This window comes from Rattus norvegicus, chromosome 1 (assembly GCF_021556685.1).
Source record: "Rattus norvegicus strain SHRSP/BbbUtx chromosome 1, alternate assembly SHRSP_T2T, whole genome shotgun sequence".
NCBI classification, from domain to species: Eukaryota; Metazoa; Chordata; class Mammalia; order Rodentia; family Muridae; genus Rattus; species Rattus norvegicus.
The window spans coordinates 217,917,903-218,062,081 of NC_141534.1; the positions used below are offsets into that span (position 1 = coordinate 217,917,903).

The following is a 144,179-nucleotide window of genomic DNA, read 5'->3' on the forward strand; positions in this document are numbered from 1 at the left end:
AAATTCCAGTTGTTGCTTTTAGTTACTGGTCTCTTATTAATGATATCCCTAGGAGTATCCTGCCCCTGTGATCAAAATGCCCCAAGACGGGGTTCAGGAGAGCCCCTAAAGTAGTTCTACAAAGAGTCTGCAGCAAACTGAGAGGAACTTTGTTTTGCCAGACAGAATTCGGAAGAGGCTTTGGCTGTGTTTACCCTAGGATGATATCAGAAGGAAGTCTTGGCACAGGCTCTTCAGCCTACTCCAATGGAGGATGTGGCCAATGTCAAAATCAATGTTTTCTTTTCCATGGGCCTCTAACCCAGTGAGACAGCTTGGTGAGGGGCTGGGGACTGCTACTGGAGTCCTGGAATTCAGAGGCCCAGGGAGGGCTATAGTTCTATTAAAGGTCAGTACTCCAGTGTTAGCAATCTCTTTATTGGATCTAAGAGGCAGGAAGCCCAGCTCAACTGTGACTCCTGCCTCAGGAATGGCAGCAGAAAGAGTCTTATAGCCCCAGGTGAGCCAGTTTTCTCTGACTATAGCTTACTCTCTGATACCCAAGGCTTCAATCAGATGACCCCACCCCCCGGGCAAGCCTCCCTTCAACACTCTAGAGGCCCAAATGCTTTTCTCTTCTGGTCTCTTGGCGGAGAGAGTTTATTTGGTGTCCAAGAACCTGAAATCCCCTTTATTAAACATCTAGTTGTTCAAAATGCCAACCCCCCCTAGGGCATTCTTCCTTTCAGAAGCTGGGCTCCCTAGGCTCCAAGCATACCCAGTGCTCTCCCCACCAGTCTGACTAGAGCTGCCCTAGCACCAGAGCTCCGGTTTTTGCATGCAATCCTAGGCGAGGCCAAGACACTGCAGTCCCTAGGACTCCTGGGTCTGTTGAGATTCCCTACACTCAACCTCATCTACAGCCCGCACTCCACCAAAAGGGGCTGCTTGCTCAAAGAGCTGTACTGCTTTGAGTCCATTGTCATCACACAAGAAAAATTGGAAGTTCTACCACCCACTCCAGGACAGCAGAGATATATATTCTTCCACAATGTGATACCTTTTATACGGTTTGGCTTTTTGAATAATACAACTATGATTGTTGCAGGAACCTAAATTGAATTGTCTATTGGAATTATTCTGGGAATTTCAACAATGACAGTCAACACGTTATCTTTTCCTTCTATGTATCAACATATTATTTAACTTTCAGTCATTGATACTGTACTGTACTGACTTGGGGTTTCTTTATTTCTTACATAACATGCATGGGATACCTATTTATGTTTTTATTAATTTTGCTGATGGTTATAATTCAATGCTGAGGTTTTTCCAAATTATTTAAGATGTTTCATATCAGTTAAAATTGTAATTCCCTGCCTGCTGGCATCCCTTCTGTGATACTTCACAGTAAACATTTACAATAAGACATTTACAATTTTTAAACTTTCACATTTATCCAAACTGGAGCAGTGTTTTAAGTATATCTATTTTTGTTTTGTTTTGTTTTGTTTTTAAATATATTTTTTAATTTTTATTAGATATATTCCTTTACTTACATTTTAAATGTTATTCCCTTTCCCAGTTTACTGTCTATAGTTCCTATCCCCTCCTCTCCCCCTCCCCCATACGTGTATTCCCCTCATACTTCCCCCTTACTGCCTCCCCATATTCTCCTGCACCGGGGATCCACCTTGTCAGGATCAAGGACTTCCCCTTCCACTGGAGCCCCAACAAGGCGATTCTCTGCTACATGTGCAGTTGGAGCCCTGGGTCAGTCCATGTATAGTCTTTCAGTGGTGGTTTAGTCCCTGTAAACTCTGGTTGGTTGGCATTGTTGTTTTTATGGGATTGCAAGCTCCTTCAACTCGTTCAATACTTACTCTAATTCCTCCCAAGGGTGTCCTGTTCTCAGTTCGGTGGTTTTCAGCTAGCATTGACCTCTATATTGGACATGCTCTGGATATGTCTCTCAGGAGAGATCTATATCCAGTCCCTTTCAGCATGCATATTTTAGCTTCATCAAGCTTATCTAGTTTTGGTGGCTGTATATATATGGGCCACATGTGGGGCAGGTTCTGAATGGCTGTTCCTTGAGTCTCTGCTCTAAACTTTGCTTCCATATCCTCTCCTATGTATATTTTTCCCCTTTTAAGAAGGAATGGGAGCATCTGCATTTTGGTCATCCTTCTTCTTGAGCTTCCTGTGGTCTGTGGGTTGCATCTTGGGTAATTCAAGCTTTTTAGCTAATATCCACTTATTAATGAGTGCATACCAAGTGTGTTTTTCTGTGATTGAATTACCTCATTCAGGATGATATTTCTAGTTCCATGCATTTGCCTATGAATTTCATAAAGTCATTGCTTTTGATAGCTGAGTAGTACCCCATTGTGTAGATGTACCACATTTTTTTAATTAAATTGAGTATTTCTTATTTACATTTCGAATGTTATTCCCTTTCCCGGTTTCCGGGCAAACATCCCCCTAATCCCTCCCCTCCCCTTCTTTATGGGTGTTCCCCTCCCCACCCTCCCCCATTGCTGCCCCCCCCCCACAATCATGTTCACTAGGGGTTCAGTCTTAGCAGGACCAAGGGCTTTCTCTTACACTGGTGATCTTACTAGGATATTCATTGCTACCTATGAGGTCAGAGTCCAGGGTCAGTCCATGTATCTAGTCTTTGGGTAGTAGCTTAGTCCTGGAAGCTCTGGTTGGTTTGCATTGTTGTTCATATGGGGTCTCAAGCTCCTACAAGCTCTTCCAGTTCTTTCTCTGATTCCTTCAACAGGGATCCTATTCTCAGTTCAGTGGTTTGCTGCTGGCATTCGCCTCTGTATTTGCTGTATTCTGGATGTGTCTCTCAGGAGAGATCTACATCCGGCTCCTGTAGGCCTGCACTTCTTTGCTTCATCCAGCTTGTCTAATTGGGTGGCTGTATATGTATGGGCCACATGTGGGGCAGGCTCTGAATGGGTGTTCCTTCTGTCTCTGTTTTAATCTTTGCCTCTCTATTCCCTCCCAAGGGTATTCTTGTTCCCCCTTTTAAAGAAGGAGTGAAGCATTCACATTTTGATCATCCTTCTTGAGTTTCATGTGTTCTATGCATCTAGGGTAATTCAAGCATTTGGGCTAATAGCCATTTATCAATGAGTGCATACCATGTGTGTTTTTCTGTGATTGGGTTACCTCACTCAGGATGATATTTTCTAGTTCCATCCATTTGCCTATGAATTGCACAAAGTCATTGTTTTTGGTGGCAGAGTAGTATTCCATTGTGTAGATGTACCACGTTTTCTGTATCCATTCCTCTGTTGAAGGGCATCTGGGTTCTTTCCAGCTTCTGGCTATTATAAACAAGGCTGCTATGAACATAGTGGAGCACGTGTCTTTTTTATATGTTGGGGCACCTTGTGGGTATATGCCCAAGAGAGGTATAGCTGGATCCTCAGGCAGTTCAATGTCCAATTTTCTGAGGAACCTCCAGACTGATTTCCAGAATGGTTGTACCAGTCTGCAATCCCACCAACAATGTAGGAGTGTTCCTCTTTCTCTACATCCTCGCCAGCATTTGCTGTCACCTGAGTTTTTGATCTTAGCCATTCTCACTGGTGTGAGGTGAAATCTCAGGGTTGTTTTGATTTGCATTTCCCTTATGACTAAAGATGTTGAACATTTCTTTAGGTGTTTCTCAGCCATTCAGCATTCCTCAGCTGTGAATTCTTTGTTTAGTTCTGAACCCCATTTTTTAATAGGGTTATTTGTCTCCCTGCGGTCTAACTTCTTGAGTTCTTTGTATATTTTGGATATAAGCCCTCTATCTGTCGTAGGATTGGTAAAGATCTTTTCCCGATCTGTTGGTTGCCGTTTTGGCCTAACCACAGTGTTCTTTGCCTTACAGAAGCTTTGCAGTTTTATGAGATCCCATTTGTTGATTCTTGATCTTAGAGCATAAGCCATTGGTGTTTTGTTCAGGAAATTTTCTCCAGTGCCCATGTGTTTGAGAGGCTGCCCTAGTTTTTCTTCTATTAGTTTGAGTGTATCTCGTTTGAGTGGACGTCCTTGATCCACTTGGACTTAAGCTTTGTACAGGGTGATAAGCATGGATCGATCTGCATTCTTCTACATGTTGACCTCCAGTTGAACCAGCACCATTTGCTGAAAATGCTATCTTTTTTCCATTTGATGGTTTTGGCTCCTTTGTCAAAAATCAGGTGCCCATAGGTGTGTGGGTTCATTTCTGGGTCTTCGATTCTGTTCCATTGGTCTATCTGTCTGTCTCTGTACCAATACCATGCAGTTTTTATCACTATTGCTCTGTAATACTGCTTGGGTTCAGGGATAGTGATTCCCCCTGAAGTCCTTTTATTGTTGAGAATAATTTTAGCTATCCTGGGTTTTTTGTTATTCCAGATGAATTTGCAAATTGTTCTGTCTAACTCTTTGAAGAATTGGATTGGTATTTTGATGGGGATTGCATTGAATCTGTAGATCGCTTTTGGTAAAATGGCCATTTTTACTATATTAATCCTGCCAATCCATGAGCATGGGAGATCTTTCCATCTTCTGAGGTCTTCTTCAATTTCTTTCTTCAGAGTCTTGAAGTTCTTATTGTACAGATCATTTACTTGCTTGGTTAAAGTCACACCGAGGTACTTTATATTATTTGGGTCTATTATGAAGGGTGTCGTTTCCCTAATTTCTTTCTCGGCTTGTTTCTCCTTTGTGTAGAGGAAGGCTACTGATTTATTTGAGTTAATTTTATACCCAGCCACTTTGCTGAAGGTGTTTAACAGCTTTAGTAGTTCTCTGCTGGAACTTTTGGGATCACTTAAATATACTAGCATATCATCTGCAAATAGTGATATTTTGACTTCTTCTTTTCCGATCTGTATCCCTTTGATCTCCTTTTGTTGTCTGATTGCTCTGGCTAGAACTTCAAGAACTATATTGAATAAGTAGGGAGAGAGTGGGCAGCCTTGTCTAGTCCCTGATTTTAGTGGGATTGCTTCAAGTTTCTCTCCATTTAGTTTAATGTTAGCAACTGGTTTGCTGTATATGGCTTTTACTATGTTTAGGTATGGGCCTTGAATTCCTATTCTTTCCAGGACTTTTATCATGAAGGGGTGTTGAATTTTTTAAATGCTTTCTCAGCAACTAATGAAATGATAATGTGGTTTTTATCTTTTAGTTTGTTTATATAATGGATCATGTTGATGGTTTTCCATATATTAAACCATGCCTGCATGCATGGGATGAAGCCTACTTGATCATGGTGGATGATTGTTTTGATGTGCTCTTGGATTCGGTTTGCCAGAATTTTATTGAGTATTTTTGCGTCAATATTCATAAGGGAAATTGGTCTGAAGTTCTCTTTCTTTGTTGGGTCTTTGTGTGGTTTAGGTATAAGAGTAATTGTGGCTTCATAGAAGGAGTTCGGTAGTGCTCCATCTGTTTCCATTTTTGGAATAGTTTGGATAGTATTGGTATGAGGTCTTCAATGAAGGTCTGATAGAATTCTGCACTAAACCCGTCTGTACCTGGGCTCTTTTTGGTTCGGATACCTTTAATGACTGCTTCTATTTCCTTAGGAGTTATGGGTTGTTTATTTGGTTTATCTGTTCCTGATTTAACTTCAGTACCTGGTATCTGTCTAGGAAGTTGTCCATTTCCTGCAGATTTTCAAGTTTTGTTGAATGTAGGCTTTTATAGTAAGATCTGATGATTTTTTTTGAATTTCCTCTGAATCTGTAGTTATGTCTCCCTTTTCATTTCTGATTTTGTTAATTTGGACACACTCTCTGTGTCCTCTCATTAGTCTGGCGAAGGGTTTATCTATCTTGTTGATTTTCTCAAAGAACCAACTTTTGGTTCTGTTGATTCTTTCTATGGTCCTTTTTGTTTCTACCTGGCTGATTTCAGCTCTGAGTTTGATTATTTCCTGCCTTCTACTCCTCCTGGGTGTATTTTCTTCTTTTTGTTCTAGAGCTTTTAGGTGTGCTGTCAAGCTGCTGACATATGCTCTCTCCTGTTTCTTTCTGCAGGCACTTAGAGCTATGAGTTTTCCTCTTAGCACAGCTTTCATTGTGTCCCATAAGTTTGGGTATGTTGTACCTTCATTTTCATTAAATTCTAAAACGTCTTTAATTTCTTTCTTTATTTCTTCCTTGACCAGGTTATCGTTGAGTAGAGCATTATTCAACTTCCACGTATATGTGGGCATTCTTCCCTTATTGTTATTAAAGACCAGCTTTAGGCCGTGGTGGTCTGATAGCACGCATGGGATCATTTCTATCTTTCTGTACCTGTTGAGGCCCGTTTTTTGACCAATTATATGGTCAATTTTGGAGGAAGTACCATGAGGAGCTGAGAAGAATGTATATCCTTTTGTTTTAGGATAGAATGTTCAATAAGTATCTGTTAAGTCCATTTGGTTGATGACTTCTCTTATTCTGTCTAGGACTCTGTTTCATTTCTGTTTCCATGATCTGTCCATTGATGAGAGTGGGGTGTTGAAATCTCCTACTATTATTGTGTGAGGTGCAATGTGTCCTTTGAGCTTTAGTAAGGTTTCTTTTACGTATGTAGGTGCCCTTGTATTTGGGGCATAGATATTTAGGATTGAGAGTTCATCTTGGTGGATTTTTCCTTTGATGAATATGAAGTGTCCTTCCTTACCTTTTTTGATGACTTTTACTTGAAAATTGATATTATTTGATATTAGAATGGCTACTTCAGCTTGCTTCTTCCGACCATTTCCTTGGAAAGTTGTTTTCCAGCCTTTCACTCTGAGGTAGTGTCTGACTTTGTCTCTGAGGTGTGTTTCCTGTAGGCAGCAGAATGCAGGGTCCTCGTTGCATATCCAGTTTGTTAATCTATGTCTTTTTATTGGGGAGTTGAGGCCATTGATGTTGAGAGATATTAAGGAATAGTGATTATTGCTTCCTGTTATATTCATATTTGATTATGAGGTTATGTTTGTGTGCTTTTCTTCTCTTTGTTTTGTTGCCAAGACGATTAATTTCTTGCTTTTTCTAGGGTGTAGCTTGTCTCCTTATGTTGGGCTTTACCATTTATTGTCCTTTGTAGTGCTGGATTTGTAGAAAGATATTGTGGGGTTGGGGATTTAGCTCAGTGGTAGAGCGCTTCCCTAGGAAGCGCAAGACCCTGGGTTCAGTCCCCAGCTCCAAAAAAAAAGAACAACAACAACAACAAAAAGATATTGTGTAAATTTGGTTTTGTCATGGAATATCTTGGTTTCTCCATCTATGTTAATTGAGAGTTTTGCAGGATACAGTAACCTGGACTGGCATTTGTGTTTTCTTAGGGTCTGTATGACATCTGTCCAGGATCTTCTGGCTTTCATAGTCTCTGGCGAATAGTCTGGTGTGATTCTGATAGGTCTGCCTTTATATGTTACTTGACCTTTTTCCTTTATGCTTTTAATATTCTTTCTTTATTTTTTGCATTTGGTGTTTTGACTATTATGTGTCAGGAGGTGTTTCTTTTCTGGTCCAATCCATTTGGAGTTCTGTAGGCTTCTTGTATGCCTATGGGTATCTCTTTTTTTAGGTTAGGGAAGTTTTCTTCTATGATTTTGTTGAAGATATTTACTTGTCCTTTGAGCTGGGAGTCTTCACTCTCTTCTATACCTATTATCCTTAGGTTTGATCTTCTCATTGAGTCCTGGATTTCCTGTATGTTTTGGACCAGTAGCTTTTTCTGCTTTACATTATCTTTGACTGTTGAGTCAATGATTTCTATGGAATCTTCTGCTCCTGAGATTCTCTCTTCCATCTCTTGTATTCTGTTGGTGAAGCTTGTATCTACAGCTCCTTGTCTCTTGTTTTGGTTTTCTATATCCAGGGTTGTTTCCATGTGATCTTTCTTGATTGCTTCTATTTCCATTTTTAATTCCTTCAACTGTTTGATTGTGTTTTCCTGGAATTCTTTCAGGGATTTTTGTGACTCCTCTCTATGGGCTTCTGCTTATTTATTTATGTTTTCCTGGAATTCTTTCAGGGATTTTTGTGATTCCTCTCTGAAGGCTTCTACTTGTTTATTTATGTTTTTCTGTGTTTCTCTAAGTGAGTTTTTCATGTCTTTCTTGAAGTCCTCCAGCATCATGATCAAATATGGTTTTGAAACTAGATCTTGCTTTTCTGGTGTGTTTGGATATTCTGTGTTTGCTTTGGTGGGAGAATTGGGCTCCGATGTTGCCATGTAGTCTTGGTTTCTGTTGCTTGGATTCCTGTGCTTGCCCCTCGCCATCAAATTATCTCTAGTGTTACTTTGTTCTGCTATTTCTGACAGTGGCTAGACTGTCCTATAAGCCTGTGTGTCAGGAGTGCTGTAGACCTATTTTCCTGTTTTCTTTCAGCCAGTTATGGGGACAGAGTGTTCTGCTTTCGGGCGTGTAGTTTTTCCTCTCTACAGGTCTTCAGCTGTTCCTGTGGGCCTGTGTCTTGAGTTCGCCAGGCAGGTCACTTGGAGCTGGAAGGTTTGTCTTACCTGTGGTCCCAAGGCTCAAGTTTGCTTATGAGCTCTCAGCGGCGGCAGCAACCAGGAAGATCTGCACCGCCCTTTCCAGGAGCTTCCATGCACCAGGGTTCCAGATGGCGTTTGGTGTTTTCCTCTGGAGTCAGAGATGTGGGCCGAGTGTAGACTCTTCTGGTTTCCCAGGTGTGTCTGCCTCTCTGAAGGTTTAGCTCTCCCTCCCACGGGATTTGGGTGCAGAGAACTGTTTATCTGGTCGGTCCCTTCAGGTTCTGGCGGTGTCTGAGAGGCAGCGGATTTCCTGCTCCTGTGCCCTTACCCAAGGGAACCCAGAGGCCATATACAGTTTCCTGTTGGGCCAGGGATGTGGGCAGGGGTGGGCAGTGTTGGTGGTCTCTTCCACTCTGCAGTCTCAGGAGTGCCCACCTGTCTCGGCGGTGAGCTTTCTCTCCCACGGGGTTTGGGAGCAGGGAGCTGGAGACAGGGAGCCCGAGATTGGGACTCCTGCTAGAAACCGGAAATGTCCAGTCCTAGAGGAATTTTGCCTCTGTGAGTCCCAAGGCCACCAGTCAGGTTGATTGCAGCAGGAAAGTTGGTCTTACCTGCGGTCCCGAGGCTCAAGTTTGCTCGTGGGGTGTTGCTTATGAGCTCTCCACGGTGGCAGCTGTACCACATTTTTTAAAATCCATTCCTCTGTTGAAGGGCATCTGGGTTCTTTCCAGCTTTTTGCTATTATAAATAAAGCTGTTAATAACATAGTGGAGCATGTGTCTTTGTTGTATGTTGGAACATCTTTGGGGTATATGCCCAGGAGAGGTATAGCTGGGTCCTCAGGTAGTGCAATGTCCAATTTTCTGAGGATCTCCAGACTGATTTCCACAGTAGTTGTACCAATTTGCAATCCCACAAACAATGGAGGAGTGTTACTCTTTCTCCACATCCTTGCCAGCATCTGCTGTCACCTGAGTTTTTTATCTTAGCCATTCTGACTGGTATGAGGTAAAATCTCAGGGTTGTTTTGATTTGCATTTCCCTGACGACTAAAGATATTGAACATTTCTTTAAATATTTTTTGGCCATTCAATAATCCTCAGCTGAGAATGTTTTGTTTAGCTCTGTACCCCATTTTTAATAGGGTTATTTGACTCTCTTGATCTTCCATGCTCATGGATTGACAGGATTAACATAGTAAAAATGGCCAGTTTGACAAAAGCAATCTACAGATTCAATGCAATCCCTATCAAAATTCCTACTCAATTCTTTATAGAGATAGAAAGAGCAATTAGCAAATTCGGTTGGAATAACAAAAACCCAGGATAGCAAAAACTATAATCAACAATAAAAGGACTTCCAGGGGAATCACTATCACTGAAGTCAAGCAACATTACAGAGCAATAGTGATAAAAACTACATGGTATTGGTACAGAGACAGGCAGCTACAGCAGTGGAACATAAACAGAATTGAAGACCCAGAAATGAACCCACACACCTATGGTCACTTGATCTTTGACAAAGAAGCTAAAGCCATCCAATGGAAGAAAAATAGCATTGTCAACAAATGCTGCTGGTTTATCTGGAGGTCAGCATGTAGAAGAATGTAAATCAATCCATTCTTATTACCATGTACAAAGCTTAAGTTCAAGTGGATCAAGGACCTCCACATCAAACCAGATACACTCAAACTAATAGAAGAAAAACGGGGAAGAGTCTCAAACACGTGGGCACTGGGGAAATTTTCCTGAACAAAACATCAATGGATTATGCTCCAAGATCAAGAATCGACAAATTGGACCTCATAAAACTGCAAGGCTTCTGTAAGGCAAAAAACACTGTCATTAGGACAAAACAGCAACCAACAGATTGGGAAAAGATCTTTACCAATCCTACATCTGATAGAGGGCTAATATTCAAAATATACAAAGATATCTGACTATTTTAAATTTGAGCTACACTTTCTTTATGAGTCAAAGATTAATCAGAAAGAGCAGTTGTTTGGCTCCCCTTTTACATAAACCATACCTGCTAACAAATGTACTTACTTCTGACTGGCTTTTTACCTTTAATTTCCCAACTGTGAGCAATCACAGTGAATTCTGGTTTGGGAGAGAAAAGCAGTGCTTAAACACTTAGAATAGGGTGAAAGAGAGCATGAAAAATGTCAGAGAAGGCTTAGAAAAGAAAAAACAAGAAAGAGAAAAAGCTGAGAGCTGGTATCAAAATTGGTTGTCCACCTCCCCTTTGTTGTCCACCCTGCTTCCATCCATATTGGGCCCCCTAGTAGGCCTTCTTTTGTTTACATCTTTTGGCCCTTGGGCATTTAATCATTTAACCAGCTTTGTTAATACCTAGTTAATAGCTTTGTTAATAATATGGCAGCAAATCCTATTCAGGTATATTATCGTAGGCTGGCTATGGAGGATGCCATTGATGAGGGCCAAGCTCACCTACACATCTACACCCAGCCCAGGCAAAGACCTTTTTGTCCTTGAGCCAAATGAGGCCAATATTTCTTTCTTGCCTGCTGTCCTGATGCCTTTGCTGAAACATCAACAAATTGTCATCCTTGCATGCTGAGCTGGACAGTCAATGACAGGTAAGAGAGCGAAATACTCACGAATAAAGGGCCTAAGACAGGAGGGCTGCCATTAGCTGCTGCCTTATCCCATGACGGACCCTAACCATGAGATTCTCTTGGTTATGTGACAAATATTGCTCCAACCTAAAGCAGACACAGTGCCCGAGGGACTCATTCCAGGACAGAACAGCCATTGGTCACACTTTCATTTGATTATAAGGAAGGGGGAGATGATGGGAGTGATTCCCTTAAAACACTCAATTATAGATGTTAATGTTATAGTTAGAATTAAATATGACTGGGTTCATGGAAAATCCCCAGCCAGCTTCAGAAGACTAATACACATGGTGGTCAGGATGCCTAATGATATGACAAACTTGTGACCTTTCTGACATCCTGTTGATGTCAGCCAATTGCCTGACCACAGGAGCCAGTGTCCTTGGCCTGTGAAATTGTTTCCAACTTCCCCCTTCCTCTGTTACCCTTGCTACAGTATAAATTCAGCCTTGGGAAAAAATAAAATTTGTTGTCTTGATCAGACTCTTGTCTTGGAGCCCTTTTTCATGTCTCTTGTCCCCCATTCTCTCCTAGGTGGTCCCCAACCTCTGCTGAATGCCCTGCAGGCCATGGCACTGTTCTCCCAAAGTAGCAATCCCTGGATACCCTACAAAACTTGAAAAGCAAGAAAGAGAGAAACTTGAAGCAATCCCATTAATATCAGGGACTAGACAAGGTTGCCACTCTCCCCACTTATTCAATACGAAAATAAGAGGAAGAAACAATCACTATTCCTTAATATCTGTCAACATCAATAGACTCAGTACCCCAATAAAATGATACAGATTAACAGACTGGATACATAAAGAGGACCCAGCATTTTGCTGCCTACAGGAAGAACACCTGAGAGACAAAGACAGACACCACTTCAGAGTAAAAGACTGTTAACCACTTTCCAATCAAATGGTCTGAAGAAGCAAGCTGGAGGAGCCATCCTAATACCGAATAAAATCAACCTTCAACAAAAGTCATCAAAAAGGATAAGGAAGGATACTTTATATTCATCAAAGGAAAAATCTACCAAGATGAACTCTCAATCCTAAGTATCTATGCTCTAAATATAATGGCAACTTTATACATAAAAGAAACCTTACTAAAGCTCAAAGCACACATTGAACCTCACATAATAATAGTAGGAGTTTTACCACTGCACTCTCATCAAAGGACAGATTATGGAAACAGAGACGTGAAGAGACTAACGAAAGTTATGAACCAAATGAACATAATGGATATTTATATAACATTCCATCCTAAACCAAAAGGATATACTTTCTTCTCAGCACCTCATGGTATCTTCTCTAAAATTAACCATACAACTGGTCACAAAACAGGCCTTAACATATACAGAAATATAGAAATAATCCCATGCATCCTATCAGACCACCATGGACTAAGGCTGGTCTGCAATAAAAACAATGAAAGAATGCTCACATATACATGGAAATTGAAAAATGTTCTACTCAACAATAACTTTGTCAAGAAAGAGATAAAGAAAGAAATTAAAGTTTTCTTAGAATTTAATGAAAATGTAGGTACAACATACCCAAACTTATGGGACATTATGAAAGCAGTGCTAAGAGGAAAACTCATAGCTCTGAGTGCCTGCAGAAAGAAACAGGAGAGAGCATATGTCAGCAGCTTGACAGCACACTTAAAATCTCTAGAACAAAAAGAAGCAAATACACCCAGGAGGAGTAGAAGGCAGGAAATAATCAAACTCAGAGCTGAAATCAATCAAGTAGAAACAAAGAGGACTAGAGAAAAAAAAATCAACAGAAGAAAAAGCTGGTTCTTTTAGCAAATCAACAAGATAGATAAACCCTTAGCCAGACTAACCAGAGGGTGAAGAGCATATGTCCAAATTAACAAAATCAGAAATGGAAAGGGAGACATAACAACAGAATCAGAGGAAATTCAAAAAAATCATCGGATCATACTATAAAAGCCTATATTCAACCAAACGCAAAAGTCTGGAGGAAATGGACAATTTTCTAGACAAATACAAGGTATCAAAGTTAAATCAGGAACAAATAAACCATTTAAACAACCCTATAACTCCTAAAGCTATAGAAGCAGTCATTAAAGGTCTCCCAACCAAAACGAGCCCAGGACCAGATGGGTTCAGTGCAGAATTCTATCAAATCATCATAGAAGACTTCGTACCAATACTGTCCAAACTATTCCACAAAATTGAAACAGACAGAGCACTACCTGAACTATGAAGCCCTCCTGGTTGCTGCCGACATGGAGAGCTCAAAAGCAGACCCCCCACGAGCAACTTGAGCCCCAGGACCACAGGTAAGACCAACTTTTCTGCTCCAAGAGACCTGCCTGGTGGACTCAGGACACACAGAGGCAAAATTCCTCTGGGACAGGACACTTCCGGTTTTTAGCTAGAGCCCGAACCTCACTGATCCCGGCCCACAGCTCCCCGCTTCCAAACTCCATGGGAGAGATAGCTCACTGCCCAGACAGGTGGGCACTCCTGAGACTGCAGAGCGGGAGAGACCACAAATAGTGCCCATGCCTGCCCACATCCCTGGCCCAAGAGAAAACTGTATAAGGCCTCTGGGACCGGAGGACAGAGGCACTGGATCAGCAGGTCCCCCATGGTCCAGACACCTCCCGGACCTGAAGGGACCTATCAAATGCTCTCTGCACCCAAATCCCTTGGAAGGGAGAGCTAAACCTTCAGAGGGACAGACATGCCTGCGAGTCCAGAAGAGACTACACTCTGCCCACATTTCTGACTCCAGAGGAAAACACCTAACACCATCTGGGACCCCGGTATACTGGAGCTCCTGGAAAAGGCAGCACAGGCCCTCCTGGTTGCCACCCTCCTGGAGAGCTCAAAAGCAGCAACCCCACAAGCAACTTGAGCCACAGGACAACAGGTAAGACCAACTTTTCTGCTCCAAGTGACCTGCCTGGTGGACTCAGGACACAGTCCCACAGGAACAGCTGAAGATCAGTAGTCAGGAAAGACTACACACCCAAAAGCAGAACACTCTGTTCCCACAACTGGCGGAAAGAAAACAGGAAAACAGGTCTACAGCACTCCTGACACACAGGCCTATAGGAAGCTCTAGCCACGGTCAGAAATAGCATAACAAGGTAACACCAGAGACAACCTGATGGCAAGAGGCAAGCACAGGAACACAAGCAACAGAAACCAAGACTACAAGGCATCATCGGAGCCCAATTCTCCCACCAAAGCAATCACTGAATATCAAAACACACCAGAAAAGCAAGATCTAGATTTAAAATCACATTTGATCATGATGATGGAGAACTTCAAGAAAGACATGAAGAACTCCCTTAGAAAAATGCAGGAAAACATAAATAAACAAGTAAAAGCCTATAGAGAAGAATCACAAAAATCCCTGAAAGAATTCCAGGAAAACACAATCAAACTGGTGAAAGAATTAATTGTGGAAATAGAAGCAATAGAGAAAGAACACATGGAAACAACCCTGGATATAGAAAACAAAAGGAAGAGACAAGGAGCCGTAGATACAAGCATCACCAACAGAATACAAGAGATAGAAGGGAGAATCTCAGGAGCAAAAGATGCCATAGAAATCATCGACACAACTGTCAAAGATAATGGAAAATGGAAAAAGCTACTGGACCAAAACATACAGGAAATCCAAGACTCAATGAGAAGATCAAACCTAAGGATAATAGGTATAGAAGACAGTGAAGGCTCCCAGCTCATAGGACCAGTAAATATCTTCAACAAAATCATAGAAGAAAACTTCCCTAACCTAAAGAAGCAGATGCCTGGGAGGGTGGCAAGGGGGGGAGGATGGGGAGGGGAACAGCCATAAAGAAGGGGAGGGGGAAGGGGAATGTTTGCCCGGAAACCGGGAAAGGGAATAACACTCAAAATGTATATAAGAAATACTCAAGTTAAAAAAAAAGAAAAGAAACAGATGCCCATAAAAATACAAGAAGCCTATAAAACTCCAAATAGATTGGACCAGAAAAGAAACTCCTCCTGTAACATAATAGTCAAAACATCAAATGCACAAAACAAAGAAAGAATATTAAAAGAACTAAGGGAAAAAGGTCAAGTAACATATAAAGGCAGACCTATCAGAATCACACCAGACTTCTCACCAGAGACTATGAAAGCCAGAAGATCCTGGACAGATGTCATATAGACCCTAAGAGAACACAAATGCCAGCCCAGGTTACTGTACCCTGCAAAACTCTCAATTAACATAGATGGAGAAACCAAGATATTCCATGACAAAGCCAAATTTACACAATATCTTTCTACAAATCCAGTGCTGCAAAGGATAATAAATGGTAAAGCCCAACATAAGGAGGCAAGCTACACCCTAGAAAAAGCAATAAACTAATCGTCTTGGGAACAAAACAAAGAGAAGTAAAGCACACAAACACAGTCTTACGTCCAAATATGAATAGAACAGGAAGCAATAATCACTATTCCTTAGTATCTCTCAATATCAATGGTCCCAATTCCCCAACAAAAAGAAATAGATTAACAAACTGGATACGCAATGAGGACCCTGCATTCTGCTGCCTACAGGAAACACACCTCAGAGACAAAGACAGATCCTACCTCAGAGTGAAAGGCTGGAAAACAATTTTCCAAGCAAATGGTCTAAAGAAGCAAGATGGTAAGCCATTCTAATATCCAATATAATCGATTTTCAACTAAAAGTCATCAAAAAAGATAAGGAAGGACACTTCATATTCATCAAAGGAAAAATCCACCAAGATGAACTCTTAATCATAAACATCTATGCTCCAAGTACAAGGGTACCTACATACATAAAAGAAACCTTACTAAAGCTCAAAGCACACATTGCACCTCACACAATAATAGTAGGAGATTTCAACACCCCACTCTCATCAATGGACAGATCATGGAAACAGAAATGAAACAGAGTCCTAGACAGAATAAGAGAAGTCATCAACCAAATGGACTTAACAGATATTTATAGAACATTCTATCCTAAAATTAAAGGATATACCTTCTTCTCACCACCTCGTGGTACTTTCTCCAAAATTAACCATATAATAGGTCATAAAACAGGCCTCAGCAGATACAGAAAGATAGAAAAAAATCCCATGTGTCCTATCAGACCACCACGGGCTAAAGCTTGTCTTCAATAACAATAAGAGAAGAACGCCCACATATACATGGAAGTTGAACAATGCTCTACTCAATGATAACCTGGTCAAGGAAGAAATAAAGAAAGAAATTAAAGACGTTTTAGAATTTAATGAAAATGAAGGTACAACATACCCAAACTTATGGGACACGATGCAAGCTGTGCTAAGAGGAAAACTCATAGCTCTGAGTGCCTGCAGAAAGAAACAGGAGAGAGCATATGTCAGCATCTTGACAGCTCACTTAAAAGCTCTAGAACAAAAAGAAGCAAATATACCCAGGAGGAGTAGAAGGCAGGAAATAATCAAACTCAGAGCTGAAATCAACCAAGTAGAAACAAAAAGGACTATACAAAGAATCAACAGAACCAAAAGCTGGTTCTTTGAGAAAATTAACAGGATAGATGAACCCTTAGCCAGACTAACGAGAGGACACAGAGAGTGTGTCCAAATTAACAAAATCAGAAATGAAAAGGGAGACATAACTACAGAATCAGAGAAAATTCAAAAAATCATCAGATCCTACTACAAAAGCCTATATTCAACAAAACGTGAAAATCTGGAATACATGGACAATTTCCTAGACAGATACCAGGTACCTAAGTTAAATCAGGAACAGATAAAAAATTTAAAGAACCCCATAACTCCTAAGGAAATAGAAGCAGTCATTAAAGGTCTCCCAACCAAAGAGCCCAGGTCCAGATGGGTTCAGTGCAGAATTCTATCAGACCTTCATTGAAGACCTCATACCAATACTATCCAAACTATTCCACAAAATTGAAACAGATAGAGCGCTACTGAATTCCTTGTATGAAGCCACAATTACTCTTATAACTAAACCACACAAAGACCCAACAAAGAAAGAGAACTTCAGACCAATTTCCCTTATGAATATCGACACAAACATACTCAATAAAATTCTGGCAACCCGAATCCAAGAGTACATCAAAACCATCATCCACCACGATCAAGTAGGCTTCATCCCACGCATGCAGGCATGGTTTAATGTACAGAAAACCATCAACGTAATCCATTATATAAACAAACTGTAAGAACAAAATAACATGACCATTTCATTAGATGCTGAGAAAGCCTTTGACAAAATTTAACACTCCTTCATGATAAAAGTCCTGGGAAGTATAGGATTTCAAGGCCCATACTTAAACATAGTAAAAGCCACATACAGCAAATGAGTAGCTAACGTTAAACTAAATGGAGAGAAATTTGAAGCAATCCCACTAATGTCAGGGACTAGACAAGGCTGCCCACTCTCTCCCTACTTATTCAATATAGTTCTTGAAGTTCTAGCCAGAGCAATCAGACAACAAAAGGAGATCAAGGGGATACAGTTTGGAAAAGAAGTCAAAATATCACTATTTGCAGATGATATGATAGTATATTTAAGTGATCCCAAAAGTTCCACCAGAGAACTACTAAAGCTGATAAACACCTTCAGCAAAGTGGCTGGGTATAAAATGAACTAAAATACATCAGTAGCCTTCCTCTACACAAAAGAGAAACAAGCCGAGAAAGAAATTAGGGAAATGACACCCTTCATAATAGTCCCAAATAATATAAAATAACTTGATGTGACTTTAATCAAGCAAGTGAAAGATCTGTATGATAAGAACTTCAAGTCTCTGAGGAAAGAAATTGAAGAAGACCTCAGAAGATGGAAAGATCTCCCATGCTCATGGATTGGCAGGATTAATATAGTAAAAATGGCCATTTTGCCAAAAGTGATCTACAGATTCAATGCAATCCACATCAAAATACCAATCCAGTTCTTCAGAGAGTTAGACAGAACAATTTACAAATTCATCTGGAATAACAAAAAACCCAGGATAGCTAAAACTATCCTCAACAATAAAAGGACTTCAGGGGGAATCACTATCCCTGAACTCAAGCAGTATTACAGAGCAATAGTGATAAAAACTGCATGGTATTGGTACAGAGACAGGCAGATAGACCAGTGGAATAGAATTGAAGACCTAGAAATGAACCCACACACCTATGGTCACTTGATTTTTGACAAAAGGGCCAAAACCATCCAATGGAAAAAAGAGCATTTTCAGCAAATGGTGCTGGTTCAACTGGAGGTCAGCATGTAGAAGAATGCAGATCGATGCATTCTTATCACCCAGTACAAAGGTTAAGTCCAAATGGATCAAGGACCTCCACATCAAACCAGATACACTCAAACTACTAGAAGAAAATGTGGCGAAGAATCTTGAACACATGGGTCCTGGAGAATGGCTTATGCTTTAAGGTCAAGAATCGACAAATGGGATCTCATAAAACTGCAAAGCTTCTGTAAGGCAAAAGACACAGTTGTTAGGATAAAATGGAAACCAACAAGTTGGGAAAAGATCTTTACTAATTCTACAACAGATAGAGGGCTTATATCCAAAATATACAAAGAACTCACAACATTAGACTGCAGGGAGACAAATATCAGTTTTACAAAATGGGGTTCAGAGCTAAATAAAGAATTCACAGCTGAGGAATGCCAAATGACTGAGTCACACCTGAAGAAATGTTCAACATCTTTAGTCATAAGGGAAATGCAAATCAAAACAACCCTGAGATTTCACCTCACACCAGTGAGAATGGCTAAGATCAAAACCTCAGGTGACAGCAAATGCTGTCGAGGATGTGGGGAAAGAGGAACACTCCTCCATTTTTGGTAGAATTGCAGACTGGTACAACCATTCTGGAAATCAGTCTGGAGGTTCCTCAGAAAATTGGACATTGAACTACTTGAGGATCCAGCTATACCTCTCTTGGGCATATACCCAAAAGATGCCCCAACATATAAAAAAGACACTTGCTCCACTGTGTTCATAGCAGCCATAATTATAATAGCCAGGAGGTGGAAAGAACCCAGATGCCCTTCAACAGAGGAATGGATACAGAAAATGTGGTACATCTACACAATGGAATACTACTCTGCCACCAAAAACAATGACTTTGTGCAATTCATAGGCAAATGGATGGAACTAGAAAATATCATCCTGAGTGAGGTAACTCAATCACAGAAAAACACACATGGTATGCATTCATTGATAAATGGCTATTAGCCCAAATGCTTGAATTACCCTAGATGCATAGAACACATGAAACTCAAGAAGGATGATCAAAATGTGAATCCTTCACTCCTTCTTTAAAAGGGGAACAAGAATACCCTTGGGAGGGAATAGGGAGGCAAAGATTAAAACAGAGACAGAAGGAACACCTATTCAGAGTCTGCCCCACATGTGGCCCATACATATAGAGCCACCCAATTAGATAAGATGGATGAAGCAAAGAAGTGCAGGCCTACAGGAACCGGATGTAGATCTGTCCTGAGAGACACAGCCAGAATACAGCAAATACATGGGTGAATGCCAGCAGCAAACCACTGAACTGAGAATGGGACCCCCATTGAAGGAATCAGAGAAAGGACTGAAAGAGGTGCAAGGGACTTGAGACTCCATATGAACAACAATGCCAGCCAACCAGAGCTTCCGAAACTAAGCCACTATCCAAAGACAATACATGGACTGACCCTGGGCTCCAATCTCATAGGTATTAATGAATAGCGTAGTAAGAGCACCAGTGAAAGGGGATGCCCTTTTTCCTGCCAAGACTGGGCACCTAGTGAATATGATTGTTTGGGGGGAGGGTGGTAATAGGTGGAGGATGGGGAGGGGAACACCCATAGAGAAGGGGTTGGGGAGGGGCTAGGGGAATATTGGTCTGGAAACCGGGAAAGGGAATAAGAATTGAAATGTAAATAAGAAATACCCAAGTTAATAAAGATGGAGGGAAAAAAGAATATTGATAAGAGTGTATTTTAACATAATTTTAAAAGAGCAGCTCTAGGGCAATAGATCTTATGGACAAATCAGAAATGAATTCTTAACTACTGCTAATAAAAGGAAATGCAACATTTAAAAAAAAAAAACAATCACCAACGCTGTGCCATCCTTTTGCATCAATTGTTCCCTCCTGGGAGGAACCATGGACTAATATTTTCTACAAAGTTTAAGAATTTCTTCAGATTTCTTTTTTCTTTACCCTATTCCTCACATCTTGAATGACTCTTCGAGTCCTGTCCCAAAAGGTGACTGTAGAATGCTTGTCCCATTCCTTAAACTTATATTAAGGCCTGTGCCTGCTCTATAATCTCCCATCCTGTCTCACAGCAGGTACCGTAGCATCTTACTGTGCTAAAGTCACTCTCTTGTGCTTCTGTGATAAACTGATAGGCCTCTCCTTCCCTGGCGAATTTGGTTCTCTCCTGTGCAACATCCAAAAGTCTTAAGTCTGGGTGCTAGTTTGCTGCAGCCCACAGGGCAGTAAGCAAATGTTGGGGACCACCTAGGAGAGAATGGGAGACAAGAGATGCAAAGAAGGATGCCAATCAAGAGTCTTATCAAGGCGACAAATTTTATTTTTTCCTAAGGCTAAATTTATACCATAGCAGGGGTAACAGAGGGAGAGGGGAAGTGGGAAACATTTGTTCAGGCCAAGGATACTGGTTTCTGAGGTCAGGCAATTGGCTGATGTCAACAGGATGTCAGAAAGGTCACAAGTTTGTTATATCCTTAGTCAACAGGATGTTTTTTTCTCAGAAAGGTCACAAGTTTGTCATATCATTAGGCATCCTGACCACCATATGTATTAGTCTTCTGAAGCTGGCTGGGAATTTTCCATGAACACAGTCATACTTAACTCTAATATTAACATCAATGATGGAGGGTTTTAAGGGCATCGCTCCCCACAGAACTGGGTTTTGATGTTGTCAATTAGCCTTGGTTTCTGTTGCTTATGTTCTTGTGCTTTTCTCTTGCCATCTGATTATATCTGGTATTAACTAGCTTTGCTATCTGTTATTGGAGCTGGTCCCTCCTAGTTATGCTGGACTTCCATGGTTCAGGCTATTTCTCTGTGTGGGTGTGGGATGGGGATGGGAGGGCATGCGGAGGGCCTGATCTGTAGTCTGGCTGTTTCAGAACTGCTGGAGGTCAAGTTGTCTCTGGGTGTGGAAGGGGTGGGGAGCACAGCTTAAGCACAAGGTCTAATCCTCAGCTTAGAAGCAAACTAGAAGAAACTTGTGTCTCCCACAGGACTGGAGGTACTGCATCCTCTGGTCCCTGGGGTTCCCAGTTGGGCCATTAATTGGGAGTGGGGTGGGGTACTCACCTATGATCCTAGGGATGTCGGAATTCCTGTCGATCAAACTGTCTCTATGTGTGGGCAGGGTGGGGCACTAGAACATAGGATCTGCTTCTGGGTTCAGATGTGAATGGAAGGGGGTTAATCTTGAATTGATTAACACTAACAATTTTAGTTGAGCTATCCCTTGTTTACAATTTAAGTTTTTGTTTTATAATCCACAGTTTTTGGGAGAAGCATTTTTTTCTTTTTTCCCACTTCATTAATGCTAACTCTAGCTTAGGTTTTTCATATATATTTATATATGTGTGTGCATGTATGTCTGTGTTATATATGAAGTATACATTTGAAAAAGTAAAGTATTTTAAAATACCTTATTTAAAGATGCTTAGCGTTACTTAGCCTTCCTCATGCTCTCTGTTTTATCTACCATTCCATTTACCCACTGCTTTCTGCTCCCACCATGTTATTTCCCTTAGTTTTAATATCAACTTTGTTCCACTATCCACTTCCTTTAAGCAGTTTCTTCCTCACCCACTCACAGTGTACTCTATCTCTATGCCTGGATTCTATCAGTAATTCAGGTTGTACATACAAAGGAACAGATTAAAGAGGTGTGTTACTGCTGTCGATGTATTGCTTTGGTACTATTCATGTAATTGTCCTACTTTTTATGCCAGTTATCATTTATCCTATGCTTTTTCTTGTATCTTCATTATGCATAATTTTCTGTTCAGACCTATACAACCTTTCCAGTCTTCCCTTTAGTGTTGTAAAACATTTTTAAAAATGTAGCCAATATTCTTGTTATAACTTGGATTTAAATGACTTTAAAAGTTTTATCTACTGAAGAATTGGCCCCCTCTATTGGGTGTTATTGCAAGGAAAGAGAAAATTTGAGGGGAGAGGGGCAGGTTGGAGGGTTACTTTGATGCAACAATTTGGGAAAGCATTGCTTTCAGGATTCTACTTTGTTTTTGGCCATATCTAGTTACTTTTCTCCAATGTATCTTTTCTTCTTTTGCTTCCTTCTCCTGTGTTCTCTCTCTCTCTCCCTCCCTCCCTCCCTCTCTCTCTCCCTCCCTCCTATTCTTCCTCTCTCCCTCTTTCCCTTCCTTCCTCCTTGCCTTCCTTGCCAGAATGACATTAACATTCTCCTCCTACCATTTTACTGTTTCACACTAGAGCTGAAGTGCCTCCTAGTTAACCATGAACTGAAACCAGTGATGTGGATTTGGCCAAAACAATAAAGATTACTTTGTTTAATTTTTTTCAGGTATTATATCATACTAGTGGACAAAATAGAATACATATACCATCCAAAACATACTAATTGTACATGATTATAAAAATAGTCAAGCAGGATTTCTTTCAATGTACTTTTCAATTCTTAAAATGTTCTTTTTAGTTCTTAAAATCACTTAGGTACTCACCTATGATCCTAGGGATGTCAGAATTCCTGTCAGTCAAAATTCATAGGTATTTGACCTATAGTAATCTATTTCAGCAATTTGAATATGACATATGTTTTATATTTTATCTTTATTTATTAAGAAATTTGATACTGCTCGGCCCGCAGCAGCTCTCTGCTAGCAAACCCCGTGGGAGAGAGACCTCACCGCCTGGTCAGGTGGGCACTCCTGAGGCTGCAGAGCGGAGGAGACCACCAACACTGCCCACACCCCTGGCCCAAGAGGAAACTGTATAAGGCCTCTGGGTTCCCGTGGGGGGAGGGCCCAGGAGCGGCAGGACCCCTGCGCCTGAGACACCGCCGGAACCTGAAGGAAACAGACCGGATAAACAGTTCTCTGCACGCAAATCCCATGGGAGGGAGAGCTAAACCTGCAGAGAGGCAGACACGCCTGGGAAACCAGAAGAGACTGCACTCTGCGCACATCCAGACGCCAGAGGAAAACACCAAACACCATCTGGAACCCTGGTGCACGGAGACTCCCGGAAAGAGCGGTGCAGATCTCCTCGGTTGCTGCCGCCGTGGAGAGGACTTAGGCAGTACCCCATGAGCACACTTGAGCCTCGGAACCTCAGGTAGGACCAACTTTTCCCCTGCAAGTGACCTGCCTGGTGAACTCAAGACACAGGCCCACAGGAACAGCTGAAGACCTGTAGAGAGGAAAAACTACACGCCCGGAAGCAGAACACTCTGTCCCCATAACTGGCTGAAAGAAAACAGGAAAACAGGTCTACAGCACTCCTGACACACAGGCTTATAGGACAGTCTAGCCACTGTCAGAAATAGCAAAACAAAGTAACACTAGAGATAATCTGATGGCGAGAGGCAAGCGCAGGAACACAAGCAACAGAAAACAAGACTACATGGCATCATCGGAGCCCAATTCTCCCACCAAAATAAACATGGAATATCCAAACACACCAGAAAAGCAAGATCTAGTTTCAAAATCATATTTGATCTTGATGCTGGAGGACTTCAAGAAAGACGTGAAGAACTCCCTTAGAGAACAAGTAGAAGCCTACAGAGAGGAATCGCAAAAATGCCTGAAAGAATTCCAGGAAAACACAATCAAACAGTTGAAGGAATTAAAAATGGAAATAGAAGCAATCAAGAAAGAACACATGGAAACAACCCTGGATATAGAAAATCAAAAGAAGAGACAAGGAGCTGTAGATACAAGCTTCACCAACAGAATACAAGAGATGGAAGAGAGAATCTCGGGAGCAGAAGCTTCCCTAGAAATCATTGACTCAACTGTCAAAGATAATGTAAAGTAGAAAAAGCTACTGGTCCAAAACATACAGGAAATCCAAGACTCAATGAGAAGATCAAACCTAAGGATAATAGGTATAGAAGAGAGTGAAGACTCCCAGCTCAAAGGAACAGTAAATATCTTCAACAAAATCATAGAAGAAAACTTCCCTAACCTAAAAAAAGAGATACCCATAGGCATACAAGAAGCCTACAGAACTCCAAATAGATTGGACCAGAAAAGAAACACCTCCCGTCACATAATAGTCAAAACACCAAACGCACAAAATAAAGAAAGAATATTAAAAGCAGTAAGGGAAAAAGGTCAAGTAACATATAAAGGCAGACCTATCAGAATCACACCAGACTTTTCGCCAGAAATTATGAAGGCCAGAAGATCCTGGACAGATGTCATACAGACCCTAAGAGAACACAAGTGCCAGCCCAGGTTACTGTATCCTGCAAAACTCTCAATTAACATAGATGGAGAAACCAAAATATTCCATGACAAAACCAAATTTACACAATATCTTTCTACAAATCCAGCACTACAAAGGATAATAAAGGGTAAAGCCCAACATAAGGAGGCAAGCTGTACCCTAGAAGAAGCAAGAAACTAATCGTCTTGGCAACAAAACAGAGAGAAGAAAAGCACACAAACATAACCTCACATCCACATATGAATATAACAGGAAGCAATAATCACTATTCCTTAATATCTCTCAACATCAATGGCCTCAACTCCCCAATAAAAAGACATAGATTAACAAACTGGATACGCAATGAGGACCCTGCATTCTGCTGCCTACAAGAAACACACCTCAGAGACAAAGACAGACACTACCTCAGAGTGAAAGGCTGGAAAACAACTTTCCAAGCAAATGGTCAGAAGAAGCAAGCTGGAGTAGCCATTCTAATATCAAATAAAATCAATTTTCAATTAAAAGTCATCAAAAAAGATAAGGAAGGACACTTCATATTCATCAAAGGAAAAATCCACCAAGATGAACTCTCAATCCTAAATATCTATACCCCAAATACAAGGGCACCTACATACATAAAAGAAACCTTACTAAAGCTCAAAACACACATTGCACCTCACACAATAATAGTGGGAGATTTCAACACCCCACTCTCATCAATGGACAGATCATGGAAACAGAAATTACACAGAGACGTAGACAGACTAAGAGAAGTCATGAGCCAAATGGACTTAACAGATATTTATAGAACATTCTATCCTAAAGCAAAAGGATATACCTTCTTCTCAGCTCCTCATGGTACTTTCTCCAAAATTGACCATATAGTTGGTCAAAAAACGGGCCTCAACAGGTACAGAAAGATAGAAATGATCCCATGCGTGCTATCAGACCACCACGGCCTAAAACTGGTCTTCAATAACAATAAGGGAAGAATGCCCACATATACGTGGAAATTGAACAATGCTCTACTCAATGATAACCTAGTCAAGGAAGAAACAAAGAAAGAAATTAAAAACTTTTTAGAATTTAATGAAAATGAAGGTACAACATACCCAAACTTATGGGACACAATGAAAGCTGTGCTAAGAGGAAAACTCATAGCGCTGTGTGCCTGCAGAAAGAAACAGGAAAGAGCATATGTCAGCAGCTTGATAGCACACCTAAAAGCTCTAGAGCAAAAAGAAGCAAATATACCCAGGAGGAGTAGAAGGCAAGAAATAATCAAACTCAGAGCTGAAATCAACCAAGTAGAAACAAAAAGGACCATAGAAAGAATCAACAGAACCAAAAGTTGGTTCTTTGAGAAAATCAACAAGATAGATAAACCCTTAGCCAGACTAACGAGAGGACCCAGAGAGTGTGTCCAAATTAACAAAATCAGAAATGAAAAGGGAGACATAACTACAGATTCAGAGGAAATTCAAAAAATCATCAGATCTTACTATAAAAGCTTATATTCAACAAAACTTGAAAATCTACAGGAAATGGACAATTTCCTAGACAAATATCAGGTACCGAAGTTAAATCAGGAACAGATAAACCAGTTAAACAACCCCATAACTCCTAAGGAAATAGAAGCAGTCATTAAAGGTCTCCCAACCAAAAAGAGCCCAGGTCCAGATGGGTTTAGTGCAGAATTCTATCAAACCTTCATAGAAGACCTCATACCAATATTATCCAAACTATTCCACAAAATTGAAACAGATGGATCACTCCCGAATTCCTTCTATGAAGCCACAATTACTCTTATACCTAAACCACACAAAGACCCAACAAAGAAAGAGAACTTCAGACTAATTTCCCTTATGAATATCGACGCAAAAATACTCAATAAAATTCTGGCAAACCGAATCCAAGAGCACATCAAAACAATCATCCACCATGATCAAGTAGGCTTCATCCCAGGCATGCAGGGATGGTTTAATATACGGAAAACCATCAACGTGATCCATTATATAAACAAACTGAAAGAACAAAACCACATGATCATTTCATTAGATGCTGAGAAAGCATTTGACAAAATTCAACACCCCTTCATGATAAAAGTCCTGGAAAGAATAGGAATTCAAGGCCCATACCTAAACATAGTAAAAGCCATATACAGCAAACCAGTTGCTAATATTAAACTAAATGGAGAGAAACTTGAAGCAATCCCACTAAAATCAGGGACTAGACAAGGCTTTCCCTCTCTCCCTACTTATTCAATATAGTTCTTGAAGTGCTAGCCAGAGCAATCAGACAACAAAAGGAGGTCAAGGGGATACAGATCGGAAAAGAAGAAGTCAAAATATCACTATTCGCAGATGATATGATAGTTTACTTAAGTGATCCCAAAAGTTCCACCAGAGAACTACTAAAGCTGATAAACAACTTCAGCAAAGTGGCTGGGTATAAAATTAACTCAAATAAATCAGTAGCCTTCCTCTACACAAAAGAGAAACAAGCCAAGGAAGAAATTAGGGAAACGACACCCTTCATAATAGACCCAAATAATATAAAGTACCTCGGTGTGACTTTAACCAAGCAAGTAAAAGATCTGTACAATAAGAACTACAAGACACTGAAGAAGAAAATTGAAGAAGACCTCAGATGGAAAGATCTTCCATGCTCATGGATTGGCAGGATTAATATAGTAAAAATGGCCATTTTACCAAAAGCGATCTACAGATTCAATGCAATCCCCATCAAAATACCAATCCAATTCTTCAAAGAGTTAGACAGAACAATTTGCAAATTCATCTGGAATAACAAAAAACCCAGGATAGCTAAAGCTATCCTCAACAATAAAAGGACTTCAGGGGGAATCACTATCCCTGAACTCAAGCAGTATTACAGAGCAATAGTGATAAAAACTGCATGGTATTGGTACAGAGACAGACAGATAGACCAATGGAATAGAATTGAAGACCCAGAAATGAACCCACACACCTATGGTCACTTGATTTTTGACAAAGGAGCCAAAACCATCCAATGGAAAAAAGATAGCATTTTCAGCAAATGGTGATGGTTCAACTGGAGGGCAACATGTAGAAGAATGCAGATTGATCCATGCTTATCACCCAGTACAATGCTTAAGTCCAAGTGGATCAAGGACCTCCACATCAAACCTGATACACTCAAACTAATAGAAGAAAAACTAGGGAAGCATCTGGAACACATGGGCACTGGAAAAAATTTCCTGAACAAAACACCAATGGCTTATGCTCTAAGATCAAGAATCGACAAATGGGATCTCATAAAACTGCAAAGCTTCTGTAAGGCAAAGGACACTGTGGTTAGGACAAAATGGCAACCAACAGATTGGGAAAAGATCTTTACCAACACTACAACAGATAGAGGACTTATATCCAAAATATACAAAGAACTCAAGAACTTAGACCGCAGGGAGACAAATAACCCTATTAAAAATGGGGTTCAGAGCTAAACAAAGAATTCACAGCTGAGGAATGCCGAATGGCTGAGAAACACCTAAAGAAATGTTCAACATCTTTAGTCATAAGGGAAATGCAAATCACAGCAACCCTGAGATTTCACCTCACACCAGTGAGAATGGCTAAGGTCAAAAACTCAGGTGACAGCAGATGCTGGCGAGGATGTGGAGAAAGAGGAACACTCCTCCATTGTTGGTGGGATTGCAGACTGGTACAACCATTCTGGAAATCAGTCTGGAGGTTCCTCAGAAAATTGGACATTGAACTGCCTGAGGATCCAGCTATACCTCTCTTGGGCATATACCTAAACGATGCCCCAACATATAAAAAAGACACGTGCTCCACTATGTTCATCGCAGCCTTATTTATAATAGCCAGAAGCTGGAAAGAACCCAGATGCCCTTCAACAGTGGAATGGATACAGAAAATGTGGTACATCTACACAATGGAATATTACTCAGCTATCAAAAACAACGGCTTTATGAAATTCGTAGGCAAATCTTTGGAACTGGAAAATATCATCCTGAGTGAGCTAACCCAAACACAGAAAGACATACATGGTAGGCACTCACTGATAAGTGGCTATTAGCCCAAATGCTTGAATTACCCTAGATGCCTAGAACAAATGAAACTCAAGACGGATGATCAAAATGTCAATGCTTCACTCCTTCTCTAAAAGGGGAACAAGAATACCCTTGGCAGGGAAGAGAGAGGCAAAGATTAAAACAGAGACTGAAGGAACTCCCATTCAGAGCCTGCCCCACATGTGGCCCATACATATACAGCCACCCAATTAGACAAGATGGATGAAGCAAAGAAGTGCAGACCGACAGGAGCCGGATGTAGATCGCTCCTGAGAGACACATCCAGAATACAGCAAATACAGAGGCGAACGCCAGCAGCAAACCACTGAACTGAGAATAGGACCCCCGTTGAAGGAATCAGAGAAAGAACTGGAAGAGCTTGAAGGGGCTCCAGACCCCATATGTACAACAATGCCAAGCAACCAGAGCTTCCAGGGACTATGCCACTACCTAAAGACTATGCATGGACTGACCCTGGACTCTGACCTCATAGGTAGGTATGAATATCCTAGTAAGAGCACCAGTGGAAGGGGAAGCCCTGGGTCCTGCTAAGACTGAACTCCCAGTGAACTATACTCTTGGGGGGAGTGCGGCAATGGGGGGAGGGTTGGGAGGGGAACACCCTTAAGGAAGGGGAGGGGGGAGGGGGATGTTTGCCCGGAAACCAAAGAATTATTATTAAGTATTAAATAAATTAAAAAAAACTGAAAAAAAATCCTAATAAAACTAAACACACACTCATGTACATACACACACACACACATTCGCACACACACACACATACACACACGCGCGTGTGCACACACATACACGTACACACACATACATCTTCTTACATTGCATTACAAAATTTATCTCTCCTATGAAATTTATCTGGACAGCATGAGTGCCTTGCTAAATGACTCAGACCTGTCCTTTCAGGAGTTGTCGTGAACAGGCCTACATCACCAGATTTTATTGCTTGGAAATTATGATGTGTCTGTTGATAATTAAAGTGGCCACTTAAAAAGACAATAATGCATAAAGGGCACTGATGAGTAATTATAATAATTAAAAAGTTGCAGGCAAGAATAATATATTCAGCAACACATACATAAGTGAAAAATATAGTGGACCCTTGAAAATGAAATAGAAATTTAAATTAAAGGATAGAAGTCTTTTATTAAAAAAAGTTCAGACAATCTCTTGGGAGATGTAGAAAAGAGGGTGGGGAGTCTTTTTTTTTTATTTCTTAAGTTTATTCATTTATTCACTTTTCATCCCAACATCAGCCCCCGTCTCTCTCCTCCCAGTACTTCCTCATGCAGATCCTCTCCCCATCCCTCCCTCCTTTGAGAAGGGGGAGTTCCTCTCTGGGTATTGCCCACCCCCACCCCCACCCTGCCTCCTGTACATCAAGTCACTGCAGGACTAGTGCATCCTCTCCCACTGAGGCCAGACAAGGCAGCCCAGTTAGGAGAACAGGATCCATAGGCAGGCGGGCAGGCAGGCAGGCAGGCAGGCAGGCAGGCAGGCAGGCAGGCAGGCAGGCAGGCAGGCAGGCAGGCAGGCAGGCAGGCAACAGAGTTAGAGACAGCACCGTCTTCTGTTGCAGGACCTGCATAAAGATCAAGATGCTCATCTGCTACACATGTGCAGGAGCCTAGGTCAAGCCTGTGTTTGCTCTTTGGTTGGTGATTCAATCTCTGGGAGCCCCAAAGGGTCCAGGTTAGTTGACTCTGTTGGTTGTCCTGTAAAGTCCCTTTCCTCTTCAGATCCCTCAATCCTTCCCCCAATTCCTCTGTGAAACTTCCCAAGCTCCATCTGTGTTTGGGTGAGAGTCTCTGTATCTCTTTCCATTGGCTGCTGGGTGGAGCCTCTCAGAGGACAGTTATTCGAGGCTTCTGTCCTGTACTGTCCGCTTTAACATGGTGGGGAGTCTTTTTAATGATCAAGTAAAAACATCATAGTTGTCACTGAATAAAATCTTACTGATTTGCATCATAAAAAAAATTTGATACTGTCAATGAATAATTCTGAGTAATCATCCTGGAAAAATTACCACCATGTCATGAATATCATTTTTTCTCTTGTCCTTTGGTCAGATGATTCCAGGTGTTCTTTAAAACCGTGTGACTTTAATGATGGGATCCTCCTTCATTTCTTGTCTTGACTCTTTCCAACTAGAACACATACAACAAAAAACATAAGCACGAAAACAAAATCAGTAAAATCTAGAGAAAATGTGGTGGTCTCTGGGTTCTTAACAGAATAATCTAATTTCACCCATCACCTTTCTAACAATTACTACTTCTGGAGGATTTTGGTAAATACTGTAAAATAAATTCTCCGGTAAGTTGTGAGTGAGATTTAATACTTTCTATGTTGGTCATCAGGGTGTTACCAAATGAGTTTTGGAAGAAAGCATTTGAAGTACAGCAAAAACTGTTAAAATCTACTCCATTAATTTCCTTGTTAAGATCCATTAATTGACCTACACATTATTCTCTACCTGAACATTTTCATTTCTAGAGAAACCAAAGTGATTGGAATGTCACAGAGAATAGAAGCATGCATCACTTAGATGCACAGTCATCTATGGTAGGTCTTTTATTCTCGTATAATATTTATTTATTCTAAATTATTCCATGAACATTGCATACTCAAACATATAGACTTTTAGTTTCATACAGTTTATCAGTGTTGGCCGAGTTGAGGGGTAACTTGGTCTGAGAGATAAAAGGAATTTATATTTATGCATGCTTGTATGCTTGTGGTATATCATAAGATATATTGATAGACGGATGGATGGATAGATAGATGTATTGATTATATAGATATATACTTCAAAGTTGTCAGGATACCAACAAAACCAATAAATTGGTCTTGGAACAGCTTGAGCATAAGTAAACTTTATGATGTAGACAGGCTCTAAGAAGATCTGAATCTACAGTACATGGATTAACAAATTGTTCCCATTCCATAATACTGACTGCAATTAAAATAACCCCAAATATCAGCATATATAGGATATATGCTTCCAAATCAAAGGTAGTGACCACCATAAAATAATTTCATTTTATCCAGTTCTTTATTGATGCTTTGTCTCCCTCACCACAATCCATTAGCGAACGACTCCCCTTTATGACACTGAGAGGTTTTACTCACTCATTTTCTACATCATGGGTGCAATCAGGCAGAGGGTTATTCTTGGTTTCAGGAAGGAGAAGCACAATAAACCCACTGAGGATGGCGAAGCCTCCATAGAAGATCCAGGGCAAGTTGGGAGAATATGACGCTAGCATCATACACAGGGGTGCCAGGAAAAATCCAATATTGCCAAACATTCCAATGACTCCTCTAGCTGTTGCCCTTAGAGCAAGAATACAATGCACAAAAAATCTGGTAAAAATACACTTGAAACTTGTGACTTAGAATCATACAAGTCCTTCTAAAAACCTTAAAACCTGTTACCTGTCAGAAACCATTGCTGTTAAATGTAAGAATCTTGGTAACTTATTGTTCCTTCTTAAATTTGTTTCATTTTTTAACATTTTTGATCAGATCCAGACTATGAAGCCACTTCCTTATCCAACATAATGAAACAAAAAGACTAATAGCTTTATACATGTGTATACATATAAGTTATAGGTATAGGCGCTTAAACTGGGAAGGAGATTTCAAAATAGGAAGAACGCATCTCAAGTTGGATGAGAGTTTGAATATAAACGTGATATGAAAATAAATGTTTTTTTCATCTTTATTAACTTGGGTATTTCTTATTTACATTTAGATTGTTATTCCCTTTCCCAGTTTCCAGGCCAACATCACCCTAACCGCTCCAACTCCCCTTCTCTATGGGTGTTCCCCTCCACACCCTGCCCACATTACCGCCCTCCCCCCAACAAACACGTTCACTGGGGGTTCAGTCTTGGCAGGACCAAGGGCTTCCCCTTCCACTGGTGCTCTTACTAGGCTATTCATTGCTACGTATGCAGATGGAGTCCAGGGTCAGTCCATGTATATAGTCTTTGGATAGTGGCTTATTCCCTGGAAGCTCTGGTTGGTTGGCATTGTTGTTCATATGGGGTCTCGAGCCCCTTCAAGCTTTTTCAGTCCTTTCAAAGACTCCTTCAACGTGGGTCCAATTCTCAGTTCAGTGGTTTAATGATAGCATTCGCCTATGTATTTGCTGTATTCTGGCTGTGTCTCTCAGGAGAGATCTACATCCGGATCCTGTCGGCCTGCACTTCTTTGCTTCATTCATCTTGTCTAATTGGGTGGCTGTATATGTATGGGCCACATGTGGGGCAGGCTCTGAATGGGTGTTCCTTCTGCCTCTGTTCTAAACATTGCCTCCCTATTCCCTCCCAAGGGTATTCTTGTTCCCCTTTTAAAGAAGGAGTGAAGCATTCACATTTTGGTCATCCTTCTTGAGTTTCATGTGTTCTGTGCATCTAGGGTAATTCAAGCATTTGGGCTAATAGCCACTTAGAAATGAGTGCATACCATGTGTGTTTTTCTGTGATTGGGTTACCTCACTCAGGATGATATTTTCTAGTTCCATCCATTTGCCTATGAATTTCATAAAGTCATTGTTTTTGATAGCTGAGTAGTATTCCATTGTGTAGATGTACCACATTTTCTGTATCCATTCCTCTGTTGAAGGGCATCTAGGTTCTTTCCAGCTTCTGGCTATTATAAATAAGGCTGCTATGAACATAGTGGAGCATGTGTTTTTGATATATGTTGGGCATATTTGGGTATACGCCCAAGAGAGGTATAACTGAGTCCTCAGGTAGTTCAATGTCCAATTTTCTGAGGAACCTCCAGACTGATTTCCAGAATGGTTGTACCAGTCTGCAATCCCACCAACAATGGAGGAGTGTTCCTTGTTCTCCACATCCTCACCAGCATCTACTGTCACCTGAGTTTTTGATCTTAGCCATTCTAACAGGTGTGAGGTAAAATCTCAGGGTTGTTTTGATTTGCATTTCCCTTATGACTAAAGATGTTGAACATTTGTGTAGGAGTTTCTCTGTCATTCAGCATTTCTCAGCTGTGAATTTTTTGTTTAGCTCTGAACCCCATTTTTAATAGGGTTATTTGTTTCCCCATGGTCAAACTTCTTCAGTTCTTTGTATATTTTGGATGTGAGCCCTCTATCAGTTGTAGTATTGGTAGAGATCTTTTCCCAATCTCTTGATTGTCGTTTTGTCCTAACAACTGTGTCCTTTGCCTGACAGAAGCTTTGCAGTTTTATGAGATCCCCTTTGTCGATTCTTGATCTTAGAGCATAAGCCATTGGTGTTTTGTTTAGGAAATTTTCTCCAGTGCCCATGGGTTTGAGATTCTTCCCCACATTTTCTTCTAGTAGTTTGAGTGTATCTGTTTTGATGTGGAGGTCCTTGATCTGCTTGGACTAAAGCTTTGTACTGGGTGATAAGCATGGATCAATCTGCATTCTTCTACATGTTGACCTCCAGTTGAACCAGTACCATTTGCTGAAAATGTTCTCTTTTTTTCATTGGATGGTTTTGGCTCCTTTGTCAAAAATCAAATGACCATAGGTGTGTGGGTTCATTTCTGGGTGTTCAATTCTGTTCCATTGGTCTATCTGTCTGTCTCTGTACCAATAACATGAGTTTTTATCACTATTGCTCTGTAATAGTGCTTGAGTTCAGGGATAGTGATTCCCCCTGAAGTCCTTTTATTGTTGAGGATAGTTTTAGCTATCCTAGGTTTTTTGCTATTCCAGATGAATTTGCAAATTGTTCTGTCTAACTCTCTGAAGAATTGGATTGGTATTTTGATGGGGAATTGCATTGAATCTGTAGATTGCTTTTGGTAAAATGGCCATTTTCACTATATTAATCCTGCCAATCCATGAGTGTGGGAGATCGTTCCATCTTCTGAGGTTTTCTTCAATTTCTTTCTTAGAGGCTTGAAGTTCTTATCATACAGATCTTTCACTTGCTTGGTTAAAGTCATACCGAGGTATTTTATATTTTTTGGGACTATTTTTTTTTATTAACTTGAGTATTTCTTATATACATTTCAAGTGTTATTCCCTTTCCCGGTTTCCGGGCAAACATCCCCCTCCCCCCTCCCCTTCCTTATGGGTGTTCCCCTCCCAACCCTCCCCCCATTGCCGCCCTCCCCCCATAGTCTAGTTCACTGGGGGTTCAGTCTTAGCAGGACCCAGGGCTTCCCCTTCCACTGGTGCTCTTACTAGGATATTCATTGCTACCTATGGGGTCAGAGTCCAGGGTCAGTCCATGTATAGTATTTAGGTAGTGGCTTAGTCCCTGGAAGCTCTAGTTGCTTGACATTGTTGTACTTTTGGGGTCTCGAGCCCCTTCAAGCTCTTCAAGTTCTTTCTCTGATTCCTTCAACGAGGGACCTATTCTCAGTTCAGTGGTTTGCTGCTGGCATTCGCCTCTGTATTTGCTGTATTCTGGCTGTGTCTCTCAGGAGCGATCTACATCCGGCTCCTGTCGGTCTGCACTTCTTTGCTTCATCCATCTTGTCTAATTGGGTGGCTGTATATGTATGGGCCACATGTGGGGCAGGCTCCGAATGGGTGTTCCTTCAGTCTCTGTTTTAATCTTTGCCTCTCCCTTCCCTGCCAAGGGTATTCTTTTTCCTCATTTAAAGAAGGAGTGAAGCATTCACATTTTGATCATCCGTCTTGAGTTTCGTTTGTTCTAGGGATCTAGGGTAATTCAAGCATTTGGGCTAAAAGCCACTTATCAATGAGTGCATACCATGTATGTCTTTCTGTGATTGTGTTAGCTCACTCAGGATGATATTTTCTGTTGGGAGCATTTATCTATAGCACTGACATCTAGTGGTCGCTTGTATTACTACCACCTTTAGCTTTCTTCTGACATCTTTACTAGGTCATAATTGATAAGCATGTTAATAAGATGTCTTTACTCCACCAATCCCCCGGGGACAAGTCCTTAGCCATGCTGTCTGTTTTGTACTTAAGGCAAGTGCCTTTGTTCCCCGGGGTCCCCGTATCATCAACTAGGTGTTCCTGCAATAAAGGCTGATTGAGAAGGATCCAACGGTGTTGCGTCTTCCTTGCCGGTCGAGGTGGGCGCGACAACTGGTGGCCCGTACGGGGACCCGAGAAAATCTTTTCTCGTCTGGATCCAGAACTTTTTCAGCCTCAGGACGGTCGGCGCCGGTAAGTTCCCAGTAGGGGCAATTAGTTGACGGAATTGGGACAATAGAGTTCCTAGAAGTGGAACGGTATAGTTCCTAGAATTGGGACTGTAAAGCTCTGGGATAAGGGATTGTAAAACTTCCCTGGTAGGACAATAAAGTTCTCTGGAAAAGCAGAGACAATGATAGCCTTGATTTAGAGGCAAAAAGGGGTTTGTGGAGCATGGTAATGTTGTCTTTTCCATTTGATCCTTTGTGGGTTGGACTAGCACTTTTGCCTTATACTCTTTTTGTGTTGTGGCGTTGCTTCTGTCTGAATTGCCACCGTCCAGGGCACGAATGCATTTGTTGGGAAGAGTCCACTGATGAGCCACAAGATCGTGTGTAAATAAACACGCCAGCTCGCCAGCTAGCCTTGCTTGTAAATCGATCGTAAATAAGGTCGTAAAAGCATGGGAAGCTCACACTCCACCCCGCTCCTGTCAGCTCTTCAGGAGCTTCTTGGTCAGCGTAAGCTTAAAATTGAAAAGAAAATCCTGCTGAGTTTTCTTGATGAGTGTAACCGTTGTGCCCCGTGGTTTATAGTGTCAGGGTCGCTCACTTTGAGAGCATGGGAGAGGCTGGGAAAAGATCTGGATAAGGAGACTACTGTGGGCAAGCTTAAACCAGGGACAAAGCCGCTTTGGCGTATAATCCGTGCCTGCTTGGAAGATAAAAGATGTGAAGAAGCTGTTAGGACAGGTCAGAGAATCCTTACAGAACAACAGGAGAGTATGTCAGAAGGAGAGTTTTGAAGGAGGGAAAGAAAGGAAAAGGAGGAAAAGAGGTAAGAGAAAAGACAGAAAAGATCAAGGAGAGGACAGACAAAGGCGGGAAAAGTAATCAAGATCAAGGAATAAAGAAAATTTATCCCTCATTAAAGGCATTGACCTTGGAGATGTCTAGTGATTCAGAGTTTAGTGATAGTGACCTAGCTGACCTTGAGGAGGAGGTAGCTCATTATGAGAAAGAGATTTATCATTCTGAATGGCCAAACACTTATGCTGTACAGAAACAAGCCAAGGACTTAGATAAGAAGGCAATTATGCCAACAACACCTCCTGCACCATCGTATAACTTTCAAAGGAAAACAATGGTGAAGTCTGCAAGAGGTACTTCTTTTTGCCCAGAAGTGTGGAAAGAGTTAGGACTGAGTTTTCCAGTTTTTCTGGATACAAACGGGCAGCGACATCATGAACCTGTTGACTTTAAGACAATAAAACAATTAGCAGAGTCAGTCAAAACCTATGGAGTCAGCGCAGCCTTTGTTATGGCTCAAATTGAGACTCTTGGCAGATACTGTCTCACCCCTGGAGACTGGGGGACTTTAGCCAGAGCTTGTCTCTCTCCGGGTCAATATCTGGACTGGAAATCTTTTCTTTATGAAAACGCTAACGCTCAGGCTGCAATCAACTTGGCTTCAGGAGCCGACCCTCAGAGACATTGGGACGCTGACATGCTATTGGGAATAGGCAGATTTGCTTTGGACCAGACTGGTTATCCAGATCAGGTCTATACTCAAATTAATGACATAGCAATTAAAGCCTGGAAAGCATTGCCTAATAGAGGCGCAGTCTCTGGGAACCTTACCAAGGTTCTACAAGGACCCACTGAGCCATTTTCAGACTTTGTAGCCCGCATGGTGGAGTCCGCTACTAAGATTTTCGGAGACCCTGATACAGCTATGCCTCTTATTAAACAACTAGTGTATGAACAGTATACTAAGGAGTGTAGGTCTGCTATAATGCCGTACAAACATAAAGGTTTGGAAGTCTGGATGAAGGTCTGCAGGGAGATAGGCGGGCCATTAACTAATGTTGGACTAGCAGCGGCAATGATGCAATTAAAAGGAAAGGGTTCTACAGATACCTGCTACAAATGTGGCCACAAAGGGCATTACAGAAGGCAATGCCCTGAAAATAATAAGGAACAGAGTATTAAAAAACATCAAAGACCTAACTTGTGCCCCCGCTGTAAAAAAGGGAACCATTGGGCAAGTGAATGTCGATCTGTAAAGGACTTGAATGGCCGACCTCTGGTGACAGGAGATGATAGTGCATGGCCAAAAAACGGACGACGGGGCCCACGTCCCCAGGGCCCTCAAATATATGGGGCTCTACAGAACGACAGGCAGGGACAGAGCAGACGGAGGTCCTGGCCTTCTCTTCACCACCCGAAGGACCTAGGAGAGCCACTAAGGGCTCCACAGGACTGGACCTCCACTCCACCACCAGACTCGTATTGACCCCCCAAATGGGAGTACAGCCTATAGACACAGATTTTAAGGGACCTCTCCCTAAAGATACAGTTGGGCTGTTGTTGGGGCGCTCCTCTTCTGCCCTGAAAGGCTTACACATTGTACCTGGAATAATTGATCCTGATTATTTGGGCACAGTAAAAATCCTGGTAGCCTCTCCCCAGGGAATTTCTGCTATTTCCCCTGGAGACAGAATTGCCCAGCTGCTGCTTCTGCCCAGCCTGCATAAACATTTTCCTGCTGATAATAGAATTAGAGGAGATAGGGGCTTGGGATCTACAGGCTCCCGATTTGCTTTCATCTCATTAGAGCTTGGCAATCGTCCAATGTTAACCTTGACTGTGGAAGGACGCTCTTTTCTTGGCTTATTAGACACTGGAGCAGATAGTAGCATTATCTCTGTGCATGACTGGCCATCCAGGTGGCCTACACAAAAATCTTCTCAGGCCCTACGCGGCCTTGGGTACGAAATGGCTCCTCTAATTAGCTCCAAGGAATTGACATGGGAGGATTCAGAAGGAAGGTCAGGAAGGTTTACTCCCTATATCATAGACATTCCTGTGACACTGTGGGGCAGAGATGTCTTAATAAATCTGGACTTGAGGCTGACTAATGAGTACTCTCCACAGGCCAAGGACATGATGATTAAAATGGGCTACATGCCCAAAAAAGGTTTGGGAAAAAATTTACAAGGACGAGTTGACCCAGTGCTACTGGAATCTAAAAAAGACAGAACAGGTCTGGGTTTTTCCTAGGGGCCATTGAGGGAAGCATACCCATTACATGGATTTCAGAGGAACATGTGTGGATTCCTCAATGGCCTTTATCCTCTGAGAAATTAACTGCTGCTACTGAATTAGTGTCTGAACAGCTAAAATTGGGACATATACAGCCATCCACGTCGCCCTGGAATACACCTATATTTGTCATTAAGAAAAAATCAGAAAAGTGGCGATTGTTACATGATTTAAGAGCTATCAATTCTCAGATACAAATAATGGGCCCCATACAGAGGGGTTTACCATTGCTTTCCAGTATTCCTGATAATTGGCCTATTATTATTATTGACATAAAGGATTGCTTTTTTTCCATCCCTCTTGCCCCACAAGATAGCGTGCGATTTACATTTACCTTACCCTCTATGAACAATGAAGAACCCGATAAGCGCTATCAGTGGGTAGTCTTACCTCAAGGTATGGCTAATAGCCCTACTATGTGTCAGCTGTATGTGGGAAAAGCCTTACAGCCTATACGTGATCAATTCCCAAAATTGAGAATAATACATTTTATGGATGATATATTGCTTTCTGCTAAAGACTGTAGTACCCTAGAAACGGCCTATGCTGAAGTGATAAAGACGCTTGAAAGTAATCAATTGTTTATAGCACCAGAGAAGGTTCAAATGGGCAAAAAGGGAAAATATTTAGGAGCAAAGATTACTCCTCATAATGTTTCCCCTCAGAAAATTGAATTACAAAAAGATCATTTAAAAACATTAAATGATTTTCAAAAGTTGCTGGGAAGTATTAATTGGATTCGACCCTATATAAACATGCCTAATGCAGATTTACAACCACTCTATGAGATCCTTAAAGGGGATTCTCAGCTTACTTCACCCCGTGCTTTAACTGAGGAAGCACGAATGTCTCTAAGGAAAGTGGAGATAGGACTAGAAAAGACAATGCTGAGAAGATACAAGGAAAATGAGGATCTTTTTTTGTATATACTGAGAACTTTTCGTCAGCCTACAGGGGTGCTATGGCAACAGGGACCACTTCTGTGGATTTATCCTCATATTTCTCCTAATAAGACCCTTGAATACTATCCTTCTGCTGTTGCGCAGCTTGCTATGTTAGGTGTTAAATCTTACATTCAACATTTTGGCATCTTACCAAAGAGGATTATTGTACCATATACTGCAACTCAGGTAGAAACATTGTGTGCCTTGATAGATGATTGGGCTATATTACGCTGTAGTTTTGACGGAGAATTTGATAATCATTATCCTAAGGATCCTTTGTTACAATTTTTTACTGAGCATCCAGTAATTTTTCCTAAGGTCACTGCCTCAGAGCCTTTGTCTGGAGCATTAGATATTTATACAGATGGCTCCAAAACAGGTGTAGGTGCCTATATGGTTAATTCTCAAGAACCAGTCTTAATTCAATTCAATCCAGGCACCCCCCAAATTACAGAATGCAAAATTGTATTGGAGGTTTTCAAAAGATTTCATGATCCTTTTAATTTAATTTCTGATTCTGCTTATGTAGTTAACGCTGTGCGCTCTCTTGAAATTGCAGGGCCAATTAGGTCGACTAGTACAGTATGTCAAATTCTTTTAGAATTACAAAAATTAATTTGGGCCAAAAAAAATAAGTTTTTCATACAACATATTCGAGCTCATACTAATTTGCCTGGTCCCATGGCCAGTAATAATGCTTTGGTGGATGCTAGTACTCACAGAGAATTCATTTTTCATACAGCTCCAGTTGATCTCGCTAGAGAATTTCATCAAAAGTTTCATGTTCCTGCTTTCACTCTTCAACAAAAATTTAAAATCTCTAGAGCTGTAGCTCGTGATGTAGTATTACGTTGCCAGAATTGTGTTCAATTTCACCACCCTCCTCAGGTGGGAATTAACCCTCGTGGCCTGATTCCATTAAAGCTCTGGCAGATGGATGTTACACATATATCTCAGTTTGGAAATTTAAAATATGCACATGTTTCTGTTGATACCTGCTCTGGCATTATACATGCCACTCTAATGACTGGTGAGAAGGCTCGTAACGCCATTAGTCATTGCTTAGAGGCGTGGACAGCCTGGGGAAAGCCTGACAGCCTCAAGACAGACAACGGACCTGCCTACACCGCAAAGTCTTTTCAGACATTTTGCCAAACAATGCAGGTCAAACATACTACAGGATTGCCATACAATCCCCAAGGTCAAGGAATTGTAGAAAGAGCACATCGTACTTTAAAAGAGCTCTTACAAAAACAAAAAAGGGGAATTGCCTATGGCAGGACACCAAAAGAACAGTTGTCTTTAGCTCTCTTTACTCTAAATTTTTTAATTTTGGATGCGCATGGCCGCTCTGCTGCAGATCGCCATGCAGCCACGAAACCCATGACTTATGCAGATGTAAAGTGGAAGGATGTCTTAACTGGTGAATGGTGTGGCCCAGATCCCGTAATTTCGAGATCTAGGGGAGCTGTTTGTGTTTTTCCACAGAATCAAGACAATCCAATCTGGGTGCCTGAACGTTTGACTCGCAAACTGCCTCCTGCTATTCGTGAAGATGAGACTACGAATACTACTACTACTACTGGAAATGATGATCCAGGTTGATTCACTCACGCTGTGGGCTATCGCCAGATCCTGGCCAGTACTTATGCCAGTTCATAGCAATTCTACTGTTTTGCCAACCTTTTTCTCCACATCCTGTTTGCGTGATGTTCCTTGTATAGTGCCTAGTGGAGAATTGCCTCAACGATATACTGCCACTAATCTTTCACTGTTACATACTTTATGTTTCACTCTTAGAAATTCCTCCCAGCCTTGTATATGGCTGCGAAGGACCACTTTGACAAACTGGTTAGATCCTGTGAGCAACCGTGCTATGGGCACTGGAGCCATCCAGGCTGCTCTGAGTAAAATTACACAAGGGGCCTCTTCAGGCAATGGAGATACGTCAATTGATAACTCTGCTAATTCGTACATTACAACTTTGATTATGATGCATAATGGTAACTTTCCATCACTCCCGGGGCAAGGCATTCGCAAACTGGTTAACTCTACCTGTCGTAGAGTCCTACCTACTTGCCCCCCATATAAAGCCTTTCCACCTAAATTTACCCCATGTCAGAGTCCGTTCCATAGACCTAAACAGTTCCTACCGGGATTTGAATTTTCCCCTCCTCTTAGCAATGCCCAATATGATAGAAAGAGAAATAAGACTGGCAAACGTAATTTTTGGCCCTGGTATCAATGGGTATTATCTAATGAGCAGGGAGCATACACATCTCTAACTCCTTTTGCTCGATTATTAGGTGAAGAATTTACATTATATAACATTTCAGCCATTAGAACCAATAACAATACAAGTTTAGTAGGTGTTAAGATTAATAGCCTAATAGCTAATGATGCTGCTGTTGGCGCTCCAGTATGTGTTAGACCACCTTTCTTTTTTCTGATAAGCGCTAATGCAAGTGATTATGCTTTAAATTACAATAGCTCTGACGTAGTTTGTTATTTAGCTGAATGCTGGGATGGCACCAATGATACCGCAGTGATTGTAAAGATTCCCTCCTTTGTGCCTATCCCTGTAGTAGCAAATCCAGATGATTTTCCCATACTTCATTTATTAAGAACTAAAAGGGATTTTGGTATTACGGCAGCTATAATTTCAGCCATTGTACTATCAGCCGCTGCAGCTACAACAGCCGCGATTGCTATGACTAATCAAATACAGACAGCTGAGACTATCAATAAGATTGTAGAAAGAACCACAATAGCATTGGAGATACAAGAAGAATTCAATACCCACTTGGCATCTGGCTTTCTATTAGCTAACCAACGAATAGATCTGCTTCAAGAACAAATTGAGGCATTATATCATATGACGCAGCTGTCCTGCGTTTCCTTCTTTAGAGGCTTATGTGTTACTCCATTGAAAGCTAACTTTTCTCAGTATTCTCAACAGAGCAAAGAAATCTCTAACTATTTGAAAGGAAACTGGTCCATGGAAGCGGAACAATTATCAAGACAATTGCTGATGCAGATTGCTGTCCTTAACAACACCAGAATGGAACCCATCTCGATTGGGGATTTCACCTCGTGGATCACCAATGCTTTCTCATTTTTCAAAGAATGGGCTGGCATGTTTGCCTGGGGGGCCATTGTCCTCTTGGGATGTGGAGTATGCCTATGGCTTTTTTGCCGTTTAAAACGAGAACATGCTAGACACAAAGCGATTGTTTACCAGGCTATGGCGGCCATTGAGAGCGGTGCTTCTCCCAGTGTGTGGCTGGCCTCTATAAAAGATTGAGAGTTCGCCCTAGATCATATTTTGTCACTGTCATGTGAGGTCATTGTATCCAGAGACGGGCAACTTTCCTCAGGCTCGGACCAACCTAAGCCAGGAGCCCGGTGGCGATAGGGTTAATTTCCAGTGACGGGTAAGGCCGAGTTTTGAGAGGAACGACCTAAGACAGGAGCAATGACGTGTATTGACGTGACACCCAGATCTAGACCAGTCATAAACAGAGGTGGCCCTGCCCTGTTTGTACATTCGGGCTGGTCCCATGCCCCTCTGCTCTGTCTCTCCCCTATTATTAGCACACCAATAGCCCAGAACGGTGTGTTGTACATTTCAGTCATCTCTAGCCATTGGGGTACAGTCCTAACTGCAGGAGTGGCTCGTCATGGCCGAGCGGGGCACTCTGTGAGACATGTATGATCTCTCTCAGACCACTACCTCCACCTAATGGACTCATCTTTTAATAAAACAAAAAAGAGGGAGATGTTGGGAACATTTATCTATAGCACTGACATCTAGTGGTCGCTTGTATTACTACCACCTTTAGCTTTCTTCTGACATCTTTACTAGGTCATAATTGATAAGCATGTTAATAAGATGTCTTTACTCCACCAATCCCCCGAGGACAAGTCCTTAGCCATGCTGTCTGTTTTGTACTTAAGGCAAGTGCCTTTGTTCCCCGGGGTCCCCGTATCATCAACTAGGTGTTCCTGCAATAAAGGCTGATTGAGAAGGATCCAACGGTGTTGCGTCTTCCTTGCCGGTCGAGGTGGGCGCGACAATTTTCCAGTTCCAACCATTTGCCTACGAATTTCATAAACTCGTTGTTTTTGATAGCTGAGTAATATTCCATTGTGTAGATGTACCACATTTTCTGTATCCATTCCTCTGTTGAAGGGCATCAGGGTTCTTTCCAGCTTCTGGCTATTATAAATAAGGCTGCGATGAACATAGTGGAGCACGTGTCTCTTTTATATGTTGAGGCATCTTTTGGGTATATGCCCAAGAGAGGTATAGCTGGATCCTCAGGCAGTTCAATGTCCAATTTTCTGAGGAACCTCCAGACTGATTTCCAGAATGGTTTTACCAGTCTGCGATCCCACCAACAATGGAGGAGTGTTCCTCTTTCTCCACATCCTCGCCAGCATCTGCTGTCACCTGAGTTTTTGATCTTAGCCATTCTCACTGGTGTGAGGTGAAATCTCAGGGTTGTTTTGATTTGCATTTCCCTTATGACTAAAGATGTTGAACATTTCTTTAGGTGTTTCTCAGCCATTCGGCATTCCTCAGCTGTGAATTCTTTGTTTAGCTCTGAACCCCATTTTTTTTTCTTTCTTCATTTCTTTTTTTTTCCACTTCATTTTTTTCTTTTTTCTTTTTTTTTTTTATTAACTTGAGTATTTCTTATATACATTTCGAGTGTTATTCCCTTTCCCGGTTTCCGGGCAAACATCCCCCTCCCCCCTCCCCTTCCTTATGGGTGTTCCCCTCCCAACCCTCCCCCCATTGCCGCCCTCCCCCCATAGACTAGTTCACTGGGGGTTCAGTCTTAGCAGGACCCAGGGCTTCCCCTTCCACTGGTGCTCTTACTAGGATATTCATTGCTACCTATGAGGTCAGAGTCCAGGGTCAGTCCATGTATAGTCTTTAGGTAGTGGCTTAGTCTCTGGAAGCTCTGGTTGCTTGGCATTGTTGTACTTTTGGGGTCTCGAGCCCCTTCAAGCTCTTCCAGTTCTTTCTCTGATTCCTTCAATAGGGGACCTATTCTCAGTTCAGTGGTTTGCTGCTGGCATTCGCCTCTGTATTTGCTGTATTCTGGCTGTGTCTCTCAGGAGCGATCTACATCCGGCTCCTGTCGGTCTGCACTTCTTTGCTTCATCCATCTTGTCTAATTGGGTGGCTGTATATGTATGGGCCACATGTGGGGCAGGCTCTGAATGGGTGTTCCTTCAGTCTCTGTTTTAATCTTTGCCTCTCCCTTCCCTACCAAGGGTATTCTTTTTCCTCATTTAAAGAAGGAGTGAAGCATTCACATTTTGATCATCCGTCTTGAGTTTCGTTTGTTCTAGGGATCTAGGGTAATTCAAGCATTTGGGCTAATAGCCACTTATCAATGAGTGCATACCATGTACGTCTTTCTGTGATTGGGTTAGCTCACTCAGGATGATATTTTCCAGTTCCAACCATTTGCCTACGAATTTCATAAACTCGTTGTTTTTGATAGCTGAGTAATATTCCATTGTGTAGATGTACCACATTTTCTGTATCCATTCCTCTGTTGAAGGGCATCTGGGTTCTTTCCAGTTTCTGGCTATTATAAATAAGGCTGCGATGAACACAGTGGAGCACGTGTCTCTTTTATATGTTGAGGCATCTTTTGGGTATATGCCCAAGAGAGGTATAGCTGGATCCTCAGGCAGTTCAATGTCCAATTTTCTGAGGAACCTCCAGACTGATTTCCAGAATGGTTTTACCAGTCTGCAACCCCACCAACAATGGAGGAGTGTTCCTCTTTCTCCACATCCTCGCCAGCATCTGCTGTCACCTGAGTTTTTGATCTTAGCCAATCGCACTGGTGTGAGGTGAAATCTCAGGGTTGTTTTGATTTGCATTTCCCTTATGACTAAAGATGTTGAACATTTTTTTAGGTGTTTCTCAGCCATTCGGCATTCCTCAGCTGTGAATTCTTTGTTTAGCTCTGAACCCCATTTTTTAATGGGGTTATCTGTTTCCCTGCGGTCTAACTTCTTGAGTTCTTTGTATATTTTGGATATAAGGCCTCTATCTGTTGTAGGATTGGTAAAGATCTTTTCCCAATCTGTTGGTTGCCGTTTTGTCCTAACCACAGTGTCCTTTGCCTTACAGAAGCTTTGCAGTTTTATGAGATCCCATTTGTCGATTCTTGATCTTAGAGCATAAGCCATTGGTGTTTTGTTCAGGAAATTTTTTCCAGTGCCCATGTGTTCCAGATGCTTCCCTAGTTTTTCTTCTATTAGTTTGAGTGTGTCTGGTTTGATGTGGAGGTCCTTGATCCACTTGGACTTAAGCTTTGTACAGGGTGATAAGCATGGATCGATCTGCATTCTTCTACATGTGAACCCCATTTTTTAATAGGGTTATTTGTTTCCCTGCGGTCTAACTTCTTGAGTTCTTTGTATATTTTGGACATAAGGCCTCTATCTGTTGTAGGATTGGTAAAGATCTTTTCCCAATCTGTTGGTTGCCGTTTTGTCCTAACCACCGTGTCCTTTGCCTTACAGAAGCTTTGCAGTTTTATGAGATCCCCTTTGTCGATTCTTGATCTTAGAGCATAAGCCATTGGTGTTTTGTTCAGGAAATTTTCTCCAGTGCCCATGTGTTCAAGATGCTTCCCCACTTTTTCTTCTATTAGTTTGAGTGTATCTGTTTTGATGTGGAGGTCCTTGATCCGCTTGGACTAAAGCTTTGTACTGGGTGATAAGCATGGATCGATCTGCATTCTTCTACATGTTGACCTCCAGTTGAACCAGTACCATTTGCTGAAAATGTTCTCTCTTTTTCATTGGATGGTTTTGGCTCCTTTGTCAAAAATCAAATGACCATAGGTGTGTGGGTTCATTTCTGGGTGTTCAATTCTGTTCCATTGGTCTATCTGTCTGTCTCTGTACCAATAACATGAGTTTTTATCACTATTGCTCTGTAATAGTGCTTGAGTTCAGGGATAGTGATTCCCCCTGAAGTCCTTTTATTGTTGAGGATAGTTTTAGCTATCCTAGGTTTTTTGTTATTCCAGATGAATTTGCAAATTGTTCTGTCTAACTCTCTGAAGAATTGGATTGGTATTTTGATGGGGAATTGCATTGAATCTGTAGATTGCTTTTGGTAAAATGGCCATTTTCACTATATAAATCCTGCCAATCCATGAGCGTGGGAGATCGTTCCATCTTCTGAGGTTTTCTTCAATTTCTTTCTTAGAGGCTTGAAGTTCTTATCATACAGATCTTTCACTTGCTTGGTTAAAGTCACACCGAGGTATTTTATATTATTTGGGACTATTATGAAGGGTGTCATTTCCCTAATTTCTTTCTCGGCTTGTTTCTCTTTTGTGTAAAGGAAGGCTACTTATTTATTTGAGTTAATTTTATACCCAGCCACTTTGCTGAAGGTGTTTAACAGGGTTAGTAGTTCTCTGGTTGAACTTTTGGGGTCACTTAAATATACTATCATATCATCTGCAAATAGTGGTATTTTGACTTCTTCTTTTCCAATCTGCATCCCCTTGATCTCCTTTTCTTGTCTGATTGCTCTGGCTAGAACTTCAAGAACTATTTTGAATAAGTAGGGAGAGAGTGGGCAACCTTGTCTAGTGCCTGATTTTCATGGGATTGCTTCAAGTTTCTCTCCATTTAGTTTAATGTTAGCTACTGGTTTGCTGTATTTGGCTTTTACTATGTTTAGGTATGGGCTTGAATTCCTGTTCTTTCCAGGACTTTTATCATGAAGGGGTGTTGAATTTTGTCAAACGCTTTCTCAGTATATAATGAAATGATCATATGTTTTTACTTTAAGTTTGTTTATATAGTAGATTCCGTTGGTGGTTTTCCGTGTATTAAACCATCCCTGCATCCCTGGCAGGAAGCCTACTTGATCATGATGGATTATTGTTGTGATGTGTTCTTGGATTCGGTTTCCAAGAATTTTATTGAATATTTTTGCATCAATATTCGTAATGGAAATTGGTCTGACGTTCTCTTTGTTTGTTGGGTTTTGTTTGGTTTAGCTATAAGAGTAATTATGTCTACATAGAACAAATTGGGTAGCGCTCCGTCTGTTTCAATGTTGTGGAATAATTTGGATAGTATTGGTATGAGGTCTTCTATGAAGCTCTGATAGAATTCTGCACTGAACCCATCTGGACCTGGGTTCTTTTTGGTTAGGAGACCTGTAATGACTGCTTCTATTTCTTTGGAATTATGGGATTGTTTAAATGGTTTATCTGTTCCTGATTTAACTTGGGTGCCTGGTATCTGTCTAGAAAATTGTCCATTTCCTCCAGATTTTCAAGTTTTGTTGAATATAGGCTTTTGTAGTAGGATCTGATGATATTTTGAATTTTCTCTGATTCTGTTGCTATGTCTTCCTTTTCATTTCTGATTTTGTTAATTTGTACACAGTCTCTGTGTCCTCTGGTTTGTTAGGCTAAGGGTTTATTTATCTTGTTGATATTCTCAAAGAACCAGGTTTGGTTCTGTTGATTCTTTGCATAGTCCTTTTTGTTTCTACTTGGTTGATTTCAGCTCTGAGTTTGATTATTTCCTGCCTTCTACTCCCCCTGGGTATGTTTGCTTCTTTTTGTTCTAGAGCTTTTAGGTGTGCTGTCTAGCTGCTGATATATGCTCTTTCCTGTTTCTTTCTACAGGCACTCAGAGCTATGAGTTTTCCTCTTAGCACAGCTTTCATCGTGTCCCATAAGTTTGGGTATGTTGTACCTTCATTTTCATTAAATTCTAAAAAGTCTTTAATTTCTTTCTTTATTTCTTCCTTGACTAGGTTATCATTGAGTAGAGCATTGTTTAACTTCCATGCATATGTGGGAGTTCTTCTCTTATTGTTATTGATGACAAGCCTTAGCCTGTGGTGGTCTGATAGCACGCATGGGATTATTTCTATCTTTCTGTATCTGTTGAGGCCTGTTTTATGACCTATTATATGGTTAATTTTGGAGAAAGTACCACGAGGTGGTGAGAAGGTATATCCTTTAGTTTTAGGATAGAATGTTCTATAAATATCTGTTAAGTCCATTTGGTTGATGACTTCTCTTATTCTGTCTAGGACTCTGTTTCATTTCTGTTTCCATGATCTGTCCATTGATGAGAGTGGGGTGTTGAAATCTCCTACTATTATTGTGTGAGGTGCAATGTGTGCTTTGAGCTTTAGTAAGGTTTCTTTTTCGTATGTAGGTGCCCTTGTATTTGGAGCATAGATGTTTATGATTAAGAGTTCATCTTGGTGGATTTTTTCCTTTGATGAATATGAAATGTCCTTCCTTATCTTTTTTGATGAGTTTTAGTTGAAAATCGATTATATTGGATATTAGAATGGCTACTCCATCTTGCTTCTTTAGACCATTTGCTTGGAAAATTGTTTTCCAGCCTTTCACTCTGAGGTAGCTTCTGTCTTTGTCTCTGAGGTGTGTTTCCTGTAGGCAGCAGAATGCTTGATCCTCATTGCATATCCAGTTTGTTAATCTATGTCTTTTTATTGGGGAATTGAGACCATTGATGTTGAGAGATATTAAGGAATAGTGATTGTTGCTTCCTGTTATATTTGTGTTTGGATGTGAGATTATGTTTTTGTGCTTTTCTTTTCTTTGTTTTGTTGCCATGACATTTAGTTTCTTGCTTTTTCTAGGGTATAGCTTGCCTCCTTATGTTGGGCTTTACCATTTATTATCCTTTATAGGGTTTTGTTTTTAGAAAAATATTGTATAAATTTGGTTTTGTGATGGAATATCTTGGTGTCTCCATCTATGTTAATGGAGATTTTTGCTGGATACAGTAACCTGTGCTGGCATTTGTGTTCTCTTATGGTCTGTATGACATCTGTTCAGGATCTTCTGGCTTTCATAGTACCTGGTGAGAAATCTGGTGTAATTCTGATAGGTCTCCCTTTATATGTTACTTGACCTTTTTCCCTTACTGCTTTTAATACTCTTTCCTTTTTTGTGCTTTTGTTGTTTTGACTATTATGTGACAGGAGGAGTTTCTTTTCTGGTCTAATCTATTTGGAGTTCTTTAGGCTTCTTGTATATTATGGACATCTCTTTCTTTAGGTTAGGGAAGTTTTCTTCTATGGTATTGTTGAAGATATTTACTGGTCCTTTTAGCTGGGAGTCTTCACTCTCTTCTATACCTTTTACCCTCAGGTTTGATCTTCTCATTGAATCCTGGATTTCCTGTTTTGGACCAGTAGCTTTTTCCATTTTACATTGTCTTCGACTGTCTGTCAATGATTTCTATGGAATCATCTGCTCCTGAGATTCTCTCTTCTATCTCTTTTATTCTGTTGGTGATGCTTGTATCCGCAGCTCCTTTTCTCTTCCTTTGGTTTTCTATATCCAGGGTTGTTTCCCTTTGTGCTTTCTTTATTGCTTCTATTTCCATTTTTAATACCTTTGCCTGTTTGATTGTGTTTTCCTGTAATTCTTTCAGGGATTTTTGTGATTCCTCTCTATAGGCTTCTACTTGTTTATTTATGTTTTCCTGCATTTCTCTAAGGGAGTTCTTTATGTCTTTCTTGAAGTCCTCCACCATCATGATAAAAAATGATTTACTGAGCAGTAGAATTGAACTAACAGAAGTGTGGGTCAGGGACTGGTGCATTTCAATGAACAGAAAGAATATCTCTGTGATAGTGTTATTAAGTCACTAATTGGCCTGTATGCTAATTTAAAGAAGTCTATCTTCACCTACATACCCTGAAATAATTAGGTTATTAGAGCATTCCATTGGAAAGAATGAAGTAAGGAGAAAAAGTACAATATTCAGAGAGAATAATGAAAATCAATATGATAAAAATATATTTCATACCTGTTTGAAATTGACTTGAATAAATATAATAAATACAAAGAAATTCAGAGTATGCTGTTTCTTATGATTTTAGTTGTTCCATATATTTACATGAGATTCTAGCAAGCAGTGCTTTAATAGAATTATCTCTCAAAACAAGGTGAAATTCACCGTACTATAATTATTAACAGTCTCTTTACAACTAATTGGTTAGATGACTACCTAGTCTTTTTCTTCCTTTAGCTATATAGAATGAGTGACGAAGTCTATTCTCTTACTGACTTGAAACTTGTACCTTAACGTGGTTGGAAGTAGTTCATTTGCATGTAGAGAATTAGCAGCATAACTTAGAGCAGCAAGTCCTTCTGCCATCATGGCCATGATAAAACGCAGGGTCTCCATTTCTAGAGAGAAGGGGACCAAGGACAGTGATTAGTTCAGCTTGGCTGTAGTAATTTGTAGTTCTCAATTCCCAAACAAAATCCCCATCATCAGAGGGGTGTGTTTGTGTGTGTGTGTGTGTGTGTGTGTGTGTGTGTGTGTAAAATACAGAGAGGAAAATCAGCGCAGAGAAAAGAAATACACCATGGCTAGTGTGTTGAGAAAAGTGACCAATTTACTGATGATGGTTTGTGGAGAATCAAAGTTTTTGGTCAATTGTGTTCACTCCCTTATGTTTCAGAGAGTGGTGAGTCTAGGGGGAATTCACTTTCATGTTTCCTCTCTAGTGCCTCAGTGGTCCTTCATGTAGAATATGAGAATGTAATGGGGGGGGTCAGGAAAGAATTCAAGGTGTTAAAGTTTTGTAGGTCATTGAAATCCATGGTAAATATGGAATAAAACAAAAGAGTGTCTTATAAACCTGGAGGCCTATACTGCTGAGGTGGCATATTCCCCAGGAATAAAGAATAAGAATTCCTTCTAGGACAATGTCAGACTGTGGCTACCTTTCAAAGAAAGTTTCTTAGAACTATTTTCCAACTTCATTTTAAAAGTCTCATGAGTACTTCAAACACTGGAATGTGCTTTGAATGGTGTGGTTGTTTCAATAAGAATGACCTCCATAAACCCATATATTAAAAGGTAGTAGAACTTTTTGGAATGATTATAAGGATTATAGGTTGTGGCTTTGGTAGGGAATCTAGGTGTCAGAAGCCCAAGCCAGGTTCAGCATCTCTCAGCCTTGGGTTAGGATGAAGCTCTCTTACTTACCTCTCTATACCACACTTGCTTCCTTCCCTGCCCCTGCCATCGTGCTTACTACCATGATGATATTGGACTAAACCTCTGCAACTTCAAGCAAGCCCCCAATTAAATGTGCTCTCTCATAAAAGTTGCTTTGGTTGGTCATGATATTTCTTCACAACAATAAAAAGTCACTAAGACACATACTGGCACAAGGGACTTGATTGACTATATTGTGACAGGCTTGACCATAATGGTTGGATGATTTAAGTGCAGTTTTGTGGCCATAGTAGTAGAAGAATAGAGGAGAGTGACAAGGCTTATTTGAATGGTGGAGGCCCAGCTCAACAGGTTTTAAAGGGGAAAATTTCTAGTAACTGGTTAGCAAACATTCTTGAGATTTGGAAGCAAAGAATGCTGTTGCTCTTTACCCCCATCATAAAAAGATATGCTTCAGACTAAATAGTTTAGGATTAATTAACTCTGACAGAGCCTAGTATTGATTGTGTCACCTGGTTATTAGTGGTCACTATTATATAGATCTACATGAAAAGGAGAAAACAGAGAAATAAAAACAATGCAAAAGGCATAGTTTGGGGAGAAAATGAGTACCAGTCACTATAATAGAGCTAAGCCCAGTTCTTAAGGAGATAAAAAATATTTAAAGCACATTCTAATGCTTAGCGGAATAAATGGAGTGATAACATCAGGGTAAGAAACAAACTAGTAATGCTTCCAACTTTTAAAATTAATTAAAGAAAGTCTTAAGTTATAAAGGAGACCATAACCAAAAGAAAGCTGGTGCAAATATAATTGAATAAGGGAGCCAAGTTCCATCCTCATCAAGTAGCCAGACTTGATAGGTTTAGCCAGTTGGATGTGGACTAAAAGTCAAGGATATAAAAATGGGGTGGTGAAATATACCTCCATGACTGAGGAAATCATTTGATTACAAGTATGTGTCAGGTGGTTCCCTGATAGAGACCAAAAGAAAGCATTGTCTGAACTGTGAAAGTAATCCCTGGATTTTATTTGAGACCTCAAGATGTTGAAGGCCAGAGTAATACAAGCTAAGGGGAGCTGAAGAGTAGGAGTGACACCCACCCAAGACATAGAAATGGGTTACAGCAATCAAGGATGAAAGGAGTTTGGAATCAAAAGGGCATTTGACATCACACATGGAAATGTAGAGTTTGGAGTTTGTCCGGAAGGTTTTCATTTGCTTTGGGACAGAGGCTCCTCATTGTGTTCTATTTCTTCCCTTTTCTAATAGTAATGGATATTCTATACCATTCTATGTTGGATGTTATCTTTTTATTTTGAATTCACAAAGATTAGACTTAAGAGATTGTCGTGAGTCTCAGAAGAGACTTAAACTTTGGACTTTTAAAAGTGTTGAGAGTTTTAAATGCCTATGGGGCCCAGAGACTGGAAGTGGCAGTTTGAATAAGAATGGTCCCTCAAAGACTCATAGTTTTGAATGCTTAGTCACTGTGACCAGTGCCACTATTGGAAAAGAATAGAATAAGTAGGTGTGAAGGAGGAATTATGTCATAGGTTAGAATTTGAGGTGTTAAAATTCCATCCCAGGCCAGTCTGTCTTGTGGCCTATGAATTAGGATTTAGATAGTAGCTGCTTTACCAGTTTCTTGTTTACCTGACGTCATCATCATGCTCCATATTATGTTGACAGTTAAGTAAATCACTGAAATGTTAAGCAAACCTTCATTTAAGTGCTTTCTTTTATGACCCTTTCCATTAATCATGTTGCCTCTTCACAGGAATAGAACACACACACACACACACACACACACACACACACACACACACACACAGAGAGAGAGAGAGAGAGAGAGAGAGAGAGAGAGAGAGAGAGAGAGAGAGAGAGAGAACAGATAAATCAAGGGTTATAAAATCATCATGAATGTATAAAAAAAGTATTATAATCATTCCTTTTAGCAAAGCTAGTTGACTACATGGGAACCACTGCTTATTACATGTATGTACTTAATTTAATAAACTCAGTCTCAACATTTTTGATTTTCAGTCTATTTGTTCTTCTATGTACATCTCCTATATTCTAACACAACTAAAAATTATTTTCAACTCAACTGGCATAGCAAATACACTTGTTAAGATATTTTTTGTGGGGGTTGGGGATTTAGCTCAGTGATAGAGTGCTTGCCTAGGAAGCGCAAGGCCCTGGGTTCGGTCCCCAGCTCTGAAAAAAAGAACCAAAAAAAAAAAGATATTTTTTGTGTAATCTGGGGGAGAATTATTAGATCTAAAACATATATGCCTAGAATAAAAAATGTAATGACCAAAAATGAACTCTTTAATAAAGCATGTGCCCTAAATTTTCACCATAGTCACCAGACATTGTTTGATTAGTGCTCTGATTTATTATAGGCAAGGGATGATAAATGCTCAGGAAATGGAAGAACATAATTTTTTTGTGCTTACCCCCTTACCTTGAGGTGCAAATATAGCAGTCAGAATAGAGATTCCCCTCAGGAACATGATAACCATCTGGGTTATTCTACGGCCGATGTGATTAAGTACAAAATGTCCAATAACACTGAATAGTATGGATGATACACTAATGAGAATCTGCAACAGTTCAATATTATTACTCAGGTGTTGGAGGTGAATTGCCACGCCCACACCTGACAGTATAAATAAAAGTCTGTAGAGAAAAAAGAAGAAAAGCATATCACAAAGTTTGGAATTAATGTTCAACAGGTCTTAATATCATTGGACAGGAAATCATGTTCTAGTAGATTCAGTTCAAAGGTATTTTTGCGTTTTAGATATTTTTACTTTTTAAATAATTATTTATTTATTTGAATATATGAGTATACTATCACTCTCTGATTTATTGTAGGCAAGGGATGATAAATGCTCAGGAAATGGAAGAACATATTTTTTTTGTGCTTACCCCCTTACCTTGAGGTGCAAATATAGCAGTCAGAATAGAGATTCCCCAGAGAGGGCATTGGATCCCATCATAGATGATTGTGAGCCACCATGTGTTTGGTGGGAATTGAACTCAGACTTCTGGAAGAGTAGCCAGTGTTCTGCGCTACTGAGCCATCTCTCCAGCCTAGTGTATAATTTTATAGCCACAAAAAATTATTGGGTGATGAGGGAGCACATAATCACTCCTGAAGTTTTGGGAAGTATTAGCGAATTTTTGGTGTATGTGATGGATCTTTCTGTAAAGTCACCTGTGTGAAGCTCCCATCCTTCCATCTGTACATGTTCTTGAGTTGAAGGTATTTATGTAAATTGTATTAGAATTTTTGTCCTCTTTAAAGTGGAACCAGACAAATGTGGAGTAACAACATCCCAGGGTACACTGTGATTGACATTCTCAGCATCAACCCATGGTGATGAGCCTGGAAAGGTGTTTGGATGCACACACTCCTAACTGCATGGTAAGCTCTGTGTGGCTACACTCAAAACTCTTTGACTACTTCTAGCTGCAGAAATGGTCATATTCTACCTCAACTCTGTCAGTAAAAAATTCGTTTCTACACTATTTCAATAGGCACATTGTTAGCCTACCTTATAAAGGACAGGATATATATCTGCTTACGTAGGATGGGTGTGTGGAACAAGTCTCTTGGAGAAGGTCTCATCTTCGCTGCCTCAAGTTCCTTCTTCATACTTGTTCTTACAACCTTTGAAAATAAAACCAAGAGTCTGTTTAGTTTTTGCAAAATGATGAGAACTCTGGGGCATTATAGACACTTGTATAAGACCAGATCAATATACATTGCTTCTATATACTGAAGATATGAAAATTAAAGATACATTTACAGCCAAAAATGAGAGTGAAATAAAAGCCCAGGAGACACAAAACACTCTGGAGATTTCATTTTCTTTCTTTTCTTTTATTGGATATTTTCTTTATTTACATTTCAAATGTTATCCCATTTCCTGGTTTCCCCTCTGGCAACCCCCTACCCCATCTTCCTCCCTTTGCTTCTATGAGGGTGCTCCGCCACCTACCCACTCCCACTTCCATGCTGTGCATTCCCCTACACTGGGGCATCAAACCTTCCCAGGACCAAGGACCTCTTCTCCCTTTGATGCCAGACAAGGCTACACGTGAGGCTGGAACCATGGATCATTCCATGTGTACTCTTTGGTTGGTGGTTTAGTCCCTAGAAGCTCTGTGGTGTCTGGTTGGTTGATATTGTTGTTCTAACTATGTAGTTGCAAACCTCTTCAGATCCTTCAGTCCTTTATCTAACTCTTCAATTGGGGTCTACACACTCAGTCCAATGGTTTCTGTGAGCATCCGCCTCTATATTTGTCAGGATACAGGTATAATGGGCTCCTGCCTGGAAGCACTTTTTGGCATTAGCTATAGTGTCTGGATTTGCTGAGTGTATGTAGGATCGATCACCAGGTGTGGCAGTCTCTGGATGGCCTTACCTTTAGGCTTTGCTGCACCATATTTCTCCATATTTCCTCCTGGGAGTATTTTGTTCCCCCTTCTAAGAAGGACTGAAGCAACGAAACTTTGGTTTTCCTGCATTTTGAGCTTCATGTGGTTTGTGAAACTTGAAGCAATACCACTAAAATCAGGGACTAGACAAGGCTGCCGAGTCTCTCCCTACCTATTCAGTATAATACTAGAAGTCCTAGCCAGACCAGTTAGACAACAAAGGAGGTCAAAGGGATACAATTTGGAAAGGAAGAAGTCAAAATATCACTTTTTGTAGATAATATAATAGTATATTTAAGTGACCCCAAAAGTTCCAACAGAGAACTCCTAAGCCTGATAAACAACTTCAATAAAGTGACTGGATGTGAAATTAACTCAAACACATCAGTAGCCTTCCTCTTACTCAAAGGATAAACAGGCCGTGGAAGAAAATAGGGAAACAACACACTTCAAAATAGTCAGAAGTAATATAAAATACCTTGGTATGGGTCTAACCAAGCAAGTGAAAGATCTCTATTACAAGAACTTCAATTGCCTGAAGAAAGAAATTGAAGAAGCTCTCAGAGCATGAGAAGACCTTTCACGCTCATGCATTGGTAGGATTTACATAGTAAAAATGGCCATCTTGCTGAAAGCAATCTATAGATTCAATGCAACCCCCATTAAAATTCCAACCCAATTCTTCATAAAGTTAGAAAGAGCAATTTTCACACTCATTTGGAATAACAAAAAATAAAACCCAGGATAGTGAAAATTATTCTGAACAATAAAAGAATTTCTTGAGGAATCACTGTCCCTGACCTCAAGCTGTAGTGCAGATCAATAGTGATAAAAATGTATGGTATTGGTACAAAGACAATCATGTAGATCAATGGAATAGAATTGAAGACCCAGAAATGACCATCCAGTGGAAAAATACAGCATTTTCAACAAATGGTGCTGGTTCAACTGGATGTCAGCATGTACAAGAATGCAAACAATCCATTGTTATCACCTTGTACAAAGCTCCAGTTCAAGTAGATCAAGGACCTCCACATAAAACCAGATACACTCATACTAATAGAAGAAAAAGTGGGGAAGAGCCTTAAACTCAGGGGCATAGGGGATAATTACCTGAACAGAACACCAATGGCTTATGCTCTAAGATCAAGAATCGACAAATGGCACTGCATAAAATTGCAAAGCTTTTGTAAGGCAAAGAACACTGTGAATAGGACAAAACAGCAACAGTTTGGGGAAATTTTGCAGTATAAATTAAAAAATAGACTTGACCTGGTCCCTCACATCACTGCTCCAAACTTTCTCAGACTGGACAGTTGCTCCCTGGTGTTTGTTCTGGCATCATAGGGCCATGTAGAAGTTACATTAATTTATCTCAGCAGCAGCTCATTTCAATGTAGCACTATGCCACATTAGTCTAAATATCTTCTATTCCCAGCAGTCTCTCTTCTCCCCTCCCATTGCTAGTAACCCTGACTGGGAATTCTGGTTCCAGCTACCTGGTAATATCAAGACTCAACTAACTGTAACCCAACAATGAGATTTGTATGTTAAATACTCAATCCACAATACATCAGCACAATAAATTCAGTGCTAATTAATAAAGATAGAAAGCACCCATCTAGACCACCTGGATTGGAATCATCCTCCTCCTCTGTAGCCATCTTCCTCTTCTCTTCCTCCTCCTTCCTAGACTTTCTCCTCCTACCCTTCCTTCTCATCCAATGATAGCCTTCCCCTTATCCTGGACTTGCCTTCCTGCATAATGACATCATCCTACATATCTCTTTTTTGTTTAATTAAAAAAGTTGAATTGAACCAATCCCACAGTTCCCTGCACCCAAATTCCGTAGGGGAGAGAGCTTAACTCCCAGAAGTTCAGACTATCCTGAGATGGCAGGACAGATCTCCACTTCTGCCCACTTCTGCCCACATCCCTGGCCCAAGAGGACACTGCATAGTGCTTCTAGACATAGGTATAGAGGAGCAGCCAGGGGCAGGAACTTGATGGATTCTGCCTGCACCTGGAAATGAAATGAACCAGTCACACCGCTTCTTGCACCCAAATCCCATGGGGAGAAAGCTGGACCCTCACAAGTGCCACTCCTGAGAACTTAGAAGAGACAACCACTCTTTGCCTGCATTCCTGAACCAGGAGGAATTCTCCTAATGTCATCTGTGCCCTCTGGGTACAGGGACCTAGAAACAGTCAGGGACAGGACCATTCCAGTTTCTGCCTATGCTGATAGTTGAAAGTCAGTAATCAGGAGTGCCTATACACATGAGAGCAGAGTTCTCTGTTCCCAGATCTGGCTAAAAGAACACAGGTCTACAGGAGTGCTGACACACAGGCCTACAGGAGGTTCAAGCCACTGTCAGAGACAGCAAAACAAGCTAACACCAGAGATATGAGAGAAAACCTGATGGCAAGAGCCAAGAACTGGAATCTAAGCAACAGAAACTAAGACTACTTGGCATCATCAGAGCCCAGTTCTCCCACCAAAGCAAATACTGGATATCCAAACACACTGGAAAAGCCAGATTTAGATATAAAATCACATTTTATGATGATGATGGAGGACTTTAAGAAGGACATAAATAACTTCCTTAAAGAAATATAGGACAACACAAGTAAACAAGTAGAAGCCCTTAAAGAGGAAACATAAAAGTCCCTTAAAGAATTACAGGAACATAGTAAAAGCCATATACAGCAAACCAGTTGCTAACATTAAACTAAATGGAGAGAAACTTGAAGCAATCCAACTAAAATCAGGGACTAGACAAGGCTGCCCACTCTCTCCCTACTTATTCAATATAGTTCTTGAAGTTCTAGCCAGAGCAATCAGACAACAAAAGGAGGTCAAGGGGATACAGATCGGAAAAGAAGAAGTCAAAATATCACTATTTGCAGATGATATGATAGTATATTTAAGTGATCCCAAAAGTTCCACCAGAGAACTACTAAAGCTGATAAACAACTTCAGCAAAGTGGCTGGGTATAAAATTAACTCAAATAAATCAGTAGCTTTCCTCTACACAAAAGAGAAACAAGCCGAGAAAGAAATTAGGGAAACGACACCCTTCATAATAGACCCAAATAATATAAAGTACCTCGGTGAGACTTTAACCAAGCAAGTAAAAGATCAGTACAATAAGAACTTCAAGACACTGAAGAAAGAAATTGAAGAAGACCTCAGAAGATGGAAAGATCTCCCATGCTCATGGATTGGCAGGATTAATATAGTAAAAATGGCCATTTTACCAAAAGCGATCTACAGATTCAATGCAATCCCCATCAAAATACCAATCCAATTCTTCAAAGAGTTAGACAGAACAATTTGCAAATTCATCTGGAATAAGAAAAAACCCAGGATAGCTAAAGATATCCTCAACAATAAAAGGACTTCAGGGGGAATCACTATCCCTGAACTCAAGCAGTATTACAGAGCAATAGTGATAAAAACTGCATGGTATTGGTACAGAGACAGACAGATAGACCCGTGGAATAGAATTGAAGACCCAGAAATGAACCCACACACCTATGGTCACTTGATTTTTGACAAAGGAGCCAAAACCATCCAATGAAAAAAAGATAGCATTTTCAGCAAATGGTGCTGGTTCAACTGGAGGTCAACATGTAGAAGAATGCAGATTGATCCATGCTTATCACCCTGTACAAAGCTTAAGTCCAAGTGGATCAAGGGCCTCCACATCAAACCTGATACACTCAAACTAATAGAAGAAAAACTAGGGAAGCATCTGGAACACATGGGCACTGGAAAAAATTTCCTGAACAAAACACCAATGGCTTACGCTCTAAGATCAAGAATCGACAAATGGGATCTCATAAAACTGCAAAGCTTCTGTAAGGCAAAGGACACTGTGGTTAGGACAAAACGGCAACCAACAGATTAGGAAAAGATCTTTACCAACCCTACAACAGATAGAGGCCTTATATCCAAAATATACAAAGAACTCAAGAAGTTAGACCGCAGGGAGACAAATAACCCTATTAAAAAATGGGGTTCAGAGCTAAACAAAGAATTCACAGCTGAGGAATGCCGAATGGCTGAGAAACACCTAAAGAAATGTTCAACATCTTTAGTCATAAGGGAAATGCAAATCAAAACAACCCTGAGATTTCACCTCACACCAGTGAGAATGGCTAAGATCAAAAACTCAGGTGACAGCAGATGCTGGCGAGGATGCGGAGAAAGAGGAACACTCCTCCATTGTTGGTGGGATTGCAGACTGGTACAACCATTCTGGAAATCAGTCTGGAGGATCCTCAGAAAATTGGACATTGAACTGCTTGAGGATCCAGCTATACCTCTCTTGGGCATATACCCAAAAGATGCCCCAACATATAAAAAAGACACGTGCTCCACTATGTTCATTGCAGCCTTATTTATAATAGCCAGAAGCTGGAAAGAACCCAGATGCCCTTCAACAGAGGAATGGATACAGAAAATGTGGTACATCTACACAATGGAATATTACTCAGCTATCAAAAACAACGGCTTTATGAAATTCGTAGGCAAATGGTTGGAACTGGAAAATATCATCCTGAGTGAGCTAACCCAATCACAGAAAGACATACATGGTATGCACTCACTGATAAGTGGCTATTAGCCCAAATGCTTGAATTACCCTAGATGCCTAGAACAAATGAAACTCAAGACAGATGATCAAAATGTGAATGCTTCACTCCTTCTCTAAAAGGGGAACAAGAATACCCTTGGCAGGGAAGAGAGAGGCAAAGATTAAAACAGAGACTGAAGGAACGCCCATTCAGTGCCTGCCCCACATGTGGCCCATACATATACAGCCACCCAATTAGACAAGATGGATGAAGCAAAGAACTGCAGACCGACAGGAGCTGGATGTAGATCACTCCTGAGAGACACAGCCAGAATACAGCAAATACAGAGGCGAATGCCAGCAGCAAACCCCTGAACTGAGAATAGAATCCCCGTTGAAGGAATCAGAGAAAGAACTGGAAGAGCTTGAAGGGGCTCCAGACCCCATATGTACAACAATGCCAAGCAACCAGAGCTTCCAGGGACTAAGCCACTACGTAAAGACTATGCATGGACTGACCCTGGACTCTGACCTCTTAGGTAGCAATGAATATCCTAGTAAGAGCACCAGTGGAAGGGGAAGCCCTGGGTCCTGCTAAGACTGAACTCCCAGTGAACTAGACTGTTGGGGGGAGGGCGGCAATGGGGGGAGGGTTGGGCGGGGAACACCCATAAGGAAGGGAGGGGGGGAGGGGGATGTTTGCCCGGAAACCAAAGAATTATTATTAAGTATTAAATAAATTAAAAAAAAGAAAAAAAAGAATTACAGGAAAACACAACCAAACAGGAGAAAGAATTGAACAAAACTGTCCTGGAATTAAAAAGGGAAATAGAAACAATAAAGAAAGCACAAAGGGAGACAACCCTGGAAATAGAAAACCTAGGGAAGAGACCAGGAGTCATAATATAAGCATCACCAACAGAATAGAAGAGATAGAAGAGAGAATCTCCAGGCAGAAAATACCATAGAAAACATCAACACAGCCATTAAAGACAATGTAAAGTACAAAAAGCTCCTAGTCCAAAACATCCAGGAAATCTGGTATATAATGAAAAGGTCAAACCTAAGGATAATAGGTATAGATGAGAGTGAAGACTCCCAACTTAAAAGGCCAGTAAATATCTTCAACAAAATTGTAGAAGAAAACTTCCCTAAACTAAAGAAAGAGATGCCAATAAACATACAAGAAGCATACAGAACTCCAAATAGATTGGACCAGAAAAGAAATTCCTCCCATCATATAATAGTCAAAACACCAAATGCACAAAGAAGGAATATTAAAAACAGTAAGGGAAAAAGGTCTACTGACATGTGAATCCAGACCTATCAGAATTACACCAGACTTCTCACCAGAGACTATGAAAGGCAAAAGATCCTGGACAGATGTCATAGAGACCCTAAGAGAACACAAATGCCAGCCCAGGCTACTATATCCAGCAAACTCTCAATTAACATAGAGGGAGAAACCAAGATACTCCACGACAAAACCAAGTTTATACAATATTGTTCTACAAATCCAGCCTTACAAAGAATAATAGATGAAAAACTCCAATACAAGGAGGGAAATTACACCCTAGTAAAGCAAGAAAATAATCTCCTTGCAAAGAAACCAAAAGAAGAGAGATGCAAAAACAATTCCACATCAAACAACAAAAATAACAGGAAGCAACAATCACTAATCTTCAATATATCTTAATATCAATTGATTCAATTCCCCAATAAGAAGACATAGACTAACAGACTGGATACATAAAGAAGGCCCAACATTTTGCTGCATACAGGAAACCTCAATGACAAAGCTGGACACTATCTCAGAACAAAAGGCTGGAAAACAACTTTCCAAACAAATAATCTGAAGAAAGAAGCTGGAGTACCTATTCAAATAGTGAATAAAATTGACTTTCAACCAAAAGTCATCAAGAAAGATAAGGAAGGATGCTTAATATTCATCAGAGGAAAAATCTACCAAGATAAACTCTCAATCCTAAATATCTATGCTCCAAACGCAAGGGCACTACATTCATAAAAGAAATCTTAATGCAGCTCAAAGCTCACATAGCACCTCAAACAATCAGAGTAGTAGCTTTCAACATCCCACTCTTATAAATGGACAGATCATGGAAACAGAAATTAAACAGAGACTTTGAGAAACTAACAGAAGTTATGAACCAAATGGACTTAACAGATATTTACAGAACATTTCATCCTCAAAAGAAAAGATATATACTCTTCTCACAACCTCGTGGTACCTTCTCCAAAACTGACCATATAATCAGTCACACAACAGGCCTCAACAGACCAAGAAAGATACAAATAATCCCATGCCTCCTGTCAGATCACCACTGACTAAGGCTAGTCTTAAATAACAACAAAAACAACAGAAAACCTGCAAATACATGCATGTTGAACAATGCTCTACTCAATGATAACTTGGTCAAGGAATAAATAAAGATATAAATTAAAGACTTTTTAGAATTTTTTTTTGTTTTTTTTTATTAACTTGAGTATTTCTTATATACATTTCGAGTGTTATGCCCTTTCCCGGTTTCCGGGCAAACATCACCCTCCTCCCTCCCCTTCCTTATGGGTATTCCACTCCCAACCCTCCCCCCATTGCCACCCTCCCCCCAACAGTCTAGTTCACTGGGGGTTCAGTCTTAGCAGGACCCAGGGCTTCCCCTTCCACTAGTGCTCTTACTAGGATATTCATTGCTACCTATGAGGTCAGAGTCCAGGGTCAGTCCATGTATAGTCTTTAGGTAGTGGCTTAGTCCCTGGAAGCTCTGGTTGCTTGGCATTGTTGTACATATGGGGTCTGGAGCCCCTTCAAGCTCTTCCAGTTCTTTCTCTGATTCCTTCAACGGGGATTCTATTCTCAGTTCAGGGGTTTGCTGCTGGCATTCGCCTCTGTATTTGCTGTATTCTGGCTGTGTCTCTCAGGAGTGATCTACATCCGGCTCCTGTCAGTCTGCAGTTCTTTGCTTCATCCATCTTGTCTAATTGGGTGGCTGTATATGTATGGGCCACATGTGTTACTTCAGTCTCTGTTTTAATCTTTGCCTCTCTCTTCCCTGCCAAGGGTATTCTTGTTCCCCTTTTAAAGAAGGCGTGAAACATTCACATTTTGATCATCCGTCTTGAGTTTCATTTGTTCTAGGCATCTAGGGTAATTCAAGCATTTGGGCTAATAGCCACTTATCAATGAGGGCATACCATGTATGTCTTTCTGTGATTGGGTTAGCTCACTCAGGATGATATTTTCCAGTTCCAACCATTTGCCTACGAATTTCATAAAGCCGTTGTTTTTGATAGCTGAGTAATATTTCATTGTGTAGATGTACCACATTTTCTGTATCCATTCCTCTGTTGAAGGGCATCTGGGTTCTTTCCAGCTTCTGGCTATTATAAATAAGGCTGCGATGAACATAGTGGAGCACGTGTCTTTTTTATATGTTGGGGCATCTTTTGGGTATATGCCCAAGAGAGGTATAGCTGGATCCTCAAGCAGTTCAATGTCCAATTTTCTGAGGAACCTCCAGACTGATTTCCAGAATGGTTGTACCAGTCTGCAATCCCACCAACAATGGAGGAGTGTTCCTCTTTCTCTGCATCCTCGCCAGCATCTGATGTCACCTGAGTTTTTGATCTTAGCCATTCTCACTGGTGTGAGGTGAAATCTCAGGGTTGTTTTGATTTGCATTTCCCTTATGACTAAAGATGTTGAACATTTCTTTAGGTGTTTCTCAGCCATTCGGCGTTCCTCAGCTGTGAATTCTTTGTTTAGCTCTGAACCCCATTTTTTAATAGGGTTATTTGTCTCCCTGCGGTCTAACTTCTTGAGTTCTTTGTATATTTTGGATATAAGGCCTCTATCTGTTGTAGGGTTGGTAAAGATCTTTTCCCAATCTGTTGGTTGCCGTTTTGTCCTAACCACAGTGTCCTTTGCCTTACAGAAGCTTTGCAGTTTTATGAGATCCCATTTGTCAATTCTTGATCTTAGAGCATAAGCCATTGGTGTTTTGTTCAGGAAATTTTTTCCAGTGCCCATGTGTTCCAGATGCTTCCCTAGTTTTTCTTCTATTAGTTTGAGTGTGTCTGGTTTGATGTGGAGGTCCTTGATCCACTTGGACTTAAGCTTTGTATAGGGTGATAAGCATGGATCGATCTGCATTCTTCTACATATTGACCTCCAGTTGAACCAGCACCATTTGCTGAAAATGCTATCTTTTTTCCATTGGATGGTTTTGGCTCCTTTGTCAAAAATCAAGTGACCATAGGTGTGTGGGTTCATTTCTGGGTCTTCAATTCTATTCCACTGGTCTATCTGTCTGTCTCTGTGCCAATACCATGCAGTTTTTATCACTATTGCTCTGTAATACTGCTTGAGTTCAGGGATAGTGATTCCCCCTGAAGTCCTTTTATTGTTGAGGATAGTTTTAGCTATCCTGGGTTTTTTGTTATTCCAGATGAATTTGCAAATTGTTCTGTCTAACTCTTTGAAGAATTGGATTGGTATTTTGATGGGGATTGCATTGAATCTGTAGATCGCTTTTGGTAAAATGGCCATTTTTACTATATTAATCCTGCCAATCCATGAGCATGGGAGATCTTTCCATCTTCTGAGGTCTTCTTCAATTTCTTTCTTCAGTGTCTTGAAGTTCTTATTGTACAGATCTTTTACTTGCTTGGTTAAAGTCACACCGAGGTACTTTATATTATTTGGGTCTATTATGAAGGGTGTCGTTTCCCTAATTTCTTTCTCGGCTTGTTTCTCTTTTGTGTAGAGGAAGGCTACTGATTTATTTGAGTTAATTTTATACCCAGCCACTTTGCTGAAGTTGTTTATCAGCTTTAGTAGTTCTCTGGTGGAACTTTTGGGATCACTTAAATATACTATCATATCATCTGCAAATAGTGATATTTTGACTTCTTCTTTTCCGATCTGTATCCCCTTGACCTCCTTTTGTTGTCTGATTGCTCTGGCTAGAACTTCAAGAACTATATTGAATAAGTAGGGAGAGAGTGGGCAGCCTTGTCTAGTCCCTGATTTCAGTGGGATTGCTTCAAGGTTCTCTCCATTTAGTTTAATGTTAGCAACTGGTTTGCTGTATATGGCTTTTACTATGTTTAGGTATGGGCCTTGAATTCCTATTCTTTCCAGGACTTTTATCATGAAGGGGTGTTGAATTTTGTCAAATGCTTTCTCAGCATCTAATGGAATGATCATGTGGTTTTGTTCTTTCAGTTTGTTTATATAATGGATCACATTGATGGTTTTCCATATATTAAACCATCCCTGCATGCCTGGGATGAAGCCTACTTGGTCATGGTGGATGATTGTTTTGATGTGCTCTTGAATTCGGTTTGCCAGAATTTTATTGAGTATTTTTGCGTCGATATTCATAAGGGTCATTGGTCTGAAGTTCTCTTTTTTTGTTGGGTCTTTGTGTGGTTTAGGTATAAGAGTAATTGTGGCTTCATAGAAGGAATTCAGTAGTGATCCATCTGTTTCAATTTTGTGGAATATTTTGGATAATATTGGTATGAGGTCTTCTATGAAGGTCTGATAGAATTCTGCACTGAACCCATCTGGACCTGGGCTCTTTTTGGTTGGGAGACCTTTAATGACTGCTTCTATTTCCTTAGGAGTTATGGGGTTGTTTAGAATTTAATGAAAATGAAGGCACAACATACCCAACCTTATGGGACCAATGAAAGCAGTGCTAAGAGGAAAACTCATAGCTGTGAGTGCTTTCAAAATGAAACTGAAAAGATCATACATTAGCAACTTGACAGAACACCTAAAAGCTCTAGAAGAAAAGGAAGCAAATACACCCAAGACGATTAGAAGGCAGGAAATAATCAAATTCAGGGCTGAAAGCAACCAAGTAGAAACAAAAAGGACTATACAAAGAATCAGCAAAACCAGTAGCTGATTCTTTGAAAAACTCAAGATGATAGATAAACTATTAGCCAGAGGGCACAGAATGTATCTATATTAACAAAATCTGAAATGAAAAGGGAGACATAGCAACAGAATCTTAGAAAATTAAAAAACATCATAAGATCCTACTACAAAGCCTATATTCAACAAAACTGCAAAATCTGGAGGAAATGTTCAACTTTATAGACAAATACCAGGTACCAAAGTTAAATCAGGAACAGATAAAGCATCTAAACAACCCCATAACTCCTAACAGAAGCAGTCATTAAAGGTCTCCCATCCAAAAAGAGTCCAAGACCAGATGGGTTTAGTGTAGAATTCTATCAGACCTTCATGGAGGACCTCATACCAATACTGTCCAACCTATTCCACAAAATAGAAACAGACTGAGCACTACAAAATTCCTTCTATGAAGCTGCAATTACTCTTATACCTAAACCACACAAAGACCCAACGAAGAAAGAGAACTTCAGACTCATTACCCTTCTGAATATTGATGCAAAAATACTCAATAAAATTTTGGCAACCTGAATCCAAGAACTCATCAAAAGGATCATCCATCATGATCAAATAGTCTTCATCCCAGGGATGCAGAGATTGTTCAATATATGGAAATTCATCAACACAATCCACTATACAAACAAACTCAAAGGAAAAAACCACAGGATCATTTCATTAGGTGCTGAGAAACCATTTGACAAAATTCAAAACCCCTTCATGTTAAAAGACCTGGATAGATCAGGAATTCAAGGCCCATACCTAAGCATAGCAAAAGCAATAGACAGGAAGCCAGTAGCTAACATTAAATTAAATGCAGAGAAACTTGAAGCAATCCCACTAAAAACGGACTAGACAAAGCTGCGCACTGTCTCCCTACTTATTCAATATAATACTTGAAGCCCGAAACAGAGCAGTCAGACAACAAAGGAGGTCAAAGGGATACAAATTGGAAAGGAAACAGTCAAAATATCACTATTTTCATATGATATGATAATATACTTAAGTGATCCCAAAATTCCACCAGAGAACTACTAACCCTGATAAACAACTTAAGCAAAGTATCTGGGTATAAAATTAACTCAAACAAATTAATAGCCTTCCTCTACTCAAAGGATAAACAGGCTGAGATAGAAATTAGGGAAATGACACCCTTTACAATAGTCCCAAATAACATAAAATACCTTGGTGTAACTCTAACCAAGCAAGTGAAAGATCTGTATGACAAGAACCTCAAGTCACCATCCCTGACCTCAAGCAGTTTGCAGAGCAATAGTGATAAAAACTGTATGGTATTGGTACAGAGACAGGCAGGTAGATCAGTGGAATAGAATTGAAGACCCAGAAATGAACCCACACACCTATGGTCACTTGATCTTTGACAAAGGAGCTAAAACCATCCAATGGAAAAGAGATAGCATTTTCAACAAATGTTGCTGGTTCAACTGGAGATCAGAATGTAGAAGAACCCAAATTGATTCACTCTTTTTTTTTCATCTTTATTAACTTGGGTATTTCTTATTTACATTTAGATTGTTATTCCCTTTCCTGGTTTCCGGGCCAACATCCCCCTAACCCCTCCACTTCTATATGGGTGTTCCCCTCCCCATTCTCCCCCCATTACCACCCTCCCCCGAACAATCATGTTCACTGGGGGTTCATTCTGGGCAGGACTAAGGGCTTCCCCTTCCACTGGTGCTCTTACTAGGCTATTCATTGCTACCTATGAGGTTGGAGCCCAGGGTCAGTCCATGTATAGTCTTTGGGTAGTGGCTTAGTCCCTGGAAGCTCTGGTTGGTTGGCATTGTTGTTCATATGGGGTCTCAAGCCCCTTCAAGCTCTTTCAGTCCTTTCTCTGATTCTTTCAACGGGGGTCCCATTCTCAGTTCAGTGGTTTAATGATAGCATTCGCTTATGTATTTGCTGTATTCTGGCTGTTTCTCTCAGGAGAGATCTACATCCAGTTCCTGTCGACCTGCACTTCTTTGCTTCATCCATCTTATCTAGTTTGGTGGCTGTATATGTATGGGCCACATGTGGGTGTTCTCAATGGGTGTTTCCTTCTGCCTCTTTTCTAAATTTTGTCTCCCTATTCCCTCCCAAGGTTATTCTTGTTCCCCTTTTAAGGAAGGAGTGAAGCATTCACATTTTGGTCATCCTTCTTGAGTTTCATGTGTTCTGTGCATCTAGGGTAATTCAAGCATTTGGACTAATAGCCACTTATCAATGAGTATATACCATGTGTGTTTTTCTGTGATTGGGTTACCTCACTCAGGATGATATTTTCTAGTTCCATTCATTTGCCCGTGAATTTCATAAAGTCATTGTTTTTGATAGCTGAGTAATATTCCATTGTGTAGATGCACCACATTTTCTGTATCCATTCCTCTGTTGAAGGGCACCTGGGTTCTTTCCAGCTTCTGGCTATTATAAATAAGGTGGCTATGAACCTAGTGGAGCATATGTCTTTTTTATATGTTGGGGCATCTTTGAGTTCTTATTGCCCTGTAAAAGTTTAAGTCCTAGTGGATCAAGGAGCTTCATATCAAACCAGATACACTCAAACTAATAGTAAAAAAAGTGGGGAAGAGCTTTGAGACATGGACACTGGGATAACATTTCCTGAACAAAACACCAATGGCTCCTGCTCTAAAATTAAGAATCGACAAATGGGACCTCCTTAAACTACAAAGCTTCTGTAAGGCAAGGAACACTGTTGTTAGGACAAAATCGCAAAAAAACAGATTGGGAAAAGATCTTTACCAATCCTACATCTGATAGAGGGCTGATATCCAAAATATACAAAGAACTCAAGAAGTTATTCTCCATAGAGTCAAATAACCCTATTAAGTTGGGGTACAGAGCTAAACAATGAATTCTCAACTGAGGTATAACAAACGACTGAGAAGTACCTTAAAAAATGCTCAAAATCCTTAGTCATCAGTGAAATGCAAATCACAACAACCCTGAGATTCCATCTCACACCAATCAGAATGGCTAAGATAAAAAAAATTCAGGTAACAACAGCTGGTGGGGAGGATGTGGAGAAAGAGGAACACTCCTCAATTGTTGGTGGGATTGCAAACTGTTACAACCACTCTGGAAATCAGTCTAGAGGTTCTTCAGAAAATTGAACATTGCACTACCTTAGGACCAAGCCATACATCTCCTGGGCATATACCCAAAAGATACTCCAACATATAACAAAGACATATGTTCCACTATGTACATAGCAGCCTCATTTATAATAGCGAGAAGTTGGAAAGATCCCAGATGCCCTTAAACAGAGGAATGGATACCAAAAAATGTAGTACATCTACACAATGGAATATTACTCAGCTATCAAAAACAAGACTTCATGAAATTGATAGGCAAATGGATGGAACAAGAAAATATCATTCTGAGTGAGGTAACCCAATCACAGAAAAACACACATGGTATATACTCACTGATAAGTGGATGTTAGCCCGAAAACTTGAATTACCTAAGATACCATCCATAGATCACATGAAGCTCAGGAAGGATGACCAAATTGCAGATACTTCATTCCTTTTTAAAAGGGGTACAAAAATATGCATAGAAGGGGATATGAAGACAAAATTTGGAGCAGAGACTGAAGGAACAGCCATTCAGAACCTGCCCCATATGTGACATATATATATATATGGAAGAGGAGAAGAGGAGTTAGAAAAAGGATTGAAAGAGCTGAAAGGTCTTGCCACCCTATAAGAACAACAATGCCTACCAACCACAGCTGCCAGGGATTAAACTATTACCCAAAGATTATACATGGACTAACCCATGGCTCCAGCTGCATAAGTTGCAGAGGAAGTCATTGTTGGGCACCAATGGAAGGAGAAGCCCTTTGTCCTGCCAACGTTATACCTTCAGTGTAGGGTAATATCAGTGGGGCAGGAAGGGGGTGTGCAAAGCAGCCTTATTTATAATAACCAGAAGCTGGAATGAACCTAGATTTCTTTCAACTGAGGAATGGCTTCAGGAAATGTGGTACATTTACACAATGGAGTAATACTCTCTACTAAAAACAATGACTTAATGAAATTCTTTGGCAAATGGTGGAACTACAAAATATTATCCTGAGTGAGGTAACCCAACCACAAAAGAACACACATGGTATGCACTCACTGATAAGTAAATATTAACCCAAAAGCTTGGAATACCCAAGATACTATTCAAATGATGCTCAAGAAGAAGGAAGTCCAAATTGTGGATGCTTCAGTCCTTCTTAGAAGGAGGGACAAAATCCAATATTATGATGATGACAGAGACCTTAAAAAGGAAAGGAAGGAATCATTTAAGAAATGCAGGAAAATACAATAAAATAAGCAAATGAAATGAATAAAACTGTCCAAGAAATAAAAATGGAAATAGAAGCAATAAACAAAACACAAAAGGACAGAACATAGGAGGTAGGAAATCTTAGGAGAAGAACAAAAACTACAGATGTAAGCATCACCAACAGAATACAAGAGATGGACCACATGAAGCTCAAGAAGAAGAATGACCAATGTGTGGATGCTGCAGTCCTTCTTAGAAGTGTGAACAAAACTCTTTCTAGTAGTAGATATGGAGACAGTTTGGAGCAGAGACTGAAGGAATGGCCATTCAGAGCCTGCCCCACCTGGGGATTCAGCCTATGTATATACAGCCACCAACCCCAGATAATATTGCTGATACCAAGAAGTGCATGCTGACAGGAGCCTGATATAGCTATCTTCTGAGATTCTCTGGCAGAGCATGACAAATTTCAAGGGAAAAGCTAGCATCAAGCTATTGAACTGAGAACAGAGTCCCTATTAGAGGAGTTAGAGAAAGGATTGAAATAGTTAAAGGGGTTTGCAACCCCATAAGAACAATACCAAACAACCAGAGCCCCCAGGGACTAAACCACCATCTAAAGAGTACACATGGACAGACCCATGGCTCCAGCTACATATGTAGCAGAGTATGGCCTTGTTGGTCATCAGTGAGAGGAAAAGCCCTTGGTCCTACCAAGGGCGGACAGCCCCCTCTATGTTGGGGAATGTAAGCAGGGGGAGGCAGGAAGGAGTGGGTGATTAGGGAGGGAGAACACTCTCACAGAAGAAGAGGGAGGTTGGATGGGATAGGATGTTTATAAATGGGAAACCTGGAAAGGGGAAAACATTTGAAATATAAATAGAAATTATCCAATAAAAAAAGCAATACATCTCAGTGACAAAGATATATACTACCTCAGAGTAAAAGGTCAAAAAAAGTTTTTCTAAGCAAATAGTCCCAAGAAACAAGTTGGAATTGCCGTTATAATATTCAATAAATAGAATTTTAACCCAAAGTTATCAAAGGAGATGGGTAACGACCCTTCATATTTATCAAGGCAAAAATCCACCTAGAAAAAGTCTCAGTCAGGAAATTCAAAGGCATCCATATTCATAAAGGAAATTTAGTAAAGCTCAAGACACACATTGAACCTCATACAATAATAGTGGGAGGCTTCAACACTCCACTTGCACCAATGGACAGGGCATTGAAACAGAAACTTCACAAAGACACAGGGAAACTAACAAAGGTTATGAACCAAATGTGTTTAACAGATAGCTGCAGAACATTTCACCCCCAAACAAAAGAACATACATTTTTTTCAGCAACTTATAGAACCTTCTCCAAAACTGAATAAAAAATCAAATATAAAAAGAAAGGCTCAAGAGATACAAGAAGATGGAAATAATACCATGCACTCTATCTTATCACCACTGACTTAAGTTAGACTCCAATAAAAACAGAGTCCCACCTCCACTGAAATCCCACTTCATCATGGAAAGTAAACAACTCTTTGCTCAATAACTTGGTCAGGGAAGAAAGAAAGAAAGAAGTCAAAGACTTGGTAGAATTCAATGTAAATGAATACATGGGACACAATGAAAGCAGTGCTAAGAGGAGAAGTCATAGTGCTAAGTATCTTCATAAAAACTTGGGGAGATCCAATACAAGCAACTTAACAGCACATCTGAAAGCTTTAGAATAGAAAGAAACAAACACACCAAAATGAATAGATGGCAGGAAATAGTCAAACTCGTAACTGAAAGCAACCAGATAGAAACAAAGATAAAGATAAAAAGGATCAACAAAACCAAGATGTGGTTCTTTGATAAAATCAACAAGATAGATAAATCCTTAGTCAAACTAACTTATGGGCACAGGGACAATATCCAAATTAACAAAATCAGGAATGAAAAGGGAGACATAAGAACAGCAATTGAGGAAATTAAAAAAATCATCAGAAGCTACTACAAAAGCATATACTCTACAAAACTGCAAAATCTAGATGAAGTGCATGATTTTTATAGATGGATACCATGTAGCAAAGTTAAATCATGATGAGGTAAACTAGTTAAACAGTCCCATAACCCTAAAGAGAAAAGAAATAGTAAACAAACAAAAAAGTCTCTCAAACAAAAACAGCCCAGAGCCAGATGGTTTTAGTGAAGAATTCTCCCAGGCCTTCATAAAAGAGGTAATACAAATACTCCTCAAACTAGGTCACAAATACAGAAACAGAGGAACACTACTGAATTCTTTCTATGAAGCTACAGTTACCATGATACCTAAACCACACAAAGACCCAACACAGAAAGAAAACTTCAGACCAATCTCGCTTATGAATATCAGTGAAATAATACACAATAAAATGCTTGCAAAACAAATCCAAGAACACATCAAAGACACCACCCACCATGGTCAAGTAGGCTTCATCCAAGGAATGTAAGGCTGGTTCAATATATGAAAATCCATTAACGTAATCCACCATATAAACAAACTCAAAGAAAAAAGGCACATGGTCATCTCATCAGCTCCTGAAAAGCCTTTGACAAGCTACAACAACCCCTCCTGTTAAAAGTCTTGGAGAATTCAAGAATGCTGACATATAACTAAACATAATCAAAGCAATATATAGCAAACCAAGAGCCAACATCAGATTAAGTGGAGAGAAATTAGAAGCAATCCCACTAAAATCCGGGATGAGACAGGGTTTCCCACTCTCTCCCTATATATTCAAGATAGTACTCAAAATTCTAGCTAGAGCAATTAGACAACAAAAGGAGATCAAGGGGACACAAATTGGAAAGGAAGAATTCAAAGTATCACTATGTGCAGATGATATGATAGTATGCATAAGCAACCCCCAAAATTCTACCAGAGAACTCCTTCAGATGATAAACATCTTTTACAGAGTGGCTGGATATAAAATTAACTCAAACAAATCAGTACTCTTCCTCTACACAAATGGTAAACAGGCTGAGAAAAAAAACAGGGAAACAACACCCTTCACAAGAGCCACAAATACTATAAAACACCTTGGTATAACTCTTACCAAGCAAGTGAAAGATCCATATGACAAGAATTTCAAGCCCCTAAAAAAAGAAATCAAAGAAGTCCTGAGAAAATGGAAAGATCTCTCATATTCATGGAATGGCAGGATTAATATAGTGAAAAAGGCCATCTTTCCAAAAGCAATCTGTAGATTCAACGCAATCCCCATCAAAATTACATCACAATTCTTCGCAGACATAGAAGGAAAGAGCAATTCCCAATTTCCAAAAAACAAAATAACCCTAATAAGAAAATTTGGTACAGAGCTAAACAGAGAATTCACAATGGAAGAATCCCAAATGGTTTGGAAGCATATAAAGAAATGTTCAAAGTCCTTAGTCATCAGAGAAATGCAAATAAAAAGGGATCCTTCTATTCTACCTCACAACAATCAAGAAGACGAAGAACAAAAGCTCAAGTGACAGCACATGGTGGTAAGGTTGTGGGGAAAGAGGAACATTTTTCCATTGCTGGTGGATTGAAAGATGGCATAATCACTTTGGAAATCAATTTGTAGGTCCCTCAGAAAATTGGAAATACTTCTGCCTGAAGATCCAGCTATATCCTTTTTGGGCTTATACCTAAAATATACCCTACCATACCTCAAGGGCACATGATCCACCATGGTCACAGCAGCTTTATTTGTAATACCCAGAAGCTGGTAATAGCACAGATGTCTCTCAATGGAAGAATGAATACAGATAATTTGGTTCATTTACACAGTGGGATACTATTTAGCTATTAAAACTTCGGATATCATGAATTTTGCAGACAAATGAATGGAACTAGAAAGTATCATTCTGAGTGAGATAACTCATACCCAGAAGGACCTAAATGTTATATGCTCACTGATAAGTAGATATTAGCCAAAACATTCAGAATAATGAGGATACAACCCACAGACCATAAGAAGTATATAACAATTAGAGAGGCCCAAGTGAGAATGCTTCAATTCCACTTTGAAGGGGGAAGGAAATAATTAAGGGAGATAAATGGAGGCAGGGAACTGAGTGGGAGGAGGGAGAAAGAGGGAGGGGAAAGGGGAAAAGCGTCTGAGGGGATGACAGGAGAGAAGGCCAGATGTCTAAGAGAATAAACTGAGATAAGCAGCATTGGGGTGGGAGGAGGAAGACACTCTAGGAAGTACCAGAAACATGGGATGTGAGAGATTCTAAGGACTCAGTGGGGTGACCTTGGTCACAATTCCCAACATTGGGGAGAGGGAAATGGAAGAGTTCAACTACAGTAGATAGACAGGGTCTCAAGCAGAGGGACAGTACTACTAATCCACAGCCAAATATTCTGACCCAGAACTGTTCCTGCCTAGAAGAGCTGCAAGAACAAAAATGGAGAAGAGACTAAAGGAAAGGTGATCCAGTGACTGCCCAACTTGGATCCATCTCATGGGAAGGCCCCAAGGCCTGACACAATTACTGATGCTATGACTTGTTTACAGATGAGAGCTTGGCATGGCTGTCCTCTTAGAGGCCCTACCAGCAGCTGACGGAGACAGGAGCAGACACTTATACCCAGGCACTGGCCTGAAGTTGGAAGTCCTTGTGGTTGAATTAGGGGAAAGATTGAAGAAGCTGAAGGGAGAGCAACCACATAGGAACATCAGCAGTGTCAACTTACTAAGACCCTGGGAGCTCCCGGAGTCTGACCCACCTTTGAGGAGCAACAAGGGCCAGTCAGAAGTCTGCCTTGTCAGGCCTTAGTGGTAGATTTGCTTAATCCTGAAGTAACTTGAAGCCTTAGAAAGGGGAGGTCTGGTGGAATGGGAGCATCCTTCGGAGGCAAGTGGGAGGAAGAATGGGATAAAGAACTGGGGGGGGGGGGATACAGGGGGGATGGGCAATGATTGGCATATAAATATGTAAAATAATACAAATTGAAAATCATAATAATATAATAAAAACAACACAAACAAATGAAAGAAAGGAAGGAAGAAAGGAAGGAAGGAAGGAAGGAAGGAAGGAAGAAAGAAAGAAAGAAAGAAAGAAAGAAAGAAAGAAAGAAAGAAAGAAAGATAGGTAGAAAGATAGAAAGATAGAAAGATAGAAAGAAAAAGAAATTGCCTTAAAGCCAGATCTTAGGGAGCAATATTGTCAAGTAAGGTACCCTCTTTTCAGATACCTCTATTATGTGTGTCAAGTTGACATGAGACTTCTCAGCACAAGTTTCATGTTTTCAGATGGTGGATCAAAACAGAATGTCCTGGTTCTAAAGCATTAGGTAGTCTACTTCTCTAGCTATATTGTTTTGACCGCATATAACTTTTTTCTCAAGACAGTTTTATGTCATGAGTGCAGTGTTCTGCAACAGACATCCTGTGGTTCTAGCATCTTCAGCCTCCAGGAATCTCTGCTCAGCAAGGGGTATTCAAGTCCACAGATTTATGCAATGCTCTCTGAGGGAATGCTACCAGAGCCTCCTGCCCTGCCACACAACTTAAGGCCTCTGCTGCTGCTAAAGACTGGATCAGTACTCCCTGACTCACTCTATCTTCACCTCATGTTTGCAAGACCAGTACTGTGTGGTCACAGACTCACATTCTGTCAGTGGATGTCTGACGACTCAGAGTGGAGTCTGTTCTTTTAGAACCACAATTCTATTGCCTTCTATTTATTAATCCCCATGAAAACAATTTCCAGGGCAATGCTTTCCTGGTACATGGATTCCCTTGAATTGAGGTCCTTGGCCTCAGTTCAAGCTCCTTCCTTTAAGAAGTTTTCTGGATTTTCATAGGTTAGATCATTTGATGATTGGACTTTTGCAGTCATGGCTGTTTTCCTTCTGTCTGGTGTAGAGCATGATGTCTCACTGCAGAGCTAATGCCTTGGCTGCAAACTTTACTTGTTTGATCACTCCTCTTTGGCAAACTGGACATTCTTATGACTTTCTCTCTCCTTTTTTGTTGTCTTTCTACTGTAGATCAAATAATGCAGTAAGAGTGGTGATACTATGATCACTATACATATCCATTATAAAATATACTCCACAAAACAAATTAGGTCATTATTTTCATGTTAAATTTGATTTGGTGTCTCAGGATTTCAAAAGATTAAAGCCAGGTTCTGGGCCAAATTTCACACTAAAGGGTCCAAATGTAATTGCTGATAGAGTCTGTGTACCCTCTGGAAATTCATGGTTTCTACTTGTACTGCCTGTGCTTAGTCCAGCATTCTCATTTCCCAAGAGGCACTGGAATGGCTCCTTGATCTTTGTTTATAGTATTCAAGGGCTTTTAACTACAGAGTTTCTAATATTTCTACATTCCTCCCTCAGTGAGTATAAAGGTACTGAGAGTGCATATGAGCTTTATCTTTCCAAAGACCTCATACCCAATTCCAATTTTTTTACTAGTTAGTGTTTCTGTTGGTGTGGTAAGACAGTCTTACTAAAATACCTTTAAAGAAGAAAACGGTTATTTTGGCACCTACATGAATTGTGTAGTAATTTCGGGTAGGAATCTTACCTTGTTATAATTTGAGAAGGCAGATAGTTGCATTGTGTATGCATGCAAGAAGAGAAAATTGAGTATTAATCTCAGCTAGCTTCCCCTTCTTATGCACCTCAGGACAGAAGCACAGGGAACAATGTTGCTTCCTTTGAGGTGGTCATTTCTCATCAATTTTACTAATCCAGATAACCATTCTGTCATTCCACAAATCTAAGTTAACATAAATAAGTCCCTGTAGGCACGTCTAAGGATCTTCAGCCAGTGATTGAAGTTCTTCATACTTTCCAATTACTATTAGTGATCGCACATATACAAGTAACTTCCAAATAGAACGTTAAGAGCCAGTTGCTGAATACACTACAATTTCTGGTTGTTGGACTTATAAACACCAAGCTAGAAGTAAGCTGGAATCTAATTCTCTGGTTGTTAGTCTCACTGAAAGCTACTATGCAGGCCGCTGATAGACAATACTCTACATCATTTTATTCAACAATGGACTCTTGGGCCCTGGTAGTAGAGCTAACTCAGTTATTGATCTATATGGCGATTATGTGTAAGTTGACGTGCTTTCTAATGATTTTGTTCATGCCCATATATTGATGTTGTTTTCAGTTTTGATCAGAGAAGCTTCTTTCCAGAGTTTGAGAATGCTACTACAAAGCTGAAACTGTCTATTCTTCAGAAAATAAGTGATTATTAAATTAAATGATTGTTAAATGAGTAAGTCCTAATCTATATGTATACAACACTATTTCCAAGGATCAGGGACCATGTGAAACAGAATTCTGAGATAATATAAGGTCTAGAGTTAGCTACGGGGTGATACGCAATGCTGTATTCTAGGCATGGCATGGGCATTGCACTCTCAACAGCTGTGGTAATCTCCACCAGACCTACCCAGAATTCAGTGAGTAAAATTTCATCATCTTGAGAAAGGATGGATGATTAATGATTGCTCTGGATAAGGGAGAGGTATATTAAGTCTCGATACAGCCCCTTGTATATTGTCCATGCTCCTATAATTTGGTTCTTATTACTTATTTCTGTAAGAAATCTTAATTTATCTTATTAGTTCACAAAAAATAAAACACACACACACACACAGAGACAGACAGAGAGAGAGAGAGAGAGAGAGAGAGAGAGAGAGAGAGAGAGCAGTCAGTAGGGGGTTTGTTGAGAAGAAGCAAGACTCATTTTTATCTCACTATCATTCTATGTTCCTTTCAAGCGCTATAGAGTACTGTGAGGTTAATGAAAGAATAAAATGAAAACTATCAAAATATATTACCTAAACATATTAAATGTAGCACATTAGTATATAACACCAGCATTCCACTAAAACAGTTACTTTGTGAATGAAATCCAATGCAAAAGAATATTACAAACTGGATTCAAGAAACAAAGAAATGAAAACAGTGCTTTTAGTCTCATTAGAATGAAACACATATGCAGTGTTCTTAATGACAGCATAGTGTATCTTGGGCACTAACTCATACACATGTGAAGCTTGTATTTGTGATGGGTATTGTCATACCCATCATCCATTATCCTTACCTCCATGGTTATGTTGTCTCCAGATTTCTTCATTCCATTAATGTGTGCAACTTTTTTTAGTTCCTTTAAGCCCTTCTGGGGCTTGTTGATCACAATCAGCCACCGAGCTGACTCTGACAGCCACCTGTCAAGGAAGATGTTGAGGTAGAAACAATCCTTGTGAAGTTATTTTCTATACAAAATTTAACCTTCGAAATTTTGTTCTTTAATTGAATACATACAACATTCTGATATAAAAATCTCTGTAATATCTTGTTATCTAATACCTTCAATAAAAGTTAGGAATGATTCAACCACATAATTCACTGCATTTTTTTCTGCGTCGTTATTAAATTGGGTATTTATTTACATTTCAAATGTTATTCATTTTCCCGGTTTCCATGCAAACATTCCCATAAGCCCTCCCCCTGCCATTCTTTTTTTTCCCTCCATCTTTTTTAACTTGGGTATTTCTTATTTACATTTAGATTGTTATCTCCTTTCCCCTTTCGGGGTCAACATTCCTCTAACCCCTCACCCTCCCCTTCTATATGGGTGTTCCCTTCCCCATTCTCCCCCGAATACTGCCCTCGCCCCAACAATCACTTTCATTGGGGGTTCAGTCTTGGCAGGACCAAGGGCTTTCCCTTCCACTGGTGCTCTTACTAGGCTACTCATTGCTACCTCTGCAGTTGGAGCCCAGGGTCAGACCATGTATACTCTTCAGGTAGAATTTTAGACCCTAGAAGCTCTGGTTGGTTGACATTGTTGTAATATGGGGTCTCAAGCCCCTTCAGCTCTCACAGTCCTTTCTCTGATTCCTTCAACGGGGATCCCGTTCTCAGTTCAGTGCTCTGCTGCTGGCATTCACCTATGTATTTGCTGTATTCTGGCTGTGTCTCTCAGAAGAGATCTACATCCGGCTCCTGTCGGCCTGCACTTCTTTGCTTCATCCAGCTTGTCTAATTGGGTGGCTCTATATGTATGGGCCACATGTGGAGCAGGCTCTGAATAGGTGTTTCTTCTGCCTCTGTTCTAAACTTTGCCTCCCTATTCTCTCCCAAGAGTATTCTTGTTCCCCTTTTAAAGAAGGAGTGAAGCATTCGCATCTTGGTCATCCATACGAGTTTCATGTGTTCTGTTCATCAAACGTAATTCAAGCGGTTGGGCCAATATCCACTTATAAATGAGTACATACCATATGTGTTTTACTGTGATTGGATTACCTCACTCAGGATGATATTTTCCAGTTCCATCCATTTGCCTATGAATTTGGTAAAGTCATTGTTTTTGATACCTGAGTAATATTCCATTGTGTAGATGTACCACATTTTCTGTATCCATTCCTCTGTTGAAGGACATCTGGGTTCTTTCCAGCTTCTGGCTTTTATAAATAAGGCTGCTTTGAATATAGTGGAGCATGTGTCTCTGTTTTATGTTGGGGCATCTTTTGGGTATATGCGCAAGAGAGGTATAGCTGGGTCCTCGGGTAGTTCAATGTCCAATTTTCTGAGGAACCTCCAAACTGATTTCCAGAATGGTTGTACCAGTCTGCAATTCCACCAACAATGGAGGAGAGTTCTTCTTTCTCCACATCCTCGCCAGCATCTGCTGTCACCAGAGTTTTTGATATAAGCCATTCTGACTGGTGTGAGGTGGAACCTTAGGGTTCTTTAGATTTGCATTTCCCATATGACTAAAGATGTTGAGCATTTCTTTAGGTGCTTCTCAGCCATTCGATATTCCTCAGGTGTGAATTCTTTGTTTAGCTCTGAACCCCATTTGTAAATAGGGTTATTTGTCTCCCTGCGGACTAACTTCATGAGTTCTTCATTTATTTTGGATGTAAGCCCTCTATCAGTTGTAGGATTGGTAAAGATCTTTTCCCAATCTGTTGGTTGCCATTTTGTCCTAAAACAGTGTCCTTTGCCTTACAGAAGCTTTGTAGTTTTATGAGAACCCATTTGTTGATTCTTGATCTTAGAGCATAAGCAATTGGTGTTTTGTTCAGGAAATTTTCTCCAGTGCCCATGTGTTCGAGATTCTTCCCCACTTTTTTTTCTATTAGTTTGAATGTATCTGGTTTGATGTGGGGGTCCTTGATCCACTTGGACTTAAACTTTGTACTGGGTGATAAGAATGGATCGATCTGCATTCTTCTACATGCTAACCTCCAGTTGAACCAGCACCAATCGCTGAAAATGCTATCTTTTTTCCATTGGATGGTTTTGGCTTCTTTGTCAAAAATCAAGTGACCATAGGTGTGTGGGTTCATTTCTGGGTCTTCAATTCTATTCCATTGGTCTATCTGTCTGTCTCTGTACCAATACCATGCAGTTTTTATCACTATTGCTCTGTTATACTGCTTGAGTTCAGGGATAGTGATTGCCCTGGAAGTCCTTTTACTCTTGAGGACAGTTTTAGCTATCCTGTTTTTTTTTTGTTGTTGTTGTTGTTGTTGTTTTTTGTTTTTTGTTTTTGTTACTCCAGAAGAATTTCCAAATTGTTCTGTCTAACTCTATGAAGAATTGGATTGGAATTTTGATGGTGATTGCATTGAACCTGTAGATCACTTATGGTAAAATGGCCATTTTTACTATAGTAATCCTGCCAATCCATGAGCATGGGAGATTTTTCCATCTTCTGAGATCTTCAATTTCTCTCTTAAGAGGCTTGAAGTTCTTATCATACAGATCTTTCACTTGCTTGGTTAATGTCACACCAAGGTACTTTACATTATTTGGGACTATTATGAAGGGTGTCATTTCCCTAATTTCTATATCAGCTTGTTCCTCTTTTGTGTAGAGTAAGCCTACAGATTTATTTGAGTTAATTTTATATCCAGCCACTTTGCTGAAGTTGTTTATCAGGTTTAGTAGTTCTCTGCTGGAACTTTTGGGATCAATTAAACATACTATCATATCAACTACAAATAGTGATATTTTGACTTCTTCCTTTCCAATCTGTATTCCTTTGATCTCCTTTTGTTGTCTGATTGGTCTGGCCAGGACTTTGAGTACTGTATTGAATAAGTAGGGAGAGAGTGCAGAGCCTTGTCTAGTCCCTGATTTTAGTGGAATTGCTTCAAGTTTCTCTCCATTTAGTTTAATGTTAGCTACTGGTTTGCTTTTTATGACTTTTCCTATGTTTAGGTATGGGCCTTGAATTCCTGTTCTTTCCAGGACTTTTATCATGAAAGGGTGTTGAATTTTGTCAAATGCTTTCTCAGTATCTAATGAAATGATCATGTGTTTTTATCTTTTAATTTGTTTATATAGTTGAATACGTTGGTGGTTTTCTGTGAATTAAATCATCCCTGCTTCCCTGGGATGAAGCTTACTTTATCATGATGGATTATTGTTTTGATGTGTTCTTAGATTTGGTTTGCAAAAATTTTATTGAATACTTTTGCATCAATATTCATAAGGGAAATTGGCCTGAAATTCTCTTTATTTGATGGGTCTTTGTGTGGTTTAGGTGTAAGAGTAATTATGTCTACATAGAAGGAATTGGGTAGTGCTCCATCTGTTTCAATGTTGTGGAATAATTTGAATAGTATTGGTATGAGGTCTTCTATGAAGGTCTGATAGAATACTGGACTGAACCCATCTGGACCTGGGCTCTTTTTGGTTGGGAGATTTTAATGACTGATTCTATTTCTTTAGGAGTTATGGGATTGTTTAAATGGTTTATCTGTTCCTGATTTAACTTGAGTCCCTGGTATCTGTCTAGGAAATTGTCCATTTCCTCCAGATTTTCAAGTTTTGTTGAATATAGGCTTTTGTAGTAGGATCTGATGATATTTTGAATTTTCTCTGATTCTGTTGCTATGTCTTCCTTTTCATTTCTGATTTTGTTAATTTGTACACAGTCTCTGTGTCCTCTGGTTAGTTAGGCTAAGGGTTTATTTATCTTGTTGATATTCTCAAAGAACCAGGTTTGGTTCTGTTGATTCTTTGCATAGTCCTTTTTGTTTCTACTTGGTTGATTTCAGCTCTGAGTTTGACTATTTCCTGCCTTCTACTCCCCCTGGGTATGTTTGCTTCTTTTTGTTCTAGAGCTTTTACATGGGCTGTGAAGCTGCTGATATAGGCTCTCTCCTGTTTCTTTCTGCAGGCACTCAGAGCTATGAGTTTTCCTCTTAGCACAGCTTTCATTATGTCCCATAAGTTTGGGTATGTTGTACCTACATTTTCATTAAATCTAAGAAGTCTTTAATTTCTTTCTTTATTACTTCTTTGACCAGGTTATCATTGAGTAGAACATTGTTCAACTTCCCTGTTTATGTGGGTGTTCTTTCCTTACTGTCATTGAAGACCAGCTTTAGCCCATGGTGGTCTGATAGGATGCATGTGTTCATTTCTTTCTTTCTGTATCTGTTGAGGCCTGTTTTGTGGCTGATTACATGGTCAATTTTGGAGAAAGTACCATGAGGTGGTGAGAAGGTATATCCTTTGGTTTTAGGATAGAATGTTCTATAAATATCAGTTATGTCCATTTGGTTCATGACTTCCGTTAGTCTGTCTATGTCTCTGTTTAATTTCTGAGTCCATGATCTGTCTATTGATGAGAGTGGGGTGTTGAAATCTCCTACTATTCTCATGTGAGTTACAATGTGTGCTTTGAGCTTTAGTAAGGTTTCTTTTATGTATGTAGGAGCCCTTGTATTTGAAGCATAGATATTTAACATTGAGAGTTCATCTTGGTGAATTTTTCCTTTGATGAATATGAAGTATCCTTCTTTGTCTTTTTTGATGACTTTTGGTTGAAAATCAATTTTATTCAATAATAGAATTGCTACTCAAGCTTGCTTCTTCAGCCAATTTGCTTGGAAAGCTGTTTTCCAGCCTTTTACTCTGAGGTAGTGTCTGTCTTTGTCTCTTATGCGTGTTTCTTGTATTCAGCAAAATGCTGGTTCCTCATTATATATCCAGTTTGTTAATCTGTGTCTTTTTATTGGGGAATTGAGTCCATTGATGTTGAGAGATAATAAGAAATAGTGATTGTTGTTTCTTGTTATCTTCATATTTGGAAGTGAGATTATGTTTTTGTGCTTGTCTTTCCTTTGTTTGTTGCAAAACGATTAGTTTCTTGCTTTTTCTAGGATGTAACTTGCCTCCTTCTGTTGGGCTTCACCATTTATTATCCTTTGTACGGCTGGGTTTGTAGAAAGATATTGTGTAAATTTGTTTTGTCATGGTATATGTTGGTTTCTCCATCTACGTTAATTGAGAGTTTTGCTGGATACAGTAACCTGGACTGGCATTTGTGTTCTCTTAGGGTCTGTATGACATCTGTCCAGGACCTTCTGGCTTTAATAGTCTTTGGTAAGAAGTCTAGTGTGATTCTGATAGGTCTGCCTTTATTTGTTACTTGACATTTTTCCCTTACTGCTATTAATAATCTTTCTTTGTTTTGTGCATTTGGTGTTTTGAATATTATGTGACAGGTGGAGTTTCTTTTCTGGTCCAATCTAGTTGGAGTTCTGTTGGCTTCTTGTATGTTTATGGGCATCTCTTTCTTTGGGTTAGGGAAGTTTTCTTCTATGATTTTGTTAAATATATTTACTGGTCCTTTTAGTGGGGAGTCTTCACTCTCTTCTATACCTATTGTTCTTAGGTTTGATCTTCTCATTGTGTCCTGGATTACTGCACGTTTGGGGCCAGTAGCATTTTTCATTTTCCATTATCTTTGACAGTTGTGTCAATGAATTCTATGGAATCTTCTGCTCCTAAGATTCTCTCTTCTATCTCTTGTATTCTGTTGGTGATGCTTGTATCTACGGCTCCTTGTCTCATCCTTTGTTTTCTCCCTTTGTGCTTCCTTTATTGTTTCCATTTCCATTTCCAATTCCTTCACCTGCTTGATTGTGTTTTCCTGTAATTCTTTCAGGGATTTTTGTGTTTCCTCTCTAAGGGCTTCTACTTGTTTACTTGTGTTTTCCTGCATTTCTCTGAGGGAGTTCTTTTTGTCTTTCTTGAAGTCCTCCATTATCATGATAAAATGTGATTTTAAATCTAGATCTTGCTTTTCTGGTGTGTTTGGATATTCAGTGTTTGGTTTTGTCGCAGAATTGAACTCTGATGATGCAATGTAGACTTGAAATAGAAGCAGCCATTAAAAGTCTTCCACCCAAAAAGAGCCCAGGTGCAGAAGGGTTCAGTGCAGAATTCTATCAGATCTTCATAGAAGACTTCATACCAATACTATCCCAACTACTCGACAAAATTGAAACAGATGGAGCGCTACAGAATTCCTTCTATGAAGCCACAATTCTGTTATACCTAAACTACACAAAGACCCAACAATGAAAGAGAACTTCAGTCCAATTTCCCTTATGAATATTGATGCAAAGTTACTCAATAAAATTCTTGCAAGTCGAAGCCAACAGCACATCAAGACAATCATCCCTCATGATCAAGTAGGCGTCTTTCCAAGGATGCAGGGATGGTTTAATATATGGAAAACCATCAACATAATCCACTATATAAACGAACTGAAAGATGAAAAGCACATGATCATTTCATTAGATGCTGGGAAAACATTTGACAAAATTCAATACCCCTTCATGATAAAAGTCCTGGAAAGAACAGGAATTCAAGGCCCATACGTAAACATAGTAAAAGCCATATTTGAAGCAGTCCCACTAAAATCAAGGACTAGACAGGGCTGCCAACTCTCTCCCTACTTATTCAATATAGTTCTCGAAATCCTAGCCAGAGCAATCAGACAACAAAAGGAAATAAAAGAGATAGAGATTGGAAAGGAAGAAGTGAAAATATCACTATTTGCAGATGATAAGATTGTATATTTAAGTGATCCCAAAAGTTCCAGCAGAGAACTACTAAACCTGATAAACACCTTCAGCAAAGTGGCTGGGTATAAAATTAACTCAAATAAATCAGTAACCTTCCTCTACACAAAAGAGGAACAAGCTGAGAAAGAAATTAGGGAAATGACACCCTTCATAATAGTCCCAAATGATATAAAATACCTCGCTATGACTTTAACCAAGCAAGTGAAAGATCTTGATGATAAGAACTTCAAGCCTCTGAAGAAAGAAATTGAAGAAGATCTCAAAAGATGGAAAGATCTCCCATACTCATGGATTGGCAGGATTAATATAGTAAAAATGGCCATTTTACTAAATGTGATCTACAGATTCAATGAAATCCCCATCAAAATTCGAACCCAATTCTTCATAGAGTTAGACAGAACAATTTGCAAATTCATCTGGAATAACAAAAAACCCAGGATAGCTAAAACTATCCTCAACAATAAAAAGACTTCTGGGGGGGAATCACTATCTCTGAACTCCAGCAGTATTACAGAGCAATAGTGATAAAAAAAAAAACTGCATGGTATTGGTATAGAGACAGACAGAGAGACCGGTGAACTAGAATTGAAGACCCAGAAATGAACCCACATACCTATGGTCACTTGATTTTTGACAAAGGAGCCAAAACCATCCAATGGAAAAAAGATAGCATTTTCAGCAAATGGTGCTGGTTAAACTGCAGGTCAGCATGTAGAAGAATGCAGATCGATCCATTCTTATCACCCTGTACAAAGCTTAACTCCAAGTGGATCAAGGACCTCCATATCAAACCAGATACACTCAAACTAATAGAAGAAAAGGTGGGGAAGAACCTCAAACCCATGGGCACTGGAGAAAATTCCTGAACAAAACACCAATGGCTTATGCTCTAAGATCAAGAATCCACAAATGGGATCTCATAAAACTGCAAAGCTTCTGTAAGGCAAAGGACACTGTTGTTAGTACAAAATGGCAACCAACAGATTGGGAAAAGATTTTTACCAATCCTTTAACTGATAGAGTGCTTATATCCAAAATAAATAAAGAACAAAAGAAGTTACACTGCAGGGAGTCAAATAACCCTATTAAAAATGGGGTTCAGAGCTAAACAAAGAATTCAGAGCTGAGGAATGCCAAATGGCAGAGAAACTCCTACACAAATGTTCAACACCTTTAGTCATAAGGGAAATGCAAATCAAAACAACCCTGAGATTTTACCTCACTCCAGTGAGAATGACTAAGTTCAATGACAGCAGATGCTGGCAAGGATGTGGAGAAAGAGGAACTCTCCTCCATTATTGATGGAATTGCAGACTGGTACAACCATTCTGGAAATCAGTCAGTAGATTCCTCAGAAAATTGGACATTGAACTACCTGAGGACCCAGCTATACCTCTCTTGGGCATATACCCAAAAGATGCCCCAACATTTAACAAAGGCACATGCTCCACTATGTTCATAGCGGCCTTATTTATAATAGCCAGAAGCTGGAAAAAACCCAGATGCCCTTCAACAGATGAATGGATACAGAAAATGTGGTACATCTACACAATTGAATACTGCTCAGCTATCAAAAACAATGACTTTATGAAATTCGTAGGCAAATGGATGGAACTGGAAAATATCATCCTGAGTGAGGTGACCCAATCACAGAAAAGCATACATGGTATGCACTCATTCATAAGTGGCTATTAGCCCAAATGCTTGAATTACCCTGGATGCACAGAACACATGAAACTCAAGAAGGATGACCAAAATGTGAATGCTTCACTCCTTCTTTAAAAGGGGAACAAGAATACCCTTGGCAGGGAATAGGGAGGCAAAGATTAAAACAGAGGCAGAAGGAACACCCATTCAGAGCCTGCTCCACATGTGGCCCATACATATAGAGCCACCAAAGTGGATAAGATGGATGAAGCAAAGAAGTGCAGGCTGATAGGAACCGGATGTAGATCTCTCCTAAACACAGCCAGACACAGCCAGAATACAGCAAATACATAGGCGAATGCCAGCAGCAAACCACTGAACTGAGAACAGAACCCCCATTGAAGGAATTAGAGAAAGGACTGAAAGAGCTTGAAGGGGCTCGAGACCCCATATGAACAACAATGCCAACCAACCAGAGCTTCCAGGGACTAAGCCACTACCCAAAGACTATACATGGACTGACCCTGGGCTCCAACCTCATAGGTAGCAATGAATAGCCTAGTAAGAGCACCAGTGGAAGGGGAAGCCCTTGGTACTGCCATGACTGAACCCCCAGTGAAAATGATTGTTTTAGGGGAGGGTGGTATTGGGGGGAGTTAGGGGAGGGGAACACGCATATAGAGGGGGAGGGGGAGGGATTAGGGGGATGTTGTCCTGGAAACCGGGAAAGGGAATAACAATCAAAATGTGAATAAGAAATACCCAAGTTAATAAAGATGGAGAAAAAGGAAAAGCAAAGCAGAACTAGTTCAATGTGAGGCAGGGGGATGTGGGATGGGATTGGGCTTTTGAGGAGGGGAAACTGGGAAAGGGGATAACATTTAAAATTTAAATCAATACATCCAATAAACTTTTTTAAAAAGCTCCTACAAAAAAAAGTAGTGTATGCCCTTCAATGTACCAGTACCTCTTGTCACACTTATGTATGATTTTATAAAATTATTTGTTTAGCTCAAGGTTAGGCAGAATTGAGTCACCTCAGTTTTATCTGACAGTCGTCCTTGTCCTCCAGTCCCATAATTGGAAAGAGTATCACATACTGTCTTGTGTAGACTAAAGGGTAATGCATTTCTTATGTCCTTATTCCTGTTCATTATCTTCACAGATTTCCATTACAGAGACTTGGAAAGAAAGCTCATACCTTGTGAGTATAAGGAAGAAGAAAATTGGTACAGACATTGCCAGCTGGAGGTGGTGCCAGTTTTGAAATTGAAAAGCCAGGCCTGCCAATATCATGCCTCCAAAGCTACCAGCACAAGATCCAAGAACTGTCACCATGGTTAGGAATTTAGGGCTTGTCCATTCAAACACTGAAAGAAAAAGTTATATTAACTTAAAAGGGATTTGCAGGGTCAAAACCAAAGTTTGAACAATATTCCATTTCAAAGGCTTTGACTTACTGAGCAAGTTAATATTTACTGTTATGGGTTCCAAAGACATTCCTGCCAGGAATCTTAGAGAGCAATAAATGAATAAGTTGGGAGCAAAACCTGCACAGGTTTCAGTGATGGCCATTTGTAATAAAGCATATTTTAAAATGAACTTCCTCCCAAACCTGAGAAAAAGAGAGAAATTAGATTATGAGAAGAATTCAGTTTGCTTGAAACTTCAAGACAGCTATAATTCTAAATAATAAGGAATTGTAAATAACAGAGTGCATGAAATCAAAAGATTATTTTCATTTTTATAAATACATAGTTAAACAATATTTTTCTAAATTTCTTATGAGCTATTTTATTAACTCATGCCACATGATAAAATACTATGTTGGTATTATAATATATTACAAAAATACCATACCATGTAGTGTACTTAGCATATTTATTACTGATTTGTTTCTTTGATAAGACTAGATACTTCTTCAAAGCCACTTAAGGGAGAAAAGACATATTTTGTCGAGTACCATCAGATAAACAACGAATAAAACATGGTAATTGCCCTGTATGTTGCCATGAGCATGAGATAGATGACTCATTCAGAGGCTGAATGAGTAAGTGGTTATCATACCACATCTCAAATAGGTATTTCCCACGATATGTACTCAGGCAACCCCATTCCCACAAGAAAACTCCATTGACAAATGCTCTGTGTCCTCCCCAAACACCTTCATTAGCTAAAGTACAAAGTTTTCAAACACATGAAGTTTTGGTGGACAGGTAAGCATAGTGCAAGACACATATAGTCCTTGTAAAATTAGGTATCTTAGCCAGCACTTGGAAGTTTAGTACTGCAGAGATCGTGGATAAAATATATCAATGGAATAGTTGATGTGTGCTTTCATAAAAGCTACTTTTGCTGAATTTGAACTTAATGACCTTGAAATTCCAATTCCATTTTGTGGTATAGGCTATAAGGCAATCATGATGCAGGGCAAGAGACTTCTAGAAAGTTTCAGAGACATGAGCAACACTGAGAATGAGGAACAAAGAAGGAAGGGTGATTAAACACAGGAAAACAAAATTCTGAGTTCCTTAGAAGACTAGAAATACTTTCTGTCAAATTGAACAAATCACTTGTACAGACGTTATAGAAACAGCTATGCAAATAAATGGGAACTGGAAAACTTACATGTTATTTGGAACTCTCATCAACTTAGTCACATTGTAACATTAATTATACATATCATCTCTTGAGTACTATGGTGGTTGAATATGCTTGGACCATGGGAAGTGGCACTATTAGGTGGTGTGGGCCTATTAAAATAGATGTGGCCTTGTTGGAGGAATGTATTTATAAATGCATTCTCTATGGGAATGGGATTTAAGGTTTCAATGCTCAAGATCTTCCCAGTGTGGAATAAAGCCACCGCCTGGATAACTTCAGAAGACAATCTCTTTCTGCGTGCCTTTGGATCAAAACATAGCACTCTTATTTCCTTCTCCAGCATCCAGCATCATGTCTAGATGGATACTTCAATTCTTTCTGCTATGATGAAGGTCTGAATGTCTGAAACTGTAAGCCAGTCACAATTAAATCCTGTCCTTTTTAAGAATTGCCTTGGTCATGGTGTCTCTTCACAGCAATAAAACTCTAAGACAGGAATGGGGTATTGCTGTGACAGGACTGACCACATTTTTGTTTAGAGGAAGGTGGATTTGGGGATTTTGGATTTTGGAAATCAGTGGAATCTCTTAAGTTTGGTTAAATGGGCCTAGTAGGAATATGGAAGACATTATTGGTACTGAGAGTGATTTGAACTGTGAAACCCTGGCTCTAGAGATTTCAAAGGACAATAATGTTAGTGTGTTGCCTAGAGATTGATTTTGTGATATTCTGATGAAAAATGTGGTTTTCATTTTTATCTAGGTGCTGCACTGGTTCAAAGAGTCTTCCTGCAGCTAAAGTAAAGATACTTAGATTCATTGTATTATCAAAGAAAATCTCAGAATACCCTGGTTTAATTTCTGTTGTGTTGTTACTAAATTTCAAATTTATGAAGAGCATTTAGATGAAAATACATAAGCTGCAATAGAAAAACTAAAAAATGTATGGTTCAAGTATTAAACAGGCACAAGGAAGTGGAATGGAGCTGAATTCTGTGTTCAAGAAAATAAAGTGATTAAAGGATGTGTGATGCCAGGGTAAAATTCCACCCGGCTAAGCATACTGTTTAAGTGTTTGAGGTTGGACAAGGCACTATTAAGAGATGTGGCCTTGTTGGAGGAAGTATGTCCTGTGGGTGTAGGCTTTGAGGTCTGAATGCTAAGACCCACCTAATGTGAAAGAGAGCCTCTTCCTGGCTGCCTGCAGAAGATAATATCTGTCTGCTTGCCTTTGGATCAAGATATAGAATTCACAGCTCCTTCTCAAACATCATGTCTGCCTGTACACTGGCATGCTTCTGGCTATGATGATAATGGACTGAACCTATAACTGAAAGCCATCCACAAGTAAATGTCCTGTATAAGAATTACCTTAGTCATGGTGTCTCTTCACAACAAAGAAACCCTAGCTAAGATAAGTACTTATATGACATACATGTCTTATGTAAATATGACTCAAATTATGTTGGAGAAGAATGCATAAATAAATGATGTATTAAATAAAATGATTAAGTAGCAGGCATTATAAAGGTTGGTTGGCTTAAATATTTTATAGTACTATAAATTAAATCCTGTATATTCTCACAGGAAATAGTCATTTATAAAATTGATAAATGCAATGATGCTTTAGATGGCAAGCCTTTGGTGGTAGCCTTGTTCTTTCTTTTCAAAGGAATCATTAAAATATAACAATTCTGGAATTCACTTTTCCATTGATCGTGTACACTGTTCTTGATTGATTTTGTTGTTAAATTTAGTACTCTGGAACTTCGGCAACATTATTAACCTGTTTTTTAAATAGCCTTGTCTGTTTTATGTCTTCACTTGTAGACAGACTATATTGTGTATTGTATGACTGTATCAAATGTCAGTTAAAAAGTGTATGGCCTACAGCTTAAGCTGGATACATGGATTGGACATATAAAAGAGAGAAAAGATTTGGATATATAGCCAGGGTTTGGAGATTGGATCTAGATAGTGTGAGAAGATAGACAAATGGTACCTAAGAAGAGGCAAAGAGAGGACACAGAGAGTGTGTCCAAGTTAACAAAATCAGAAATGAAAAGTGAGACATAACAACAGAGTCAGAGAAAATTCAAAAAATCAGCAGATCCTACTACAAAAGGATATATAAAACAAAACGTGAAAATCTGGAGGAAATGGACAATTTCCTAGACAGATACCAGGTACCGAAGTTAAATCAGGAACAAATAAAACATTTAAAGAACCCCATAAATCCTAAAGAAATAGAGCAGTCTCCCAACCAAAAAGAGCCCAGATCCAGATGGGTTCAGTGCAGAATTCTATCAGACCTTCGTAGAAGAGCTCATATTAATACTATCCAAACTATTCCACAAAATTAAAACAGATGGAGCACTACCGAATTCCTTCTATGAAGCCACAATTGTTCTTCTACCTAAACCACACAAAGGCCCAACAAAGAAAGAGAATTTTAGACCAATTTCCCTTATAAATATTGACACAAAGATACTTAATAAAATTCTTTCAAACTGTATCCTAGAGCACATCAAAACAACCATCCATCATGATCAAGTAGACTTCATTGGAGGGATGCAGGGATGGTTTATTATAGGGAAAACCATCAATGTAATCCACTATATAAACAAACTGAAAGATAAAAACCACATGATCATTTCATTAGATGCTGAGAAAGCATTTGACAAAATTCAACACCTTTTCATGATAAAAGTCCTGGAAAGAACAGGAATTCAAGGCCCATACCTAAACATAGTAAAAGCCATATACAGCAAACAAGTAGCTAATATTAAACTAAATGGAGAGAAACTTGAAGCAATCCCACTAAAATCAGGGACTAGACAAGGCTGCCCACTCTCTCCCTACTTATTCAATATAGTTCTTGAAGTTCTAGCCAGAGCAATCAGACAACAAAAGGAGATCAAAGGGATACAGATTGGAAAGGAAGAAGTGAAAATATCACTATTTGCAGATGATATGATTGTATACTTAAGTGGTCCCAAAAGTTCCACCAGAGAACTACTAAAGCTGATAAACAACTTCAGCAAAGTGGCTGGGTATAAAATTAACTCAAATAAATCAGTAGCCTTCCTCTACACAAAAGAGAAACAAGCCAAGGAAGAAATTAGGGAAATGACACCTTTCATAATAGTCCCAAATAATATAAAATACCTTGGTGTAACATTGTCCAAGCAAGTGAAAGATCTGTATGATAAGAACTTCAAGCCTCTGAAGAAAGATATTGAAGAAGATCTCAGAAGATGGAGAGATCTCCCATGCTCATGGATTGGCAGGATTAATATAGTAAAACTGGCCATTTTACCAAAAGCAATCAACAGATTCAATGCAATCCCTATTAAAATTCCAGTCCGTTTCTTCATAGAGTTAGACAGAACAATTTGCAATTTTATCTGGAATAACAAGTAACCCAGGATAGCTAAAACTATCCTCAACAATAAAAGGACTTCTGGGGGAATCACTATCCCTGAACTCTAGCAGTATTACAGAACAATAGTGATAAAAAAAACTGTATGGTATTGGTTCACAGACAGACAGATAGACCAGTGAAATAGAACTGATGACCCAGAAATGAACCCACATGCCCCTATGGTCACTTGATTTTTGACAAAGGAGCCAAAACCATCCAATGGAAAAAAGATAGCATCTTTAGCAAATGGTGCTGGTTAAACTGCAGGTCAGCATGTAGAAGAATGCAGATCGATCCATGCTTATCACCCTGTACAAAGTTTAAGTCCAGGTGGTTCAAAGAACTCCACATCAAACCAGATACACTCAAACTAGTAGAAGAAAAAGTAGGGAAGAACCTCGAACACATGGGCACTGGAGAACATTTCCTGAACAAAACACCAATGGCTTATGCCCTAAGATCAAGAATCGACAAATGGGATCTTGTAAAACTGCAAAGCTTCTGTAAGGCAAAGGACACTGTTTTAGGACAAAATGGCAACCAACAGATTGGGAAAAGATCTTTACCAATCCTACAACTGATTGAGGGCTCACATCCAAAATATACAAAGAACTCATGAAGTTAGACTGCAGGGAGACAAATAACCCTCTTAAAAATGGGGTTCAGAAGTAAACAAAGAATTCACAGCTGAGGAATGCCGAATGACTGAGATGCATCTAAAGAAATGTTCAATATCTTTAGTCATAAGGGAAATGCAAATCAAAACAACCCTGAGATTCCACCTCAGATCATTCAGAATGGCTAAGATCAAAAACTCTAGCGATCTGCTCGATGCTGGCAAGGATGAGGAGAAAGAGGAACACTCCTCCATTGTTGGTGGGATTGCAAATTGGTACAACCATTCTGGATATCAGTCTGGGGTTTTCAGAAAATTGGACATTGAACTACCTGAGGATCCAGCTCTACCTCTCTTGCGCATATACCCAAAAGGTGCCCCAACATATAACGAAGACACATGCTCTATTATGTTTATAGAAGCCTTATTTATAATACCCAGAAGCTGGAAAAGAACCCAGATGCCCTTCAACAGAGGTATGGATACAGAAAATGTGGTACATCTACACAATGGAATATTACTCAGCTATCAAAAACAATGACATTATGAAATTCATAGGCAAATGGATGGAACTAGAAAATATCCTCCTGGGTGAGGTAACCCAATCACAGTAAAACACAAATGGTATGCACTCATTAATAAGTGGATATTTGCCTAAATTCTCAAATTACCCTAAATGCACAGAACACATGAAACTCATATGGATGACCAAAATGCGGATCCTTTACTCCTTCTTTAAAAGGGAAACAAGAATAACTTTGGGAGGGGATAGGGAGGCAAAGTTTAGAACAGAGACTGAAGGAACAGCCATTCAGAGCCTGCCCCACATGAAGTCCATACATATACAGCCACCAAACTAGATAAGATGGATGAAGCAAAGAAGTGCAGGCCGACAGGAACCGGATGTAGATCTCTCCTGAAAGACACAGCCAGAATACAGCAAATACATAGGCGAAGGCCAGCAGTAAACCACTGAACTGAGAACGGGATCCCTGTTGAAGGATTCAGAGAAAGGACTGAAAGAGCTTGAAGGGAATTTGGACCCCATATGAACAACAATGCCAACCAACCTGAGCTTCCAGGGAATAAGCCACTACCCAAAGACTATACATGGACTGACCCTGGGCTCCAATTGCATAGCTAGAAACAATGGCCTAGTAAGGGCACCAGTGTAAGGGGAAGCCCCTGGTTCATCCAAGACTAAACACCCAGTTAATGTAATTGTTGCGGGGAGGATGGTAATGAGGGGAGTATGGGGAGGGGAGCACCCATATAGAAAGGGACAGGGAGTGGTTGGGGGATGTTGACCTGGAAACCGGGAAAGGGAATTACAATTGAAATGTAAATAAGAAATACCCAATTTAATAAAGATGGAGGGGGGAAAAAAGAAAAAAAGAAAAGATTTCACAAAAATCTAGCTTGTAGAACCAATGCGTTTTATTTTGCTAATCAAATGAATATGGGTGATAAGTTCCTTAAAGAAGTAACATGACTCAAAGACAGCCCCATCACCAAACACATCCTGCATGGGAGTTAGCTCATGAAAGGTGGAAACACACTGGAAAGCGGGAAACACTATCTGTCTGGGTCAGAGATAGTTCAACAGGTTGATGGATGGCTTTTCCTGGTCACACAGCTACTCTGACCCTCTTCCTTTAAAGAAGTCTGTCTTTTCCAGAGTGTTCAGCTGATCTGAACTCTTTCTAGGCAGATCGGCTTTTCTGACAGTGTCTCTGAGAAGTGCTTACTATTTATACAAGCATGAAAAAGAAGGGGACTAATTAATCTGGTCAATTTCAGCGTCTTCTTTAAGTTATTTGTTTATCTCCCGAGCTACCCTGAAGAGTGAATGTTTCTCTTCCCCTAGAGAACCCCATGTTTCATCTCCCCATAAATAATCCTGTCTCAAAATACGTGATTGGCTGATCTCTGCTTCAACCTACTTTGTTTTAAGGAGAGTCCATATAAGAGGGAAGAAAACTCGAACAAATTGATTTGCAGAAATTATTTGTTAATTTAAAGAAAATATTATCAGGCACAAGATGCCAATTCTTATTCCACAATTAGTCATTACATTATTTATTTGCCTAATTACATACTATGGATTCTATAACTCTCAGAAGGATATGCCAGGAGAAGCAAGCATAGAAGTGATAGGTATAATTTCCCAAAGTTTGGTTCTGCAAGAGGCTGAGAAATTTCACTTCAAGACTGAACCCCCAGTGAATGGGATTGTTGCGGGGAGGGTGGTAATGGGGGGAGGATGGGGAGGGGAACACCCATAGAGAAGGGGAGGGGGATGGGCGAGGGGGATATTTGCCTGGAAACTGGGAAAGGGAGGAACAATTGAAATGTGAATAAGAAATACCCAATTTAATAAAGATGGAGAAAAAAAAGTGAGGGTAAAATGAAGGCTTTATTTTCTAATCACTCAAGCATGCGGTCACCTTGGGATCTGAACCATGTCCTTGAAGAGATATTGTTAAAGGATGAAACCACAAAACTAGAGGGGAGCAGGGGAGCTGAAGCATAGTCATATTTTGACACAAAGGGTTGAGAAAGGGAATTTCCCTTAAGGTTTTGTCACTGAACAGGGCCAGTCAGTCACAGGAAGGGAGTAACTGCGTTTGGTTGGGGTTTATAGAGTTTGCCAGGTCCTTAACTCAGAGCCTTGACAGTCACACCTAGACCACATGGACATCTAGACCATAACTCAAAATGATTTGGGAACAAATGAGCCAACAATCTGCATGTAGCCAATTAGGTCATGACAAGCAAACCGTTATATACATTTATGACTTGGATATCTTAGTTTAGATAACAGGCAACTCCTTACATTCTTTTCTAATTTACTGATTAAGAGACAGACAAGAAACATCTGGAGAAACAGGATAGAAGTTAGTTTCTGGCCTGGAAACATGAACTTAGGTTGACCCTGGCAGCAAGTTGAAGAAGTTATCCTTGAGATGGCTGGACTCAGACAACCATCTCCTTCAACCAACACATTCCCAATAACATATGACTGAATATTTCACAGGCATTAAAAAACATTCTTCTTGTAGTGACAAGCAACTAAAAGACCATATTTTTACACTTGGAATCACATCTGCTCAGTTCAAAGTTCTGGAGGAAGGGGGCCATGTGCCTTGATGAAGAACATTTTTTATAATAAAAATATGTGAATATGGGGAAATTGACATTACTTAGTCTTGATCCCATAGTTAACCTTTTCCTCTGTTTCTTTTTTTTAATCTTTATTAACTTGAGTATTTCTTATTTACATTTTGATTGTTATTCCCCTTCCCGGTTTCTGGGCCAACATCCTCCTAACCCGTCCCTCTCCCCTTCTAGATGTGCTTCCCCTCTCCATCCTGCCCCCATTACCACCCTCCCCCCAACAATCACATTCACTAGATGTTCAGTCTTGCCCAGGCCAAGGGCTTCCCCTCCCACTGGTGCTCTTACTAGGTTATTCATTGCTACCTATGAGGTTGGAACCCATAGTCAGTCCATGTATAGTCTTTGGGTAGTGGCTTAGTTCCTGGAAGCTCTGGTTGCTTGGCATTGTTGTTCATATGGGGTCTCGAGCCCCTTCAATCTCTTTCAGTCCTTTCTCTAATTCCTTCACCGGGGGTCCCATTCTCAGTTCAGTGGTTTGCTGCTGGCATTCGCCTATGTATTTGCTGTATTCTGGCCATGTCTTTCAGGAGAGATCTACATCCAGTTCCTGTCAGCCTGCACTTCTTTGTTTCATTCATCTTATCTAGTTTGGTGGCTGTATATATATGGGCCACATGTGGGGCAGTCTCTGAATGGGTGTTCCTTCTGCCTCTGTTTTAGTCTTTGCCTCCCTATTCCCTGCCAAGGGTATTCTTGTTCCCCTTTTAAAGAAGGAGTGAAGCATTCGCATTTTGGTCCTCCCTCTTGAGTTTCATGTGTTCTGTGCATCTAGGGTAATTCAAGCATTTGAGCTAATAGCCACTTATCAATGAGTGCATACCATGTGTGTTTTTCTGTGACTGGGTTACCTCACTCAGGATGATATTTTCTAGTTCCATTTGCCTATGAACTGTCTTGTGCAATTGCCTCTTGAACATCTCTTCATAGATTTTTTTTTTTGTTGGTTCAGTGGCCGAACTAGAACAGTATAAGGTACCATCATCTTCAATGAGTCAGCTGCTGAAGGTAGATGGAGTGGACAGGAGAACCCTAAACACACTCACCTGTCTGACAGAAGGCCATTTACAATACCTCCTATAAATGCACCAATCATAAATGAAAGTTTAGTGACAGAATTCAGTGCCTGAGATTCACACACCAGGTTCCACTAGAAAAAAGAAGATGACCAAATCAGAGATTATAGCTATTCGGTGTCATTTGCTGTAAGCCCTCACCATAACCTCTGGTGTAATATTGTAGTTCTATCTTTCTTTTGAACATGCCTTTTGGATACGACAATATTTCTACTATCAGCTAAAGTCACATCTCTCTAAGAACCTTCAGCTAATTTTCTAGCTTTGGTTAAAGATTTGTAAAATATGCTAAGAAGTATTCTCAACTAAGCCATAAAGTGCAACCATTTGAGATACTTAAAGAATTTTCTAGAACACACATAGCAGTGTATAAATTATCATATTACTCCACCAGGTATAGAAAGAGCCTAGCAATGACTACACTCTCTTCCCCCACCACCTGCCCTTATTTCTTTACTTTCTTTTCTTACTTTTGCTAAAAGTGAGCATTTAACCAAGTGGGACAGTGTTCTAACAATGAGAAACATTCAAGCCTGTTATAGAAGTAAATATATATCTTTTCTTTGGCAATCATGAGATTGAACCCTGGATGACTCTACCTCTGAGCAATAGCCTTAGATGGCCTTGTTGTTTTATATAATCACCCAGTTCTTAAAATTTAAATCAGGGCTGAATAACACTGTCTTATTATAATATATTTAAGAAAGCACATAAGTATTTACATAAAATAAATTAGTACATTCACTAAGGAGATTAAGGTTGAAGAGATACTGAAGAGAACCCTTATTGCTGCTTCCAAGGACTTGACATCAGTTCTTAACATACACATAGTGGCTCACAAACTTCTGTAATTTCAGTTTCATGGGATACAACACCCTCTTTTTACTTCTTTATGCACCAAGCATACATGTGGTACTCATACATATATTCTAGAAAACACTGACAAATACATTAATACATAAACAGTGTTCATCCTTAGAATAAAATACTAGAAGAATGAGAAATGTTTCACATTTAATATATTAGTAATTTATGTTGGCTAAAAGTTGAAGACTGAGCTAAATGAATATCCATTATTTCTGTTATAGGTAAAGCTACATCATTACTTCATTTTAGGAAATGACTTACCTCAGTCACAGTGGTAGAATGAAAGTTGCTCCTGTCATATACCCAGCCATCCACACAGGGCTCAGTGTCTGGCTCAGTTATACTGGAGAAAGTATCATTCAAATCAAGAAGATGCCACTGTGGTTGGGCAAAACGACGACACTTATCTAGTCTCAGGTGGGAGTCCAAGGGGATGGAGATCTTCAGGAGTTTATCTTGGTTCAGAATTCTACTGTCGTTATCAGAGACAGTGACATTGTCGAGGATAGGAACCCAGCAGCGATGACTGGGAATGGCTGCAGTAAAGTTCTCTATTATAATATGAGGTACCACAATAACACTGGTGAAGACAACAAAAACCATCTGAAGGATCTGGAATCTCCCTAGGCCTCCTACCTGATTCAGGAGTTCCTGAAAGGCCATTGAGGCTGAATAAATATCTCCAATGAGAAACAAATAATAATTCCACGTAAATTAGTACAAAGTATTTAAAAAGAACATATATTTCACAAAGACATGTTTACCCCTCAATTACTTCTCCATTGCAGTCAGAGAACCATTACCTTCCAGGAACTAAGGTTTGGGCATGGATTTTCTTGTTTTAAAGTCACCAAGCATTTTAGTATGTTTTTATTGCTGCAACTGAATTTGTTAAAGATTTATTTTCAACGGAATTTTGCTTACACAACCCCCATGGTTAAATATGGACATTGAACTTCAAATATCAGAAAATAATAGAAGAGTTAATATATTACATGTTAGGCACTACAGAAGGTGTAATTTACAAGACTTCAAAGTGGACCAGTCTCATCTGTGCCCACAGCTAAGGCTGTCTCATAGACCTCCAGACCCAAAATCTGCCTGGAGAGACCTTGTCTCCCAGGGACACACTTAGTTCTAAGCCCAGAGGTGAGAGGCCATTTTCAATCCACTAATTGTCCAAAGACAGATCTACTAGGAGCTCACAGGGCACAGGAACCTTGGAACAACCTGGGACAGGAACTTTCAGGTCTCCAAATGCACCAATAGCTAAGGCTGTCCCACAGCTCTCTCGACTCAAAGCCTGCCCAGAGAGAGCTGGTGTTCCTGGAATGCTCTCACTCCTAAGATCATAGGCTCTCAGGCACAGAGGAGGGACAAGCTCCAGCCAGAAAAAGCAAGACCAACTAACATTAGAGATAGCCAGATTGTAAGCGGCAAGTGCAAGAACCTAAGCAACAGAAACCCTGACTATTTGGCATCATCAGAATCCAGTTCTCCCACCACAGTAAATACTATATACCCAAGCACAAAGAAAAAGCAAGATTTGTGTTTAAAATCTCATCTCATGATGATGATAAAGGACTTTAAGAAGGACATAAATAATTCCCTTAATGAAATACAGGAGAACATATGTAAACAAGTAGAAGCCGTGAAAGAGGAAGCACAAATATCCCTTTAAAGGACTTACAGGAAAACACAACCAAACAGGTAAAGGAATTGAAAATCCTCAAATCTAAAAATGGAAATAGAAACAATAAAGAAGTCACAAAGGAGATAGAAAACCTAGGAAAAGGGTCAGTAGTCATAGATGCAAGCATCACCAACAGAATATGAGAGATTGAAGAAAGAATCTCACAGGCAAAAGATGCCATTGAAAACATTGACACAATAGTAAAATGCAAATTGCAAAAGCGCCTAACATGAAACGTCCAGGAAATCCAGGGCACAATGAAAGGATCAGATAATAAGTATAGAACAGAGTGAAGCTTCCCAACTTAAAGGGCCAGTAAATATCTTCAACAAAATTATAAAAGTTCCCTAACCTAAAGAAAGTGATATCCATAAACATACAAGAAGCCTACAGAACTCCAAATAGATTGGACCAAAAGGAAATTCCTCCTATCGTATAAAAGTTGTGAAGGTTTACGTATGCTTGGCCCAGGAAGTGGCACTACGAGAAGATGTGGCCTGGTTGTAGGAAGTGAGTCACTGTGGGGGTGGCCTTGGATTCACACCTCCTAGTTGCTTGCAGATGTTCAGTCTGTTCCTGTCTCCCTTCTGGAGTAGGTGTAGAACTCAGCTCCTCCTGCAACATGCTTTCCTGGATTCTGCCATGCTCCTGCCTTGATGATAATGGACTGAACCTCTGAACCTGTAAGCCAGCCCCAATTAAATGTTGGTCTTTATAAAACTTGCATTGATCATGGTGTCTGTTCACAGCAATAAAACCCTAAGACAATAGTCAAAACACAAAATGCACAAAACCAAGAAAGAATATCAAAAGCAATAAGGGAAAAAGTCCAAGTAACATATAAAGGCAGACCTATCAGAATTACACCAGATTTCTCACCAGAGACTATGAAAGCCAGAAGATCCTGGGCAGGTTTTATACAGACCCTAAAAGAACACAAACACCAGCCAAGGGTACTATATTTAGACAAACTATCAATTATCATACATAGAGAAACCAGGATAGTCCATGACAGAATCAAATTTACACAATATCTTTACACAAATCCAGCCTTCCAAAGAATAATAGATGGAAAACTCCAACACAACGAGGGAAACTACAACCTAGAAAAAGCAAGAAAGTAATCTTGCAACAAACGCAAAAGAAGAGAGGCACACAAACATAATTTTATCTCTAACAACAAAAATATGAGGAAACAACAATCATTATTTCTTAATATCTCTTAACATCATTGGACTCAATTCTCCAATAAAACATAGACTAACAGGCTAGATATGTAAAGAGGACCCAGGATTTTTCTTCACAAAGAAAATACACCTCAGGGATGAAGACACAATATCTCATAGTACAAAGCTGGAAAACAATTTTCCTAGCAAAAGGTCCCAAGAAACAAGCTGAATTAGTTGTTATAATAATGAATAAAATCAACTTTGAACCAAAATTTATCAAAAATATAAGAAGTGACCCTTAATACTCATAAAAGGAAAAATCTTTCAAGATGAATTCTCAATTCTGAACATCTATGCTACAAATGCAATGACACCCACATTCATAAAAGAAACTTTACTAAAGCTCAAAGCACATATTGCACCACACATAATAATAGTGGGAGACCTCAACACCCTACTCTCAGCAATGAACAGATCATGGAAACACAAACTAAACAGAGACACAGAGAAACTAACATAAGTTATGAACCAAATGGATTTAACAGATATCTACAGAACATTTCATCCTAATACAAAAGAATATATCTTCTTCTCAGCACCTCATGGTACCTTCTCCAAAACTGACCATATCATTGGTCATAAAACAGGCCTCAACAGATACAAGAAAATTGACATAATCCCATGCAATCTATCAGATCACCATTGTCTAAGGCTGAACTTCAATAACAACAAAACAACAGAAAACCCACATACACATGCATGAGGAAGAACATTCTAATCAAGAATAACTTGGTAAAGGAAGAAATAAAGAAAGAAATTAGACTTTTTAGAATTTAATGAAAATGAAAGCACAACATATCCAAACTTATAGGATTCAATAGAAGCAGTGCTAAGAGGAAAACTCATAGCTCTGAGTGCCTCCAAAAAAGAAATTGGAGAGAGCATTCATTACACACACCTTGACAACACACAAAGCTCTAGAACAAAAAGCAGCAAACACACTCAAGACGGTAGACAGCAAGAAATAATCAAGCTCAGTTGAAATCAACTAAGTAGTAACAAAAAAAAAATCTAACAAAGAATCAAGAAAACCAGGAGCTGGTTCTTTGAGACAGTCAACTAGATAGATAAACACTTAGCCAGACTAAACAGATGGCACAGGAAGTGTATCCTAATTAACAAAACAAAAATGAAAAAAGAGAAATAACAACTGAAACTGAGGAAATTATCAGATCCTTCTACAAAACCCAATACTCACAAAACTGGAAAAATCTGGATGAAATGGACAATTTTCTTGACATATGCCAAGTACCAAAGTTAAATCACCATCAGATTAATCCATCTAAACTGTTCCACAACTCCTCAAGAAAAGAAGCAGTTATTCAAAGTTTCCCAACCAAAAAAGATCATGATCAGATGGGTTTAGTGGAGAATTCTATCAGACCTTCATAGAAGACCTAATACCAATAATGTATAAATTATTCTACAAAATGGAAAGAGAAGGAACACCACCCAACTTGTTCTTTGAAGACACAATTACACTTATACCTAAACCACACAAAGAACCTACAGAAAAGAGAACTTCAGAGCAATTTCCCTCATGAATATCAAAACAAAATGCTCAATAAAATTCTTGCAAACCAAATCCAAGAACACATCGAAAGAATCATTAACCATGATCAAATAGGCTTCATTGCAGTAATGCAGTGATTGTTTGTGAGGTCTGAATCACACTTCACCTGGGATCCCTTGAATGAGACTCATGGAGGCAGCGGTCAATACAAAAGGAAAGGAATTTTATTGTTCCAACATGTTGGGTCCTCCCCACTTCAAGAGGTAGACCACTCTGAGCAGATTCTAACAGGGGATTATATACCTTGCCAACAATCAGGGCAGAATTAAAACTATTAGGGCAGAATTGATCCAATGGTAACCAGGCAGGGTACTATGCTCATTTGGTGGAGCAGAACAACTTTCAGATTGACTCAGTGCACTGTTCAGGACTTTGAAAGGGGTCAGTTGGGAATCATAGTTACCTTGTGTGATGGATTGGCTGGCAATTGTTTCAGGAAATAAATCAGCTCTTTTTTCTTCCTGGAAGGGGGGAGTACTTGTGCTTGGACAAGTGGGTGGAATTTTCCCACTGGCCTTAGATTGACCCCAACTCTGGCTCTTTCAGGATAAATATATGGAAATCCATCAATGTAATCCACTATATAAACAAACTTAAAGAAAAAACACATGATCATCTCATTACATGCTGAGAAAGCATTTGACAAAATCCAACAACATTTTGTGATAAAAGTCTTGGAAAGATCATGAATCCAATGCCCATATCTAGAGATAGCAAATGCAATATACACCAAACTAGTAGCCAACATCAAACTAAATGGAGAGAAATTTGAAGCAGTCCCACTAAAATCAGAAACTAGATAAATCAGCCCACTCTCGCCCTACCAATTCAATATAGTTCTCAAAATCCTAGCCAGAGCAGTTATGCAACAAAAGGAGGTCCAAGAGTTACAAATTGGAAAGGAACAAGCCAAAATATCACTATTTTCAGATGTTATAATAGTATATGTGAGTGAACCTATGAATTCCACCAGAGAACTACTAAACCAGATAAATAACCACAGCAATGTGGCCAGATAAAAAATTAACTCAAACCATCAGTAGCCTTCCTTTACACAAATGATAAACAGGCTAAGAAAGAAATTAGTTGAATGACATCCTTCACAATAGTCACTAACAATATAAAATACCTTGGCGTGACTCTGAGTAAGCAAGTGAAAGAACTGTATGACAAGAACTTCAAGTCTCTGGAGGAAGAAATTGAAGAAGATCCCAGAAGATGGAAAGATTTCCCATGCTCATGAATTGGCAGAATTAATGTTATAAAAATTGCCATCTTGCTGAAAGCAATCTACAGATTCAATGCAATCTCCATCAAAATTACAACTCAATTCTTCATAGAGTTACAAAGAGCAATTTGCATATTTGTTTGGAATAAAAAAAAACCTAGGAGAATGAAAAGTATTCTCAACAATAAAATACTTTCTAGGGGAATCACAATCCCTGACATAAAGCTATATTAAAGAGTAATAGTGATAAAAACTCTATAGTATTGGTACAGAGACAGGCAGGTAGATCAATGGAATAGAATTGAAGACCCAGAATGAAATGACACACCTATGGTAACTTGATCTTTAACAAAGGAGCTAAAACTGTCCAGTGAAAAAAGACAGCATTTTCAACAAATGGTGCTGGTCCAACTGGCAATCACCATATAGAAGAATGGAAATTGACCCATTCTTATCTCCTTGTACAAAGCACAATCCAAGAGGATCAAAGACCTCAGAAGATGCTATATCATGAGTTATACCAGAGGATCCACAGCACCCAGAGCTTTTGGAAGGCATTTCCCACTCAGAATTCCTACAGCTTCTAGGAGCCCAGTCCACTCAGCAACTCACCATCCACCCCAAACACCCTACCCTTCTTCCTGGACCTTTCTTCTGGGACAGACTGCTAGCTAGTGTGCTCCCCCAGAAGATGCTATGTCCTGAGGCATACCAGAGGATCCAGTGCACTCAAAACATTTGACATCATATCCTGAGGCTTATCAGAAGAAGCACTGCCTTCAGATCATCTGATACCACACCCTGAAGCATCCCAGGGGATATGATGCACCCAGGACATCTGAAACCACAACCAGAGATATAGCAGGAGATTTGTTACACTCAGGATACCACAGATTGAAGGCATCCCAGGAATCCCTCTGTATACCAGGAAACAGGGCAACCTACACTACTGTCTGAAGACCTCCTGTGGGCTCTGTGGCATGCTGGGCAGCAGACCCAAAAGATTAAAAGCCTCCCTGGATTGTGGCTGAATATAAGGAAACAGAAACCACAGTCCATTGACATCCTCCTCCCCCAAGAAAAACTTCACACATGACAGCAGAGTGACTGCTCCTCATAAGACCCAATAGTCTGAAGGCCTTCCAGGAGATCTACTGCAGCCAGGGTAACAAATTAGCAGCTTCTCTGCCCCTCTAAAGACCCTCTGTTTGGAAAGCCCCACAGAAGGTTTGTAATAGCCAGGGCCACAGGCCTACCAGGAGACCTGTCCCAACCCAGAGACAAAAGAGGCAGACTCCAGACAGAGTCACTTAGACCAACATACACTAAGGATAACCAGATGGCAAGAGGCAAGCACAAGATCATTAGAAACAGAAGGCAATGTATGTGGGCATCATCACAACACAGCCATCCCACCACAACAAGCCCTGAATATACCAACACACCTGAAAATAAGGAAGCAGACCTAAAATATTATCTCATGAAGTTAATACAGTCCTGTAAGGAGTATATAAATAACTCACTAAAAGAAAAACAGGAAAACACAGGTAAACTAGGTTGAAACCTTAAAAGAGGTAACGAAAAAATCCCTTAAAGAAATACAAGAAAACACAATAGAAAAGGTGAAGGAATTTCATAAAGTGATCGAAGACCTAAAAGTGGAAGTAGAAACAATAAAGGAAACACAAATGGAGGCAAACAAGGAAATGGAAAACCTAGGAAAGAGGTTAGGAATTAAAGATGTAAGCATCACCAAAAGGAATACAAGAATAGAAGAAAGAGTCTCAGATTTAGAAGATACTGTAGAAGAAATTGACAGAGCTGTCAAAGAAAATTCAAAACATAAAATACTCCTAAACAAAAACATCCAGGAAATTCAGAACACAATGAAAAGACCAAATCTAAGAATAGTTGGAATATAAGAAAACAAAGATTCCCAGCTCAAAAGACCTAAAAACGTCTTCAAGAAAATCATAGGAGAACACTTCTCCAACATAAAGAAAGTGATAGGGTTGGGGATTTAGCTCAGTGGTAGAGCGCTTGCCTAGGAAGCGCAAGGCCCTGGGTTCTGTCCCCAGCTCCGAAAAAAAAGAACCAAAAAAGAAAAAAAAGAAAGAAAGTGATAGACATAAAGGTACAAGAAGCCTACAGAACACCAAACAAATGGGACCAGAAAAAGCATCCTCTCATCACATAATAATCAAAACTCTAAAAGCACAGAACTAAGAAAGAATATTAAAAGCTGCAATGGAAAAGAGCCAATTAACATACAAAGGTAGACCTATCAGAATTACACCAGAATTCTCAACAGAGACTATGAAATCCAGAAGAGCCTGGTCAGATGTCATGCAGACTCTAAAAGAACACAAATGCCAGCCCAGACTACAATATCTAGCAAAACTCTTCATCAACATAGATTGAGAAACCAAAATATTCCAGGACAAAACCACATTCAATCAGTATCTATTTGCTAATCCAGCCCTACAGATTATCCTAGAAGGAAAACTCCAACACAAGAAAGATACATACACCAAAGAAAGACAAGATATTAAGCATCTCACAACAAAGCCAAAAGGAGAGAACCACATGCACATAAAGCCACCTGCAAAATCAAACATAACAGGAACCAACAGTCATCTGTCTTTAATATCTCTCAATATTAATGGACTCAACTCACCTATAAAAAGCCATGAGCTAACAGAGTAGACATGCAAACAAGATCCACCCTTTTGCTGCATACAAGAAACATGCCTCAATAACAAAGACAGACACTATCTCAGAGTAAAAGGATGGAAAATGTCTTCCAAGCAAATGGTTCCAAGAAACAAGCTGGAGTTGATATCCTAATATCCAATAAAATTGACTTTTAACCAAAAGTTATCAAAAAAGATAAGGAAGGACACTTCATATTCAACAAAGGGAAAATCCAACAAGAGAAAGTCTCAATTCTGAACATCTATGCCCCAAATGCAAGGGCACCCACATTCATAAATGAAACCTTACTAAAGCTCAAAACACACATTGAATCTCACACAATAATAGGGGGAGACTTCAACACCACACTCTCATCAATGTAAAGGTCATTGAAACAGAAACTAACAGAGATACAGTGAAACTAATAGAGGTTTTAACAGATATATTTAACAGATATCTAGAGAACATTTCATCCTAAAACAAAAGAATATACCTTCTTTTCAGCACCTCATGGTACCTTCTCCAAAACCAACATAATTGGTCACAAAACAACCCTCAACTCATACAAGATGAATGAAATAATTCCATGCACCCTATCAGACCACCATGGCTTAATGCTGGTCTTCAATAACAGCAAAAGCAACAGCAACCTTGCATACATGTGGAAACTGCAATACTCTCTACTCAATGATAATTTGGTCAGTGATGAAAGAGAGAAAGAAATTTAAGACTTTCTGGAATTTAATGAAAATCTTGACACATCATACCCAAGTTTGTGGAACACAATGAAAGCAGGAAACTAAGAGGAAAATATCATAGCACTATGTGCCCTGGTAAAGAAACTGGAGATATCTTGCACTAGCAATGTAAAAACACAACTGAAAATTTTAGTACAAAAAGAAGCAAACTCACCCAAGAGGAGTAGATGACAGAAAATAGTCAAACATGGGGCTGCAATCAGTCAAATAGAAATAAAGTGAACAATACAAAAAAATCAGCAAAACCAAAAGTTGGTTCTTTTAAAGAATCAACAAGATAGATAAACCTCTAGCCAAAATTTCTAAAGGGTTCATAGGCAGTATCCAATTTAACAGAATCTGAAAGGAAAAGGTAGGCATAACAACAGAAGTGAAGGAAATTAAAAAAAAAAATCATCAGATCCTATTACAAAAGCCTATACTTAACAAAAGTGGAACATCTAAATGAAATGGATGGTTTTGTAGACAGATATCACATATCAAAGTTAAATCAAGAGTAGGCGAACTTTCTAAACAGACCCATAGAGTAAGTCATTAAAAACTCCCAACCAGGTGGGGGAGGGCCCAGGAGCTGCAGGACCCCTGCCTGAGACACCGCCGGAACCTGAAGGAAACAGACCGGATAAACAGTTCTCTGTACCCAAATCCTCTGGGAGGGAGGGCTAAACCTTCAGAGAGGCAGACAAGCCTGGGAAACCAGAAGAGACTGCTCTCTGTACATACATCTCGGACGCCAGAGGAAAACACCAAAGGCCATCTGGAACCCTGGTGCACAGAAGCTCCCGGAAGGGGCGGCACAGGTCTTCCTGGTGGCTGCCGCCGCAGAGAGCCCGTGGGCAATACCCCGCGAGCAAACTTGAGCCTCGGGACCACAGGTAAGACCAACTTGTCTGCTGAGAGAAAGCTGCCTGGTGAAATCGGGACACACAGAGGCAGAACTCCTCTAGGACCAGGAACATCCTGTGTTTACCGGAAGTCCCACACCCGCGGATCCCGGCCCTCAGCAGCTCTCTGCTCCCAGACCCCGTGGGAAAGAGACCTCACCGCCTGGTCAGGTGGGCACTCCTGAGGCTGCAAAAGCTCCCGGAAGGGGTGGCACAGGTCTTCCTGGTTGCTGCCGCCGCAAAGACCCGGGGGCAGCACCCCGCGAGCGAACTTGAGCCTCGGGACCACAGGTAAGACCAACTTTTCTGCTGCAAGAAAGCTGCCTGGTGACACAGGCCCACAGGAACAGCTGAAGACCTGTAGAGAGGAAAAACTACATGCCCGAAAGCAGAACACTCTGTCCCCATAACTGACTGAAAGTGAGGAAAACAGGTCTACAGCACTCCTGACACACAGGCTTATAAGACAGTCTAGCCACTGTCAGAAATAGCAGAACAAAGTAACACTAGAGATAATCTGATGGTGAGAGGCAAGCGCAGGAACACAAGCAACAGAAACCAAGACTAAATGGCATCATTGGAGCCCAATTCTCCCACCAAAACAAACATGGAATATCCAAACACACCAGAAAAGCATGATCTAGTTTCAAAATCATATTTGATCATGATGCTGGAGGACTTCAAGAAAGATGTGAAGAACTCCCTTAGGGAAACACATGAAAACATTAATAAACAAGTAGAAGCCTACAGAGAGGAATCGCAAAAATCCTTGAAAGAATCGCAAAAATCCCTGAAAGAATTCCAGGAAAACACAATCAAACAGTTGAAGGAATTAAAAATGGAAATAGAAGCAATCAGGAAAGAACACATGGAAACAATCCTGGATATAGAAAACCAAAAGAAGAGACAAGGAGCTGTAGATACAAGCTTCACCAACAGAATACAAGAGATGGAAGAGAGAATCTCAGGAGCAGAAGATTCCATAGATATCATTGAATCAACTGTCAAAGATAATGTAAAGCGGAAAAAGCTACTGGTCCAAAACATACACGAAATCCAGGACTCAATGAGAAGATCAAACCTAAGGATAATAGGTATAGAAGAGAGTGAAGACTCCCAGCTCAAAGGACCAGTAAATATCTTCAACAAAATCATAGAAGAAAACTTCCCTAACCTAAAAAAAGAGATACCCATAGACATACAAGAAGCCTACAGAACTCCAAATAGATTGGACCAGAAAAGAAACACCTCCCGTCACATAATTGTCAAAACACCAAACGCACAAAATAAAGAAAGAATATTAAAAGCAGTAAGGGAAAAAGGTCAAGTAACATATGAAGGCAGACCTATCAGAATCACACCAGACTTCTCGCCAGAACCTATGAAGGCCAGAAGATCCTGGACTGATGTCATACAGACCCTAAGAGAACACAAATGCCAGCCCAGGTTACTGTATCCTGCAAAACTCTCAGTTAACATACATGGAGAAACCAAGATATTCCATGACAAAACCAAATTTACACAATATCTTTCTACAAATCCAGCACTACAAAGGATAATAAATGGTAAAGCCCAACATAAGGAGGCAAGCTATACCCTAGGAGAAGCAAGAAACTAATCGTCTTGGCAACAAAACAAAGAGAATGAAAGCACACAAACATAACCTCACATCCAAATATGAATATAATGGGAAGCAATAATCACTATTCCTTAATATCTCTCAACATCAATGGCCTCAACTCCCCAATAAAAAGACATAGATTAACAAACTGGATATGCAACGAGGACCCTGCATTGTGCTGCCTACAGGAAACACACCTCAGAGACAAAGACAGACACTACCTCGAGTGAAAGGCTGGAAAACAACTTTCCAAGCAAATGGTCAGAAGAAGCAAGCTGGAGTAGCCATTCTAATATCAAATAAAATCAATTTTCAACTAAAAATCATCAAAAAAGATAAGGAAGGACACTTCATATTCATCAAAGGAAAAATCCACCAAGATGAACTCTCAATCCTAAATATCTATGCCCCAAATACAAGGGCACCTACATTCGTAAAAGAAACCTTACTAAAGCTCAAAACACACATTGCACCTCACACAATAATAGTGGGAGATTTCATCACCCCACTCTCATCAATGGACAGATCATGGAAACAGAAATTAAACAATGATGTCAACAGACTAAGAGAAGTCATGAGCCAAATGGACTTAACGGATATTTATAGAACATTCTATTCTAAAGCAAAAGGATATAACTTCTTCTCAGCTCCTCATGGTACTTTCTCCAAAATTGACCATATAATTGGTCAAAAAACGGGCCTCAACAGGTACAGAAAGATAGAAATAATCCCATGCGTGCTATCGGACCACCACGGCCTAAAACTGGTCTTCAATAACAATAAGGGAAGAATGCCCACATATACGTGGAAATTGAACAATGCTCTACTCAATGATAACCTGGTCAAGGAAGAAATAAAGAAAGAAATTAAAAACTTTTTAGAATTTAATGAAAATGAAGGTACAACATACCCAAACTTATGGGACACAATGAAAGCTGTGCTAATAGGAAAACTCATAGCGCTGAGTGCCTGCAGAAAGAAACAGGGAAGAGCATATGTCAGCAGCTTGACAGCACACCTAAAAGATCTAGAACAAAAAGAAGCAAATTCACCCAGGAGGAGTAGAAGGCAGGAAATAATCAAACTCAGAGCTGAAATCAACCAAGTAGAAACAAAAAGGACCACAGAAAGAATCAACAGAACCAAAAGTTGGTTCTTTGAGAAAATCAACAAGATAGATAAACCCTTAGCCAGACTAACGAGAGGACACAGAGAGTGCGTCCAAATTAACAAAATCAGAAATGAAAAGGGAGACATAACTACAGATTCAGAGGAAATTCAAAAAATCATCAGATCTTACTATAAAAACCTATATTCAACAAAACTTGAAAATCTTCAGGAAATGGACAATTTCCTAGACAGATACCAGGTATCAAAGTTAAATCAGGAACAGATAAACCAGTTAAACAACCCCATAACTCCTAAGGAAATAGAAGCAGTCATTAAAGGTCTCCCAACCAAAAAGAGCCCAGGTCCAGATGGGCTTAGTGCAGAATTCTATCAAACCTTCATAGAAGACCTCATACCAATATTATCCAAACTATTCCACAAAATTGAAACAGATGGATCACTACCGAATACCTTCTACGAAGCCACAATTACTCTTATACCTAAACCACACAAAGACACAACAAAGAAAGAGAACTTCAGACCAATTTCCCTTATGAATATCGACGCAAAAATACTCAACAAAATTCTGGCAAACCGAATTCAAGAGCACATCAAAACAATCATCCACCATGATCAAGTAGGCTTCATCCCAGGCATGCAGGGATGGTTTAATATACAGAAAACCATCAACGTGATCCATTATATAAACAAACTGAAAGAACAGAACCACATGATCATTTCATTAGATGCTGAGAAAGCATTTGACAAAATTCAACACCCCTTCATGATAAAAGTCCTGGAAAGAATAGGAATTCAAGGCCCATACCTAAACATAGTAAAAGCCATATACAGTAAACCAGTTGCTAACATTAAACTAAATGGAGAGAAACTTGAAGCAATCCCACTAAAATCAGGGACTAGACAAGGCTGCCCACTCTCTCCCTACTTATTCAATATAGTTCTTGAAGTTCTAGCCAGAGCAATCAGACAACAAAAGGAGATCAAGGGGATACAGGTCGGAAAAGAAGAGGTCAAAATATCACTATTTGCAGATGACATGATAGTATATTTAAGTGATCCCAAAAGTTCCACCAGAGAACTACTAAAGCTGATAAACAACTTCAGCAAAGTGGCTGGGTATAAAGTTAACTCAAATAAATCAGTTGCCTTCCTCTATACAAAAGAGAAACAAGCCGAGAAAGAAATTAGGGAAACGACACCCTTCATAATAGACCCAAATAATATAAAGTACCTCGGTGTGACTTTAACCAAGCAAGTAAAAGATCTGTACAATAAGAACTTGAAGACACTGAGGAAAGAAATTGAAGAAGACCTCAGAAGATGGAAAGATCTCCCATGCTCATGGATTGGCAGGATTAATATAGTAAAAATGGCCATTTTACCAAAAGCAATCTACAGATTCAATGCAATCCCCATCAAAATACCAATCCAATTCTTCAAAGAGTTAGACAGAACAATTTGCAAATTCATCTGGAATAACAAAAAACCCAGGATAGCTAAAGCTATCCTCAACAATAAAAGGACTTCAGGGGGAATCACTATCCCTGAACTCAAGCAGTATTACAGAGCAATAGTGATAAAAACTGCATGGTATTGGTACAGAGACAGACACATAGACCAATGGAATAGAATTGAAGACCCAGAAATGAACCCACACACCTATGGTCACTTGATTTTTGACAAAGGAGCCAAAACCATCCAATGGAAAAAAGATAGCATTTTCAGCAAATGGTGCTGGTTCAACTGGAGGGCAACATGTAGAAGAATGCAGATCGATCCATGCTTATCACCCTGTACAAAGCTTAAGTCCAAGTGGATCAAGGACCTCCACATCAAAGCAGACACACTCAAACTAATAGAAGAAAAACTAGGGAAGCATCTGGAACACATGGGCACTGGAAAAAATTTCCTGAACAAAACACCAATGGCTTATGCTCTAAGATCAAGAATTGACAAATGGGATCTCATAAAACTGCAAAGCTTCTGTAAGGCAAAGGACACTGTGGTTAGGACAAAACGGCAACCAACAGATTGGGAAAAGATCTTTACCAATCCTACAACAGATAGAGGCCTTATATCCAAAATATACAAAGAACTCAAGAAGTTAGACCGCAGGGAAACAAATAACCCTATTAAAAAATGGGGCTCAGAGCTAAACAAAGAATTCACAGCTGAGGAATGCCGAATGGCTGAGAAACACCTAAAGAAATGTTCAACATCTTTAGTCATAAGGGAAATGCAAATCAAAACACCCCTGAGATTTCACCTCACACCAGTGAGAATGGCTAAGATCAAAAACTCAGGGGACAACAGATGCTGGCGAGGATGTGGAGAAAGAGGAACACTCCTCCATTGTTGGTGGGATTGCAAACTGGTACAACCATTCTGGAAATCAGTCTGGAGGATCCTCAGAAAATTGGACATTGAACTGCCTGAGGATCCAGCTATACCTCTCTTGGGCATATACCCAAAAGATGCCCCAACATATAAAAAAGACACGTGCTCCACTATGTTCATTGCAGCCTTATTTATAATAGCCAGAAGCTGGAAAGAACCCAGATGCCCTTCAACAGAGGAATGGATACAGAAAATGTGGTACATCTACACAATGGAATATTACTCAGCTATCAAAAACAACGACTTTATGAAATTCGTAGGCAAATGGCTGGAACTGGAAAATATCATCCTGAGTGAGCTAACCCAAACACAGAAAGACATACATGGTATGCATTCACTGATAAGTGGCTATTAGCCCAAATGCTTGAATTACCCTAAATGCCTAGAACAAATGAAACTCAAGACAGATGATCAAAATGTGAATGGTTCACTCCTTCTTTAAAAGGGGAACAAGAATACCCTTGGCAGGGAAGAGAGAGGCAAAGATTAAAACAGAGACTGAAGGAACACCCATTCAGAGCCTGCCCCACATGTGGCCCATACATATACAGCCACCCAATTAGACAAGATGGATGAAGCAAAGAAGTGCAGACCGACAGGAGCCGGATGTAGATCGCTCCTGAGAGACACAGCCAGAATACAGCAAATACAGAGGCGAATACCAGCAGCAAACCACTGAACTGAGAATAGGACCCCCGTTGAAGGAATCAGGGAAAGAACTGGAAGAGCTTGAAGGGGCTCCAGACCCCATATGTACAACAATGCCAAGCAACCAGAGCTTCCAGGGACTAAGCCACTACCTAAAGACTATACATGGACTGACCCTGGACTCTGACCTCATAGGTAGCAATGAATATCCTAGTAAGAGCACCAGTGGAAGGGGAAGCCCTGGGTCCTGCTAAGACTGAAACCCCAGTGAACTAGTCTATGGGGGGAGGGGGACACTTGGGGGGAAGGTGGGGAGGGGAACACCGATAAGAAATGGGAGGGGGGAGGGGGATGTTTGCCCGGAAACTGGGAAAGGGAATAACACTCGAAATGTATATAAGAAATACTCAAGTTAATAATAAAAAAAATTTTAATTAGGCAATAAACTAAAAAAAAAAAAAGAAATTTGGAAATAGTTCTACCTGAGGACCCACCTATACTACTCCTGGGCATATACCCAAATGATGCTCCAATATATAACAGGGGCACATCCTCCACTAGGTTCATAGCAGCCTTATGTATAATAGAAGCTGGAAAACACCTAGATCAACAGAGAGAAATGGATATAGAAAATGGAATACTACTCAGATATTTAAAAAATGACTTCATGAAATTCTTCTGCAAATGGATGGAACTTGAAAATATCATCCTGAATGAGGTGACCCAGTCATAAAAGAAGGCACATTGTATGTACTCACTGGTAAGATGATATTAGCCCCAAAAAAGGCACCTCGGAATACCATACAACTCACAGATCATATAAAACCCAAGAAGAAGGAAAACTATATCAAAGTGTGGATGCTACAGTCCTTCTCAGAAGGTGGGAGAAAATAATCTTGAAAGCTAGAGGGAGAGAGGAATTTAGGAAGGAAGGGAACAAAAGGGGGGCAGGCTCAGATATTGGAGAAGATGGGGGAGAAGTACAGAGGATCAGGAATTTGACAGGAGGTATGTAACAGTGGGGGAGGAGAAACTGAAGGTAGTCACTAAAAAGTCTTGGTGCCAGGGACCCAAGAGGTTCCCAGGATCCAACAGAGAGGACATTAGCAGAAATACCTAACAAAGGTGAGATAGAACCTGTAGAGAGACCATATCCAGCTGATAGAAACAGCCCCCATTTGAGGGGTGGGGCCACTCACCAACCTCAAAAGTAATAATCCAGAATACCTCTTGTCAAAAGGAAATGAAGGAACAAAGACTGAAGCACGGACCGAAGGAAAGGCCATGCAAAGACCGCCCCACCTGGGGATCCATTCCGTTTGTAGACACCAAACCCAGACACTACTGCTGATACCAAGAAGAGCTTGCTTAGGCGCCTTGTACAGCTGTCACCTGAGAGGTCTACCAGAGCCTGACCCATACAGTTGCACATGCAGGGAGCCAAATATTGGACTGGGGATGGGGACCAAGATGGAGCGGTTAGGATGAGGATTGAAGGAGCCGAAGGAGCTGAGTTTGCAACCACATAAGAAGAACAACAATATAACCAACCAGACCTCCCAAAGTTCCCAAGGACTAAAGTACCGACCAAATAGTACACATGGAGTGACCCATGGCTCCAGCTGGATATGTAGCAGAGGATTTCTTTATCTCTGGCATCAATGAGTGGAGCCCCTTGGTGCTGTGGAAGCTCAGTGACTCAGCATAGGGGAATGTTAGGGCTGTGAGGTCGGAGTGGATGGGTGAGTGGGGGAGTACCATCATAGAGGCAGGGGGAGGCAGGAGGGAATAGAGGGTTTGTGGAGGGGAAACTGGGAAGGGGGATAACATTTAGAATGTAAATAAGTAAAATAACCAACAAAAATACTATTAGATATAAAACCACAGTGATAGTGGATGAATCCTATATCCTACTACCACCAAAAGATAGGCCATCTGGAGAGAAAGTAAACAGAAGAACACTAGAGTTAAATGATATCATAAAGCCAATCAACCTAACAGATATGTTCAGGAACTTCCACACAAACACTAAAGAAAACATACTCAGTGAAGAAAAGAAGAGTGTCTGTGGATAACTTGCATCACATGTATGCCCAGTGCCTATAGAGGCCAGTAAAGGGCATTGGATCCACGAAAATAGAGTTAACAGTGGCTTGGAACCTCTATGTGGGTGCTGAGAATCAAATCAGAGGCTGCTAGAAGAAAAGCCACTGTTCTTAGCCGCTGGGTCATTTCTCTAGACCTCTTCCTTCCTCTCAAAGAAGTAGAGAGTTTTATAGTAATTATCAAAAAATGTGGAAGTGAGGAAGTAGAGCTTTAGGGTAAATGAAGCATTTCTATACTGTATTGCAGGAAATCATGGAGTTGACTGTTCTAGCTGCCTTGAGAAACATGTGTCGTTGGTTTTCTAGGTTAAAGACCATTACTTCTGGGGCGCTGTGTGTTTTTCAGTTCCGAGAAGCCAAAATTTCCCTTTATCCAGTGGAGCATTAAGGCCACCTGCATATCTCTGGGTTCCTTAGAAGTCAGTGAAGCATGCAGAAGCTTGGCTAGACAATTCAACTTAGACAGTAATTTTGTTTAATTTTTTTTCTTTTTATTTATTCTTTAATCATTTTTTTACAGTACAAACTTTATTCCCATCCTGGTCCACCCTCCAACTGTTCCACATCCCATACCTCTCCCCTAATCTCCAAGAGGATGTCCCCACTCCACCTCTAGACCTCCACACTCACTGGGATGCCAAGTCTCTTGTGGGTTAGGTGCATCTTCTCTGACTAAGTCCAGACAGAAGTCCTCTGCTGTATATGTGTTGGGGTTTCATATCAGCTGGTTTAAGCTGTTGGATTGTTGGCTCAGTAGACAGTAATCTTGTATACTATGTATAGACCTTGAAAACATCATTGCATCCTGGTACCTACAATTGTATTCTTCCTGGCAGCTGTCATTTTATTCTGTATTTGATAAAGGTTTTAATAAACTTGATTGAAACTCATTCTTGCTAAGATCCCTCCAACGTTGCCTGATTTTAATTCCCTCCCACATCATCAAAAGACCTTGGTTCAGTAAGGTTCAGAAAGTAAGCAGTAGTGGTTGCACTATATAGATATGAAATACACAACCTCCTTACATATAAAACACATAAAAGAGAAATATTGTACAATAAAATGACTGCTACCAATGACAATGCATTGGATTCTTTAAAACCCCAGAGAGTGGCTATTATTTGTTCTTACCACAGAAAGGGAATATGAATCAATGTATGTCTTGGTAATCAGCTGAATTTAGTATTCTAACCACGTGTGCCTACTTTAAAATTCTATGTAGTAATGGGAATGTACAGGATCTATCAATTTAAAAAGTGAATCAAATATAAAGAACAATATCATATAGATAGGGCTTTACAAACTAAATTCATGGAGCAATATGGGGTGCAGTTTTTGTTGCTTCTAAATGAATCAGTGTTCATAGTGTCAGCACACTGCGTCTTGGACACTAACTTATATACATGTCAAGCTTAGGTTTCCTTTGTGTCATAACCAGCTTGTATTATGCCCACCTCCAAAGTTGGGGCATCTCCAGAACTCTTCATTCCATTCATGCACGCAACTTTTCTAAGTTCCTTTAAGACTTTCTGAGATTTCTCTGTTATACTCAGCCATTGAGCTGACTCTGACAACCACATGCTCAAGAAGAAATTGGAATTATAAACAATCCTTGTGTGGTCACTTTCTGTTCCAAATTTGTCCTTGACTAGTTTTATTTTTAATCCAATATCAATTGTGCATTCAGCTACACTGATAAACATACTGTGTGGTACTTTCACTGGGAAAGCCCATGTAGTAAACCTGTATTTCTTGTACGGAATGCAGATGTAGTCATATTGGTCTACCAACCCTGATTTACACAAACTCCTAATGGTGATCACAGCAGATAGATATGAGGAACATTCCAGAATCTTTGTTAGGTATAGGTATAGGAAATATTTATTCATAGTTTACTGTTTTCTAAAAACACAGAAGGTCACTTCTTGAAGACAGATTGCCCTAGACATCCCCTCTACTGAGCAGGTGCAGCAGTTAACTCTTATACAAAGATAAAAGGAAAGGAATGATGCAGGCAGAGATCGATGGCTTGAACAAGTTGAACTTCCCCTCAGTAAATACTTGTGTGCTTTCACCGTCTATGATCCACACTGCCGCCAATGCTGAAAATCACCAAATTTCCCATTTTCTTTGAAAAGAAACTCAAACAAATAGCAATCATAATGGGATCAATGTAATCTTCAAATATTTTCTTCCATGGGAAAAATATATTTCTCCAAAACTTCTATTGCCATGGCCAAATGAAACTTAGTAGCAAGGTTATTCAGAGAAATAGAGAAGATCCAATTGGTGATCCCTGACCATCTGTTTTCAGAGTTATATTTAGTCTAGTAAATGAATTGATATGCACGCTAAATTGTGAGTATCCAGTGTAACACATTAATTCCTATAAGTATGCCTAATGCAACACTTAGGATGTACTTACAGCTGAAAGAGTCAGATGCAGGTATTTACATCCAAACAATGGCCAGAAGCTGCTGACCTCTGTGGTTTAATTAAAGAAAAGCTGGAAGAAGCTGAGAAGGAAGAGGCCGACCATATAAGAAGACCAGCAGTTTCAACTAACCTGGACCCTTGAGATCTCACAGACACTGGGTCTCAAACCAGGCAGCATACACCAGGTGATGAGGTCCCCAACATATACATATATACATATACATATACATATACATATACATATACATATACATATACATATACATATACATATACATATACATATACATATTATACATATACATAAACATAAACATAAACATAAACATAAACATATACATATACATATACATATACATATACATATACATATTATACATATACATATACATATACATATACATATACATATACATATACATATACATATACATATACATATACATATACATATACATATTATACATAAACATAAACATAAACATAAACATATACATATACATATACATATACATATACATATACATATACACATTATACATATACATATACATATTATACATATACATATACATATATTATACATATACATATACATTTACATTTACATTTACATTTACACACACACACACACACACACACACACAGAGTAGAGGACAACCGTGTCTGGACTCAATCAGAGAGTCAGGGATGATGGAAGCTGGAGGGAGTAGGAAGGTCAGGTGGGGTCTGGGTGGGGGATGGGAACATCTTCTTGGAGGCAGGGGGTGAGTGTGGGGAGGGGAAGTTTGGGATGTGGAACAGTCAGAGTGTGGTGACAGTTGATCCTAGTTGGTGTCTTAGTATATTAAAGAGGCAAGAATAGAACCATCAAGTAACATCATCACAGGGAAACTGGGAATGGGAGACCATGGCTGCTCCTTTTTCTCAACACTTCCTCTTAATAGTCAGTCTCCTCTTCTAGAATCTATTTCAGTCCGAATGTGCTAAGAACTCCGAAATCCTCAGTTCTAGGATCCCATGCAAATGGTTCTTTTAATTTCTCTATTTGCATTTCTTCCTTCCTTTCTTTCTTTCCTCCTTCCTTTCCTTCCTCCCTTCCTTTCTTTCTTTCCTCCTTCCTTTTCTTCCTTCCTTTCTTTCTTTCCTCCCTCCTTTCCTTCTTTCCTTTCTTCCTTCCTTCCTTCCTTCCTTTCTTTCTTTCCTCCTTCCTTTCTTCCTTCCTTCCTTCCTTTCTTCCTTCCTATCTTCTTTTCTCTTTCCTTTCTTCCTTTCTCCTTCCTTCCTTCTATCAATTTTTAATGTAAGTGGTAAGAATAAGCCAGGCCCCACTTTTAACTATCTCCAACCCAAAATTTCCAACAGAATGTTCCTAAATTTCTTCTAAGAACTCACCAACTGTGGTGGTTTCAAAGAAAACTAGGCCAGGAGCTAGTTTAAATCTAGGCTGTAAATATTATTAAATAAATTTTTTTTAAAAAAATGAAGAAAGAAAATGAGACAGAGCTGTGTACTGCAGGAATCATACAGGGTCCATTACTGGAGAGTGAAGGAATTTATTGCCCCTGACTGTTCCTAACTTCCTGTGCCCAGAGGGCACTAGGCAGGTTCCTCTTTGGCCAGGAATGTGAGCAGAAGTGAAGGTCTGCCCTGAGATTTCAGACATGTCTGCACTTCTGAGAGTCCAGCTCTCTCCCCCACAGATTTGGGTGCAGAGAGCTGTGGAACCAGTTCAGCTCCAGGCACAGGCAGAAACCCAAAGGGTCCTGTGTGAATTTTATTATTTTTGTGTAGATATTCATAAGGGAAATTGGTCTGAATTTTCCTCTTTTGTTGGGTCATTGTGTGGTTTAAGTATAAGTGTAATTGTAGCTTCATAGAACAAATTTGGTAGTGCTCCTTCTGTTTCTATTCTGTGGAATAGATTAGGCAGTATTGGAAGGGGCTAAAAGGCAGTTTCCTAGGAACCAAGTGAACCAGCAAATGGCAGGACCAGAGAACCACAAGAGACCAAGGCTGAGGCCCAAATGTCTAGAGCCCCTGCTGAGAAGCAAAGCCATTTCCAGATAGAGAGTGGAGAAACTAGAGACTCAGGCACTTGCCAAGTTATGGCAAGCTGGCAAACCCATGGTGGCTCACAGAAAGTTCCAATACTAACCATTCTACGGTCCATGGAACATGCCATTGCTGAGAAATTCTTACCCAGCATAGGCTTAGCAACTTCCCAGAGCTGGGGCAAGTAGTCCCAGCTCCAGGATGGTACCTATAAGGATGAATCTCTGCTTTCATGTGATGGTAAACAATAGCCTAGCTCAAGGTTGTACGTGGGCCCAGGACAATGTAGAAATGGGCACCAGCCTAAAAGGTACTGCTACTGCTCAGAAGACAGATGCTACTGTCAGAATTGGGCAGAGGGATGGGCCAATTTGAGGAGACAGTGCCATTTTCCACTTCCATATTTAAGTGGAGCTACAGAAAGAAAACCAGAGTTTGCAGGCTGGATATGTGGAAAGATATAGTGTAAATTTGGTTTGTCATGGAATATCTTGGTCTCTCCATCTATGTTAATTGAGTTTTGCTGGATATAGTAATTTGGATTGACATTTGTGTTCTCTTAGGGTCTGTATGACATCTGCCCAGGATCTTCTAGCTTTCATAGTCTCTGGAGTGTAGTCTGGTATAGTTTTAATAGATCTGCCTTTATTCATTATTTGATCTTTTTCCCTTAGTTTTTAATATTCTTTCTTTCACACATTTTGTCTATTTTGTGACAGCAAGAATTTCTTTTCTGTTCCAATCTATTTGAAGTTGGGTAGGCTTTTTGTGTGTACATGGACATTATTTCTTTAGGTTATGGAAGTTTTTCTCTGTAATTTTCATGAAAGTATTTACTGACCCTTTATATTTGGAACATTTGCTCTCTTCTATACCTACTATCTGTAAGTTTGGTATTCATATTGTGTACTAAATTTCCTGCATGCTTTGGCATAGGAGATTTTTGCATATTGCATTTTCTTGACTGTTGTGTCAATATTTTCTATGGTATCTTCTGCCCCTGAGAGTCTCTCTTCTATCTCTTGTATTCTGTTGGTGATGCTTACGTCTATGATCCCTGATCTCTTTCATAGGTTTTCTATCTCCACGTTTGTCTCCCTTTGTGATTTCTTTATTGTTTCTATTTCCATTTTGGATCCTGGATGATTTTCTCCAATACTTGTTTTGTGTGTGTGTGTGTGTGTGTGTGTGTGTGTGTGTGTGTGTGTGTGTGTGTGTTTTCCTGTAACTTCTTAAGAGATTTTTGTGTTTCCTCTTTAAGGGCTTCTACTTCTTTCCCTGTGTTGTCTTATATTTCTTTTGTGTCCTTCTTAAGAGTCCACTATCATCATCATGAAATGATTTTAAATCCAAATCTGCTTTTCTGATGTGTTAGGGTGTCCAGCACCTGCTGTGGTAGAGAACTGTGTTCTGATTATGCCAAGTATACTTGGTTTCTGTTGCTTAAATTCTTGTGCTTACCACTTGCCATCTGGTTATCTCTGATGTTAGTTGGTCTTACTGTCTCTGACTGCAGCTTGTTTCTCCTGTGGGCCTGCGAGCCTATTTTCTTAGTTGTGAGAGCACTCCTGGGAGACCAGTTTCCTCAAGGCAAGCTTGGGGTCCAGAGGGCTGTGGGACAGCCTTAGCTCTGGGCACAGATGGAGATCATCAGGGTCCTGTCCCAGACTGCTCCAAAGTTCCTATGACCTGTAGGTTCCTGACAGGTCCCTCTTTGGATATTTAGTGGAGATAAAGTGAGGTCTTACCCATAGGGTTATGAGGGAGAGTGTGCCTGTGAAACCAGCACTCTCTGGGCAGATTTGGGAATGGAGGGCTGTGGTACCACCTTAGGTCTGGGCACAGATAGACATTGTAAGGGTCCAGTCCCCGGCTACTCCAAGGTTCCTATACCCTGTGTGCTCTGGAAGGTCCCTCTTCGGACAGTTAGTCCAGTGCAAGTAGACTCTTATCTGTTGGTTTAGGAGTGAGAGCACTCCTGGGAGACCAGCTTTCTCCAGGCAGGTTTTGGGTCCTAAGGGCTGGGCACTACCTTAGCTCTGGGCACAAATGGTGACCAGGCTAGGATGAGGGTCTTAATGCCCACACCCACAGTGCCACACCAAAAAGGCCACACATCCTAATAGTGCCACTCCCTGGGCCAATCCTATGAACAACCACAGACATATAAAGAGATCCAGAGGTGATGTTGGGTTAAACAATTATGAGACTCCACAGTAATGGGCAGAAGCCTCAAAAGCCAATTCCAAACAAAATCGCTTGGCCATGAAAGTGACCCAAGGCTTCAACTCCAACAAGCAAAAGTGTGAAGAGCTTTCACAACCACTTTTGTAGATATATAGAACCTACAGAGTTTTATTAGTGTTGCTCATGATGTAGGGCTGTCCACTGCAGGACAGGTAACATGAAAGAGGCCCATCCAATAGAAAACTGACTTCCTCTCCCTTCACAACTTTCTATAGCCTGAAATTTCTCAACTAAGTGTAGGGCCTTGTGAGTGTCCTCACCATCACAGTAGAACATTGAATACTCTGGTCTTCTGCAAGATTGTGTATGTTACCACAGGTATTGACATTTCCTCTGTGATAAGCAGAGTTACATTTTCCCATTTTTCTCTCTGAACTCTGGCTCTTACTATCTCTCCATCTTTCCTGAGCTATCTATGTTAACTAAGTCCGTTGCAAAAAAAATTTGAGGGACAAGGGTTGGATTAATCTATGGGTATTTGTACAAGATTTAAAAGGTAATTAGATACTGTATCTATTAAACAGAATGATAATATTCTCCCCCAGTGTCAGTGATCTCTCCAGCCACAGGTTCATGGTCAGATTATCAATACAGACATGGGCTCCCTTTTGTTGAGTGGACCTTGAATACACCAATTGTAGTTATCTTCCACCAACCATTCAACATAGGTACTTTGAATGGAAAACTGGGACAGGGATAAAAGAAGAATGGAGCCAAGACAAAGTTCCGATCAAGGTTCAACTTTATTGCAAAGCAGCAGGCTTATAAAGGCAAAAACCATAAGCCCAAACCTAGAAATGTCTGATGACAAAAATCGCCTCATGTTGGCAGCCAATGGCATAGGTTTCCATTTCTTTTCCTTGCTCTCTCTTACCAGGCCAAAAGCAAAACTCCCGACTCAAAGACTTTATAGCAAGCTGGATGGGATCACGGGTTTCCTGATTTCCTTAATTTATCTATAAAAAGGTCAGCATAAAGATGACCATCCCTGTGTTAGTTTGGCCTGTCCTTGTAGGCTCTTACCGTTTATTGACTATCCAGTCATCAACTACTGAATCCTTCTAGACATTATTGAGTCTCAAGCTTCAACTGAGCAAATCACACATTAGCAGGACTTGGTCTGTATTCAGACATTGATCTCAGAGGTCCATCACACTATTAATGGTCTTCTGATGAGACAGTCATTGTCTATACTGTATTTTCCACAGAACAAGAGAAGGAAATATAAACCACCATCCCACTCCCAATTAGGACATAAGTAACAATCCAAGTGGGATCAACGAGCTTCTTAATGTAACAAAACTAGCCAATCTCCTCAGTTCTAAAGAACTAGTTTTAACTAAAAATGGAGTAGGGCAGAAAGAGTGATAGTGTGGGTCACAATCAAAATTTGTCATCAGCCCAAGAGTCTCAACCTTTTCTGCCAAAAGGTCAATAGCATAATTGGGAAAAGATGCACAAGGGACCACAAATCTCCAGTCATCATCATTGGAGGTTGCATGAGGATCAGGAGCTTACTGGCCACATCATCCCTCTGCCAAAAAAACAAAAACAAAAACAAAAAACAAAAAACAAAAACAAAAACAAAAAACAAAAAACAAAAACAAACAAACAAACAAACAACAAAAAAAAATGCTCTGGCAGCCAGCAGATAAAGTTTTAACCTTTTTTTTTCTTTTGAACATGAAACTCAGAGCAACAATCATGCAACACAACAAAAACACAGAAATAAACTGGCAGATATGTACAGGCTGGCTTGATAGGGACAGAAAATAGAGGGAAAAGAACTAGTGTGCCAAAGGAACCCAGATATCTTACATAAGGGAAACAGAACTAAGCACTCCTCAAGTGGGAGGCAGAGAGGAAGCAGGATGTTTCCTGACCTCTTCCTGTCCATACGAGAGCTCTGGAACAGCTTGTGTTCATGTTCCTTCTCCTGTGCCAAAGCATCCTCAGATAGGTGGGGAGGAATGCTTTTTTTCAAACCCATTCCTATTTCAAGTCTCCAGACTAAACTATCTCTAATCGGGCTACAAAGACTTAAGCATCTATGAAAATTATCTTTGCTCCTCTGTTCAGGGAGATCCTGTGTGGACCACACTGCAGCATATATCAGTGGTAGGACAGGAACATAGGCCCAGTACACTTCACCATGTGGGGAAACCATAATCATCATCAGTAAGGGAATCAGCATCAAGGTGGAATTTTTCCATTTGTGAAACTAGCCTTTCAGGCAACCACCCAGCCCCATTTTCTTCCTGTGAAAAAACACAAACATGCCCTCTTTCCCATATGAGTACAAGTTCAGGTCCATTCCATGTATTGGGTATAGAGGGTCCCTTCATTTGACCATAGCATAGTTCTTGGATATTTCTGGATGCCAATGTAGGTCAGCTGTGGAATACCCCTGCTTGTCAATTTGTAAAAAATTCAAAATAAAAAAGATAAATGTAAGATGGGCTTTGGGAGATATAGGGGGTATAACTCCCCCCTTTTTGTTTCATTCAACCAAGTTTTCAAGGTGCCATTGGCATGCTCCACTATTCCTTGTCCCATTGGATTATAGGGAATTCCAGTTTTATGTTGGATGCCCAACTCTTTACAAAAGGCACCAGATTCTTTGCCCATGTATACTGATCCATTATATGTTTTAATCAGTTTTGTTAATTGCATAATATTAAAGGCCTATAGACAATGATCTATAAAATTTCAGGAGGCTTCTTCAGTATGCAGGGAAGCAAGAATGAACCCTGAGCATGTGTCAATGGAAATATGCACATATTTTAGTGTGACAAAACTCTGGATAATGAGTAACATCCATTTGCCAAATTTGATTTGGAGCTAATCCTCCAGAATTGACTCCCAGGTAGGGAACAGGAGCAAGCAATGGACATTTAGGACTTTGTTTTATTATGATCCTGGCCTGTTCTTTGGTGATCTTGTGTCTAAGCTGAAATGTGTAGGTAGACAAATGAAATTTCTCATGATCTTTTAAAGCCAATGAAACAAGGTCCTGTTGCACTCTTTCTCCCACTAATGCTTGATCTATAGTAGCAGTGCCTTTGACCAGGGAGCCTGGCAATCCCGAATTGGCCTGCAGATGACCCATATGAAATGGTTCCTTCCTTGCCAAATATAGGCCTGGATTTTATCAAACGAGGATCTAGCAGGATATTAACTTCGAGACTCCCACAGGTTTCTAATAGAGGCATCAATGTACCCATATACAAACTATCGGTATAAAAATTAAAGGCTTCTAATATAATATAAAACACTAATAAAATGGCTGATAATTCAGTCAATTGGGCAGACAATCCAGGAGTGTCAATCATCACAATCTTATCTTCCGCATAATAACTAGCTCCACCTTTAGAAGTTCCATCAGAAAACATCAGAATTGCATTATTAAAAGGAACTAAAGAGGTTACTTTAGGAAAAAGAACCTCATGAAATGTCAAGCATTTTATTAATTTATCTCGAAGGTAACATGATTATCTATCTGTATGGGAAAGCCAATTTGAACAAGCAAACAAGCATCACTATGCTGTTACAACCATTCATTCTCCTCTACAGTATAAGGTTACACAACAGTATCAGGTTCTTTTCCAAAATAAGCAAGAGAGTAACATCTGCCCAGCACAATCACTTCAGCAATGGTTGCATAATAAGCAACTGTGTGTTTCTTAAACGAGGTCCTAAGATGAACCCACATAAAAGGAACATTCTGCCATTACATTGCAGTAGGCAAACAGGGAGTGGGAATGCAAGCAAATATAGAGGTCGATTATAATCAAGATAGGACAAAAAAATTGCTGTTGAATGTCCTGCTCCACAAGCTGGAAAGCAGCCAGGCCTTCCGTCATTAAATTTTTGGGTATTATAGAATGTGCATGACCTCTCAAAATATCAAACAAATGTGGCCTCAACTGTCCTGTAGTTAATTTCAAATAGGGTGGAATTAATTAATAATTAATTATTAATATCTCCTAATAATTTTTGAAAACATTTCATGTCTTTAGTTGATCTCATCTTACGGCTACCTTTTTTTTACAAGTGATGGCTTTATCACCTAATTGAAACATTCGTATTTATAGGGTTCTTGCATGTGACTCTTTCTGGATCTATCTGTAATCCCTTTGCTGACAAATATTTCTTCAAGTCCTTAAAACATAATAAGGCTTCCTGGGGATCACTGCCATCAGTAAGATGTCATCCCTATAATAAATGATGTACAACTGTGGCCATGATTTTCTAATGGGAAAAATAGCTGATGCCACGAACGTCTGGCATAAAGTAGGATTATTAGTCACTCCTTGGGGCAACACCCCACAATGATACCATTTCAAGGGCTCCCTGAAGTTGCTAGAGTACACACTGAAAGCAGAACGCTCACAATCCTCAGGATGTAATGCAATAGTAATAAAAGCAATCTTTAAGATCTATAACTATTTTATAATACTGTTTAGGTATAGTTGTAGGAGAGGGTAGGCCAGACTGCAAAGTCCCCATCTTCATCATAGTGAAATTAACTTTTCTAAGATCTTGCAGCACACACCATTTTCCTGACTTTTTCTTTTTCATACAAAAATTGGAGTATTCCAGGGTGAATTGGATTCTACAATTGGAGGTGACCAGCCTCCAATTCTCCTGCACTATCAAGCCTGAATTTCTGCACAAAGGGGAAATGTAGCCTGGTAATCTCAGTTCTATAAGGGTGTATTGTTGTTGTAATTATATAAAAATAAAACGGTAAAGTTTGGTCTTTTACCCTGCTAGGTCCTACACCTCATTGCCCCAGATATCTGCTAGATATCTTGGCAGAAACACAGCCCAGCCCCACACTTTCCTACATTCAAACCCTCACATAAGAGAACACACAACACAGTAATCTTAGATCCAATTGGTAAGATATAATTGCCCACTTAAACATACAAAGCCCAGTACCATCTATCCCTTACACCTTTTATTTGCCAGGTCTCCAGCTTCTCCTTCTCCCACAACGACTCCTCGCTTCTCCCCTCTCTCCATCTCCTGTCTCCTCTAACTCTTCTCAGTTGCCCATCGTGTGTCTAAACAGTCCCTTTCCCACTTTTTTCATTACTCACTCTCCCAACTATATCAACTCTTCCATGCTTTAGTTTCTCCTTCTCCCACAACGACTCCTAGCTTCTCCCCTCTCCATCTCCTGTCTCCTCTAACTCTTCTCAGTTCCCCATCGTGTCTCTAAACTGTCCCTTTCCCCTTTTTTCTTTACTCACTCTCCCAACTATATCAACTCTTCAATCCTTTCCCCCCTGCTCAGGTTCTACTGGCTCAACTGTCACCAACTGTCTTCTCTCACCCTATTCTCTGAATCTAATCCCCCTCTCGCTCCTGACTCCTCCCTCTGCCCAAATCTAGCGCTCTTGCCTTTATTTTACAAATTCAGAGAGAACTCCAAGGCAAACCACAACAGTGTATAGCATCTCTATAAGCAGCATTTGCATTTTCATAGGCTAATTGCTTGACAAAAGGAACACCCGCTGTGGATCTCCAAAAATTCTGCCAGCTGCATTTAACAAATGGCCCCCAATTTCTTTTAAAAAAACTCATAAGTGCCCTAATTTATATTAGACAGGCTACCACTTAAATCCCCTTTTGTAGGTAATTGAATCCAGGAATGGCTCACAGCCACTGCAATTTGAGCATATATTCCTGACCAGCAGGCCAAACTGATTGCCATTACCCTCATGAGTCTTATCCCAGGAGCATATTAAGATCTCCATTAGCATTTCCAGCTTGTGTATGCATTGTGGCAGTGCTTCAGCTGGCTTCTCACCACTCAGAACTCCATAGCAGATGTCCCCAGCAAAGGTGACTTTACATATGGCTTTCCAATCAAATGGGTTTACATTTGGCTTTACCACCGCATCTCACAGTGGGGTGGACATATCACGCAACCACTGCTTCATTTTCTTGATTACTTTAAATTCCAAGTAATGATACTGTCTAACTCTATTGCCCTGTTGTTGATCCACTATTTCAAGCTCAAGAAAAGCTAGGATTTCTAAAGTATCCTGTCCTTTATGGGCCTGAACTAGCGCCTTTTCCAGCAGGAAGTGGCAAACGAGAGCCTGATTTTCTTCTTTTCTTACCTTGAATTAAATTTTCCAACTCCTGCAATTCATTAGTTAATTTTATTAATTGGATTTCTAACTCTAATTTGCAAACCTGTGTTTCACCTTTGGCAGAGTCTTTCTGTCCTGCTCTGACTATGGGGAAAGCCGTAGGTGGTGCAGAAGGAGCAGAAGGAGGCCAATCTCCATTATGATATTTAGCTGCTGCTTCTTCCGTATCAGCTTCCTTTCCTGGATCTAATTTATCATCATTTAATTTCAAATCCTCTAATGCTGCCCATAGAGGTTTATAGGGCCCATCCTTGACTGAATTAGCTTTGGAAGCAGCTTTCTCAGACAAACACTCCTCCTTGAGCTCAAGTAATTGTTCCTATGCTAACACCAAAATACAAGAAATTTCCCTATCTTTATAATCATCAAAGGCATCTCTTACAATTACCCCAAAACAGAATGTAGTAGGATCAGCCTGTGCATTTCTTAGCACCGCTTTGACTCTTTCCCAAATAGCTGTATCCAAAGTCCCCTCTTCTGGAAACCAATGGCAGTATAAATCTGCCTAGGCTAAAAATGTTTCTATGATTTGTCATTTAATCCCTGCTCCTCTCATTTTTAATTACCCTTTCAGGGTAAGTAAAAGCCTGCTTACTGTTGCCATTTTCCATTGCACTGCTACACCCTTGCAGACAAGCAGCGCCCAGTACTTGCCTGTCAAACACTTTCACTTTGCCCACCAAAGTTCTTTGATCTTTGCAGTGTTCCTCAGAAGGTCCACTGTCTTCAAGCCCCATGTTGAGGCACCATCTGTAGTCAATTCTCAACTACAGTCAACATAGGTGCCTTGAATGGGGATCTGGGATTTAAAGAATGGACGAAAGAAGAATGGAGCCAAGACAAAGTTCTGATCAAGGCTCAGCAAAGCAGCAGGGTTATAAAGGCAAAAACCATAAGTCCAACCCCATAAATGACTGATGATATAAATCACCTCATGCTGGCAGTCAATGGCATAGATTTCCATTCCTTGGCCACAGTCTCTCTTAAGCAGAACTCCCAACTCATATGAAGAAATTCCACCAAGTGCTGTGATAGTAAAAATACGTGATGCAACAACACCTGTTTTGTAGGTCAGGGCAGAACCTCCACACCAAACTGCTATTGGTTACCACCAAATCATTAATGACTTCTGAGGACAAATATTTTTGAGCTACTTCTTATATTAGTTTTGAAGGACCCTAGGAGCTTTCACCAGCCTTAAACCTACCACCTCAGGTCAAGACTAGGCCAAGTACCAGCTTCCTGACTCAGTTCAAGGCTAGGCCAAGTTCCATTCTCCACCCACAGTTCTTGGGTGGAGCAGGACCTGTCTTGAAAAACTACAGAATGTACTGACTGGGACCTGAGCCTCTGGTCCCAGATAGAGTTTTCATGCCTGTCATATGCTTGCTAGCCAATGGATAGAAAGGTCAAGATGCTTAGCCAATAAGTTTAAATTTTAACCTTGCTGATGAAACCTGTACCCCTAAAAAGTATAAAAACTGCTTGTTATAGCCATTCAGGGTTGACTTTCAGTCATTTGATATAAGGGATAATTGAGGGTCAATGCGGATGCATCTGAAAAATAAACCTCTTGCATTTGTATCAAACTCCGTTCTCACGTCACAAGTGTGGGGGGCGTCTCCCAGTAGTTAAATCTCACTTTGAGTCCTATATTTGGTGCATTGGTTGGGAGGCCAGATTCCCCAATGAGGTCGTGAGGAACAGTGGTCCAAGGAACAGCTGGAGCTTGATGTCAGGTACTGCAGTTGTCTGTATCCTGTTGTCTGTATTCATTTTGTCTGTCTTGCTTTTGGTTTGCTTGAAAACATCTGTAAGGCTTGGAGAGCCTCTGGCCTGATGCAGTCACATTTCAGCTGGAAGACATGCCTTAAGGTTGTGACCACAGAGAGTCTGGAGGATGCTTCAGCATCCCCTCCCCCTCTGCTGGAGGGAATTGGGAGGACTCTGCTTTTTTTGAAACCTGTTAGACTCCATACCAGCATAAGTTGGCTGAGTCCGCTGATTACCTGGTTCCTGTGCCTATGGAAGGACAATCTGTCTGTGTTGATTCTCTCTCTCTCTCTCTCTCTCTCTCTCTCTCTCTCTCTCTCTCTCTCTCTCTCTCTCCCATTTCAGTACTGGCAGGAGTCAACAGGGTTTGGACCCCTTCCCAAGCCCAGAGTAAATTTGAAAGTGGAGGGAACCACACCCAACCCTTGGCGAATACTGGGACCCAACACTGGGTCCTCCTCAAAGCTGATGGTCCAGTCTCCAGCAAAAACATTCCTGGGTCTAAGAGGCCACTGGGATGAAAAAATAGTCATGTACTACCCAAAGAATTGTGGAGCTGGGCATGGGCCAGGTATTCCATTCATTCATGGTCATCCCAATTGCCCCTATCCCTTGATCAGAAGAGATTTGCTCTCCAAGATGGGAGCTCAGATCCACTTCCTTTCAGAGTGCCCTCAACTGAGGGACCCTGCTGAAGAATCTGTCCAGGTCCTTACTATTAAGCTGGAGGACAAACACAAATTGCTTGAGACCAATACCCAAAAGACAGAGGATAGTGCTTGGTGGTTGGAAATGTTTCCTCTTGCTTGCATTGAAATGGCTAGGCTGCATCATGTGTATCTGAAGGCTGTGTATGTGAAGCTTAAGACCCAGGCTAATCCTGACTTGATACCCGAAGTCAGTGGAGGCACAATAAGGAATTAAATCACATATCTCCCAGCTCCTCCAGTTTGGGATGTTGTTTAGTGCCGTTCAGCCTGGAACACACCACTCGTGCCAGATAAGAACCTGGGCACTACCAACATATAAAAAAGACACGTGCTCCACTATGTTCATTGCAGCCTTATTTATAATAGCCAGAAGCTGGAAAGAACCCAGATGCCCTTCAACAGAGGAATGGATACAGAAATGTGGTACATCTACACAATGGAATATTACTCAGCTATCAAAAACAACGACTTTATGAAATTCGTAGGCAAATGGTTGGAACTGGAAAACATCATCCTGAGTGAGCTAACCCAATCACAGAAAGACATACATGGTATGCACTCATTGATAAGTGGCTATTAGCCCAAATGCTTGAATTACCCTAGATACCTAGAACAAATGAAACTCAAGATGGATGATCAAAATGTGAATGCTTCACTCCTTCTTTAAAAGGGGAACAAGAATACCCTTGGCAGGGAAGAGAGAGGCAAAGATTAAAACAGAGACTGAAGGAACACCCATTCAGAGCCTGCCCCACATGTGGCCCATACATATACAGCCACCCAATTAGACAAGATGGATGAAGCAAAGAAGTGCAGACCGACAGGAGCCGGATGTAGATCTCTCCTGAGAGACACAGCCAGAATACAGCAAATACAGAGGCGAATGCCAGCAGCAAACCACTGAACTGAGAATAGGTCCCCTATTGAAGGAATCAGAGAAAGAACTGGAAGAGCTTGAAGGGGCTCGAGACCCCAAAAGTACAACAATGCCAAGCAACCAGAGCTTCCAGGGACTAAGCCACTACCTAAAGACTATACATGGACTGACCCTGGACTCTGACCCCATAGGTAGCAATGAATATCCTAGTAAGAGCACCAGTGGAAGGGGAAGCCCTGGGTCCTGCTAAGACTGAACCCCCAGTGAACTAGTCTATGGGGGGAGGGCGGCAATGGTGGGAGGGTTGGGAGGGGAACACCCATAAGGAAGGGGAGGGGGGAGGGGGATGTTTGCCCGGAAACCGGGAAAGGGAATAACACTCGAAATGTATATAAGAAATACTCAAGTTAATAAAAAAAAAAAAAAGAAAAAGAAAAAAAAAATAAAGCAAAGGGAAAAAAAAAAGAAATACTCAAGTTAATAAAAAAAAAAAGAAAATAAATTTGACTTTCAGTAAACATCAAAAATAAATAAATAAAAGAGACACTCAACTGAAAAAAAAAAAAAAAGAACCTGGGCACTAATGATTATCACCCAGTCCAGGACTTGAGAGAGGTAAACCATGGTAGAGTGGCTGACATACAACCTACTGTACCTAACACTCTGCTGAGTTCTTTACCACCTCATGGTTTTAGACTTAAAAGATGCTTTCTTGGCACCTTGGCACCCCAAAGTCAAGAATATTTTACCTTTGAATGGAAAGACCCAGAGGATGGGACCACCAGTCAGCTGGCATGGACTAGATTCTCCATAGGTTAGGCTCAATCTGGCCACCTTGCTGCCTAATCCAGACCTGGAACCACCACAGCACAAGTGTCAAATATTGGCAGAAGCCCATGGGTAGAGGAAACCTTTCTCCAGTCAACTTTTGCCAGGACCTGAGGCTACCTGGTTTACAGACAGGATCAGTTTTCTTCATGAAGTACTGAGATGAGTGGGTGCTGCCTTGGTTGATGGCACAATGTCTTCTGGGGTAGCTGAAACTCTACCCTCTCCTCCACCCTGGCATATTGGTGCAGAAAGTGGAGCAAATTTTTCTTAGAACTTGGGGCTGGAAAGAAAATTAATATCTACCCAAATAGCAGATATGCCTTTGCCACAGCCAGTGTCCACAGGGCTATATACCACGAGAGAGGACTGCTCACATAAGAGGTGAAAAATAAAAAGTAAAATAAAATAAAACAGGAAATCTTAGATCTCTTGGATGCCCTGATGATGCCATAACTGGTGAGTATTATTTATTGGCTGGGACATCAGAAGAGAAGGAACTCAGTGATGTTGGGCAATAAGCAGGCAGATCAAGTGGCTTGAGAAGTGGCTATTCAGTAGTCTATCCCAGTTACGGGCCTGCAAGAAAGACCCATTGGGAATTGGTATTGGACAAGTGATGGCCTCACTTAGAATATACAACAGAAGAAAAGGTCCAAATTGATTAGAAGAGGAAGGACGATAGAACACTCAAGAGGGGAAAACTATACTCCTCAGAGAACAAAAAAAAAAGACTCACTTGGTCAAATGCACAAATGAACTCATTTAGGGGATAAGAAACTCATCCAAGCAGTCAAGGTCTATGTAATGGACTTAGGTTTTTAGCCAGAGAGACAGTAGAACAGCATAAGGTATATCAGCAAGTAAATGCTCATGCAGCCAAGAGCAAACAAGGCAAGAGACTTAGGAGAGCATGACCTGGGGTTTATAGGTAAGTCGATTTTACAGAAGTTAAGTCCGGAAAATATGGTTACAAATACCTCCTAGTGTTTGTAGATACTTTCTTTGAATGGGTTGAGGCTTTCCCCACCAAGCAGAAAGCAGTTACTATGGTAGCCAAGAAGATATTAAAAATTTTTCCAGAGGTTCAGAGTGCCCAAGATAATTGGATCAGACAATAGTCCTGCTTTTGTTTCTAAGGTAAGTTAGGGATTGGCAAAGATATTGGGAACTAATTGGAAGCTCCATTATGCACACTGTCCATGGAGCTCAGGGCAGGTAGAGAAAATGAGCAGAAACCTAAAATAAACCTTTATTAAATTGACCTTGGAGACTGGTGGTGACTGGGTGGTGCTCCTTCCCTGGCCCTGTTGCAAGCCTAGAATACCCGCTGCCAAAAAACTTGACCCCTTTTGAGATCCTGTTTGGTTCCCCAACTCCCTTGGTCCACTGGACCCTCCTTGGAGGTATCTCAACTCACTGATAGGAACCTCTTCTTGAGGCTCCAAGCCTTTAAGTCAATACAATATGAGATTTGGCCCAAACTGTCTGCCTTATATGATCCAGGAACACCAGAGACCCCTCATCATTTCCAAATTGGTGACTGGGTCTATGTCCAAAGGCATCAAGTACAGTTCCTGGAACTCTGGTGGAAGGGACCCTTCCTGGTACTGTTAACCACTTCTACAGTCCTCCAGGCAGATGGTATTGCAGCCTTGGTGCATGCATCCCATATGAAACCTACAGATGCCCCACTACCCAGGGACTCTTGCTGTCCCCATGTGCCACTCCGTCAAACCTGGACTGTGGTTTCCACTCAAACTGGAGATAAGGTCACCTTCCTGATGGCCTCTAAACCCCTCAACACCTGGTGGCCCAACCTCACTTTTGACCTGTGCCAGCTGGAGGCAGGACTTGACTCATGGGACATCCCCACCCATGACAAGAGTGCTGGCAGAAGCAAACTGCCCATATGGGAGAAAGAGGGCTCTGGGCTGCTGGGGACGGTAGGATGTGCATTCTCTGCACAGAGGTATCAGGTATCACCTGTGGGAGACCCCCACTTACGTTTGCACAGGAGATGGAGGAAACTGGGCAGAAGTTCACTATGTGGGGGTCCAGGCCATTTTTATCGTACTGCCTGGGGATATGGGACTAAAAGAAGACACCTACTGGATCTGCTCCTCCTCTTGGGACTTGATCACGGTAAAAAGAAATTACATTACTGAGGAGCCCTACCAGGAGGACTGAGAGTATTAGGATATATTCTATGCAATTGCCACCTATAACCCAATAATAATCAGATTCACTCCAAACAACAAAGAAGCAACAAAGATGGCTAAAGAGAAAAACTTGGGGACTCAGGTCGTATTGTGGTATGATGGCCACGGTGAGAAAAGGGCTATCCAAATGGAAGAGAGAGAGAGAGAGAGAGAGAGAGAGAGAGAGAGAGAGAGAGAGAGAGAGAGATCAGAGACAGAGCAGGTTCAAATCTTGGTTTAACTCGTCCTCTTGGCTAGCCACCCTCATATGTACTTTGTTAAGATACCTAATTGTTCTGCTATTGGTGTTATTTGGACCCTGCATATTGAACAAGCTTATAGCCTTCATAGAAGAGAGAATAAGTCCAGTATAGCTGATAGTCCTGTGCCAACAATATGAGACACTGAGGACAGGACCCTAAGAATATGAATTAGTCACCAGAGACCCCTGAGTGTAGCTCCAAGATTGGAGGTTGTACAAAAAAAGGGGGGATGAAAGACTCTAGGGGTTTTCACCAGTCTTTCACCCACCACCTCAGGTCAAAACTAGGCCAAGTACCAGCTTCCTGACTTGAGTCAAGGCTAGGCCAAGTTCCATTCTCCCCCCTCAACCCCCACAGTTCTTGGGAGGAGCAGGAACATTCTTGAAAAAACACAGAACATACTTACTGATAGTCACCTGACCCTCTGGTCCAAGATAGCGTTTGAATGCTTGCTAGTCAATAGATTCCAAGGTCAATGTGTTTAGCCAATACGTTTAAACTGTAATCTTGCTGATGTAATCTGTACCCTTAAAAAGTATAAAAACTGCTTGTTATAGCCATTTGGGGTTGCCTTCTAATCACTTACCACAAGGGGATAATTGAGGGTCAGTATCTGAAAATCAACTCTTGCATTTGTATCAAACTCCATTCTTGTGTCTAGTGGCCAAATGTGTGTTGTTTTCAGCACTGGGATCTTATTCTCAAGTATTTGTGGACAATCAAGTCCAATAACTATCACCTGTTTCATTTCTGTGTGTGTGTGTGTGTGTGTGTGTGTGTGTGTGTGTGTGTGTGTGTGTAGGGGATTAATATTATTTTTATTGGAAGAACAGATTATTATATCATAATTATTATTATTTTGTGTTCTGTCTAAGCTCCATTCTCATAGCTACCTGGCAACAGCCAGGTATGTTCCACCCCACAGTTGCCTGGCAACAACCAACTGTGCCTGACACTATATAAAAGGGCTGCTTACCCCCTCCTCATTCTCTTTGCTCTTCTCTTGTCTGCTCTCTTCCCCTCTGTCCCTCTCTCTTCTCTTCCCATTCCCCTCTTTCTCCCAAGTGCCCATGGCCAGCCACCTTTACTTATGCCCCCTTCTACTCTTCTTCTCTCATTAAACTTCTCCAGGTAGAACCATGTTGATTTGGTGTGCTTTCTCCAGGAAGCGGGACAAGATTTAAACCCCAACATAAGTGACCTATACACTGTGATTAATCTCCCCATGCCTACATGGCCTAGCGTCTCGCCGCTGGCCTGCTGCACACTGGCCAAAGAGGCCACCAACTGTGGGGCAGAGAATAGACCCTCCCCACCTCATGCCTCCTATGTCACTGTCTGCTACCATGGTTGCATGGAGCTGCAGTGGGAGGGATGGAGCTGAAAGACCCCCAGAGCGTGGAGACCCTCACTCAAGTCTCAGGATGACACGACCCCCCAAGAATTCACATAAGACCATCCTTGCTGTAATAACATGGGTTTATTGATAGGAACCAGTGCACTGGGGTTGAGACTCATATCCCACACAGGGGTAGAGGAGTTCAACCCTGAGTAGCTGGGAGAAGGCGTATTTAAAGGAAGAAGCCACAACCCAAGGGGGTAGGAATAGCGTCATTGGAAAATGTCAAGAGTACCAGTGAAAAATCACAAGGAGAAACTCCCTGTTTCTCAAGATTGTTTAACTTTATGGTCAGCTAGATCCTAGGAGAGAGTTGTTGAACCGGCTGATGTAATTACTCATTCTGTGGTCAACTAGTTCCTGGAGCAGAGTCACTGAACTGGCTAACCTACATTTTTGGCTCTACTCTGTTTGCTAGGGGGTCTGAATTTTTTCTTGGTCCTTCAGAGCCTTATGTGCACCCACTGCTCCAGCTACAATGTGTGCCAGCCCCATGCTGTGGGACTCAGGACTTCCACCATGTGAGTCATTGCCTCAACTGGCATGCATGCAGACTTCTTTGTGAGCCACTATCCTCTGTGGTTCACCACCTGGTGCTACCTCTTGCTGCTTAGACAAGACCTCCCCAACCACACAGTTCCACTTTTCCTGCCACCAGACTGCAGCTACAATTTCCCCACAAACACAGACAATTTGGTAGGTCTATTCTGGTTGGAAAGGAGGTCCCCCATTTCCCAGATAAGTTCTGGCCAGCTTTTCTGAGGTTCAGGGTATCCCCTGAGCTAACATGCATGACAGGACTGAATCACTGGGCAGAGTCTCCTTCAAAAGCAATTCCTTGCTCCCCTCTTTATCTAGGGCTGATCATGAAATCCCAGGCCTGGGTAGGAACCTTTTCTTGTGGGTCTGGGACACATCATTTATAGCCTCCAGGTGTCTAAGTGATGACTCAGACACTTGACCTGGCTGATTACTACCATTAACATTAATTCCTCCTGGGACATCTGTGCAAGTTAATTGGTGGCTTCCCCCAATGGGAAATTTAAGGTCTTTAATGTACCACTAAATTCACTGTTAGGATGTCTTTTGGAGAATTTCAGAACTTTAAAACCAATGCCTCAACTGAGGATATCAAAAACGATATATCCTTGCAATAATGTTTGGACCCAGTATTAATTAGGTAATGGTTCAATATGGCCACATATCAGGATGCTAGATTCATCAATTTAAAGGGGTTTTCATACATACTGCCAGCAGTTTGGTAAATGGGAAAAAAAGTTCTTTAAGCCCAAACATTCATATACCTTTGGTCTAACCCCTCTCTGTGTTTTTGCTTCCTGTGCCATCCTGCTGAGGTAACCTGAGTCCCAGGTACTTGCCAATCAGTTCAGCAGGCCCCTCCAATGCTGTGATGCCCTGCAGTTTGCTCCCTGTGAAAAGCAGGTTTGGTCCCTTCCCTTGCATCTGCCAGTGTGTTTGTAAGACCTGCTTTCCCATGTGACCCCTATGCTTGGTGCACTCTCTTCTGTGCTCTGCCTGCTGCTGCAGCCTCTGGTTTGAAGCAGCAGAACCAGTAAGACTGGCCCTGCCCCTTGTGTCCTGACAGGTATTCTGCTTCTTAAAGCCCGAGGTGTAAGCAAGCTCTCTCTTTCTGCCTTGGATTTTGCTCCTGTGCTCAGCCTGCCACAGCCTTGAGAAAAGCAATTTTCACACTGTCTTTTCCAGTGTGGTCATGTCTAGTACCGCAGCTGCACACACTTGTGCACACGCACTTGCTTGCTTGCTCCTATACATTGCTCTGCAAATTTTTCATTCCTATCCTGACATATGACCCTTACTGATAATTTACTTCCCTGGGAATGCAGGTGACTTTGGGAGCAGGTGAGAGTACATGCAGATGAAAATATCCAATTGGATCTGAGGACAGTCTTCAAATCAGTGAATTTTGAAAAACTACAAGAGGTCATCCACGAAAAACAGGGAAACCCATCCCAATTTTTAGAATGCCTTACATAGGCTTTATTACAAAATTCTTATTACAATATACTAATTTGGACCCTGAAAATCCAGGAGGTAAACAACTTCTGATGACCTATTTCTTTTCCCAGAGCTATCCCGACCTAAAATACAAACTTAAAAAGCTAGAAATGGGGCACCTAACTCCACAGGCAGAAATTTCGGTGCTGGTCTTTAAGGTGTGTTATGGAAGGGATGAGAAGGCTTGCAGACAAAAATACCAAAGCCTGGCAAATGCTCTCCGACCAACCTCAGCCACTGCCCAGAATTCCTGATCTTCTAGGGCTTGGAGACCACCAGGCTCCTGCTACAAATGTGGTCAACAAGGTCAATGGGCAAAGGCTTGCCCTAACTTCTGCAAGCCAAGGAACTATGTTCTAGGTGCTGTCAAGAGGGATACTGGGATGTTGATTGCCCTCAAGTTGCACAGGACAGGAAGACATCACATCTAGGTAACCCTCCAGTGTATCTCCTAGGCTTGGCTATGGACAACTGAAGGGGCCTGAGTTCCCTGGACAAGACCACTGACACCACCAGCAGGGAGCCCTGGATAACTTTCATGGTGTGTGGGCAGCCCATCTCCTTCCTCCTGGACACTGGCGCCACTTAATTGGTCCTAACAGAGTTTTGGGGACCCACTTCTCTCTCTTGTTTCTGAATTGTCAGAGTAGGGGACCTAACCTTCCTCACCAAAGCCTAATGTTTAGTTACATTTTTAGGGGTGTACCTCTCACCCATTCTTTTCTGGTAGTGCCAACATGCCCTGTCCCCTTTTTGGGAAGAGATGTTCTAGCTAAGCTGGGAGCTTCTATTTTGCACCACCCATTTGCTCAAATTCAAGCTCGCCTGCAGCTCTTCTGCTCTCTCTAGCCAGCCAACCTACTAACATGGACATGTTGCTTCCTTTACCAGCTTTTCAGATAGACCCCTGAGTCTGGGATGTCCAGAACCCCTCTGTTGCTAAACAGTCTTCCCAAATAGGATCTGGAAACTGCTTTCTCTATCTGTCTTTTTGCCATGGCAAAGTGTTTTAAGACATCCAGTACACATTCTGTAGGACAAGTTGTTCCTTCTGCTCCACAAAAAAAAAAAAAAAAATGTATCTTAAAGAATGTTCATGTTGTTAACTCATGTTATCTCTTTTGTAAATTTATAAGATACAGAAAACCCACTCAAACCACCTCTCATGGACCAAATAGACTCCATCAAGATAAGTACATCTGCCTAAAGTTCCCTGTACTTATTTCCTATTCCAAAGGGTGGAATCCCTCAGGATTTCAAATGTACACCTAAGAAAATTTTCTTTTCTGCCAAACACAATCAATCTTATTCTCTACCTATAATAAATATATCTATGTGTGTTCCAGCATCTTGTCAAGTCCAGGCTCTCACTCCACCCAGGACAGCTCCAGTGAAGTGACCACCAGATGTTTCAATCTCTTCTCATAGATAGATGGCTTCTATTGTTCCTGTTCCTTCTGACTGTAGGACCCTATCAGCCCTACGTCCAGGAGGTCCCACTCACGAAAACACGGAGATGGAAATTGATGCATTAAGCAAGAGGTTTAATAATCCAGTACACTGGGGTGACCCTGTACTTGGGACAGAGGTGACACCCTTTATACTGTTTCAGGGTATAGGCTTTAGGTTACAGTTTGAGCTGGTTATTTCTCATTGGTGGGGCCTATTTTTTAATTTATTGCTGCCTATTGTCCTTTGAATTCATTGGAGGCCCTTGGTAGGGAAATACTTTGTTATGCAGGTGGCGAAGGACCCCTGCTAAGGGCGGCCAGCTCATTTCCTGGAACAGGGTGTTATCCTGAATTCCACCTGGTATTTGCCTAAGGCAGCCTTTGTCCTTAAGTTTGAATCTTACACTGACCTATACCCAGATGGTTTCACAGACCCCAGACAACAAGGAAACAGCCAACTCTTAAGACTGGATAAACATCCCATACCCACTTCTCTAGGTTTCCTAGAGACATGTCACTCTGAAGCAAGCAGGAAGTAGTCAGATCACCATGACCGTATTCCTGCTTCACCATCGCCTCTAATTTTTCTTTTTTAGTTAAACAAAAATGGGGGAATGTTGGTATTCTGTCTAAGCTCCACCCCAACAGCTACCTGGCAACAGTCATGTATGCTCTGTCCCACAGTTGCCTGACAACAGTCAGCTGTGCCTGACACTATATAAGGGGCTGCTTGTGTGGAACCAAAGGAAAATTCCACAAGCTACACCCCTCCCCTAAGAAAAATTCCCCTGCCTGGAAATTCCACCACTTATGTCTCACCCACCTATTTGTGGTTCAGACCTATTTACATCCTGTCCTCGGGGTCCAATGACTAACAGGTGGTAGCCTCATGACCGGCAGGACCCGCAGGGACTTTCCACCACCCTAACCAGGGACTTTCCACTACCCAAAGCGGTCACCAAAGATAGTGTGACCATGACGTGGACCAATGAGGTTAAAAGATAAATGGTTTCAACCAATCCTTGTGTGCCTCGATGTCCCCCTTCCATTCCTATGGCTTTTGTGGTTTTTGTGCTTAAAAGTAGCGTGTATCTGTAGGGCGGGGTTCTTCTCCTTCTGTTCCCATTTGAAGGCTGAGGAACCCCAGCCCGCCAGATTTCAGAATTAATAAACCTCTTGCTGATTGCATTGAATCTCAGATTTGGCAGTCTTTGGGGATGAGCAAATCTTTGGTAGTGGTCCTTCGGGTCCAACATTTGGGGGCTCATCTGTGATCACACTTGCCGCCGTGACTTACGCATGCCAGGTTCAGAGGTACTCTCTAGCAAAGTTTGTGTTCTGTGTTTTGTGTTCTGTGTTAATTTCTGTCTTGTGTTTTACTGGTTTGTTTCTGGGGCCGGGAGAGAGGTTGGAGGCCCCTCAGTGGTCCCGAAAGGGGCTTACAGCTGTGACGAGCAGACATGCCGGACGTCATAGGCTACTTACTCCTTCCTCATTCTCTTTGTTCTTTTCTTCTTTCTCTGCTCTCTTCCCATCTGTCCCTGTGCCTTCTTTCCCCATTCTCTCCTTTTCCCCCCATGTGCCCTTGGCCAGCCTCCTTTACTTATTCCTCATTCTACTCTTCTTCTCTCATTAAACCTCTCCACTTAGAACCATGTTGGTTTGGTGTGTTCTATCTGGGAAGTGGGCTGAGATTTAAACCCCAACAACAACTATTATTATTATTATCATTATTAATTTTATACTCGTTATCACTCTCCCAGATAGTCTTCCAACAGTTCCTCATCCCATTCCTCCTCCCCTGATTCCAAAAGAATGTTCCCCCACCCCACCTCACCAAGCCTCCCTACATTCTGGGGCCTCAAGTCTCAAGTTTATTGAGTTCTTTGTATATTTTTCATAATATCCTCTATCAGATGTAGAATTAGTAAAGATCTATTCCCAATATCTAGGCGCCGAGGCATTCTTTTGTCTTGGTCCTCCTGATTAGCCCCTAGAAAGGTGTTTATAGGATTCTGTTTATTGTCTTTCTCATTATTTGATCCAGAACTGATCTTACCATTTTGCATGTGCTTAAATTGACATAAAAGCAGACTGGAAAAAAATAAAACCGCTTTGGCCTCAGAACTGGCTGGGATCAAGCTACAGTACTAATTGTCTTTTTTTTTTTTTTTTCATTTTAATCCTTGCTCCTGCCCTAGAGACCCTGTTGACTCACTTTGGTCAATTTCCCTTGTGCCATTATGCTCAGGACTCTTTCCCACTTTCTCTTCTATCAGATTCAGCGTAATTGGTTTTACGTGGAGGTCCTTGTTCCATTTGCTTTGTACAAGAAGATAAAAGTGGATCAATTTGCAT

The 144,179-nt window shown here is 40.5% G+C and overlaps 1 protein-coding gene across 1 annotated transcript; it reads right to left on the minus strand.

Moving 5' to 3' along the window:
• Positions 1 to 29,769: 29,769 nt before the first annotated feature.
• Positions 29,770 to 100,259, minus strand: Slc22a28 (solute carrier family 22, member 28). The gene is made up of 10 exons (NM_134379.2): positions 99,678 to 100,259; positions 98,520 to 98,623; positions 89,114 to 89,268; positions 88,855 to 89,023; positions 79,211 to 79,334; positions 55,412 to 55,527; positions 54,316 to 54,530; positions 50,955 to 51,063; positions 31,776 to 31,979; positions 29,770 to 30,790 (listed from the first exon to the last, which is right to left on the minus strand). Exons 1-10 carry the CDS (start codon positions 100,077 to 100,079, stop codon positions 30,730 to 30,732), a joined length of 1,659 nt encoding a protein of 552 aa, NP_599206.2. The 5' UTR covers positions 100,080 to 100,259; the 3' UTR covers positions 29,770 to 30,729.
• Positions 100,260 to 144,179: the final 43,920 nt, after the last annotated feature.

Bases quoted from the DNA above. Each gene is read 5' to 3' on its own strand.
- Slc22a28 (NM_134379.2), bottom strand. From the start codon at position 100,079: ATGGCCTTTCAGGAACTCCTGAATCAGGTAGGAGGCCTAGGGAGATTC. The intron at 55,528-79,210 runs GTAAGGATAATG...TTATTTTCAAAG, and splicing joins GAGACAACATAACCATGGAG to GTTGTAAGAACAAGTATGAA. The intron at 30,791-31,775 runs GTGAGTAAAACC...TATGTGTTCTAG, and splicing joins ACCCATGATGTAGAAAATGA to TTGGAAAGAGTCAAGACAAG.